Source organism: Camelus ferus, chromosome 5, assembly GCF_009834535.1.
Source record: "Camelus ferus isolate YT-003-E chromosome 5, BCGSAC_Cfer_1.0, whole genome shotgun sequence".
Classification (NCBI taxonomy): domain Eukaryota; kingdom Metazoa; phylum Chordata; class Mammalia; order Artiodactyla; family Camelidae; genus Camelus; species Camelus ferus.
The window spans coordinates 79,064,330-79,206,369 of NC_045700.1; the positions used below are offsets into that span (position 1 = coordinate 79,064,330).

At 47.4% G+C, this 142,040-nt stretch overlaps 2 protein-coding genes, 2 long non-coding RNA genes and 1 other non-coding gene across 8 annotated transcripts; 3 read left to right on the forward strand and 2 right to left on the reverse strand.

Annotated features, from left to right (window-relative positions):
* Positions 1–210: 210 nt before the first annotated feature.
* LOC116663765 lies at positions 211–43,368 on the forward strand. Its single transcript, XR_004320089.1, has 3 exons — positions 211–428; positions 41,635–41,764; positions 42,764–43,368. It is a non-coding gene; the product is annotated as an uncharacterized LOC116663765 (long non-coding RNA).
* A 17,761-nt stretch (positions 43,369–61,129) lies between these two features.
* On the forward strand, positions 61,130–86,507 carry IGFBP2 (insulin like growth factor binding protein 2). 3 transcript variants are annotated; one of them, XM_032480192.1, is made up of 4 exons: positions 61,130–61,385; positions 82,948–83,177; positions 83,982–84,122; positions 86,005–86,507. In XM_032480192.1, the coding sequence occupies exons 1-4, from the start codon at positions 61,145–61,147 to the stop codon at positions 86,167–86,169; spliced, it is 777 nt and encodes a 258-aa protein (XP_032336083.1). In that variant the 5' UTR covers positions 61,130–61,144; the 3' UTR covers positions 86,170–86,507. The 3 variants fall into 3 exon arrangements, with proteins under 3 accessions (XP_032336083.1, XP_032336082.1, XP_032336081.1); XM_032480191.1 differs by having other exon boundaries at positions 61,290–61,403; XM_032480190.1 differs by lacking the exon at positions 61,130–61,385 and adding an exon at positions 61,517–62,075.
* A 9,298-nt stretch (positions 86,508–95,805) lies between these two features.
* Positions 95,806–114,028, reverse strand: IGFBP5 (insulin like growth factor binding protein 5). 2 transcript variants are annotated; one of them, XM_032480193.1, is made up of 4 exons: positions 112,903–114,028; positions 98,622–98,956; positions 98,214–98,333; positions 95,806–97,046 (listed from the first exon to the last, which is right to left on the reverse strand). In XM_032480193.1, the coding sequence occupies exons 1-4, from the start codon at positions 113,234–113,236 to the stop codon at positions 96,915–96,917; spliced, it is 921 nt and encodes a 306-aa protein (XP_032336084.1). In that variant the 5' UTR covers positions 113,237–114,028; the 3' UTR covers positions 95,806–96,914. The 2 variants fall into 2 exon arrangements, with proteins under 2 accessions (XP_032336084.1, XP_032336085.1); XM_032480194.1 differs by having other exon boundaries at positions 95,942–97,046; positions 98,622–98,851; positions 112,903–114,025.
* LOC106729881 lies at positions 99,450–108,718 on the forward strand. The gene is made up of 3 exons (XR_001366299.2): positions 99,450–99,588; positions 107,237–107,341; positions 107,457–108,718. It is a non-coding gene; the product is annotated as an uncharacterized LOC106729881 (long non-coding RNA).
* On the reverse strand, positions 107,224–107,368 carry LOC116663903. The gene has a single exon (XR_004320266.1). It is a non-coding gene; the product is annotated as a small nucleolar RNA SNORA48 (small nucleolar RNA).
* Positions 114,029–142,040: the final 28,012 nt, after the last annotated feature.

A 142,040-nucleotide genomic window follows, 5' to 3' on the forward strand; every position in this document is an offset into this window, starting at 1 on the left:
GTTGTGTAACTTCCCCTCAGTGGCTGGTTGCAGGTAGGACAAACAGCTCTTCTTCCTTCTGTCCCACCTGGATCTCTTCTGTTCAGACATTGTACGAATGTTTACAATATATGACTTGGCAAAGTTTCCTGGATAAAATATTAGACAGAATAACTATTCCTGGTTCTACCTGATGGTGTGATATTAGAAAAAAGTCCTAGTTTCCCAGTATCATATTTTTCCTTTTCACACAGTGGTGTCCAGAGCTGCTCTTAACCCCGTCACGTGAGTGCTATGAGGCTCTCACAGGTGAGAGCCATTTGGGCACCTAGAGAAAGATGCTACAGGAATCCAGGAGAGTATCTTCATAGTCAGGGAGGCCAGAGAGCCCATGTGAGACTACCTTCTCTGTACGGGTCCACGTATCATCACTTCAGCGACCTTATCAGGTAAGTATTATTATCTCCAGTTTAGATGGGAAACTGCAGCTTAGAGAAATTTTTAAAACTTGCCTAAAACTTTTCCAGATCTTCCTGTTTTTTTTAAAAGAGAAGCTGGAAATACTAATTATGTTTGAGGAATCTTTCACCAGTTTAAAAATGTTGGTTAAAAAAAAAAAATCAGGCTAAGTGAGGCAGGTCTATAAACTGCGTCCAGTCTGAGCCCATCAGTGTGGGACCCTGTGGTAGGGACACCAGGATCCCTTAGAAAGCTACTGTCTTTATTTGGGAGAGAGGCAATGAAGGCCACCCAGGGCAGAGGCAGCGGGATGGCAGGGCAAGGAGAGATGGAGTGGAGACTGTGTGTGCTGGCGGTAGAAATGACAGAATCTGGTGATGACTGGATGTGGGGTTAAGGGAGAAAGAGAGGTGGTAGAAGACTGGATTTTCAAGATTGAGTGGTTTGTAGGATAGGGTGATTTACAGGCAAAATGGAATAAGAATGGCTCTAAAAGCAGGGAGAGCTGGATTCTCACACCTTCTCCATCAGTTGGGATAAAATTTGGATTTTCTTACCATTAGTTATAGATATCTTATGAGATATGTGCTAAACAACATAATGCATGTAAATTGTTTATGGTACTCAAAATATTAGTTGTTACAGACATTAGCTGTTTTTGGTCATCAGCATTCATTTTCTCTGTTTCCATTTTTCTTCCATTCTGTGGGGTCCTGATGGAGCTGACTCCACCCCTGGGGGGATGGTGGCCGGAAGCTCAGGTCTGGCCAGTGGGTGAGCTGCGTTCTCCTGACAATGGTAATAGGTTTGGGAGTAGTCATATGACCCAATCCAGACCAACTAGAGCCAGCGAGGACCAGTCCTGGCACTTCCATTGGAATTGGACTAGAGGTGAGGTGAGGGCCTGGGCTGCTGTGGCCATCTCACCACCCCAAGGGAGAGCAGATCTGAGATGGAGCCAAGCAGAGTTAGCAGAGTTGAGAGACAAGGAGAGAGAAATCAGGGCCTAGAGAAATAAGTAATGTCTCTTCATCATGCCTCAGCTCCATGTTAGAATTTTCAGCTTACACCTGACCCAGTACCTTCCCCTTTGTCTTAAATAAATAGAAACAAAGAAATAAACAAAGTGTCTCTGGACAGAGGACAGGGCTCCTGAGCAGACAGACCCCTTGATGTTTGCTGTCCTAATGTCTTGGGACTCACAAGTCTTCTTAATCCCCTGCAGATTTTGTGGGGGGTGGGAGAAATTCTCCATTCTTGGCTGACGACACCCCTATAATAGCATCACAGGAGGTTTTTAGATTAGTGAAAACTGAGAGATACAGTCAAGTGTGAGTCAGAGGTGAAACAAGGGAGGTGAGGAGACTGCAGACAGACAGAGCAGGAGTGAGACGTGTGAGGGAGGCAGGAGCATTCTTGCCGTTTCTAGATTCCTGTGCAGGGACGCTTTCGGGGGAGACCTGAGATTCTGTGACACTGAGGCATGCAGGTCACCCTCTGGAGCCTCGTGCCCCTCGTCACGTAGGCCCTATGAGCACTAAAACACCACCACCCAAGATTTGGCTCCTCCAGAGACATCAAAGGGTAGAAGTTGTTCAGGCAGGATATGGTGAGGTCTGAAACTGTCCCCCGAATGATGACCTGGCAAGGGGTGTGTTAAGTGTGTGTGAATGTCTGTCTTCCATCTGAGCAATCAGGTTGGGGTCCAAGTTCTGTTTATCTCAGTAAACTGCAGGGGAATGTAGACAGTGCCTAGCACATAGAAAGAGCTAGAATAGAACGTTTCACACAGAAACAAACTGAAAGTCTTTGGCGAACTCCTTCTCTTCTTCCCAGAGCAGCAACCTTAAGCAAACTGGCTAAACTTGGGACTGAGTTCTTGGGGCAAACTCTTATGTGAAGAAAGGCATGTGGATTGAGGTCCCTTGGAGAGACATTAGTGGGCTGGAGTGTTGATGGGGAATTGGGGTTAGTTACCCCAACACAGGATCTCCTTGCCAGGCTTCACTGAAACTGTAGCACAAGGGGGCAAGCCTGCAAGTCAAAGGGTCATGTTTGGAGGAGGAAGACAGGTGGGAGCTTACTGGCATCTCAACCCAGCTTCCCTGCCTCCCAGTGCCAAGAAGTATGAATGTTTTGTCTGGAGGCTGCTGAGCCCTTTACATCACTGTCTGGGCTACAACACTTCTGAATGATTCCCACATCACAACTTCTAAGTGATCTGCCTTCATCCTGCCCTCACTCCCCTCCCAGTTAGGTACCTGGATAGCAATCCCTGTTTCACAGTGGAATTCATTGGGGTGAGAAGAATGAGTTGCTGTCCCATACCTCAGACCTGCTTTTGGCAAAAAAAAAGAAGAAAAAAAGGAAATTCCGTCTTCCTCTGAAAGAATGGGAGAAAAATGGCTGCTGGGATGACAATGTCAGAAGATTTAAAGTTTCATGAGAAATTACCACCTGGGCTCTAGCCCTCACAGCATCATTGATTAGCAAGTGACTCTCAAGCAACTCAAGTCAGTTTATCCATTCACTCAACAAACAGTGAATGATTACCATGTGTCAGGTACTATGGTTTGCATTAGGGACACAAAGCTGACTGAGGAATATTTTCTGCCTTCACAGCCTATACGGGAAGATAGACCAGCAGTCAAGACAATTAACAATACCATGAGGTGGTACTTGATGTGCTAGGAGGAACCTAGGTGCAATGGGAGCCCAGCAGAGGACCATCTTCTGTGGGCTTGCTTCCTCATCTGTGCATTAGGTGTGTGGTAACAGATCATAAAAGGAAGGTAAGGGATGTGCCTGTCATGGTCACATCGTGAGAAGGAACATGGACCCAAGTTGGGGTCCAAAGCAAATGCTGAGTACTTCTCAAATTCTAGGGTACCTTAGAATTAGAACCTGACAGAGAGATTGTTTTTAAAAGGCAGATTCCTAAGCCTAACCCTAGGAACTCTTGACTCAGTACGTTTGGGGTAGGGTCTCAAAATCTGCATTTTTAAGAAGTGTCTTTGATTTATCCTGATACAGGTGGTCTGAGGACCAAGCCTTGGAAAAGACTGTCTTTAAAGTCCCTGATGACTCTGATGGACTAAAATTTCCCCAAATTTAAGTCATTTACTTTGAGCGAGTGGAAGTACCCATGATAGAGCCTGGATTCTGGCTTCTTCCCCAAGATATAGGCTTCAACATTATGAGACTAGCTAGTAAAAATCACCAGGCTGCCTGTCTGTTTGACAAAAAGCACCTCTATTCACATATTCTTCATTTACTTTGGGGAGAAATAGTGTGAAAATGCAATATGGAGTCTAAATAGTTTCCCACGATAAAACACCTAAATATCCAAAATAAGAAAGCAGTATAGAGTATTGACAGAGAACACATGCTTGGGAGGGGTTCAAGATGGTGGAACAGAAGGACGTGGAGCTTATGCTCTTCCACAGACACATCAAAGTACGTCTCTGTATGTGGAATAATTCTCACAGAATACCTGCTGGACTCCGGTAGATCTTATACAAGTGGATCTACAGGCTCTGAAACCAGTTTGCCCAAGTTTCAATCTGAGCTTCTTCACTTAGTAGCCATGAGACTTTGGGTAAGTTACTCTACTTCTCTGTGCCTCAATTTCCTTATATGAAAATGAGACTGGTAATAATAGTACATACTTAAGAGGTATTACTGGAGTTAAATGAGTCAATATGTATGCGCAGTTAGCATCGTGTAGCAAGAAATACTACCTGTAATTAACAGGGCTGAGTGTACAAAAAACCTCCAGGAGCCAGAAACCAAGAGGGAACTGAAAACTAGAAAAGTAAGGGCAGGGGCTGCCTTTTGCAGTTACCGTGGGATGGAGGAGTGGTACTGGTGTTAGTACTGGTTTTATTTACACAGGGGTTTTAATACTGTTCAGGGACAAGAAACAAGATCTTGAGCCTCTGGGAGGTGGAGTGTTGGCACTGAGACTTCTACATAAAGCCAAGACCGTGGAAGGACAACATCCTTTAAACAATTGTAGACCAGAAATAGGCAATCTCTAGCATAAAAAAAAAAGGGAAGAAAGCTTGTTTATCTTGAACTGAGCTCTAGGTCAGGAGGGGAAAATGTCTCCCTTAAGAATTCAAAATCACTGGCATAAGCCTTTAGTGGGTTTGGGGTTTGAATAAATAGTTCTTGTACAACCTAGAAACCTCTGGGCTAAGAAATAACATAAAATTCTGTCTGGACCAATGATACTCTGTGAGAAGCAAACACTTTGATGATACTGGTTTCTCCAGATTAAAGACCTGACGAAGATGAGCTCACAATCCAAAATCACACAGCACACAAGGAAAACCCATGAGCCAGAGTCCACAGATCTAACAAACAACAAGACTTGAACTCCCAGAATCTTAGATTATAAAATCATCACAGGAGACCACAAACTATGTTAAAATGACTAATAGCATAAAGTAAAGCTTCAAAAACATAATATATATCTAGAAAGTGAATAAAATAAGGAAGACAGAAAATAAAACAAATAGTACTTTTTCTTAGAAATAAATACTTGTTAAAATGTAAAACTCAATGAACAAACTAAATAGTAGATTAGACACAGCTGAAGAAAGAATTATTGAAGTTGGAGGTAAATCTAGGAAATTATCCAGGTGGATCCCAGAGATGGAAACTATGAAGTAGATATTAGGAGACATGGAAGAGAAAATGAGAAAGTCTCCTGTATAACTAACAGAAGTTCCAGCAGAGAAAACAGAGATTGGGGTGAGCACATTTGAAGGGAAGATGCCTGAGAATTGATGAAAGGTGGGAATGTTTAGATTCAGGCATCACAACAAAGCTCAAACTGGACAAACAAAACCAAATATTCTTTAAGATACACCATAGCAAAACTGCAGAACACGGAAGGCAAACTTTATAAAACAAATCAGAGAGAAAAGACCAAGTGGGATCCACTGTAGTCCAGAGTGCCCGTGAGAAGCCACGACCATGTGTGTTCCCTAGAAGTGGTGTCCTCTGAGTGGAGCCTGTGTAACTTGGGACCCACTAATGTGAGACAGACTGCAGTAAAGGAAGAGACTGAGATTGAGGATGACCTCAAAAGCACGCAGAGGATTTGGACTTGGTGTCAAAGTCCTGCAAGGAACTCTTGCATTGTCACAAGGACCCAGGGAGACAAGTAAATAGACTTGTTAACTAAAAAGCATTTTCCGAAGGATTGTTTTGCTGTGACGGTAGTGTGGAAATGAAACTATTCTGGGACTCTTTGTTCCCAGCTCCAAACTGCTGCTTTTCTGTTTTGTTTTTCCTTTTCTTTCTTTAGTCTTCTTCTTCTTCTTTTTTTTTTTTTAAATTGCACAGAGAGGTTTTGCAACAATCCGAGGTGCTTTGAGAAAAGCGTTAAATCGATTTTGAGCAAGTGCTCGCTGTTTCATTCTGGATTAACCATTCTGTGTGTAGTGGTGTTAACATTTTCTGATGGAAATGACATAAATTACCCTACTTCCTTTCCCTCCCTGTTTCTGGGTCTCATTTGGTGGACCTTGTTTGGTAAAACTGTGGTTTGGGCCAAATAAGGGAATGCTCTGGGCAGAGGGGGTGTCCCTGAAAATCTTGATTTCTCTTACAGGTTGGTAATTCTCCCTGGCCTTTAGCCCTTTGTCTTGTTGTTGACAAATGGAAAGTTCTAAGCATTTGCCCAGGAAACCCCCAAAAAGAATGATGCACAGTCTGCCAAGGAATGTGAATGAATTAAGCTAAGGCTGACCCCAGGGAAATGAGGAGATGAGCTGGGTACCACTCAACTCACACCCTCACCCACTTGGGAGCTTTTATCTCACCTGTGACATGAGGACACAGCTGGCCCAGGAGGATTGGGGATGCCCCAGGACCATGGAATTCCAGTGGACATCAGGCATGGCAGTTCAGTGAGACTCAAAATGAGTATAAGGTAAATGTGTTATGAAAGCTGGGTACTTTGAGTCTCACTGAACACCAGAATTCCCTACTCCTGTTCCGTATTAATGTGACAACAGCTGACTAAGTAGGGGACTGACTGCCCTGAAAAACTATGCTTTCCATTCAAATCAGCTTGCTTTAAAGGCAGAAAGAAGGCAATGATGTTCTAAGGAACAGAACAACCAAGGAACCTTTCTTAGTCTTGCTACTTCCCTATGTAAGCCAACCAGTGATGAGAGAAGGAAAAGGGCAGGGGAATGCGTAGTTCCTTGTTCTTTGAATCCTTCCTCACTTATTACATTGAAGGTAGAGAGTTTTGGTAGGAGGTGCACATATCAAAACCACCTGAGTCAGTTCTGTGCAGTGTTCCCACTCTTTTGGTGGGAATGAAATAGATATGCACATACAAGCTACAAAATACAAATTGTGTAATTTTGGTGATTCTGTAGACGAGTGAATGTTTTTATAGTTGCATTTAAAACTGGCATTGCACAATATAAAAATGAACAGTAAAATTCATGCTAATAATTTAGAGTTTAAAATTTTTTCTTGGAACAACATTTAATAGCAAATTAAAATACTGTGACAGTGGGAATGCAAAATGGTACAGCCAATTTGGAAGACAGTTTTGTAATTTCTTACAAAAATAAACATAGTCTTTTAGCATATGATCTGACAGTCACAATCCTAGGTATTTACCCAAAAGAGTAGGAAACTTAACGTTCATACAAAACCCTGCACGTGAATGTTTATAACAGCCTTATTCATATTACCAGAATTTAAAGTGGTGAGGATGTCCTTCAATAGGTAAATAGATAAATAAACTGTGGCACATCATACATACATATAATGGTATATTATTCCGTGATAAAAAGAAATGAGCTATCAAACCATGAAAAGACATGGAGGTGTGAAAGGAAAATTAAAATGGACTCGGTACTGCTTAGAGAGCTCCCCAAATTGGAGCTAGCTGTCCATTAAGGAAGTGTGACTTACACACGTCTCAGTCTGGTTGGAATCTGACATTTTGACCTGGTGAAGTCATCCAGAACACCTGCCAAAAACTCAAGATACTTATCGGACACTCACCCTAAAATAACTTGTGACTGTCTATTTATCAGACCCCGACCCTAAAACAGCTCACGAGTCCTTAAGGATGAATGTTTTCTGACTCATCAATCACAATTCTTGCCAGGCAACTTTTAACAACTTCATAGCTTTTTGTCTTTATAAGACCCTGACTCTGTCCCTTTCCTGAAACACTCCTTTGGGGTTACGGTTACCTGAATCTGTGTTTCTCGAATTGCAATTCTTAAGATCCCCAAATAAACACTTTTCTCATCTGCAGCCTCTTGCATTATTATTTTTTGGTTGACAGAGGAAATTGAAATGCATATTGCTTAGTGAAAGAAGGAAGTCTGACAAGGCTACATGCTGTATGATTCCAAATATATGACGTCTTGAAAAGGCAAAACTATAGAGTCAGTAGAAAGATTGGTGGTTACTTGAAGTTTGGGGATAGGGAGAGAAAAGAGGGATCCATTGGAGCAGCACAGGGGATTTTCAGGGCAGTGAAACTATTCTGTATGATACTGTAATGATGGATATGTGATATTGCACACTTGTCAAAACTCATAGACTATGTCACCCAAAGAGTGAACTCTAATGTAAACTCTGGGCTGTAGTTAATGATAATGTGTCAGTATTGGTTCATCAATTATGACAAGTGTAGGACACAAATTCAAGAGTGCAGAGGGGGTGGATGGGAGCTCTCTGTACTTCCTGCTCATTTTTTCTTTTAAAAAATAATGTCTATTAATTACAAAAAGTAAGGATAAAGAAACTTTGGTTGCATGCCATATTGACTTCTGGGGCAAGAGCTAAGAAGCTAGAGGGTGGAGAAGTTGATGAGCACTCTAGAAAGGCCTCAGAGTGACCAATGAGTCTCTTTGCTTTGGCTTGGGTCCCCTTCTTTGTCAATAGGGAGTGGAGTCATCAAGGACCCAATCCTGTGTCCGCTTCTCCACTGGGCGTTGTCTGAGCTTCAGGTGGACTTTGTCAGAGCTGGCACTCAAGTGTCTTTTCTGATGGATCCCCAGTCCCTAGTCACTGCCCTACTTTCAGGTTGTCCCTTTTCAGAATTTAGGAGCCATACATGTTCCAAATCTACAGGATATGGGGAGTGACATTTATCCCTGGACAGCCATTAACTGTCAACATCATCAGAAAAGAGACTTTAGTACCATCTCTGCCACTCACTGGATGCCCTTGGTCAAGTTACTTTACCTCTCTAGGCCTCAGCTAACATGTATGGAAAAGGAATATGGTGGAGGGAGACACGTTAGGTGATTTTCCAAGAAAGCTGCCACAGAACCTCAGTGTGCAAAAAGATGTAAATGGGGGCTGTTCTGGTTGAAGTTAGGGAAAGGTAAAAGGAGAATGACAGAGAATCCCAAATCGCCACTCACTTGTCCTCTTAACCCACTGGTGCCCTTGAAGCTCCAGAATTTCTAGAAACCCTAGGGTAACATGGAACACAATTCAAAAATCCCTTTCTGGCTACCTCTCTGATTTTATAAATAGAAGGGCAAGGGACTTGTTCAAGGTCATACAAGGAGATAGTGGTCACGATGGAATGAGGACCTTGGTCCCCTGACCTCTAGTTCAGTGATCTTTCCCTTCACCGTTTTGCCCTAATCCTGTTGTGGCCACATTTTGTTTATTGAGTGGGAAACACCCTACGAGCCCAAACATGAGCTCTGCCCTCTGGGAATGGAAACAGCAGCCCACACACAAATCACTGCCGCTGCACGTGCAAGGACACCCTCACAGAGTGCCAGCAGTATGGTCCTGGCTCTCATAGGTTATTTGTGTTTCAACCAAGTATGAGATTCCTGACTTCCCTAGAGCCTCTGATAAAGATCTGCAGGGATTTGAATGAGCCATTAGTGAGTCTTAAGCAACTTTAGCATTTGTCCTCTGTACCAGCGTAGCGCTGAGTTATGTACCGTCTTGTATGCTTATTACCTAGCACTTTCAAGAGTATTGGTGTTATCTCTTCAACCCTCTGTGGATGCTCTCCTCCATAATTAGGCAGTTCCTCCATGCCTAATTTGGTGCTTTGTACACAGCTGGTGCAGAGTCAATAGTGCTTTGTCATTCATGCTTCTTCTCAAGGCCACGGGACCTATTCCTGCTCACAGAATGGGAAGGGGAACAATGTCTGAAGAGAGTTCCAGAGGCAGGCACGCTTTTGAACCTATCAGAAAGGATGAGGCACCACTTCACCCAGCATGACATAAGTGAGAAGGAACTAAGCTGACAGCCAATGAGAGGATTCTACAAATAGCAGCAATCCAGTTTGGAGCATTTACTGTGTGGCAGGCACTGTGCTAAAGCCTGGAGATGCATGATCCCCAGGAGTGCTAATAATAACCTTGGATAGACTTCTTCCTACCTCATTGTACAGACAAGGGAGCTAAGGCTCAGAGAGGGGAGGTAACTTGGATGATGCTTCAGAGCTACCACTGGAACCCAGGTCTACGTTCATAATTTCTGTAACCTCTGGGTAGCAAAAAGAGCTTGTGTATCACATTTTTGGATATCCCTCTGCCTGGTCTTTGCCCTTCAGCCCAAATTGCTGTCTCCTCCTCCTACAGCCTCCCAAAGAATTTAGACAGGGCACCAAATGAAACAACTAGAGAATGTAAAGCCAAGGAGTTTGTATACAGGCGTATTAACGTGGCCCGGGGACTTTTGGAAACAGAGGAAGGAGGGGTGGCTGAGACATTAACAAAACACAGCCAGAGATGGGGTTATGAATGCAGAAAATCTGCAAAGTTTATCCCAAAGGTCTTTAAATTGGGAACATTGTGATCCTACTGAGCAGTCCCTCAGAGGCAGATATGATGAACTAAAGCTTTTTCCAAAGTCCACTGGGGCCCTGAGAGCATAGCGGGTGCTTACTCGGGGATCTCAGAGTCAGACAGACCTGGGTTTCAGTCCCAGATCCAGATCCTTCCCTTAATAGCCGAGGGACTTGGGGCAAGTTACTTAAGCCTTTAAACTTCAGTCTGCCATCTGTATCTTGGGGAGAATAATAATACCCACCCAAGAGGGTTGTAAAGATTAAACGAGGTTCTTGCTGAGTGCTTGACATAGAGTCTGGCGCATTGTAAACATTCAATAAAGAGTGATTATCGTTGTGATTATTTATTAATATTCTCCAGGTTCAGCTTCTCATCAGGTGCGGTTTAGTTCTTTTGATAGCCAAAGTGACTAAACCTCTAGAGCAGTCATACCCTTTAGGGACCAGGCCAGGCCTTGGGCTCCGATGGACGCCAATGTACCAATTAGCTCTTGTGCTCTGATTCATGCTCTCTTTGCAGTGATTGCATATCTGGACGCCTACCCGAAGCCCCCGGGTAGAAGGATAATTGTGTAGGCTCTTTTCCAGGATAGATTGGGTGGTAGCTCAGAAGGAGAATTACCCAGACTGCAGAATCTTCAACCTTCCTGAAAACGATTGAAGCCACCAGAATATCCAAAACCATCAATTCAACTCTAAAGTTCGCAGCCTTCCCACACCCACAGACTCAAAATACCTGAGCTAGACTCTTCTAGGGGGACTCAGAAGTCATCTGATCCAAACTCTTCATGTTATAGATTAAATACAGGGTCCTGGAGGGAGGGTGGAACCTTGAACAGAATCACAGATTGCTAGAATTGCAAGGCAACGCACAGCGCCACAAAGGGCTGGGGATGAGGCTCAGCTCAGAGTTTCTCTGAATCTGGTGACCTCTGGACACTCCCGTGCCCCCAAGCTTGTGGTGTTCCGATGACAGTTCAGAAGGGCTCTGGGCTCCCAGTAACTTTCCATCTCTGTCTCTCTTGGTGGGTCCTTCTCTCTCTGTTGCATGGCTGTGCAGCTGATTCCGGCACAGACTCATGGTTAGAATGAAGCCAACTACTTATCTGTCTTCCTGTGCTCGTTGGGCTCAGAGTCCCTGGAAAAGTTAAATAGCAGCTTCTCCAGGTGAAAACCAGGATCGTTCTCACAGTTCTGTCAGAGGTGGTGATAGGGAGATGTTGAAGGTACAAAATCAGTGCGAATCAGGAGAGAAACACCAGGGACCCAAATCAGAGAGATGGGGACAGATGTGTGAGGAAGGGTGGAAAAGGGGCAAGGAACACATCTGCATTATCCACTGTGGTATCTACAGCAATCACACTTGATGCTCAGTAAATATACACCTATCGAATGAACGAATGAATGGATAGAGGGAAACAGATATGCAACTTCTTAGGTCACTTGGAGCATCAGACCTGGAGAGGTAATCTGGTCAAAGGGCCATTAAGGCGTGTGCAGGGAAGAGTAAAGGAGCTAACATACACGGAGCCTCCAATGCGAACCAGGCCCTGTGCTTGGTCCTTCCACTTGGCGTATCATAGGCTTCTCGTTACCACCCAGGACGTAGGCATGGCCCATTTCACAATCAGGAATACTGAGACTCAGAGCAACTTTTACATTTGGACAGAGGGAAAGTAAGCCTTCTTGGAAAGAGTTCATACTGAACTTTTCTTCTCTATATCCCTTGTGTGCTGATTATTCTTCATTTGCCCCACCCTCCACCAGACTCATCATCTGCCCCTGTCTGTTCTGCTCCACGCATTCTTGGGATGCTGACCTCTAAAGACCACATCACCCAGATCCCATTGCCTGGGCCTTCTGGTTGGGTTGTCCAGTGGGAGGCACTGGGTAGAGATCAAAAAGTGGGAGGAGAGAGAGAAGATGAATTATTTATTACCCTGCTTCTTTTCTTTCTATTTAATTAATTAAATAAAGTATAGTTGATTTACAATGTTGTGTTAGTTTTTTGTGTACAGCAAAGTGGTTCATAACATATACATACATACATATATTCTTTTTCATATTCTTTTCCATTATGGTTTATTACAGGATGTGGAATATAGCTCCTTGTGCTAGACAGTAGGACCTTTTTTTGGGGGGGGGGTAATTAGGTTTATTTACTTACTTATTTATTTTTTAAATGGAGGTCCTGGGGATTGAACCCAAGGTCTTGGGCGTGCTAAGCACACACTCTACCACTGAGCTATACTCCCCCAATTCCCCTTTTTTTTTCCTTAAAAATTTTTTTTCTTTTAAAAAATGTATTTATTTTTAGGACCTTTTTGTTTATCTATTTTATATATACTAATGTGTATCTGCTAACCCCAAACTCCTAATTTATCCCTCCCCCACCCCCTTTCCCCTTTGGTAACCGTAAATTTGTTTTCTATGTCTGTGAGTCTGTTTCTATTTTGTAAATAAGTTCATTTGTATCATTTTTTAGATTCCACATACAAGTGACATCATTTGCTATTTGCCTTTCTCTGTCTGACTTACTTCACTTAGTATGATAATCTCTAGGTCCATACATGTTGCTGCAAATGGTATTATTTCATTCTTTTTTATGTGAGTAATATTCCATTATACACACACACACAAACACACACACAAACACACACACACACACACACACACATCTTTATACATTCATCTATTGATGGACATTTAGGTTGCTTCCATGTCTTGGCTATTGTGAATAGTGCTGCTATAAACACTGGGGTGCATGTATCTTTTTGAATTAGAGTTTTCTCTGGATGTATGCCCAGGAGTGAGATTGCTGGATCATATGACAATTCTATTTTTAGTTTTTTAAGGAACCTCCATACTATTTTCCATAGTGCCTGCACCAATTTACATTCCCACCAGCAGTGCAGGAGGTTCCCTTTTCTGCACCCCCTCTCCATACCTGCCCCCTCTCTGCCTTACCACCCTCTGTGGCTGTCCCTCCTGTCAGACAGCACCCTTCCACCCCTCTAGCTCTGCCCAGGCTCTGGGAACAGCGTTTGCTCCCCTGAGCCCAGCAGTGAGCCACCGCTTCATCACTGCTGCTAAGCCCTGAGTGTTTCACCATCTCTTCATGGTTCCCTGAACTTTGCCCATATCTCTTGTAAATAAGTCTTTTTTTTTTTCAATTCTCTTCAGTAAAACCCTTTTGAATGACATGCCCTTCTGCTTCTCTGTGCCTTCATTCATTCCATTTCCAAAATGTGCAAGAGCCTCCTCCTTTTCCTCCAAACCAGAGCTTCCTAAACTTCCACATCATTCCCCCTCCTCCACCCTGGTCCTCGAAGAAGTCTTCTGGACTATTCCCATGTAAAATAATGCTGTTGTTCCTACTGCTAGGCTGACTTCAGGGCAGAAGACTCCTGCTTTTTGTCCTTGTGGTTCCACGACTAACTGGCTTTTCAATCTGCTCATCTTGGCAGGAGAGTAAGCTCTTTGAGGGTAGGGAACACTTTAGCAATTAAAATCCTAAAATCACAAACATCTTTCGCGAAGGAACCTTAGAGATTGTCTCATTTCACCCCTTTGTCCTACCAGTGGGGGGATGGGGTCTCAAGACAAGGAAAGGGTCATGTTCATGGTCACCAGTTACATAGACAGAGCCCGCTCCAGAGCGTATTCTGACTGCTTCACCATGCTGTGTTGTTGCACTGAACACTCAGTAGGCCCTCAATATGCTGATGACTGATCCCTCAATTTTTATCTCTAGCCCAGTCTTCTCTCCAGAACTCTTGACTTGTAAATCTCACTTCCTACTCAGTATCTCCACTTGGATAAATAACAGACATCTCAACATGTTCAAAACTGAGCTTGGAGAAAGAACTGCAAAGTGCATCTCTAAGTGGGAGAATTACATATGACTGATCAGAGATCAAGTGGGTACCTACCAAATGCCAATGACCTCCACTGATGCTAAATTTCTCCCTCCAGCAAAGATAATCATCAAATTCAACTTCTTCCTAGGACTGCATCAAGTCAGGGGGAATAAAACCAGGTCAATGGCAGTGGGATTGTGTGAGCCCTGCAATTTGCTATGGCAAGAAACTATACATCCATTGTCCCTAATAGCCATTCAGATGACAATTCAGTAGGGAGGGCCCTACCATATACAGTCTTTTCAAGTATCTTTGGGATTGGAGATTGTGCTACTCATAAGAGAATCTCTTCTACTCTGATTTCTGAAGTTGAGTTCTATTATGTGCTATGAAGAAAAAGTAATGCCATCAGGAACTATGCCAATGTTGTACACGACGGCCCTCTGATGCCCTGTCTGTTGGGCTGAAGATGGGCCATCAGTTAATGAATAACTCAGAAAGTCTTTATGGCCTTTATCTGTTTCCTTTTGTTGATCTGTAGGAAACAGGATGTGTTAGAACAATTTTATTCTAAACTTCTTTGAACAGAAATTAGAGATGAAACACAGAGGAAACAACGGGAAGCAGAGAAAGACCAAGCGAAAGTAAATTTCTTAGTGAAAACTGATTACGCCTGCTGCTGTTCTTCGTCCACACGCTGTTGGTCGTGCTGTCAGGGAAGGAATCTTCCTTCCTGAGGAAGGCCCCTGAAACAGCGAAAAAGGAAATAGCCTGAATGTCTGTTCTAGTTTGGGAGAAAAGCTCCAGCAATAGGAGGAGGGTCTTACTGTAATGTGCTGCACATGTTGCAGATTGCTCATATGGTGCTTCTTAAAAGCAATCTTTTGATAAGGTGCTCAGTTATCTATTGCTGTGTGACGAACCACTCTAAAATGCAGTGGCTTAAAGTTAGCCCCATTTACTAGTTCTCACAGTTCTGTGGGTTTACTAGGTGGGTCTTCATAGGGCTCTTCCACGTTAAGTGAGTCTGCAAACCCCTGGGCTTGGCTGCAACAACAGAAAAAGCTGGATCTCTCTCTCCACGTGGTCTTTAATCCTTAAGGAGACTGGTCTGTGCTCTTACATGCCCCTGGCAGCGTTCCAAGGGAGTGAAAGCAAAACCTGCAAGGCCTCTTAAGGACTAACCCTGACGATCTCATAGGATTTCTTCCTCTGTGTTCTATTGTTCAGTGAAAGTCTTAAGGCCAATCCCAGGTCCAAAGAGTGGGAAAATTGACTCTACCTCCTGGTGGAAGCACCTGTAAAGTGACCCAGCAAAGAGGAGTGAGCCCAAGGGAGGCATGATTCATTAGGAGCCTCATGGTAACAATCTACCACATAAGACAATTGTCAGATCCTAGAATATTGGAGCCAAAAGGGACAGGAACAGGTAGTCCAAGCTTCTTTCTAATAAACCAGTTATTCCAAGGACTCACTCTCAACTGCCAGGAGGTTCAAGCACAGCATAGTGCAAAATATGGCTTCCAGCATCAGCCTATCGAGTGTCGAGGTCTGCCTTCTGTCCAGAGTGAGCCTGGCATCTTCCCGTCCTTCCCCAAGCTTTGCACGCCATTTTTATATGCTTTGTAGCTTCAACACATTCTCTACAAATTTTGACAAGTTGCTGAGGAATTTCTACAGTGTAAACTTTTTTTTTCTGTAGAGAAACTGAATAAGAACAAACACTTCACTGGGAGAGGACACATCTGGGAGAGCAGCCATTTTTAAAGAAAAGTACATGAAGTCACAAACGGTCTACTTTGCAGTGTCGTCACAGCTGCCTAGCTAAATATTGGAATCCCAGGAAGAATCCGCTGTGCATCATGATCCAGAAGCCAGCTTAGTAAACAGTCTTTTAAGATGTGCACATTTTGTATATTCAGAGTGTAAAATATATATATATATTTTTTTCTCCTTGTTCAACCAACTCTTATGCCTACATTTAATTCATCAGCGTTATCAAAAAGCACGTCTGTAAAGTATTTAGTTGCAGGTGGGATAGGGCGAAGAGAGTCTCCCAGGCCTGGTCTCTTTCTCCAGGACAGTGGTTCTCATCTGGGGATGGTTTTTCCCCCCAGTGCACATTTGTCAACATCTGCAGCATTTCTTATTGTCATGATGGAAGAGAAGTGCTACTAACATCTCCTGGGTAGAGGCCAGGGATGCTGCTAAACATCCTGCGATGCACAGGACAGCCTCCCAAACAAAGAATTATCTGGTCCAAAATGCTAAAAGCGCTGTTGAGAAAGTCTGCTCTAGGGGTTTACAATGATGACATCAGGGCTGGCCTTCTTTGTGTTCAATGAACACATGACTGCAGATCTCTATTGAAAGCATTGTTTTCTTTCATTCACATGTGTGTTAAAATGTTTAGAAGAGATGAGACATCGGAGCATGTTTCTGGTATGGGTTAAGTCATGACATACATAGTTTAGAAAAGAGATTATTTTCCATAGTGATTAGGCATTCATCACAAAGGAGGGACAACTGAGTAAGTTAGGACACAATTGACAAGTAAATATTTTCTTGACTCCAAAGAGATGTCATGGGGTTTTACTCAGGGACGGAATTATTCAGGTGAGCTGCTACTTTTCCTGCATTTTTCTGGGTCTCATTTGGAGACAGATGCAGAAAGCACTGACCTAGAATCAAAGTTTCTGAGGCACTTCCCCGTTATTAATAGGAAACTAGCCTGCTCCCCCAAAGGGCCTGGACCACCAGGAGTGAGACTGGTGGAGGTCTAGACTGGTCAATTACTGAAATATGTAGTTCTGGAATTGGGTCCTCTCTCCCGGGATTGTCTCAGTGACCTCGGCCCAGGAGAGCCTGGCTAGGTGATTGCTGGAGCCAGCACTAACTGTAAAGACAGACAGTAAATAGTCCTATCTCCCATTTTGTAGGCCAAGGAGCTCAAGGTTAGGGAATGTATATAATTTACCTAGCAATACACAGCTGGTAAGGATTGAAACCGAGTTCTGATACCGCATCTTCTCTCCTTACTGTCTTGGTACGTTGGAAAGAAGACCAGGTTTGAAGTCAAAAATAACACCCAGTTTTCTGTGGCTTTAGGCAAGTGTAAAGGGCCCCTCACAACTTCCATAATCCTCTTGCATCCAGACTTCCCTCATCAGGCTTTGAGAATTCCAGCCTCTCTGTCCACATGGGTGAGTAGTGGCCATTGGGAGGAGGAGACAAGACCACCACTGAGTGATGGGGGGGGGGCGGCAGGGGCTGACGCTTCAGCTCAGGTGCTCTCAGCTCCAGGGTGAAAGAGGCTAAAAGCAGAGACAGTGTGATGTGGGCACGGTCCTCTCAGGACGGGGTGGTGGGGGCTGCTGTCGAGGCAATAGAGGCAGAGCCAAGCTAAAGAGAAGCTGGACAAAGCAACGTCCTGGAGAGCATCTTCCTGGCTTTTCTTTGGCATATGGAAAGTGTCACTCATTCGTTCATCATTCAGCCAGCCAGGCTTCACTGAATTTAAACTCTGTGCCAAGCACACAGTGCAGGGTTAAAGGTAACTGAGATAGGGTGGATCCCTGCCCTCCCGCGGTTTAGCAGGGGCAAGGGTGTGGGCTTGGGCATCGACAGCCTGGGTTTGCCTCCCAGCTCTGCCACTTCCTTGGGCAGACTCTTTCACCTCTCTGCGCCTCGGTTTCCCTGTCAAGTTGGAACAATAAAAGCACCCATATTAAAGGGACACTCAGAGAGCTAAATGATGTAACTTAGAAAAAGCACTTGGCACAATGCCTGACTATACATATTAGCTGTTGTCATTGCTGTTAAGTGGTGATGAGACAGATATGTTAACAGGCAGTTATTAGCTATTCATGGAGCCCTGGTAGATGATGGGGTTCACTGAAGGAAGATGGAGTGGTAAGCTGGGAAACAGGCACCAAAAAAAAAAAAAAAAAAAAAAGGAGAGAAGATGAAAAAGAAAAAGCCATTATGGCTTGTGCTTTTTTTTTTTTTTTTTACTTCTGCTTGGGCAGAGGAATGAACATGTAGACACGTCTCCATGAGAGAAGAGCTCAGACACCCCTGAGACGGAGTAAGAGGCAGAGTACTTCCCCACAGCCCTGCAGGCACACCTCGCGATTGCTTTGATCTTAGAACAAGACTATGAGCTAGGTATCACGACCTGTGTTAACTTCCTGGGGCTGCCATGACAAAGTACCACACAGTGGGTGGCTTAAATGACAGGCATTTATTTTCTCACAGTTTGGAGGCTGGAAGTCCAGATCAAGATACCAGAAGGGTTGGTTTCTCCTGAGCCTCTCTGTCTGACTTGCAGGTGGCAGCCCTCTTACTGGGTCCTCACATGGTCCTCCCTCCATGTATGTGTAAGTCCCCTGGTGTCCTTTCCTCTTATAAAGATACCAATCCTATTGGATTAGGGCCCCAACCTAAAAGCCTCATTTTAACTCAACCACCTCTTTAAAAACCTGATTTCCAAATATGGCTATATCCTGAGGCACTGGGGGTTGAGACTTCAACATATGAATTTCGAGGGGTCACACATAGTTCAGCCCTTAACATCAGGGCATGCTCCCTCGGGAGGCTCTAGGGGAGAATCTGTTCCTTATCTTTTTATGGACTCTGGTGGCTGTCAGCATTCCTTGACTTGTGGCTGCATCATTTTCATCTTTGCCTCCATGGTCACATTGCCCCCTCCCCTTCTGTCTGAAATTTCCCTCTACCTTGCTCTCCTAAGGACATTTGTGATGGCATTTAGGACCCACCTGGATAATCCAGGATTATTTCCTCACTTTAGGGTTCTTAATTACATCTGCAAAGACCTCTTTTTGAAATGAAGTAGCATTTACAGATTGCAGGGTTTAGGATGTGGATGTCTTTTGGGGGTAATTTTTCAGCCTACAATTCCACTCCATTATACAGACGGGAAAACTGGGACTCTGCAAGGCAAGGCAACCTGCCCAATATTATAGAGAGAACAGAGGCAGAGGCAGGCTTCCAAACACAAAGGTCTGAACTCAATCCATCGCTGTCTCCAGTCCAGCAAGCTACTCCTCAGCTGACAGCAGGAAGAGAGAAGGTCCCTGCTGAGAAGGACACCCTCACGGAGAGGCTCCGCTTCCAAGAGGATGAGCAGCTCAGCTCAGCAACGACTGTGTGGTGGGAGAACCCCATCATCACCTACTTGAGGCGAGACCAGAGACACAACGTGTGGTCAGGAAAATTCCTAGAAGCAAGGAATGCGACATGAACCTCAGATCCAGAGAAACTGAGTTTATTTTGGAAAATGTCTCAGGTGCAAAGGGCCAAGGCTGCTGGAAGGGCTCTGATGATTCTGCTCGGCAGGCTGAGTCCAGAAAGGTGTTTATTCTCCTCAGGAATGAAGCAGTGGACACGGAAGAACTTGCCGCGTCTTGTTCAAAGAGACACTGGGAGGCAACCAGGTTCAGTGAGGGTGGTGACCTGCACTGCGGTTTGGACCTGGGCATGGGAGGGGAGGATGGGGTTGCAACTCTGAGAGGTGCTGCAAGCACGAGGAGAAGGTGGGGTGAGCAACGTACCCTGGTGTGCCTGGGCCTCTCCCCAATTAAGCACTGAAAATTCCACCTCTACAAAACCCCCTATACCTGCATAAACTGAGGCAACTGGCCACCCAAGTTCCAGCACTCATTTGAGCATAATGAATGTGTCTAATGCATTTCAGATGGCAAGGCCAAGGCTACAGGTCTGTTTTTCTCCTCGGGGAAGGAAGAGGGCCTGTCTCTACAAACTGCCTCCAAAGAGATAATATAAAAAGAGATGCATTTGCTGGATATGAGCTTGGCTACCCTAACAGAGATTCCAAGCAACAGTGGCTTCAACACAACAGGAGGTTAGTTTTCTTCCACTTAACAGCCTGGGCTCATATAGTTCAGAGCTAGTGTGGTGGTTCCAGGGAGCAGTGGACCCAATGCTTTCTGTCTTGCTGCTCGTCCATCTCATGTGAGTAAGGGCGTCACCCTTACTCACATGAGCCGTCCTCACCATGCCCTGCCTGACTCCTCAGCTCTCCCATCCCCCTTGTAAACAATTCCCTATATTAAATTTCCTCTGGTTAAGTGTCTAGAGAGCTTTCTGCTCTCTTGATTGGATGTTTACTGATACAATCTATGACCTGAAAATGATGAGAACTGCAGAGAGAGGAAGGGGCAGGGGAATGCCACAAACACACTCACTGCCGACGCACCTCAAGAAGGAATACAGGACACAGGATTGTGGGCATTCAGTGGCTAGACTGAGATGGAGGAAGTGTCTTGCATGTGCTGTCCATGAGTAGTTAGTCTGAGCTGGGCGAAGCTGCAGAGTTTTAGTCTGACTCCTAAGTGGAGAATCCAAAGATGAGTGTGGACTCAAAGGGAGCGAGCAGGGCTGAGCTGGGGTGAGGAGGACGGATGGTCCTCCGTAGGCTGGCTGGAGAAAGCAGGAGTTGATGCCAGGAAGGATCAAGAAGGTGCAGGCATAGCCAATATTTTATGATAACTATAAACAGAATATAAACTTTAAAAATTGTGAATCACTTTGTTGGACACCTGAAACTTATATAATATTGTACATCAACTCTATCTCAATTAAAAAAAAAAAGATGCTGGCAGTGGGGCGGTCCGAAAACCCTGGCTGGATGTCCAGCATGTTGGAAAGAGGAGAGAGGGTAGCAGAGTCAGTGAAGAGAGGTGACAAGAGACTCCTGGATGATAAGATAGGTCAGCAGGAGTCATCAGCCCTGATATGGGCTGTTTCCCTCAAATTCATATGCTGAAGTCTGAACCCCCAGGACCTCAGAATGTGACTGTATTTGGAGCTAGTCTTTATACAAATCATTAAGGTACAATGAGGTCATTAGAGTGAGCCCTAACCCAATCTACCTGGTATCATTATACGAAGAGGAGGTTAGGATCCAGTCATGCACAGAGGGAAGACCATGTGAAAACACAGTGAGAAGGCAGCCATCTCCAAGCCAAGGGGAGAGGACTCAGAGGAAACCAAACCTTGATCTTGGACCTCCAGCCTCCAGAACTGTGAGAAAATAAATTTCTGTTGTGTAAGCCACCTAGTGTGTGGTATTTTATGACAGCAGCCCTAGCAAAGTAACCCAGCCCCTTACTTACCAGAGAACTTTCAACCCTTCCCGCAACCTTATCTGGGAGCATTTTGCTGGATCAGACTCTTTTTTTCCCCTTCTTTTTATCTCTCTCTCTCTCTCTCTTTTTTTAACTTTAGGAAAAATTTTAAAATAAATAAAAGTCTAAAGAATACTGAACATTCATGCTCTCATTATGCAGAATTAGCAACTGGAAAAATAGTTTCCTATTTGCTTCAAGCGTTTTTGATAAAATAATTTTAACATTACAAATATGGTTAAAGTCCCTTTGACCACAACCTTTTCCTCTTCTATCCCTCCTCAGAGGCAATCACTATTAAGGAACTGATGTGAATTCTTTCAGTCCATGTGTCCATGAAAAGCATTTGGAACTGGTTTGTGTGGGTTTTTCATCTTTTGCAATCACGCTACATGTCTGGTGAACTTTGGCTCTACCACTTCCTATTACGTGCAGGGCACATAACACCACTGAATGGAATAGTGACAGAATTATTCCCTGCAGATTAAGTCAAAGAGAAGTCTCAGAGTGGGGCTAAAGCCTGCCAATTTCCTTTTTAACAAAGAGAAAGTACGGGCTCTAAGTTTTCAGCAAGCCAAGGTATCAGGCAAGGATTCTCATGCTATTCTCATTTTCCATAAATTTATTTTTATGACCACCTTCTATTTAAGGTGAGTGTCATTGGTCTTTCACTTATGACATTAGAATAAAGCTATCCCACTGAATAAATTTAAGTATAAAAAGGTAGATAGATTTAAATAAAAATACTGTGCCCAGTAATGGTACAGATGGCTTGTGAATGTTGAAAATTAATGAAAAGTGTTCATGAATAGGATTTTGGGAAAAGCCAGATAGGTCCATGGGCAGGCTGATATTTCCATTTATTGAGCACTCTGACTGTGTCTGGCACTATGGAAGGCATTTTATACATTATTTGTTGTAATCCTACAATGACCCTACAGAAGGGTGATAAACTCCCTTTGCAAATTAGGAAACTGAGGCCCAGAGGGGTAAACTATATATGACTCCAGAATTCATGTGTTTAAGCTATGTCTACTACCTTAGAGTCTTATCTTTGCCTGTAAAATGGGGCTTAAAGACGACTGGTCTGATGAATTCAGAGGGCTAATGAGAGGTCAGAATAAAGGCAAGGATGTGAATGTTCTTTGAAACCTGTGACGTGCTGTCTGGGTGCTGCTGGGGCTTGTGGCTGGTGTACTTGTTCTGCTACTCTTGTCTTGAGAGTCTTAACACTTTCATCTCTGAAGTGAAGTCCAGTGGGACAGTGGAGATTTCACAGGGTCCTGGAGCCTCTGCTCACATGGGGTCCACCTCCCCCTGCCTCCCTTGGATGGGGTGTCAGCCTCCCACTCTTGAGTCCTGGCCCCTGCGCCCTGTCTGGCCTCCCCTCCCCGTCCTCACCCCATAAGGGCAGCCGCTCTGTGCCCAGCATGCTGGTGGGCCCAGCTCCCCTGCTGATCCGCCCTGGCCTGGGTGTGGGCACTGGGACAATCAGAGTCTGGCAGGCCTGTGTCCCATGGGGCCTCTCATGGGGGAAGGTGTGGCTGCCCTCCCTGGTTTGCAGTCCCTCAGCTTGTTCAGTGCACCCCTGAGCAGGGGCCTCCTGCCCACCCTGCCTCCAGGACCCAGGGTACCTTGGCACCAAGGTTGCAATTCCTGGGACAGCTGGAAGAAGGTCAGCTTCCCTACTCTCTGCCAGGCCCCAGTCTTCATTTTGCTCTCAGTCCCTTCGGTTACATAGCCAGCTCGAGGACTGAGAAAGTGCAAGGAGCACTCACTGTGTGTGACGAGGTGGAGAACGGGAACCAAGGGGGAAATCCAGGAAAGAGGAACAGTGTTTAGGGAAGCCTCCAGGTGCAGGGCGACCCACACGGACGTGGCACAGCACAAATGTGAGAGGCCCCAAGCCTAACTCCTGTCTCACGGCCATTAACTCACCATGGGCCTTTGTTTAGGCATCTGTAAAATGAGGAGGCGGACCAGGGGCGGGGCCTGCGCCACGAGCCCGTCTCTGATCTGAGACTACCATGGGAGTCAATGGACTCTCTCCCCAGGAAAGTGCCCAGACCCTCAACATTTTGCATGAAACTACAGAGCATCACAGCTTGCCAAGGACCCCACGGACCCCAGATTAGGAATTCCAGGACTGGAGGTTCTCCGAAGCTCCCTCCAGCCCCCAGACTAGGCAGGAAGGAGCACATCACCTAGTAAGGCTAAGGGCGCAAGGGGCGGGCCGAAATGTTAAAGCTCCAAACGAAAATGAGAAGGAACCCTTACAAAACGGGCGAAAGAGATCTGTTGGAAGGGCAGAGTGACAAAGACGGCGAGCGTGTATAGGCTATAAAAGCTTCCTGGGAAACCACGCGGTGAGCTTCTTAAATGAAAAAAAGGGAAAGAAAACAAAGAATGTGCATGCTCCTGGAGTAGAAATTGATGGCTTAACAGATAAAGACACGGTCCAGGCTTCGGGAGACTGCAGGAAATGGGAGGGTCCCGTGAAGCAGAGCTGACTCATGAAACGTCTGCGCTAACGGGCCTCTGGGGAACTCACCTAAATTCCATGGTGGGAGCGACAGCTGCTCGCCTGGTCTCTAATGGGCCACTGATTGATTTCTGGGGCCAGCTGGCCAAAGCTGTGGAAAGAAAGAGTGGGTAGACACTGTCTCCAAAGAAAGCAACTGAAAGGCCTTAGGGAAGAGAAGAGGGAGGAGGCAGCAGACATTTGCTGGGAGTGAGGCAGCAAAGGGCAGGGCAAGATGCTGAAATTCTGAAAGGAAGACCAGCGTCAGGGGAACCGGGCAGAGATGACGCAGACGGCGGGGACCAGGACGACCGCAGGAGGGGCAGCGACGAACGCGGGAATTTCTGATGTTCACGAGAGACGTGAGAAACGGATGGTTGTGTGTGTGGGAGAAGACACGAAGGCTTGAGTTACACATTTCATCGTTTAATTGCACAATTTGTAACAAATTAACAGTCGTCCCAAAACAAGACCAAATGTTATTCATGGACACCTGGATCCCAAAAGAAGGCTCTTGGAGGAGTTGACGAGGCTGGACACGCTGGTGGAATTATTTTTCCAGAATGTAGTTCCCCCGAGAGTGAGAACCACAGGTCAGAAAGAGCGTGGAGAATCAGACTTGGGTTTAAATCTGTATGTTACCCCTCTCAGCTCTGTGATGGCCGTTGTTTCAGTTGCTTAAATTGCAGTTTCATCAAAGGAGAAAGTATTCTTTGTCAGGCCTGTGCACAAGGTGGTTAACAGGCTCCATGGAAAAAATGTGTGTGTAATAGCTTTGTAAACCATAAATCACCTCAAATGTAAGACACCATTTCTTTGCTCATTTGTTTGTTTATTACCAATCCGAGTACTCCCATTATCCCAGTTAAACAGAAAGTGTTTGCACAAAGTTAAACAAAGTCAAAATACTATAACAATTCAGTCCACTTTGTCCTTCGTTTTATGACTGTTATCAGTGAGGCGTGGGCTGGAATGTGGCTTCTCCAGTCATTCTTTCAGTCCTTTTTTCTTTTATTGAATCCATCATTTATTCTACTCACAGTGGGTGAGACCCTGCTGAGTACCAGACATCTTTGAGGTCCCCAGAGGACGGAACACGATGTCTTCTGTCTCGGGGAAGCTCATTGGCTAGTAAGACTTTTATGTCCCAAGAATGGAAGGAGAAAGAACTTTCCCCACCTCCTTTACCTCCATTGACATGGAGCGCATCGAAGTTAAATTTTTGACAAGCCGAAGCAGGTTCTAGGGATTAACTTGACTTCGGCCTGAGCCACGGCTGGCTTTCCTCATTTTCATTTTCCTGAGACTCATCTCAGTTTTCTACTTAGCGTGTAAATTAACCCCCATCCTTAGAAAGACCATTTTTCCCCCCAATTTGTCACAGCTATAAAATATGATGCTTTCCTTGAGATGCAAACTCCTTAAGGACAAAAGTTCCTTTCTCCCAAATTAACTTCTACTTTAAATCCCACGACTCAAAATATACTGAAGGTCATTATCACTCTGGGGGAACACAACACACACCAGTATTTCTCCTTTCTCTCGCTCCTACCTCTGGGCAACTTCCAAAGCCAGAGCTGAGAACAGGGAAAGCCCAGTTGGAACCGTAGTTGTTCTCTTTAGAGGTTAATCACAGGAGGATGCGGAAGGATGTGGAACTTTACCGGGAGGAAGTCCCCCAGAGCTGTGAGGAACAAGAGCATTGGATCCCTGTGAGACGTGGGTACCGCCCCAGGGGAGGGCTCCACGGGCTTCTTACAGCCACACACTGTGGAGCACAGTGGAGACAACACTTAAGTGTCGTTGTGATGCCCCCTCCAAGTCTGGGGACTATTTGCTTAAAAAGACTCTATTGGATCTATTGGTAACATCCCCCACGCCAGTTTCTCTCCAGTGCGTTTCTCATCCTACTCCGCCCCCTCTACTCCTTAGCATGGGTTTCCCCCTTCTCTAGTCCCTTCCATTACACCACATTGAGGTTTTGATTTTTCTTTTCTTCTAAGTACCTTTTCCAAGCATGCTCAGGCCTGTCTACACTGCAGCTTAACCCAAACAAACTTGTCTCAGATGCCCTTCTCCTGAAGACTGCACCTTTTTTTCTCTCCTGAGACCACAGGAGGACAGCTGTCTTATGGCTTTTCTGTGTTCTCAGTTCTGTAGTATTATTCTGCTGCCACAAGTGAAATGCCTTTCCTTTGTTGTTGTTGTTTATTGTGGTAAAATACACATAACATAAAGTTTACCATTTTACCTATTTTTCTCCTTTTTAATGAAGGTGTAATTGACATATATCATTTCATTAGCTTCTGGTTACATCCTAGTGATTCGATATTTGTATATATTAAGAAATTACCACAGCAGTAAGTCTGGCTAACATCCATCACCATACATAGTTACAAAAATTGTTTCTTCCCTGTGATGAGAGCTTTCGAGATCTCTGCCTATTTTTAATTGAGTTTTTTGGTTTTGCTGAGCTGTAGAAATTCTTTACATAAACTGGATATTAATCCCTTAATCCGATTTACGATCTGCAAATATATACCACATCTTCTTTATCCAATCAACTGTTGGTGAACAGTTTAGGTTGCTTCCGTGTCTTGGCTATTGTAAATAGTGCTGCTGTGAACATTGGGGTGCATGTATCTTTTCGAATTAGAGTTTTCTCTGGATATATGCCGTAGCGTGGGATTGCTGGATCATATGGTAAGTCTATGTTTAGTTTTTAAGGAACCATCATACTGTTTTGGCTGCACCAATTTACATTCCCCACGGTGGCATTTACTTTTGTATCCCTATATCATGCCCAGATGCTGTGACAACCAGCCCATTTCTGGGGCTCCAGCACTTGGAATGTTTGCATCCCCTGACTTTCTGCTGTGCCCTTTTTTTGCCTATGCTTGCCCATAGCTCATACTGACCACCTGCTTTCTCTGTTCTCATCTCTCAGATGGTGAAGTGTTTTGGGGATCTAATTGGGTCCCAAGTTGTGCTTCATTAGATCATTAGAGATCCACACCCTTTAAGTTCTTACTGTGGCTGAGAACTCCCTTTCTGTATCTCTGGAGAACCGTTATCACACACCTCACTTTGTCTATTTTGAGCATTCATCTTCAGCCCCAGTTCCCGTCTTTAGCAAGGGTCCTTGATGAAGGGTCCGTAGCTCCTCAGCTGGCGTCCTTCTCAGCCATGCTTCTACCTGCCTGCACCTGGCAGCGAGAGCCTGCTGTGGCCTCTCCATGACTGTGCGTGCCACCGTCCACTGATGTGTCTGCAGGATGGAGCCCGCGTGAGCAGCCCTAAACCAATGACTGATGGGAGCTAGTAGATGAACTCTCTGGCTCCCTCATCTCTCCTGCAGGATAATTCTGTTTTCTGCTGATTCCCAGAATTCTCCACTGAATGAAGCTCCCACAGCGGTCACGGGCCTGAGAGGGCACATCCATCACTGGCTCCTTTTCCTTCCCTGTCTCACTTATCTGCTCCCTTACTGCTGCTTCCTGGGATCACCTCCCAACTAAACTATTTGTCTCAAATCCTTTTCTCTGAGTTTGCTTCTGGAAATACTCTCAAATCCTTTTCTCTGAGTTTGCTTCTGGAAATACGCAAACCCAAACACCGTCTCTCCTCCATCTGTCTCCTTCACAATTGATAACCTGATACCCTATTTTGTGGAGGACGTGGAGGCCAGTTGAGTTTATGTGGAGAGCCGTATAACCTCCTCCACTCGCCTGTATATCCAAACCTTAAAACTTCCCAATATATCCATATAGCTTAACTTTGGAAGAGATGGGTGGAGGAAAAGCCAGGCAATTCCTGTCCACCTTTTCTGGAGAGCCCTCTCCACCTGTGGCCCTTCCTACCATTCTGCTCCGTCTTCTAGCACCTGAATTCCTTCTCGCTGCTGACTTCTTCCTTTCCGTCTTTAACTCATTGGGAAAAACAACTTTCCTTGAACCTATCCCATAACCTATCGACCTTCCCTTTACCTGGAAGCTTCTCACTAGAACTGCAGTATTCTTCATCTTTATCTTCATTTTGGCACTGCCTCCTCCCTCCTCCCTCCTCTGTGACCTGGCTTCCACCAAGGTCACTTTGGGAGTGCCCCAGCAAGGTCATCAATATGCCTTATTTTCCAAATCAATTGATCTTTGCTTGTCCTTATTGTATTTTTCTCGACTGCTCATCTTTTCTGGGCTTCCGGACTGTCTGTCATACTTGGCTCCAGGTGATATTGTAAAGCCCTATTGTGATCATATTACTTTTTTGCTAAAAATTCTTTGAGGATGAATAGACAAAAACATTTTTCCAATCCTTGCATTTCAAGCCCTCCACAACTGACCTCTAACTTTTCAGCTTAATCTTGCAAATTAGCCACTACAGGCAACTGGTCTACTAATCAGCTTCAGAATAGGTCCATCTGTGTCCATTCTTGTCTTTCAGAATTCCCTCACTCCAAGATGCCCTCATTTCCTCTTTTTCATGTGAGCCATTCCTTGAGTCCCCATCCAGGGCCCTTCCATCCTCATTTATAAAGTCTTTCCCATGTTCTTCCAGCCTTGCTGCTTCCTCTAAATTCTGATGGGCATTGGTCTTTTCTCTTTTCTTTTCTTCTTCTCGGTCCTCTCTCTCCCTCCGTCCCGCTCATCCTTCCTACCTACCTTCCTTCCTTCCTTCCTCTCTCTCTTGCTCCCTCCCTCCCTTCCTTTCTTTCTTCCTTTCTTCATGTCTTCGTGTCCTTTCTTCCTTCCTTCATGTCTGTCTCTCCAATGAGGCAGGGACTGTGCACAACCCTAAAGCCTGATATATGACATACATGTGTGTTTGCTGATGTTGACAAAGATGAAACACAGCACCTGTCAGTCCTGAAGAATTCATCTACTTGCCATGCCACATCTTCCTCTCTGGCAAGTGGCAGCTGGAGACAGTGCGCAGGTGTTTATCTTCTGAGCCTCTTGGCTCTTCATTCCTTGGGCCTCACCCCAGGCTCCTATCTTATTTGTTTCAGCAGAGTCTGGTCTCAGCCTATTTTCTATGACATTCCTCTGGGGACTCCTGGGAAGTATGAACCCTATATTATCTTTTGACAGATGAGGGCATGAAAGCCTCAAGATGGAAGGTAACTTACCCAGGTCACGGTGCTGGTAAGTGGCAGTCAGGATGAGAAGTCATGTCTCCTACGTCTTAGTGGCTGCTGCCTTGCAGGCCTGGATGAAAATTTAACTTTAATCCACACAAGAGGAAATGGGAGACCACACAGTAATTAGCAAAAGACCACAGCTTTGGACGTACCTGGGTCTGTCACTTACCAAGTCTTTCACCTTGGGCAAAGCGTTTAATTTTTGAAACATCAGTTTCCTCGCATATAAAAGTGGGCATAACAGTATCTCCCCCAAAGAGTTACTGTGAGAATTAGATTGGATGACGTGTAGAATGTCACATTTGGAGGAGACACAGCATGGTGTTGAGAGAATCGGCCTGATTCTGAATTCTGACTCTGCCATTTCTTGGTGGTATAACCTGGGGGGAGTTACTTGACCTCTGAGCTAAAGAGCTTGCTTTCCCTAAGTGTAAAACGAGTATGATGATCATCCTCGCTTCATAGGATTAAGGGAGAGCACGCATATGTGGCACTCAGCACGGTGTCCGGTACACGGTGAGCCTCCCGCTGTCACAGACAGTCCCACCGCGTCTGGCGCACACTGGACACCCAAGGAACATTTGTTTCCTTCTTTCCTTCACAAGCAAATACTATAAACATGATAATGGGAACCACATTTTAGCTATTAGAGAGAGAGAGAAATGTTTTCTGGGACTTTAGAACATTTTAGACAACCACTGTTACCAACGACCAGCCCTGTTGTGTTATTTGTGTTTGCGTCTCTCCTTCGCACTAACCTGTGAGCCGCCTCAGGGTGGGGTCACGTCTGTTCCTCTTTGCTTTCCCTGCACAGCGGACAGCACTGGATACACAGTAGGTGGTCAAAAATGTTTGCTGACTCATTGTCATCCATTGGGTCTTTAGGGAGAAAAAATGTGAAGCAGTGCATGGAAAAGATCATACCAAGTCGTATGAATATTTACTTGGTGGAACATAAATATAAAGTAATAAAATCCTAGGGTATGTTCTGTGTGTTGGATACTGTTCTGAGTGTGTGATGATGTGTTCTGTGCTTGTCACAGACCCTGTGAGACATGTACTGTTATTATGCCTATTTTATGGAGGAAAAAACTGAGGCACAGAGCGGTTAAGAAACTTGCTGGAGGTTATGTAACTTATGTAACTATGGAGTAGAAGGAGCAGGATTGGAATCCCGGCAGCCTAACTATAGAGCATGGTTTTCTGTCAACTAGACTATCCTTTCTGTCCCCTCGCGCTGTGTCTCAGGCAGTGGTGAGGATGAAGCATGGTGCCCTGCACACAGCTGATGCCCAATCACTGTTAGCTACTTACAAAAAAGTCCCACCTACTCACATGGCTCAGGCAAGCTAGTTAGGCAAGAGGGATCATTTTGCCAGAAGTGTCTGCAATAATAATAAAATTTCCCTTTGAAAAAAAAAGCATTTTTGCTGACTAATTAACTGAACTCTCCTTGTCCCTAATATTTCTATCTCTGCACCGGTGACCACGCCAAGCAGCGGTGTCAGTTCTTTGTATCCGTATCTGTCTCCCTGACTGGTCTGATGAACTCCTTAGCAAGAGACCTGATTGTTCCTCGATAATCTTTCCACTTCCTGCCGTGCCTAGGACAGTGCTTGGCACAGAATGAGCGTTCCATAAATAGTTGTGAAATTTTTGGACTTAATTAAATCTTCACAGTGGAAAAACAGGGATGAAATCGTCCATGAAAAAGCAGAAAGTAATCTGTAACATTATAGTGCCAGTGACTTACTAGATTTGATGCCTCCTTTTCATTAGGCAAATACACATGTTCATGGTGGAAAAATGAGACAGCACAGATAAGCAAAGAGAAAAATGTTGAAACTGACTGTGAGTCCATGATTGAATTTTTCCCTTGTTTCCTTCTACTTCTCCTTTTTGCTTTGTCTCTGCTCTGCTGATCTTACGTACAGACAATGTGTGTGAAAATAAGTGCCCGTGACCTGGCCATTTTTTCTCTTAATTCAATTTTATATGGGTTTTATTTGTACTCACCTGTTTAATAGGGCATCTTTTCTATCGGTATTCATTGTAGGTAATGTGGAAAATCAAAAGCTGGGAACAAAAAACCAGAAATAAAACAATCCCAGCACCCAGAACAAACGTCTGGGTTCCCCGCCCCCATACACACAAGTACATAGAGTAAAATTGAAATTACATACATAGTTTTATATCTGTGTTTTCAAGTGTTCTTCCAAAGTAGGAATCGCCATGATAGCTGTCCCATTCAGTGGATATTACCAGGTGCATTTTTAAAGTTCTGTAGGTTATTTAGTGTTAGAAGTCTCAAAAGTTCAGGGTTCATTCCTTTGTGGGCAAATGTTTTTTTCTTTTTTAAACAAGTAGGATTTAAGTACCATTATGTTCACCCTCTAGTAAACTCCATGACTTTTAGTAAATTTATGCAGTTGTGCAACTATCATCACAATCCAGTTTTCAAATATTTCCATCTCCCATAACAGGACATTTTGAGTACTATAAGTCGGCTTAAGAGGAGACGAGTCTGAGAGTTAGAACCCTCTTTCTGCAGATCCAAACCCCACGCAGACCCCCTCTTCCCCTCAGCAAGGTTCGGCACTGGGTGCTGAGACTGGGAGTCAGGAAACCTGGGTTGCTGGTGTCCTTAGAAGTGGCCCCACCACCCTTCTTCCTGGGTCCCCATCAGAAAGGCAGAACTCCCCTTGGAGTGACTTATTAGATAGTTTAAATTTTGTGCCTGGTATGCATCTCTTTCCCCCCTCCTCTTCCTTCCTTCACTGTTTCTTTCCCATGTCCATCGAGGCTGAGACGGGCTGCTGCTGCTCACCTCTCAGGCACCTCTGAGCATCTTGTCATTTAGACATCAGCTCCATTTTCCCCACTCTTGCCTCCCTGCAGTCTGGTCTTCACCCTGCAACCAGAGGGATCCTGGTCCAAACCCAATCAGAGCTGGTCACTCTGGTTCAACTCCCCCCTCCCCCGCCACCTCCATGGCTCCCCATAACACTTGCAATAAAAGGCAGACTCCTCCATCTGGCACTTAGGACATCTGCCCAGTTCTCCAGCCTCTTCTCTGCTCGCCCCTCTCAGCCACATTGGTCTTCTTGCTGACACCCTTGTTTCCACCCAGAGCCTTTGTAATTGCTGCTCCCGCTCCCTCATTTCCTTACTTCTATCTCTCATTTGGTCTCTGTTCAAATGTCACCTCCTTGGAGAAGCCTTCCCTGAATGCTTTATCTTAAAATAGCCCTGCCCTCCTCACCCCATCACTCCCTATCTTCTTACCTTGCCTGCTACGTTCACTTTGTACAGCATGACTTGCAGTTACAGTTTAAGCTCAAACGTGCATTGAGTGAATGAATGATTAACTAACACACAATTCACTTTGACTTATGGAGACCTTCCTGTAAAATGTATGACGGAATATGCGATGGAATGTGTAAGAAGGCTGTGAATCCTCTTAGAGGGAAGGTGGTCTCTGGTGTTGCACTGCCTGGTTTCAAATCCACCACCTATTAGCTACTTTCACCTGTTATTAGGGATTATTTTAAATGCTGACCTCTGGGGCTTTTGTTAAGACTAAAGTCCATGATGTATGTAAAGTACTCAGCACTCGTAGGATGCATTTGAGAAGTTAGCTGCTGTCTCCATCACCATCATGATCATCATGATCATCCTCACTCTACTCGTCAAATCGGGGACCTCGATTACTGACAATGCCTCAGGAGAAGCTGCTTTGGCATCGTGTAAAGAATTACATGGGCTGGTGGTCCGTTCCTGTACTGTAGAGCCGTGGTTCTCAAAGTACGTTCCCTGGATCAGCTGCATCAGCGTCACCTGGGAGCTTGTTAGAAATGCGATTCTTCAAGCCCCAGCCCAGACTCATGGAACTGGAAACTCTGGGCGGGGCTGGACAATCCATGTTTTAACAAGCCCTTTGGGTGATTCTGATGCAAGTTCCAGTGTGGATGAGGCAGATAACAGGCTGAGTCAGGCTCACAGATGTTTATGCTTGGCCTGCAACGATGGTTGAAAAATTTGAAATTAGGTGTCCATGTTTAAAATTTGGGATATTTCACATAAAAGCTCAGATTTCCAGCTTCTCTGTTGGCTGTAGAGTAGCAGAGTAGGGTAGTAGCTGCCCTTGGAGATAGAGCGAGGGTTCTCCCATCTGCCCCATCCCGTCCCACATGTCATTCAGTAGGAACCTCACCTTGCACAGATGAGGAAGCAGAACCCCCGGAGGGGAGGTGGCCTGGGTGCCCGTCAGGACCAAGTCCAAACGGAGTGCAAGGTGATAGGACCCCCTGACCTGCTCTTTTCTTGAAGGAACGGAGACAAAGTGATCAGCTGATGAAATTAGCACCTCCTAGAGCCGGTTGTCCTGCCAGTCCAGCCCAGGACTCCAATGTTAAGCCATTAAGATGCTTTCAAGGATGAGACGCTTCATGATACAGACTGTTTCCCTTTGCCTTGGAGTTTGGGTGTGAGGAGAGAGCTGGCAAGCTGGGAGTAAAGGTCTGTTAATTTTCTCTGCTTTCAACTTGACAGATACACTAGGTGGAGAAAAGGGATGGGGGAGGGGGCGTGCTAAAGAGGACCCTGAACATCTGCAGGGGCCCAGCCTGGACCTCAGGCTTTATCATGCAAAGTAGTCATTCCTCAGCACTAAAGCTGGAATGAGTAAAGCCCCAGGGGCCAGTGGCTAAAGTAATGATGACTTGCAGTGAAGTCGGCTTAACCCTGAGCAACCTGGGTTATTTACTTCACTTAGTGGAGGAGGAGGAGGAGGAGGAGGAAGATGTGAGGAGGGGGGTGGGGAGGAGAAGGAACAGGGAGAGGAAGTGGGGGAGGAAGAGGAGGAGGAGGACCCCGCAAGGCCAGAGGTGGTCTCCAGTCTCCAGGGAAACTGCTTTCTGCTGAGCCTCCACCACACCTAGACAGAGTCTTCCCTCTACCTTCCCCACAGGTCACCTCTCTTCCTGGCTGGCCTTGGCAGAGTCCCTCTTTGACTCCTGACTGTTTCCAGGCATTTGTTCAGGTTCTTTCTTCCCTCTCCGTCTTCCCTCCAGGTTAAACCCACTCCCTCCTCAGGAATGTCTTTCCCTCAGAAGTGACCCCAGACCCCGACCTTTACTCCCCTCCATCACTGAGCCAAAAGCCTGCTTCCTGCAGTTTCCTCTCCGTGCTCTGATTATAAAAAGCCAAACCTCCCCCTGCTGCCCCCTCCTCTCCTTCTGGAACACCACTCTCTTCCACGTGTCTGGCACCCAAAGCACCTTTCGGGTGTCCTACAGTGGAAAGGGGAAGGGAGAGGAGGAATGGGGCCACTCAAGGATCAGGGAGGCAGAGAAAGGGCAGGTCTCTGGGATTGCAAGGAGAAAGGAACGGGAGTGTGTGAGGAAGAGAAAAAGTGGTATTTGTTTAGGGATTGGAAGGAACAAGAGTGTTAAAAAGAGGAAAGGGTAGAATTACGAGGAGTGGTGATTTAACCTAAAACAGTGATTTCTACTTTTTTAGACCATGGCTCACAACAAGAAATACATTTTACTTTGCAACGTAGTATACACACATACACACACACTGCTGAAACCCTAGTTTCCCAGAGCAATCCTTACCCTTCCTACACGTGATACACTAGTGTTTTCTATGATTTTCCTCCTCTCTTCCTGTCTTTGGTTGTGTAATTAAAATAAATATTCATTTTAAATGTATAATATTATATCTATTAAAGTGGTTTCACAACCCACTAGTGGTTCATAACCCATAGATTGAAAAGCAATGACCTGAAGATAGGCAGTTGGGAGTGAATTTATTATCCATTTCTAATTCCATGAAGGGTGCTAATAAATAGTGATAGTTAACAGGCATCGTTCTAAGTGTTTCACAGGCACTATCTTATTCAGCCTTATAAATCTATGGGGTACTATTATTATTCCCATTTACAAATGAAGAAACGGACACACTGACAGTTTGTGTAACTTCGCTCGAGCTGTCATCAGCAGAGCCAGGATTCCACCCTGGCAGCCCAGCTCCAGACGCATGTTTTGATTTTCTCCTCCTCCTGCTCAGGTTCACAGTAAATGTGAGAATCATTTGTTCACCGCTTTGAGCTTGGTGCTCCAGGTTTACAAATGATTGGATTGAACTCCTGTAACTTTTCAGGGGGCTGTCAGAGGTCAGCAGGGAGCAGACATGATACACAGATGTAACCAATACTACAGGACAGAAGGAATCACAGAGCAGAGGCAGAGACCATCAAGGCCAGACCCTCACTACACTATGGGGAACTGAGGCCCCAGGACTCACAGAGCTAGAAGCTTGGTGCAAACCCAAAAGCTCTGGGCAACTAAGTCTGCCCTCTTCCTCCAATGGCTTCCTCATGGGATTATAAAAAGTCAAGAAGAGTGGACAAATATGCATGACCAACTCTTGTAAACAGCACCATGATTTCCTGGAGAAGGGTCATGTGTCCAGTTCTGTTCTGCTGTCCCCAAGCACCTAGCTCCAGGCTGGGCAACTGTATACCTACTATAGATATCACATAGATTATCCACTTCCTTCATTGTAAACTTCCCTGTCCTTTCTCTGCTAGTCTTTTCTTGCATTTGTCATTTACATCTTGTACCTTATTACATTTTACATCCCCCAACCAATTAGAATTATAAGCACCTTGAGAATGTGGAATGTGTCTGTTTAACTTACTGACATACACTCCATTATCATGGACAGTGCCTGTCTCATAAGTAGATGTTGGTAAAAAAAAATGAATAGACATTGGGGGACCCAGATGCAAGACAGGAACCATCTCCTCCACTTCCCAACTGAAGCACTTCTCTTTGATTCCTAGCTTGAAGATGCTCACAGATGTGCTCTTATCTGCTGCCTTAGCAGCAAGCAGTAACCACTCACTCATGGATCATCCATGAGAGTGAGATCAAGAACTTCAGAGGGATGACCTAACTGAGACTTGGGGCTTGACTTCAGCTTGCAGATATGAAAGGAAAATCAAAATGGAGTTGGTATTGCTAAGAGAGCTCTCTGAAATGGAGCCGAGAGACCATTAAGGAAGTGTGACTTTTGCACATCTCAGCCTGGATGGAATCTGACCTTTTGATCTGATGAAGTCATCCAGCACATCTGCCAGAAACTCATAATAGTCTATCTACTTATTGAACCATTACTCCAAAACAACTTGTGACTTCTTAAGAACAAATGTTTTCTGATTCAAGTCAGAGTCAATCACAGTTCTCATCATTTCATGCCAGGCAACTTGTGGCTTTTTGTCTTTGTAAGCCCCTTACTCTTTCTCTTTCCCAGAACACTCTTGGAATTACTGAATCTGTGTCTCCCAAATGGCAATTCTTAAAACTCCAAAATAAACTCTTCTTTTTTGCAGCCTTCTGCCTAATTTTTTGGTTGACATTACATGGTGTCAAAAGCGGGATATAGAGCAACCTATCCTCTGCTCCAGTACCACTTTGGATTTGTGTAAGGAACCTAAAAGAGCCCACTGGGCTCTGTCATTTCCTTGATGGTGCCAGATTGTGGTAGTAGAGTCCTCCTGTGCGCAAACCTCCCTCCCTGGAAGAGATTCTACTTTTTTGGGTATACTCTGTTGCCATCTTCTGTCCTTTGGGATTTCACTTCCCATTTTGTTTGTTTTGTTTATGTGACCTCTTGGATTGGGTTCCAGTTTTGTTTGTTTTGATTAAGTGGCCTTTGGGGTTTTCCTTCCTGTTTGCTTGAATGACCATCAGTATTTTGCTTCTCATTTTCTGTTTTGTTTGTTGTGTCTAAGTGGCCTCTGGGACTTCACTTCTTGTTTTGTTTGTTTTATTTAAGTGGCCTCTGCTATTTCATTTCCTATTTTGTTTGTTTTGTTTGAGTGGCCTTCAGGATTTCACTTCCTGTTTTGTTTGGGGTGCCAGCTTCTGTTTCTGAGATTTCCTTTCCCATTTTTGTTCTGTTGAATAATATTTCTTGTAACATGGGAGGTTCATGCTGTAAGAGCAAGAGTGGAGAGCAGCTTCCTTCTGGAACTTCTGCTGGGTTTGTTACAAGGACTATGGGCCCTAGTCCTGCAAGAATTTGTCTTGCTGAACTATGGTTATCCAGGATGATTCACAATTAAATTGGCTGACCTGGGACTCCTTTGAAATTCCTAAATTAGTTTATCCATACAGTCAATTGGAAACAGAATGTAAGACAAGAATAGAAGCATATTTCAACTGGTATTTTGAGGTCTCCAAAAACATAATAATGAATCCACTATTGCTTCCCTCAGAGAAACCAACTCACAATTATCTCAAAGGATTTCCAAATTGGAAAAATCCTGAGGCTTCTGAGAGCTCTCTCTCCCCCTCCAGCTCCCTCTGCTCCTTCCTGTCTCTTTGAATGTCCCACAATGCTCTCCTCCTTGCTATCCATCTCTCTCTGAGCTTTCTTTTTAATGACAATGAAATCGATTCCATGCAGAAGGCAACAATACATCCAATGGCCTGATTTAAAATGTCTATGATTTTTATGGCCATTTTGTAAAAGCATTTTTCAAAATTTTGAACTTAAAGGAACAAAAGCCCTTCTAGGAGGAACTTGCATTTCTCTCCCTATGCCTTTGAGATGTGAATGTTTCTACCTGGTCTTCTCAAGGAATTGTTATCTAGACTATCTCCAATTTTTTCATTGGAAAAAAAAAAAAAAAGAGGAAAAGAGGCCTTTTAAAACTCAAACTGCAAAATGGACTCTCTTGCCCAAAATGTCTCCTTGCAATTGCTTGTCAATAACCTCCAAATGTGATGGTTTAGGAGGTAGGGCCTCTGGGAAGTGCTTAGGTCATGAGGGCAGAGCCATCGTGAGTGGAATTTATGTGCTTTTGTGGGAGACCCCAGAGAGCTCTCTAGCCCCTTCTCCAGCTGATGATATAATGAAGTCTGTCTGTGACTCAGAAAAAGTCATTTAGCCTACCACCTTGATCTCAGACTTCCAGCCTCCAGAACCATGAGAAATAAATTTCTGTTGTTTATATGCTAAAAATAAAAAAAAATTGCTTGTCAAGGCCAAATACAGATTTTTAAAATCTTTTCCACAAATAATAAAAGACTTAGGCCATTTGAGTGAGTAGACTTAATTTATTCCAACTGTTGCTTATAAATTACTGAGTTTTATATTGTACCTGATTCATGATTAAAGTTTTAAAATGAAAACTATGAGACCTCTGTGTCTATCTGTATGTATGTATGTCTATGTATGTACATTATAGATATAACATGTTTCTATCTTTGGATGGTATTGCCAAAATTAATTTGTAAAAGAGCTCTATTTAATTGGCTTAAAGAAAATAGAGCACTTAAATTCTCAGAAATACAATAGAAACTAATACAAATGAGTTTCAAGTTCACATAATCCGGGAAACATTTGGAATTAAACTAATATTAGGTATTAAAGCTAGTTTAAGTTTTTTAGCTTAATTAATACAGATATGTCTTTAGAGTCATCAACATTAAGTATAATACTTTTATTGTACCTAGCTTTACTAGAAGTCAAATAAGTTCTTATCATCCTGTTATAGAATTTGTCACCAAGAAAAATAACCTGGTATAATATTTTCATAAGTAAATATAAATAGAATAAGAGTTTTTAGGTGAACTCTTTAAGAATAATTATGTTTTATGATATGTTTACTTAAAAAGAGTTTCCTCAAATCTTTTTGGTAACTTGAAACTTTAGAGTTTTGCTGAATTAAGTTAAATGATGGAAATTTATTAAATACCTAGATTGTTCCCAAGTAAGATCCTGAACACTACTAACTGAACATAGACTTCCTTTTACAGAGAGACTAAAGATATTTGAGACTACTAATGAGTATGTTTGGTGCCATGCTGAGAAATTTTCTATAAGAAAGCACATGTTTTTAGAGATTATAAAAGGCATTTGTAAGTTTGCCAATCTACAGAATGCTAATGGAAAAAGATAATTCATAATTGCTTACTTCTTAGTTTTCAATAGAAATTAAGATTTCTAAGGGTTAAAAATTCTAATTAATAAATGCAATTAAGTAAAAAATTAATAAGGAAAACATCTTTGGATACAAAGAAATTTTTAAGAAAAGGTGTAAGAAATGAAAATGCATTGGTTTTCAAGGGAAAAGAAAGTGAGTTTGTCCTAAATCTGGTTATTTCTAAATGGGAAAGAAAACAAGGGACAAACAAAAATGGATATAGAAAGTTGTAGAAGGTTTGTGGGGGAAAAAAAGGAATCTTTGGAAAGGAATTTTAAGTGTGGTCAGGACTAGCTAAGATTGGAATGAGTTTAATGAAGTAAATAATTTTTAATATCAAAAGTAAGCTGGTACAAAATCAAATTTTGGATTTTCTTTCTGTTAAAAATACAGTCTTCTTTAAAAAAAAACAAAACAAAGTCTTCTTAGATTATTGGTCTGGTCTTAATGAGAAATTAGAAACAAAGGTTTTCTTTACCTTTAATGTAATCTATCTAGAAAGTTAAAGATTCTGTATTTTATAGCTAAGACTTTTTATAACTAAATAACTTTTTGTGCTTGCCCATAAAGTCTTTGTTATTTTGGTTAAGTGGATAATTAAGCATTGTTTCACAGTGATCTATGATTCTGTCTGACTAAATTTTTTTGTAAACTTTTGGTATTTTTGACAAACTCCCCAATCAAATTCTAAATGAAGTCCTTTTGATTTATAACTAACTTGAGGTATGGAATGTTTCAGAGGGCTCCTAAAATATGTCAAAGATTTGTTCTCCCTCCTTATAAAAAGAGAGATGTTAAAATAACTAGGCTTATTTAATATGTTTTATTACATGGGAAGCATTGTTGAATAAGAAGTAATTCTAAACCTTCTTTATGTTGTGTCTATATAAGTATATAAGTGTTTCAGAAACTGTGTGAAATTCTGGAAATCTGATATGTCCTGTTATAATGTTATCATCATAGCTCTAATTATTATCTTAAACGTTTTTGTGTCACAAAAAAAACTAAATTTCCTCGTCAAGTCCATTATAATGAACTCTCAGATCTTCAATAATGGGCATTTTAAAGTCTTCAGGCATGTATAGACAGTTATTGTTTTACTCTGATGCTTTTACAAATATGTTTTATCTTCAGAAGAATCATGGAAAGGACACTGATACTCTAGAGTACAGGTTTCTGATAAGCTTTGAGATTATACCATTGAACTGGGTAAGAATTTATAGAACTCTAATGAAAAAACAGATGGCTTCATAAAACTACTAACAAAAGAGCAAGATCAAGAATTAATTCCATGGGACTGAAGGAAGGGATGAAAATGATTACAAATTTTTTTTTAACATTTTTTATTGATTTATAATCATTTTACAATGTTGTGTCAAATTCCAGTGTTCAGCACAATTTTTCAGTCATTCATGGACATATACACACTCATTGTCACATTTTTTTCTCTGTGAGTTATCATAATATTTTGTGTATATTTCCCTGTGCTATACAGTGTAATCTTGTTTATCTATTCTACAATTTTGAAATCCCAGTCTATCCCTTCCCACCCTCCACCCCCCTGGTAACGACAAGTCTGTATTCTCTGTCTGTGAGTCTATTTCTGTCCTGTATTTATGCTTTGTTTTTGTTTGTTTGTTTGTTTTTGTTTTTGTTTTTTAGATTCCACATATGAGCGATCTCATATGGTATTTTTCTTTCTCTTTCTGGCTTACTTCACTTAGAATGACATTCTCCAGGAGCATCCATGTTGCTGCAAATGGCATTATGTTGTCGGTTTTTATGGCTGAATAGTATTCCATTGTATAAATATACCACCTCTTCTTTATCCAGTCACCTGTTGATGGACATTTAGGCTGTTTCCATGTTTTGGCTATTGTAAATAGTGCTGCTATGAACATTGGGGTGCAGGTGTCATCCTGAAGTAGATTTCCTTCTGGATACAAGCCCAGGAGTGGGATTCCTGGGTCATATGGTAAGTCTATTCCTAGTCTTTTGAGGAATCTCCACACTGTTTTCCATAGTGGCTGCACCAAACTGCATTCCCACCAGCAGTGTAGGAGGGTTCCCCTTTCTCCACAGCCTCTCCAGCATTTGTCATTTGTGGATTTTTGAATGACGGCCATTCTGACTGGTGTGAGGTGATACCTCATTGTAGTTTTGATTTGCATTTCTCTGATAATTAGTGATATTGAGCATTTTTTCATGTGCTTTTTGATCATTTGTATGTCTTCCTTGGAGAATTGCTTGTTTAGGTCTTCTGCCCATTTTTGGATTGGGTTGTTTATTTTTTTCTTATTGAGTCGTATGAGCTGCTTATATACTCTGGAGATCAAGCCTTTGTCGGTTTCACTTGCAAAAATTTTCTCCCATTCCGTAGGTTTTCTTCTTGTTTTACTTCTGGTTTCTTTTGCTGTGCAGAAGCTTGTAAGTTTCATTAGGTCCCATTTGTTTATTCTTGCTTTTATTTCTTCTAGGAGAAAATTTTTGAAATGTATGTCAGATAATGTTTTGCCTATGTTTTCCTCTAGGAGGTTTATTGTATCTTGTCTTATATTTAAGTCTTTAATCCATTTTGAGTTGATTTTTGTATATGGTGTAAGGGAGTGTTCTAGCTTCATTGTTGATTACAATTTTTATGACATTTTGTTTTAAACATTGCTGAGTCTCCTATGTTTTGCTTTTCCAGATTTAAGGAAACCTTTTCTCCCAAGCTATCTATGACTTGCAACAATTTAATAAAGTGCATCTTTGTAAACAAAGTTGAAACATTTATCTTTTTCTCCCTACCTGATTCCTCCAGAATTTGGAAACTCATAGTGAGTATTCTTATTTTGATGGCAATACAGTTATTTGCATAAGTTCAGTGAGAATCTGCTCTCCTTATAACAAGATAAAATTAGAAACATTGGTTATGTTACCACGATTTTGACTAGAATGTTATATTTGAGAGAAACATGCAGAGACTCAGATATGACTGGACAGCCTTAAAGAACTAAAATTGACTTTATGAAGCCAATAAAGACCCTTGGAAAAACAGCCTGGTACTTTATTTACAAGGTTCCCAGCAGCCTTACGAGGGAGTAAGGATGGACACTTCCTGCCAAGTGCAGGAACCTCAAGATTTTGGGGGACTTCAAGAAGAGAGGAATTTACCCAAATCCATACATATTGCAGATAAATTCTAATGGGAAGTCCTTTGACTTGGCTTTCCTGGTCTTGAGAGGCCTTTAAAAGTTTAATCTGACATTCTTATAAGAAGTTCTAGCAAAGCAAATTTAAAAGACCCTATAAGATCAATTGTTATTCTTGTTACATTAAGTAAACACTCAGGCCACGTTTATTGAAACCATACTTATTTTGCAAACAAATTAGTCTTAGTTTGACTATATTTGGTAGAAATGAAGGTGATTTTAGAGAGAAAAACGATACTTTAGTAATATACCTTTGTGGCTGTTAGGTTCTATTGCTGTTAATTTTCTTTGAGGTTTTGGTATTTACCTGTAAATTAGATTAGATCACAAATTATACTTATTTCCTCTGGTATCTGACTATGATTCTCCAAACTAATACTTCCAGTTTTTCTCCCATCCTTTTAACTTGGAATCATAGAGAACTAAAACTGCCCTTTACCTAAACACTCGATGATGTCATCAGAGACAGTTCAAACTCCAAAAGGTGCTTTGACCCTGACATCTAGAAATCTTCTTCGGATGGCTCTCCTCTGGACTTGGTGGCTTATTGTGATCCGAATCGGAAATTGTTATACAAATCATCGTTCTAATTTGTTCTCTTTTCATTGTGTTTAAACTGTTTAGGCTTTGTGTCTCTTGCTGCTGTACTTTGATACCTTCCAGAGACACAATGATAGCTTGACAGCTGGAGGTGACTGCTCACTCCTGTAAGATTCCTCCTCAAGTGGACCCAGGCCTACTTTGAACACTGCCTAAGACTCACTTCCTGGATGGCTCCTTCCTTGATGCTCAAATGTGGCCGTAAACTCCCTGAAAGCATACGTCTCCTGCAAGCCACCCCTCTACCCTCCGTGGGACGTGACTCTCTGGGAATGAGCTTTTCCAGTGCTGAGGGAGTTGATACTGATGCCAAAATCCCAAATGAACGATTACTGACGCTTTCTAGAGAAAGAGCTCAAGCAAAAGGGAGAGATGTGGAAGGAAAATCAAAATGGGGTTGGTACTGTTAAGAGAGCTCTCTAAAATGGAGCCAGGGGGCCATAAAGGAAGTGTGACTTTATGCATGTCTCAGCCTGGATGGAATCTGACCTTTTGATCTGATGAAGTCATCCAGAACATCTGCCAGAAACTCTCAACAGCCTGTCTAGTTATCGGACCCTCACCCTAAAACAACTCATGATTCCTTAAGGACAAATATTTTCTGACTCACGTCAGAGTCAATCACGGTTTTCGCCAAGCAACTCTTAACAACCTCATGGCTTTTTGTCTTTATAAGCCCCTGACTCTTTCTCTTCCCCGGAACACTCTTTTGCAGTTATAAGGATCCATGTCTATGAATTTGCAATTCTTAAAACCCGGAATAACTTTTTTTTCTTATTTGCAGCCTCCTCCTGCATCATCATCATCATTATTATTGTTTTGGTTGACACAGATACAATAAAATTGCGATCATTGGGCCTGGCAAGTCTGGTGTTCCTGGGTCATTTAAAATAACTTCAAGTTTGCTTTTGGATCCTTCCCTGCTCTTGCATTTCTGAGGCTCCTTTGCCCTTGGGCTTCTGAGAAACTGGTCTGTACCTGGCGGGGAGAAGGCAGATCTTTTCTCTTCCATCCATTCTACTTCCTGCTGTCTCCTCCTCCAGCAGCAGCCGTGTCTCTTCTGCGGCCCCAGCTTTTTCTGGGCTGCCCCCTGCCATGGGTCTAGCTCTCTGCTGGGAGTAGGGTGGCCAGATTTAATAAATCAGAGACAGGGTACTGGTTAAATCTGCATTTCAGATAAACAGAATAAAAATTCATAATAATTTTTATTATGGTAAAATACATATAACATAGAACCTACCATTTAAATCATTTTAAAGTGTACAATTCTATGGCATTTAATACATTATGTACGAAATTTTTTTATCCCAAAAATTATTTATCTGAAATTCAAATTTAACCAGCGTCCTGTAGTCTATGTGGAAACTCTTGCTGGGGCTTCCTTGCTCCTTCAGCTCCTCGTGTTCCCCTAGCCCAAGGCAGGTTTGTATCACCTATGTAACCAATTTTCCTCTTTAAGTCTGAACAAAAGCCCTAGAGTGTGCTGCACTCTCGCTCCCCTCCACTGATGGACTGTGAGAAATAGCGGGCTCCCCAATCCCCAGGGGATCCAAAGAAGGCCCCCAAACGAGATGAACAGTTCTTCAAAGGGTCCTTCCATCTCAACCAGCCCTGCTCCATCATCAGCCCGTTTTTTCCCAGCAGCTCTTGATGCTCCTCTGTTCCAGAAACTGCCAGGTGTTTTTCAGTTCTCAGGTGCACCCCCACCCCAATTGTGCCCCGGAGGAATTGGTTCCACGTGTGTCTCCGCCTTTGTCACACGGCCCCTCCCCCGCCCCCACCCGCCCGCCATCCGCCCACCTGCCTTCCTTCCTAGCAGTCCTCATCTCCCCAGCCCTTTCTGCTGCACGTCTGGCACGTCCCCTGCGTCTGCAGGCTCTCCTGTTCCCTCCCTGCCCCCTTTCAGGACATGACAAAGGAAAGAAAAGGGTAGCTCTGGCTCCATTCACTACTTTTATTAATGAATGTGGGAGCAAAAACAGCTGGCCCTGCAAACATTTCTGCTGAGCTGGAGTGTTGCAAAAGGAGACGGAATCCTAGCGTTTGGTTTTGGAAGGGCCCTTTGGAGTTAACCAATCTCCCTCCTGGACAATACGGGTGACCTCCTCCCTAACTCACCTAAACCTAAACACGGAGTGAGAGGCTCTCACTGCTGGAGTGAGCGCTGAGGTTAACAGTTCAGCCTTTGGAATCCAGACAAGTGATTTTTTTTTTTTCCCCGGTGCTCAGCTTAGTCCCTCGCATCCTCGGCGAATGAGCGAGGGTAGAGGAGGTGGATGAGCGCTCCTCACAGCCCTGTGGCCCAGTGCGGCTCTGCACCGAGACTTGATAGTGTAGAAACTGAGGGTAAATAAACATCCAGAAACCTTGAGAGCAGTCTGCGTTGCTGTGCCATCCAAGCACGTGACCATTTTTCTCTCAGTGCATTTTCTTGTTGTATTTTACGGGAGTCCGTCTGTGATGATGTGGGGGGATCTGGTCTTCCACTAGAGGTAATTTGAGAAGTGCTGTGTCAGAGCACAAACTCTGGCACTGAGTCTGGGTGGGGAAAGAGGCTACATATTCCTAAGCAGGTGACCAAACCTCTCCACATGGATCTCAGTTTCTCCTCTGTGAAGCGGGGGTAGTAATGGCTCCTACCCTGTGGGGAGAATTGGAATTCTCAGTTCAGCCTAGGAGCACCCAGGACAGCCTGGCAGATAGTGACCGACATGTGTGCTAGCTGTTCCTTATTCTTGGGGGCTTCTTAATTTGAGCTGACTAAACCACCAAGATCACGCTCCACTGACCCTCTTCTGGAGATCTCTGAGGGCATAGCTCTATTCGCACTCTTTGTTGGCTGTTACAGTAATTACTGATTTAAGTTCTTTCCCTAGATGTGGAAACATTTCCATTCAGACCCCTGTCTTAAATCACAGGACAATGTGATGAAACCTGGGTTGTGGGGTCAGACCAGAGCAGTGGGACTCTAACTGGGGATGGTCAGGGAGGGGAGTGGGAGACGGAAGCCAGGGGCAGCTGCAGGGGTATGAAAAGAAGGGATCAAGATGGGGAGGTAGTGGAAAGGGTCACAGGACCCAAGTCACAGAATAGGAAAGACTCTGCAAAGGACAGCAGAGGATGGACCCAAAAATGAGTGGGAGACAGTCGCGTTGAATTCCTGCAGGCAGTCCAGCCCACTCTCAGCTACCTTTAAAATGCCCAGCACGTACCTTGCTGCTTGAGCTTCTGGAAGGTTGAAGACTCTCCTGATGTCTGACAACTCCTGTTCACACTGCAATGGCTTCACTCACCCCAGGAAGGGATGTCTGTGTAGATCTTGTCACTTGGTGGGGAGGAGACATGACTACTACACCTGCTCTCTTTCTCCAAAGAGCACTTAGTCTTTTGTCAGCAAGCTGGCTAGTCTCCCAGACCCTGGGCAATTCCTTTTGTCCTGATTATGCTTCTCTGAACCATTCTGATTCCTCCTTTCCTTTGGATACTCGACTGCCAGAGCAAGTGGTTGACACCAGAGCACTCACATCGCCAACCCTAAACTCCTGTCCAGTTTATAGGCCAGTTGGTGTGCTTTGAACAGTGTATTTTTTTTCTTTTCCAAATTTCGAATTAGAAACCAACATATTTGGATTGGGAGAATTCTTGCAGAAGTCTGGAGAACTGGTTTCACTTTGAAAATCAGCCACTTGGGCACTTGATCCCTCGCTCCTGCAAGACCACCATCATTTGGAGCGGAGAGCACGTGGGCTCTCCCTTTGCCACAGTCCCCACCCCTCCAGACTGTCTGGCCTTTTGTCTACTTAACTTACGTTAGCTTTCCGGTACACATAAACATTTCAGTTTGCAAACTTTTGTCCCAACTATTTCGCTTCCAAAGTCCCCAATAAAATTCTTCTCTTAACTGATTGTGGGGACGCACTCTTTTTCATTTCTGCTCTATCCTCCACCCCCTATTTCATCACTCTCCCCTGATCTCAGCGCGGGTGGCATTAGCATCTGCACAGCATTTTGAGGGTATTTAGACTCTGTGTAGAGGGTCCCAGAGCCTCGAGGCCTTACTCATCTTGGGTCCCCTACCTACCTGAATAAATATTAAAACTGACAATAACATCCAAAAAGCTCTCCAGGATGTCCAGCGTATAGAAAGAACTCAGGAAATAGAAAGTGTTGTTATTGCTTTTTTGTCCCCTAGTTCTTCTGAGTGTAGATTCATAAACCTTTCTTGAACCCCTCCCCCCATGCTTCCCCCATGACTCAAGAATATGCTCTTTTCTTTCCTCTGTGGACATGCCACGGTGTTCTAACTGGCTTCTCTGCACCTCCCTGGTCCCCTGCAAACCCCTTCTCCCCGCATTGGGATCTATGTAAGATGCAGTCTTGTTCTTGTTACTTTTCTGCTTAAAACTCTCCATGCTGCTTTGTTGTTTGGAAATGAAAGGGTTCAAGATTCTTCAAAGGACTTCAAAGTTGCTCCAAGACCCAGCCCCTCCCTCCTGCTCCAGCTCCCATCCCACCATTCCCAGTCTTACACTTGACTTCCCAGCAACAGCAAACCACCACATCATAAGTTGTGTCTCCCTCCATGTCTTTGTCTGTGCCCTTCCAATGGACTGGAAAGCCCTTCCCACCGCCCTAACTCTTACGTGTCTCTAGACTTTGTTCCTGAGCCTCACCACCTCCAAGAAGCCCTTCTTGTGCTGAGGTGGGTGCCTGCCCCATTGCTCTGGAGACCTTTAGCACTGCCCCCACCCCTCGTCCTACCAAGCCTGCCTGCTCTGTTTGGGTGGCAGGACTTCAAGGACAAGAACTACGTGGATCTAGTTCATTGACATATCCCAGAAGCACAGGAGGGGCTTAATTAATGTATTTTGACTGAATGAATAAGGGAAGGGATGCCTCTGATTTCTCCAATTTGAGGGTAACTTTTGGAGCCCAGGCCGGCACTTTTCCAATGAAAGGTGAATGGGTCACGGAACAGAGCTCTCAGGTGAGCAATGTGAGGCTGGAGGGTTTCTGCTCAGCATTTTTCTAGAGATCAGCTTAGCTAGTGACTCATTTCACCCTGTTCTTTCTCCAGGATTTCACATGGCAGTGACTTCTGTTTTCCATCACAGATGCAGTGACCATCTGACCTGGCTGTCGGAGGTTAAACATTTTGTCTTTTTCCTAATATATGCACTGATACTCTGAGACCACAGATCCCGATTTGAGGTTGAAGTGTCATGGGCACCTTGCCCATAGCTCTTGACTCCCTCCCGAACCCCGTTCACTTTTTAGGAAAGGGAGGTTGGCACTGATCAGATGAGAAGATCACTAGAAGTGTGGGGGGTAGGAATGGTGCTGCCAAAGAGTCATTCATTCTGCAGACTTTGTCAGACCAGGCCCTGGCTGGGTTCTGGGCACACAGTGGTGAGTGCAATGGTCAGTCCTGTGTATGAGGGGCTTACAGTCCAGTGTGGGGACAGCCAGTCGCCAGATACTTGCCCAAATCAGTGGGAAGCTGTAAAACTGAGAAGTGCCACGAAGAGGTCCAGGGTCCTCAGGGTGTCTGTAGGAGTGGTTTGACTAAGGCTGAGATGACTGCAGAGACAGTTGAAGGAGTTGCTAACTGATCAAATGGAAGAGTCTGGAAGAGCTGGATGGAGAAGGAGGGTGCTTGGTTTTCAGTGAAGCAGAAGAGAAGCAGAGACCCCAAGTAGAGTCTTGAAGGCAGGCTTAATGTTTGGGGTCTCTATCCTATAAGCAAAGGGAAAACACTTTTTCAGTAGGGATTTGAGTTGATCATATTTGTGTTTGAAAAGAATCGTCTCTGGATGTAATGTGGAGAGCAACTGGAGCTGGGTTGAGCTTTCTTAAAAGGAAGGCCATGAATGAAAACCTTCTATGCGGTCTGCCAGTCACTCCTGTGCTCCCTCCCCACGTAAGCTCCTCCAGGGCAGGGGAAGCGGTCTGCCTTGTTTACTGATCTACTCCAAACAATGAAAACCCTGCCTGGTACCAAGCAGATGCCTCCAAATTCCTGAGTGTCTCCAAATTTCCCAAGTGCTTCGGGGCAGGTTTATGTCAATCTCAGATCTGCAGGTGGCTAAGAAAGGCATCAGTCATCTTGACTCATCTGACCAGCGTGTCCTGGAGCCTAGCATGGGCTCAGGCCAAGGATTCAAAGGATCCTGTTGTCTCACAGGGACGAAAGAGGAATAATCAAGGAGATGGCTAAGGCAGAATAAAAAGGGCCAGCTGTCTACAGTGCAGAATGATGGCTTTATCAAAAATGTATCTTTGGGAGTTTCCTTGATCAAGATCGGCACGACCTCATCATGGACTTGCTTTCTGCAAGCTGTGTAACCTTGGACAGGTCACTTTTCACCTCTCAGAGTCCCCCTTTCCTTCTCTGAAAAGCGAGCATAATAAGAACTGCCTTGTGGAGTGGTTGTGAGAATTAAATAAGACAATTAAATGAGACTTTTTTTTGTGAGACATTTTGCTAAGAGCCTGGGACACAGCAGGCCACCCAGCTATGCCACTGCTGTCCTTCTGGTCCTCCGTCTCTCCCCTTCCCCTTCCTGTGCTCACTCCCCTCTTGTTGTTGTTGTTACGGTTACTAGCTAGCCAGCTTCCCTGGTGTCTCTCCAGAAAACCATTAACCATGGTTAATGAATCAACCCCCATTTCTACTCCCTTATAAGTATACAGAGTTGCCCACCTGAGAAGCAGGTCAATTGCAACTTTGCACATCCTCATGCCCTCTGGTCCTGGGCTTTGTTTGAAACCATGCTTGTTTTTCTCCATCCTCAGTGGTTTAATATGTGTAGCATATCTGTCCCAACTGGATGTCACTCCAGCCTCCTGTGACATCTCATGTGTAGCTGCCCAAGAGAATGCTGCCCACCCAGCTCTTGGGGGTGCCTTCCCCTCCCGGCCACTTCAAAGGGAATTTGGCCTACCCCTCATAACTAATACTTTAAGTCAAATCCTTTGAAATAAGCCCTCCAGCTTGGGTGGAAAAATCTCACCAGGCATTTTTATGTGCAGTGGAAACAGAAAATCACATTTTTATAGGAAGGACCCGTCCAGGACCTTATAATCTAGCGGAGAAGGTCAGGGTCAACCTGGGATGCATGTAACAGGAAAGGCCTGGAGGGACAGTGGTCCAGGCTGCCAGCTTTCTGGAAATGCACGTGAGATTCCTGCCCAGCTCCTGCCTGAGTGGGCTGAGGGCACAGCTTCGGGAGCAGGAGGGGACTGACTCCAGCTCCTCTCACACGTCTTTGCCCAGGCAATATGGGTGAGTAACCGGAACGGCTGCTGTTGAAATGCACCCTCACCTCACACTGTGGCCCAGAAGGGGCTGGAATCCAAGGGGATGGGGGCAGAGTCATAAACAGCCACACTGCTGCGCGACACTGTGCTTATCTCTGCAAACATTGACTCTGGAGGATCAAACAAGTGGCCAAAAAACAATAATATTTTCCCCCAGAGAGAAGGTCCTGTTCCAGATGGCCAGGACCAGGCAGGGCGGACAGGCAGCGGCAGAAGGCACGGCTACAAGGTGAAGGTCTCCCGGGGGTGGGGGGGTCTGCTTCCTGAGGTGGAACATTCAAAATCGTTCTGGCCAGGAGGAAAGGAGGGATGGTGCTCAGGTGCCAACAGGTGGCCTTGAAGGATACCAGGCACCCCATGTTCTGGATCAAAGTTTTCACAGTCAGGAGACTGCCCCAAGAGGCAAGACCCCCACAGTCAAGACCCCCTCGGAGTCCACAGACATTGAGTTGAACCCGCTCTTTGGACTAGACATCCTGCCAGAGGCTGTCATGAGTGATTCCCCTCAGTCCTTACAGAAGCCCCATGAGCTGGGTCTTACTCCATTTTGCAGATGAGGAAACTGAGGCTGCAAGCAGTTTGGTGACGTGCAAAAAGTCACCTGGGGGTTCCCAGGCAAAGCTGGCCAGGGGATCCCATATAACTGCCTCTAAAGTATGTGTGCCTGTTCTGGTTGTTTCAACCTACAAAGTCCTGGATGTTACAACTCAAATGCCTTCTTATACACTGAGGGTCCAGAGACCAGGATTCTGGACCAAGAGCAGGAACCGAGGTCATTTGGCTGAGCTTCCGGGTTGTTTACTATTTTGTAAAGATGTGGATGGAAATAACTATCGATTCTACATTCTGGCCCATGGGTTGGAGGTACAATTGGGAAAGTATTGGCAAACTGCCCAGTGCTGCACCGCAGCCCTGCAGCGCGCGCGCGCGTGTGTGTGTGTGTGTGTGTGTGTGTGTGTGTAAAACGGTGATAGGGGATTCGCTGTGACTCTAGACTTCCCCTCCTGCCCAACCCCAGACAGTAACTCCATGGAGCCTGGTGGCTACTGGTAATCATTACAATGTAGCAGAGTTCCTGGGACCATTTTCTGTAGAAGAAAAGAGCTGGGTCAGAGAAAGAGGCCTCTAGCTGTGGGGTGGGCATGGGGATGAAATGATATTGTTAATGAAGGTAACAGTGATGGGGGAAAGAGGCAGAGAATGCAGGGAGAAAGAGACCAACCCCAATGGAAGCTACAGAGTAACAGCAGAAGGACAACATAGGAGATAGAAATAGTCTCACTCTGACAGTTGCACAGCGCAGAGAGAAACACTATAGAAAGTGAGGAAAACAAGTTTCTCTGGAGGCAGCAGCCAGAAAGATTTCCAGTGGGAAGAAGGTGCACCCGGGTGGTAAGAGGATGCATGGGGGATGCATGGGGGCTTATAGAGGAGACTTGGCAGCAGAGGGTTCTGAGCGCTGGAAGACCCCCAGAGAGACAGCATTGCTGCCTCCAATGGCCCTGATGTCCTGCCAACCACCACCAGCCCCCAGAAAAGTAGTTTCCAACAGGCACCTGCTGTCCGCAGCAGAAACCCAAGGGGGGATGTGGAGTTGAGATGTGGGGGAGGGAAAAAGGATTCCACAAGCATGCTCACAGACAAGGAGCCAGAGCTCTGATTTCTAACACCACCTCCAAGAAGCCTTCCCAGGTGACTTTTTAGGCTGCAGGGCTCCCCACGAGCCATCCAGAGGCTCACCGTCCCCTTGCTTTGCATTCATGGCTCAAGAGAATTTGAATCAGGGTTATATTTCCCTATAGGCTTTTTTATTTGTGTTTTTCATGTGGGTGTGTATTGTTTCTTTTAATAGCCTGTACATTTCTCTACTATTTCTGTTATATCTCCTTTGCAGGATCTGGTGCAGGGCTCTTGTTCTTTTGGGTATGTACAGCACTCTCTACTCCTTCCTCTTTTAGCAATTCATACTTTAAAAAATTCCCATGGTTATTGTACTTTAGAACATTCTACTGACCATGACTTCTATGAAAAATTCCCTTCCTACTTGATAGTTCTTTATACTGTCTATTGTCCTTCTTGGGGTATTCACGACCCTGTGAAGCCAGAGTGAGGCATTTTAATTCCTATTTTATAGATGAACAGACTGAACCTCAGAGACTTGCCTAAAATACTTAACCCGGCTCAGAGATTAAAATACCTTCTGCATTTTGTAAAAATGTATGGTCCACAGGCTGATTTTAGGTATATTTCAAGGGACATCTTTTATTTGAGAAGTTATGTATTTTGTTTTCATGTGTAAAGGAAAAGCAGTATCTGAAAACTATGTCTTCAGAAATATTATTGCTTATAGCCTTTTATTTAAATAAAATAAGTGAGTTGATTTAAAAATAAATAGTAAGGAAATAATAATCAGGGTCATTCAAAGAGAGGGCAAAAATGAGAAGCAGGTTCCTAAATGACTGATGTTTGGGAAACACTGCTTTGAGTCAGCTCTGTGGGCAAGGGCACTGTCAGTGGGATTTGACTGCCTGCCCACAGCCAGGATGAGGAGGTAGGAATGCCAAGAAAAGTGATGGGTACTCAAGGAGTGAGACCACAGATGGGTCCAATGACCTTGAACAAGGAGGAGCTTCCTTTTCTCAGGGTGCAGTTCTTCCATTGATGCAAAGACGAATGGCTGAGGCTGCCAGCAGGAAGTGAGAGTGGGATAATCTCTGCCTACCGTGGGCAAAGCCAAGCAGAAGTGGCGTGTGTATGAGTGGGGGGAGAGCGGTGCTCAGGGATCACATAAGGCCAGTCCCTGCCCTGACGGAGCTTGCTCGCAGTGTCATGGGGAGATGGAGGAGATGGATGGAACACACTAAAAGAAATACAAAGTGATATAAACTCAGATCTTGGGATAGCTCGGACCGAGTTCCATTCCTGAATGTTGCCATGCACGAGGCCAGATGAGGTTGGCCTCACCTTCAGGAAGGTGCTCTACCGGGGGCAAAGCAAAAATTGTATTAGAAGAGAGCCTTCCCTGCACCCTCCACAGGGAACTTCCCTCATTCTCACACTGGCCTGTAGAGAGTCTCCAAACTGAGGGTCTTACTCTTCCCCTAGGGAAAGATTCTTTGTACCCCCTCAATGGTTTTGTCTCCAAACTGGACGATTTCATCATTTCCTCCTCTACTCAAATCTCCCTCCCTTCCCCCGCAACCTCAGCTGAGCAGTGGCCCTCTCACCAACCAGCTTCTGACTGGAGGGGAGAGTCTGTGCTTTAATTACAGAGCAAAGGAGGAACCCGGCTTGCCCATCAGTTTGTAACGTGTCTGTTCTCCCAGGCAGGAAAGTGGAGGGCGGGCAGAACGGTGCCTTCAAACCCATTTGTCACCACCACCCGGCCGCAGTTTTGTAAGAGCCCAAATGTGGCGACAGCAACTTCATGCTTTCCCTGACCAACCTTCTGCGGAGGCAACAGATTTCCAGGAAAGCAGAGTTAAAGTGATGAAGTGTGTGCGACTTTGGGGGAAGGCGGCTGGAGGACTGAGGGGGGAGGTCTGTGTGCTCAGCTGGACACACAGATCCCGTAGCCCACATTGCAACACGCCTTTGAGGTGGACTTGGGTTTCAGCTGCAGGAGGGGCTCAGCTTTGTTGTTGTTGTGATGAAGGGGACGGCTGGTGCCCATGGGCAGCAGAAGAGCCTGCGAGCCTGTGATTCCACATGGCCAGGGCCTCGGAGGAGCTGGCTGGGTCCCTCCCATTCTTTGTTTGTTTAGCTTTGCCTGCTTCTCAGTGGCCCCAAGGGGGTGAGGGTGGAGGTAATGGGAAGATGAGATAATTGTGGGGCCCTGAGTAAGTCTGCTCAGACAGCATTGTGTGACTGAGGTCCACGGAGCAGGCGAGCCAGGGGGAGAGACCCCCTGGGCGGAGAGGGGGAGAGAGAGAAAAACCCGGTCCAACAACACTAAAAGTAAATGTGAAGACTCAAAGCCAAGAATCTGTTTGCGTCGAGAGGGGCCAAAGGTGGCAAGGGTGAGCAATCTTTCTCCCAGCTGAAGGCCGGGGGTGGGGGCAGCAGGGATTTGCCATCAAGGGAGGGGGCGCCTGCAGACAGATTTGGGATTAAGAAGTCTGCTGTGTTTCAGGAGCTCCCCCATCGGAATAAGATGGGCTGTTGTTTGCCAGGGCCTGAAAGGTTTATTTAACGATTCCAGATAGAGTATCGCCAAACAGATGTAGTCTTGTTCCTCGAAAGAAAAGCTGCGGCCCAGAGGAGGGGGGCAGGCCCGTCTAATGGAGGCAGCAGCCCCGCTCAGACTTTTCCACAGATGCTGCTTCCTGCTTGAAAACTTTCCAGGGAAGCCAGTTCTCTCTGGCTTGGGTCGGTGGCATCTGCCTTGCCTCCTTGTGCTGCTTGTCCCTGGCCCTCCTCCAAGAAGTCTTGGGAAGAGCCCTGTCCAGCTCTGAGTCTTGTCCTGGATAATCAGGGGTGGGGTGGGGTGGGGGTCTGCTGGGGTTGGGCTAGATGCTGGACTGAGACTGTCTTCTGGTGACACCGGGGACCTGGACATCTCACGGTGGGATTCTGGAAGACCCCTGGAGTGGGGATGGAGCTGGCCGTCCCAACAATCATCCTGTTGCTTCCTTGAGGTCACATGGAGGGACGTCCCAATGGGCGGTCAGTTGGAGACAGGTTCGGAAATAATACTCAGGGTCTCTGTTATCTCCTGGGCCTGACAGTCTTTGAAAGCCTGCTCTCTATAATCAAGGAGGCCCTAGTGTGGGAGGTTGGCATCCTGTGGACCTCGGGCCAATTCTGGCCTCTGTTCTTGTAAATAAAACGTAATTGGGACGTAGCTACGTGTGTTTGTTTGAATGTCATCTTTGGCTGCATTGGGGCTGTAATGGCAGAGATGAGTGAGTAGTTGTGACAGAGACCATATGAAGCCTGCAATGCCTAAAATATTTACCACAGGATTTTGTTTTGTTTTGATTTTTTACTAAAAAAGTTTCCCGAACCCTGATATGGAGAATTCGGGTTGAGGGAAGCTCTGCTCAACACCACTCCTTCAGATGCAATGGATCCCAAAGTCCCAAACCCAACAAGGATTTCCACGATACCTTGATCTCAACAGCCTCCCACAAGAGGAGGATTGAGATTTGTTGAACAGCTAGGACCTCTACCTGAGGCTTGGAGCCCCACTGCGCTCTTTGTAAGTGAGCCTCAGAGGGAGGGGGTGAGCCAGTGGAAGGAAAGGCGTTGATTCATTTTATTCCCATTAGCCTGCCTCTGGAGAGCAGGGTGCCTCTTGCTCCCCAGGGACTGACTGGCAGTTTGAGAAGCAGAGGGTGCAGGACTGACAACCTGGCTTGTGTGCAGATGCTTTTCTCATCACTGGGAGGAGGTGCAGGCCGTGCCCTTTATGCTTCCTGGGGTGGGGGCTGGAACAGTATCTTCTGTCCTACCTGCCGTTTCTCACTCCCTTGAAGATGAGCTGGCTAGGTGATTGCTTTTTGTTTGTTTGTTTTGTTTTTACATTTATTATTATTTTTTTTTCTTATTGAAGGCGCTGGGGATTGAACCCACGACCTTGTGCATGCTAATCATGCACTCTACCACTGAGCTATTACCCTCCCTGCTTGGGGACTGTTTGACCAGTAGAATGCAGGGGAAGTGATACTGTGGGACTAATGGATGCTATGATGCCTTGCAACTTCCATCTGGCCTCTTGGAATGCTTGCTCTTGGGACACTCCCCCTTGAAACCCAGCTACCGTGCTCTGAGAAGCCCAAACTATGTGGAGAAGCCATAGGGAAGGTGTAGACCACCCAGCTCAGCTGCCAGTCAGCAGCCAGACTCAACTACTGTCCAGGACAGTGAGCATCACTCTTAGATGCTCAGCCCAGTCAGGATGACCCAAGTCCCAGATTCTGTCTACTCTAACCACAAGGAAGAGTCCATGTGACCATTACTCAGCTGAGTCTGGCCAATCCACAGAACCACAATCGATGATACACAAGATTGTTTTAATTAAGCTTTGGGATGGTTGGTTTCACATCGAGAAGTAACCAGACAAGGGCAAAGGCAGCGTGGGCTGTGAGGGGCAGAGGAGGCAGCTGCAGCCACACACCTTGAAGTCAGCAGCTGATTTTGAATTGAGTTCTGGTTTCCTGGCTCCCCTGGGGTTGTGGAAAGGTAAGGGTGCTCTATTATATACTAGCTGGAATACCATAGGTAGGTCACTCAACCTCTCTGGGCCTCATACGACATTTACAGGAATTAATGAAATGACCCTCATGAAAGTATCTGTACAGGTTTACTGCTCTTAGTTTTGCTCTTTTCTTTCTCTTGTCACTGCACTTCATTGCCTGTTGCTTTGGCCATGCAGATTAGTCGGGAGAAGGTTCTGGATCTGGATTCCTGTGGCTGGTTCCATGCCTTCTTCCAGACCTTGGAGGTGTCTGTGCTCTGATGTCTTCCTCTCGTTCTTCCTTGTTACGCATCCTGGAAGCTCTGTGCACCTGGCTGCCCCCTTCCCACCTCACTATACACCCAGGAATCCCTCCTACCCCTTCCCATCAAGCTTGGTGAATTCCTCCTCCTGAAAACACCTTCCCAGGTGTGTTAAAGGAAGAGACGGGTGCCTTCCTGACCTCACACTGGGGAACTCTCAGCCTCATGCTCCCCTCCTGCCCAGTGCCAAGGGCACGGGCCTGTCCTCAGGTAATAATAATAGCACGCCTCTCTGTTGTTGAGGGCTGCATGCCAAGCAGAGCGCTAAGAACTTCACCTTGATTATTTCATTTACTCTTTGCAGCAACTCACTGAAATAGGTATCATTATTATCACCCCCTTATTGTAGATGAGGAAACTGAGGCTCAGACAGGGGAAGTTACTTGTCCCAAATGACAAAGCCAGTGAGGGGAGGAGTTGGACGTGAGTCCAGACAGCCTGGCCACAAAGCCCTTTCTCTTAACTCCTCCGCCAGCCTCCAGGGCTCACATTCTCATCTGATTCATTTCCTCTGTGTCCTCTCCATTTGGTCACTTTAGAGTCATCCAGCTTAACTCCGTAACCTCTAAAGGACAGGGCTGCACAAAAGCCTCAGCTAGCCTCTAGCGAGAGATTTGGTTAAGATGTTCTAAAGAAAAAAGTGACAGTGGTGATCAGATCAAGTCATTGGCCTGGCACCCAAGGCTTGTTTGGGGATCACCACAAAGCACGTAGCCCTGGCCTCTTAGTTACCCCAGAGAGCATTCTTCAGTTTTCATTTTGGTTGGTGGAGTTTCCAACCAAGGAATCAGGTCAGAAAAGCCAGAGGTCCTCTTGTCTATTTTGTTTCAAGACACAATTCCCTTTTAAAATTCCTCCTATTCTATCATAAAAAAGTGCTCAGCTTCTTCAGTCATCAGGGAACTGCAAAATAAACCCACAATCAGATACAACTACATACCCAGCAGAATGGGTGCTTTGAGAACAGACGGAAAATGCTCAGTGTTGGCGAGGATAGAACCCTCATAAACAGCTGACAGGTGTATCGATTCTTACATTTATTTGGCAAAACTTTCTGGCTGTAGCTACCCAAGCTGAGCACAGATATACCCACGATCCAGAAATTCCTCTCCTAGCTAGAGATGCAACAGAAATGTGTGCACATGCTCAACAAATGACGTGTCTGGGAGGTTCACAGTGGCTGTGTTCACAAGAGTCAAAACTGGAAACGAGCCAAATGGCCATGACCAGTAGAATGGAGAGATAAAGTGTGGTGTAGTCAGACCACGAATACCCACTACTGGACAATGAGAAGGAACGAATGACTACATGCAAGGCTATGGACAAATTTCATGAGTGTAAAGGTGAGCCGAAGAAGCCCAAGACAAAAAGACTACATATTGCATGTTTTCATTTATGTGAAATGTAAAAAACGGGCAAAACTCATCCCTGCTCGTAGAAGTCAGGATAATGGTTACCCCTGGCGGGGAGGTAACCACTGGAAGGAAGGGGGCAGGAAGGGGTCTTCTGAGTGCCGTTTGTGTTTTCTTCCCTCACCTGGTTACATGGGATGGCCGATTTGTGAATATTTCTCAAGTTTATGATATGTGTACTTTTTTTTGCATGTATGTTACAGTTCAATAAAATGTTTTAAAAAATATTCCTCTCCATCTTCTGATGACTTAATGGAGAAAATTTTCAACTTGGGTCTGGTTTGCTTTTAATAATTCTCTTTAGACCGGCTCATCCTTTGTTAACCAGGAAAAGTATGCCAACCTCAGAGGCTTCAGTAAGCAACTATATCCAACTTGAATTGAATGACATTGTTTTGTTTTTGTTGTGTTTATTTTTACAGTTGCTACCTATATATGGCCATCAATACTGGTTTTCCATTTATGGTAGTGATATTAAGTTTTTTTAAAAAAATAGCTTTAAGTAAAAAAGGAAAAAAAAAAGCCAATTGACTAACATTAAAAAAATATTATGTAAATAACCCTACCGGTGGTACTTAGTTACGGTAAACTTTGTGAGGGTGGAGTTCGTGAAACACTTTTCAAATGGAAAATGGCAGGGATTAGGGGGAGGGGAGAAAACCAGTTTCAGCCTGTCCCCATCTCTCAACGAGTCCTCACTGCTCAGTGCCCAGCACAGACAGGCTGTCTGGCCTAAGGACATTACAGAGGAATTTGTGAGACATGTAAAGGAAAGCATGCTCCAGGCATAGTGGGCAAAGCAGGGGGCTAGAAGTTGAGAACCTGGGTTCACTCAATATTTATCCATTCTCTATGTGCCAAGCACTGTTCCAGGCCCTGGACCTGCGCTGATGAACAAAGCAGTGGAGTCCCAGGCCAGCCAGTAACCGGTCTGGGTCCTGGTCAAGCCTCTCCTTTTCTTGAGACTTCTATCCATCTAAGATGTGCTGTGATTGATGCTTCAGCAGCCGCTGGCCTTTCTGGAGTAAAACTGTGGACCCCAGGATGCTTAGGAAAGGACTTTAAAAAGATGGGGTTGTGGGTGGTGAGTGCGTGTGTGTACATGGGGAGGAGGGTTACTCTTAACCAAGGAATGAGGAGAAAATAATTGGGTCTTCAGACTCATCAGAAAGGGAGATCTCACTGTGCCCTTGACAATTGTCAAGTTAGCCTCACTTCGCTGGCTCACCTCTTAGTGCATGACCAAGAGATCGAGAACTTGAAAGGAGATGGAAGGAAAATGCATCTTGAAAGATAAGTGCGGGGGAGGGGGGGGAGGTACTCAGTGGTATAGTGCATGCTTAGCATCCACAAGGTCCTGGGTTCAATCCTCAGTACCTCCATTAAAAAGTGAGTAAATAAATAGACCTAATTATCTCCCCCACCCAAAAAGAAAAATTAAAAAAAAAAAAGTGAGGAGCTGACTGAATGGATGGATGGATACCTCCCCTATCCTCTCAAAAACTTCATCCCTACATTTCATCCTCAGCTGCTGGGCATTGCAATGGCGAGTGAGATCCGGGCCCTGCCAAGAGTATTTCTGGAGATAGTACTTGTCATTCATTCACTCATTCAACATATTTATTGACTGCCTACTAGGTTCCAGGCACTACATTTTAGACCTGTTCTCTGTCCAATCTCGCAGCCACTTGCCACATATGGCTGTTGAGCATTTGAATTTCGGCTAGTTCAAATTGAAAATACACCTCGTAGCTTGAGGATCTAGTATGAAAAAAGGAGTGGTAAATGTCTCACTAATGATTTTCAATATTGATTACACCTTGAAAGATATTTTGAATATATTAAGTTAAATAAAGAGTATATTAAAATGGGTTTCATCTGTTTCTTTTTACTGTATTTTAACATGATTACTAGAAAACTGAAAATTGCACATGTGGCTCACGTTTGTGGTTTGCATCAGATTTTTATTAGACAGTGTCATGCTAGACAGGGTTCCTGCTCTGAAGGTGCTCAGACTATAGCTGGTGAGACTAACAGAAACAAATGTTACCAGGCTGGCACAAAGCCAGGGCACACTAAGGAGGAGGGACCAGCAGCCTCCCCATGTCTGTCTCTTCTTAATTCTGTCAGATCTGTGCAAGACACAGTGATCTCCAGAAGCTCAGCTCTGTCTATTTCGCTCTTCTGCTGCACGCCCTGTCCCCTGCATTTTCCCTGGTAGAATTCCAAGCTTCAATTTCAATTCTGATCCATTCATGAAACCCCTATCACCTCTCCATCTAAATATTTCTCCTCCTCAAAGTCTCTGACAACTAGTTTTTGTTCATTTCACCAAACTTTCCTTCATGACATTGCTAGTTCCTTAAGATCAGGAACTTGCCTTCCTGGGGCATCTAGCTCAGCTTCAGGGCCGTGTGGCCACTTAGTAAGTAGCTGTCCAGTAGAATAAATGTCTTGGATTCCTAAAGTTAGAAAGAGCTTGAGTGGAGAGTCCTGGACGGGGGAAGGGTGGCACAGAGGTATTGAGAAATTAAACCTGGGCTGGAGGCAACTTAATGGTCCATCCCCCACCAAGAGAATCTCTCTGACAATGATTTGTATTAGGGTCACAACCCAGAAAGATGGGTGGTAATTAATGTGGTGTCCAGCCTAGAATTTTTGGGAGATGGGGATAGATTGGATCTATAATTCAGTAAATCAAACAGGACAGAGAAGGGAGGCCATTCTCCATCTGCATTTGTTGAAGAGAGCTTTAAATGACTTTACCGCAGAGCATTCTCCCATACCTGGAAGGCTGATCTAATCTCTCCAAGACCCCTGAAGCACCGTGTCTGGGATCTGTCCTGCAGCAAATGCTGCAGATTTGTGGGTGGGGGCCTAGGTCCCCAAAGGATTACTTTGGAGGGGGGGGGCGCAGAGTAGGAGAAGAAGACAGCAGGTTTCTGAGTCCAGAAATTGCATTTCAGGTATTTATATGTTGCCAGATACTCTCAGGGTTGAGAAGTTGCAATGGTCCCTAAGAGGGGCTGTTTGGGGTAGGCTGGTCTAGAGGATGTGAATAGCCTCCAGACTCCGAAGTCACTGGCCCAAGCAAGATGTCAGCAATGGGTGAAAATCCGAGGATGTAAGGAGTTAATGGGAGTGGCTTGAAATCGACTTGAAGGTCAAGACTATGCCTTACGCCCTCTGCATTCCCCCAGCAGTTAGCCCAGTGCCGGCCACATGGGAAGCACGCACACGAAGTCCTTCCGAACTGAACCGAAAACAGGAGACAAAAGCACGCACTCTTCTCCACTCCCGAGCCAATCCTATCCAAACTCCCAAGTTACTCTCATCCTCCGGGAGTCAGGGAGCCCGGGGTAGAAGTGTGTGGAGGGACAGAGACCAGAGGGAATCGGAGACCCACGCAGCAGGCAAGGAAGTGGGGATGGGTGAGTGGGCGTGCGCGCACGCACAGGCCAGCGCGCGAGAGTGCCGAGGGAAGGGGGTGGTCTCCGAAAGGGGGAGGGGAGAAGGCAGGGGGCGGGGAGAACAGGGCCCTTTAGGACCCGGCTGCGGCTGCGGGGGAGGAGAAAGAAGCGGAGGAGGCGGCTCCCGCGCTCGCAGGGCCGTGCCACCTGCCCGTTCGCTCGCCGCCGTCGCGCTTACCGCCGCCAACATGCTGCCGAGACTGGGCGGCCCCTCGCTGCCGTTGCTGCCGCCGCCGCCACCGCTGCTGCTGCTGCTGCTGCTGCTGCTGGGCGCAGGCGGTGGCGACCGCGGGGCGCGCGCCGAGGTGCTGTTCCGCTGCCCGCCCTGCACGCCCGAGAGCCTGGCCGCCTGCAAGCCCCCGCCTGCCGCGCCTCCCGCCGCCGGGGCCGGGCCGGCCGGCGACGCCCGCGTGCCCTGCGAGCTGGTCCGGGAACCGGGCTGCGGCTGCTGCTCCGTGTGCGCCCGGCTGGAGAGCGAGCGGTGCGGCGTGTACACCCCGCGCTGCGCCCAGGGGCTGCGCTGCTATCCCCACCCGGGCTCCGAGCTGCCCCTTCAGGCGCTGGTCCTGGGCGAGGGCACTTGCGAAAAGCGCCGCGATGCCGAGTACGGCGCCAGCCCCGAGCAGGTTGCAGGTAACGTGGGCTGGGACAACTAGTTCGGAGAAACTTGGAGGGCACTGGGGGATCCTGGCTGGCAGCCCTTCTGTAGGGAAGGAATGTGCAGCGGGACTTCAGAGACCGTTTGTCGCAGGAAGAGCGGAGTCCTGGACCAGCTCTGGGGGAGTGTTGGGAGGAGGTACCCGAAAGTCAGGCCCGGGGAGGGGAACTGGAATTCGACCATGAGGAAGAGCCCCAGCTACTTATTTGGTGGGGAATAATGCGGAGAGGGAAGTCATCCCTGTTACCGTAAGCTTTCCCGATGGAACGTAACCAGACTTCAGTTTTGGAGGGGGATTTGCTGGGGAGGAGGGTATTGGTCAGATCGGTGAGAGTAGGAGCTTGAAGCTTATTTAGGGTACAGCTGGAGCCGGTGACCGCCGACCGAAGATTCCTGGAGAGGTCCTGGTGGAGGACGCTGCTGGAGGGGGAGGAGGATGGCGGGTACCGGTGAAAACCAAGGACCTCTGGTGAGAAGGGGGCGCTAGGAGAAGGCAGCGGCCCATTGAAGTCCCTTCCTTCTGGGATTGTGAGGTGGAAAGAAAAGAATTGTTACTTTGTAGGGTGGACTGCTTGGGGGAAAAATAAAGAGGAATGCTGCTCTTTTACAAAGAGGACGAGGGCTCTTTTATGTTGAGTGGAACAATAGAAGAAGGGCATTTGGGAGGCGAGCAAGAGACCCCAGCCTTTGAGTCAGTGTAACTTAAGCCGGGTCGCCGGCTGCAGTGCGGGGCGGGGAGTGGAGGGGGTGCAGTCATGCTGTTCAGTTTAGGATCTGAGCCTCCGGGCTGCCAGCAGGAGGATGCCTGGGCCGGGAGGCAACTTCCCTTACTGGAGTGTGTTACCCCCCACCCCATCCTAATTTGAGGGAGCTCCTCCTGTACCATAGAATGGGGGCCCTGAGAGTCTTTGTAAGGGGCCCTCATCTTCATAAACAAGTTTTTTGAGGGACACCACCAGGCTATAGAGATTTCACGTGTTGGGTTTTGTTGGCTTTTTGTTTTTTAAATTATAAAAGCCTCCTGCCCCAGTGGTCTGGAGAAGTTGTAATTATTTTCTTTTCTCTGGGAGACTGGTGTAATGTGTCCACTGCCTGCTGCTGTTGTTGAAAAAGCAAGCGAGTCAGACCAAGTTTCTCTAACTTAAGAGAAAAAAAAAAAAAAGAGAAAAAGAAGGAAAGAAAGAAAAGAAAAAGTGAGAACATTCTTGCTTGCTTCTCCGCCTTGTACAACGTCTTGACCCCCTCCCCCCTCGACCCCTTCCCCCACCTTCCTTTAGCCTGGGGTTGTTTTTTTCTCCCGTTCTCCTTGAGAATACAGTAGGGGTGGGAGTTGGAATCTTTTTTCTGGTGCATTTTGACCTTGAGTGCACAGTTAGGAAGGCTTCCTCCAAGCGGAACCCCTCAGCCCCTTTCTTCTCACTGTGGCTTCCCTACTCAGCCTGCCTCGAAGTTAACCCTTCCCTCTGCTTCTCTTAGAGAGTAATCATAAGAGGAATACGACTCAGCAGAGATCCTTTCACTGGGGGGCTCCCATCGCCCCCCCCGTCCTGCATTCCTCCTCCATCGCCCCCTCGCACCCCGTGGTCCTCCAGGGAGGTATTGTGGTTTCTGAGCTGAACTCTGACAAACTAAACATCTCCCTCAGCAGGGTGAGCTCTGGTTCAAAAGGCCTCCAAGTTCATAGAACCGTTTGGATCTTGACTGTTTTAATCAAGTGCGTAAGACACGTCCTTCCTAAATGTTTTAGTATTTTTTTCACTCTTCATTCCTCTCATTGCCTGAATAAACCTTCTCTCCTGCCTCCCAAGCCCTGGAGGCAGGTTAGGGTCTTCAGAGGGAGCAGATGCGGGAAATTCTCCCATTCACTCCTCCCAAGAATCTGAAGGGGAGAGTTGTCAGGGGAGCTTGGGGACAATGGGCTGAGTTCATGGGAAGAATGTCACTCTGGATTTTCTGCCTGGTTGTGGGACTCCTTTCCGCCAGCTAGCCCCAGCTGCCTCCTTAGCCTGCTCCCAATGGCCAGACAGCCGCCTTCCCTGGGAAGAGGGACACCCAGGTGGGTGGATGGGGGAGGGGCAGAGGGGGGTGGAAACTGGAATGGACCCCTTGGAAAGAAGTGCCAAGAGCAGGGTGTCTGAGGTGTGAGTAGAACTGGGGGAAGGGGGGCCCCGTGGGGAGAAGTCTGGGCTTGTGGGGGCTCAGGGAAGAGAGAAGGGCAAGTTTTGAGGCTTCTGTGCAGGAGAGGTCTCAGACAGGGGGCAAGGATGGGGGTGCTGCATGGAGAATGCGGGGGTGGGGTGTTCGTGCAGACGGTGGCCCAGATGAGACCTTAGCTGCTGCCTCCTCCATCACCCATTTCTTCTCCCCCCTTTGATGAATGAGCCCCCCCATCCCAGCCTGCATTCCTCTTTGAACAGGTTGCTTTTGAGAATTTTAAACATATCCTCTTATTTCGAGGCAGCAAACCCCAGCAGTTCCGGCTTTGCTGTTAGCTCTTTTGTCTTTGTTCCCTGGACTCAGGGGCTGTGTTGCTGGCTTCCCGGGGATGGCTAGGATGCAGGGGGTGGGGGTGGGCACATCAGCGGGTGCTGAGCCCGCATCTCATGGGGTGATGGGCAGGGACAGGTTGGTTCGAAGAAACCCAGACCGGGGGTTTGGAGTGGGTGGGCCTGGAGAAAAATGGGAGGGGGACCCTGAGATCTGCGTGAAGTCTGGACCTGAGAAATGCGTGGGTGTGTTTGATGGCAGAGTGGGCAGGAGTGCCTAGAAATGGTAGGGGAAGAAGAGGAAGCAGGCCTGGGCCAGTCTGGGCCCTTTCAGAATTCCGGGCCTCGGCCGGGCTGGACTGGCTCCTTCAGCATCTCCCCTGCCTCCTTCTCTGCCATGTACAATGCCGGGGATTATGCCGAGGGGCGGAGCCGCCCAAGTGGCTGTCTGGCCCGCTGCACTTATAAAGGTGCTATAGAAATGTGCAGTCATTCAAAGTCCCAGGGCAAGTAGGCTGGCGGGCCGGTGGGCGGGCTTGGGGAGGCTTTGCATCTGCAGTTGCTGGGGGAGTTTAAAAGGGGCAGAGGCGAGGGCTGATTTACAGTGGTTCAGTGCAGCTTCAAAGAAGAGGGAGAAAAGCAACGGGACTTCTGGCTCCAAGTGCTGCTTTGCATCTTGTCTTGCATAAATTTGCATACTGAGTTCGAAGTCGTAAAATAGTCTTGAGGAAAGAGTGGGACCCACTGTCATTGATTGCTAACACCACTACCTTCCGCACCTCCCCCCTACCCCCGCCTTTTCTGGACAGAACACTCAGAACTGGCCCTGCTAAGCCACTCTCGCTGAGTCACTCTCATGTGTTAGAAGGGGGAGATGGGGGACTGGAGGGCTGCTGCTCCTGGGTCCCTCTAGGAAGACTGGAGACCTGCAGTTCTTGACTCCAGGACCAAGCCCGGTGTGGCTCTGGGCACTGTGACTTGGAGGCAGGGCTGGTCTGGAGGGTGTGGCTCCATGGTCCGAATCTACCAGGCAGAGGCAGGCAGTGTTCGAGTCTTTGCCTGCAGTCTCCTTACCTTCTACTCATGATCAGAGTGTTCACTGAGATGGGTCCCTTTGTGTAGTAATGATGATGCCATCCATTCCTTCAGTGAGGTATCTGAGGAAGCTTTAGGAAAAAAAATCCTGTGTAATAGTTTCAAAAGATCTTACAAAGACAAAACTAGAGGTCAGAAGTCTGAATTAGAATAGGGTGGAAGAAGAACCTGCTGTGGACATGAGGGTCTAATTATGAAGTTGTTCTTGGCTTAACTGGACCACTGAGTTTCCTGGCAGGCAAAGGGAAAAGGGAAGCTTAGATGGTTCTGTTAGTTTACCTTAGCACTGAGCTTTAAAATAAACTTTTTACGCACATCACTCCTTTGGGTTAGGGGGCTCCGTGGAAATTAGTCCCAAAGAGGTGCCTGCAGCATTCTTGAGAGTAAGGGTGCATTCAATCACCCACTGTCCGACCCTGAGGGCTGACTTTGAGAGCATCACTGCTCTCTGGTCCATTTATCAGGTTACCTTCTAGTCGATTCTCGGATTAGCTATCCTCTGCCATAGAAAATGGGACACACAATTGCTAAGTTTTGATATGAGCAAGTTCCGAAAATTCTTGGTTCTAATGAGATGCAGAACAGGACTACGGTACCTCAGGGTGGTGGGCGACAGGGCAGGAGCTGCTACTAAAGGGAATGAAGGAGGGGCAGAGAATGAACAGGCTATGCTCACATTTGGTTTTGTTGTTGGTCCTCCTCACGTACTCCAGCACTGTACCAGGAAGAAAAAGGGCTCGGTTATCATCATTATTTTTAAATAGGCTCCATATCCAGGGACTGCATTTAGTTTTAGTCTCTCTCTTCCCTGTGTTCCCAGCTCCCCTTTTTCTTCTCTGCTTTCTCCATCCTGTCTTCCCAGGCCCCTCTGGACTGTTCTCTCCAATACCTCTCCTGCTGTGACTCTAGAACACCTGGCTGGATGCTAAGCAGGTGGGCAGGGCTCGAGAAAATGACACGAGAAATATATTGTCCCGGACTTCCTCAGGGGTCCAAGTTGATGGAGACCACGTAGATGATTGGGGATTGGCATGTTTAAAACAAAGCTAACCCTCAAATGAGGAGGACACTTGATTGGCCATGTAGGGGCCAGACTTTGTGGGTGGGGAAGTGGCCGTATCCCCTAAGGGGGTTCCTGCTAGGGCTGCTTCCATCAAAAACAGAACACAGAGGAGTGAGGTTGTACTTCTAATGCAGTGGCGGCGCCCGCCACTGGTTGGTAGGTGTTCTGGGCCCCACTGCTTCTCCTTGCTATCCCTGGCCAGCGTTTCGCTGAGATGGCAGGCAGCCTCCCATCTGTCCTCATCCTGTTAGGAACTGGCTTCTTTGCCGGCTTTGTCTCCTGTCTTATGACATCTCTGCAAGGGAGGCTTTTTACCTCCGTTTCGCAGATATGGACTTGTGCTCAGTGAAGGGGCCCCCTTAGCAGGTGGGTAATCATTACCTGCTGAGAAGCTAACTGGCTGCCTGTCCTCTGCACCCTGCTGCCTCCATGGCCAGGCAAGGGAGTGGGGGCTGTTGGCAGAAAAAGGCTTTGACTCCATCAGCCAGAAAGTTTGTTCCTGGACAACTCCACGTGCAGGTGATGTTTGGGCCACAGTTTAATTATTTGCATTCCCTCAACTCTTTCGAGAGGTCCGAGTTCTGGAGCTTGGGGACTTCAGAAATGGAAGTGGCTAGCGTGGAATGGTCAGGAGGGACAGAAGGGCCCCAGGACAGACCTCTGGGGAGAAGAGCTGGTGGGCAGCAGATGGTGGTGGAAGCAGCTGGCCTTTGCTGGCAGATGGACCTGGGTTCCAGTGCAGGCCTGTCTGAGAACCTGAGTGAAGGTGGGCCAGGTTCTTGCCCTTTGGTGAAATGGGGATGACTGGATCTCTCAAATAGGGTACGTGTGAAGGCAGCTACTTTGGCGCAGAGTGCCTGGCACATAGTAGGTTCTCACACACGCTAGCTGCCTTAATCTTGGCAAGCAACATCTCCTCTCTGACGATTAGTCAGCCAGCCTTTAAAACAAGGGCCAAACTGGCCGTGTCAGGCAGGCCACTTGTCTCTGAAGGTTGTATAGGCGTTGAGGGGCCTCACCCTGGTGTGAAGTGGCTTTGGTTCAAACCCCAGTTTCCTGCCACGTACTCGCCACCTGAGGCAAGAGCTACTATTCTCTCTGAGCCTCAGTTTCCTTATCTGTAAATGAGGAATCAACTCCACGTGGCACCAACTCCATAGGGACATGCCTGCATTCGTGTGTGTGCACACATGTGTGTAAAGATAGATAATACATATAAAACTAAGCACTTGGGTTTTTTTTTTTTCGTAATGAGTCAGTTGATTCCTGTAAAATGGAAGCATCCACAACTCGGACATCCTTTTGCAGACTAGTGGAGCTGTTTGTAGAACGGATAAGGAAACTGTACTTTAAATGCAGTGTAAACCCAGTTGGCAGTAGACAAATGGTCTGAGGTCCATGGGCTTGCACTTTTTTTAAAATTAAAATTTATGTTTGATGGAGGTACTGGGGATTGAACCCAGGACCTCGAGCATGCTGAGCATGCGCTCTACCACTGAGTTATACCCTCCACTCCAACCCTGGGCTTGTACTTTTTGTGGATGAGTTAGGCAGTGCTCTTTAGAGCCCGAGCACGAGGGTCTGGGACTGACCATTCTTCCTCTGGGAACTTCACTGTAGTGCCTAGAATCGGGGTGGAGGGACTGTGGGGGACACTGTACTTGTGCTGGCCTTGCTGTTCCGAAGCAGGTGACACGGAGCTGAGCCCCGCCTTCACCTGCCCAGCCCGCCTCTAGGACCCAGCCCTCCAGTTGCTGGCTTCGGAGGACTGGAGAGTCCCTGAGGCCACATCTCGGGTGGGAAGCACTTTCCTCCACATCTGGCCTCCACAGGACCCAGGCTTCAGCAGAAGAGGGTCAGAGCCAGCTGGTGTTAACACACTTGGTACGTACAGCGTGTGCAGTGTGAGCAGTTGTGTTGTCAACGCAGCCAGCGAAGACCCTAGGAAGCCCGTTTTCCTGTTCTGGGAAAGTGGGCTTTCAGGTCCATCCCGTCTGAGCCTAGGGTGCCAGAAAGCTGAACATGATCCTGGCAAAGAGACTGGATGTTATGTCCAAAAACTGTTTCCTTACTATGCTGTCTCCAGAATTTACCTCACTCCTGAGTGAGGGCTGATGGGCCCTTAACAGGTCGGGGGAGTGTGTTCTGGGCACTGAGTTTCTTCCTAATGTCTGATTCCACCTCTGGTCCTGGAAAGCCCTCAGAGTGGTCTGTCTGGGCACAGTGGCATGACATGACATGGCTCTTGTCAAGTGTCTGATGGAGTCGAGGCTCCAGGAAGCAGAAAAGATGGATGCTTGAGTCTTCAGGGGTCAGTCAGCCGATGCTCGTGGTGAAACCCAGGGTAGTTGGGACAAAGCAGAGCATTTGTTACTGGGAATCTGGGGTGGATAGTCTTGTTGGACTCTGAGGAGGTTGGTGGTGGTGGTGGGGGGTGGGGGATGGGTACAGGGAGGAAGAATTCTCCTTACAGGTGGGGTGGTGGGTCCAGAAAAATCTGTTGGTTTTCAGGTTCCAGAGTAACTGCCCCCTCCCTCCCCCTCCCCCCACTATGAGCAAAGTGGGTGCACTTTGGGAGATTTTTTTCCTCCTGGAAAATGGACCATGTCCCTATACCCCTCCTCCCACTTGGCTCCCATCTCTGACCCTCCCCTCCCCTTCCTGGGCCACTCCTGTTCCTTAACAAAGCCAGGGAAGATCTGGGCTGGCTCCGCTCCTGGGTGTCAGTCAGGACGCAGAGGGAGACCTTGCGCAGAAAGCCGGCTCCCCCGGAAAGAAATACAGAGTCGACTGTAGTCAGGAATTGTCTCCCTTTCCTTTCCTTTCCTTTTTTTTCTGTTGGGGAGGAGGGGGGCACTTGGCAGCCCTCAGGGCCCCTTCTGGCCGCCAGCCTCACATCTCTTCCTGGCTGTTGGGAGGCAGGGCAGGAGTGAAGATTGGGGCGGAGGGGGCGGGGGCTGGCCGGCCTCCCGCTGCTGGGCTGGGGAATTGGCTCACAGGCCCTAGTGAAGTTGGCCCTGAGCAGAGCCTGGGGAGGTTTCTAATTAGTGGATGGGTGTAGGTGTGTCAGCCTGTGTCCATTCAAGGAACTGGGCTCTGGGAGCAGGGAAGTGCTGAGGGGAGGGACACTGGGCCCAGGAAGGCATGGGTAAATTGGGGAGGTGGGAGTGGGGGAGGCTCAAGGGTTCCATCCTGATAGCAGTTGAGGAGATGAGGGCCTCCCAGCTGGAGGAATCCAAGTTGATTGTAGGGATGCAGTGAGCAAAGGGTCTGTCTCAAAGGGTACATGACAAAATAGTCATAATTAAATTGCTTTTTTTCTAGACATTCTCCACTTCTACCCAAATGCACATAGGTGTTTCAGTAGCCCCCCCCCCCAACCCCCGGTTGTTTTAACCTCAAGATTCTCCCCACTTGACAGATGAAACAGTCGAGGCCGCGTTCAAGTTCAAATGCCAAGGCAAGTACAGACCAGAGTGGACAGACCAGAAGGAGTCTGGGTCTCCAGAGTCTCATTCCAGAGCTCCATTCCATCAGACTCACACATGCAGAGAAGCAGTGAATTATATACTGCTGCTTGGAAAATCTCCTTTTCCCTGGGAGGTAGTAATTAAGGCATAACTTCTCAAAAATGTTCCTTTATGCAACTCCCCAGGAGGTTTCTTTTAGGTCTATTGTCTTGACTTTTGGATGGAGGTGCCAAGTTGCCAGTGGACGGTGAACTTGCTTTCTCAAGTGCCTGAGGCCAAGATAAAATGGAAATGGCAGTTCCCCTGGGCCCTGCCCTTGCGACTACCTGATAATGCTGGGTAGTTTCTATAGCAACAGCAGAAGGTGTGTCAGGCAAGATAAAGGAGTGTGGGGAGGCAGGAGTTTACCTGATCCTAAAGGTTTTTGAAGTCGGGTGGGGCCTGCTGGCTTAGGACTGCTGACTTCCTTCCCAGGGAAGACGAGGGAGGGTCCTGTGGTGGTGGGAAAGGGCAAGGTGATGGGGAACAGTAGAAAGCGAGCCCTGGGGTTCAAGGGGCTTCATGATGCCAGTGACCAAATGTTGTTCTGGCTGGTGAAGAGCTATGGAGTCAAACCACCTGGGAGTTGGTTTTGGCTCTGCCGTTGCTCCGTGATTTTGTGCCATTGGCCTCACACCCTGTGGCTTCTTTGTCAAGTGTGAGAGGGGATTAGAAATGATCAGTCTCATGTGATTGCTTGATGATAAAACTAAGTTACATACATGAACCACTTAGCACAGAAATGGCCGGGTTGGAAACTCAGATAATCAGGTGATGTCATACAGGTCCTGATCCCGCTCCTTCCTTCTCCCTCTGATCTCAGCACAGAACAGGAGAAGGCAAATGCCTATCTTTCAGTGTTTTCTGATTGGCCTCATTTATTAAGAAGAGGCACTTAAGAATCCTGCAGAGAGGGGTGGCTTCTTCCAAGGGGTGTGGCTTACCTGGACAGCTGCCCTTGGGTTTGGAAAGTTCAGAATGGATGGAGTCAGCGGTGGCCGGTTTTCCAGAAGGCAGTCACGGCCTTTGGTGCCACGGTTAGTTACTCATTGTGGTTCTCCCAATGGCTGACTACAGACCCCATTCATGCCCCAGAGTGAAGATTTTTACTTGAGGCTCTACTGGTTATCTCCAGTTCATTGGCTGCCTCCGAACCAAGAGAGCATAACCAAGGAAGACAACTGATGTGCTGCAGGATTATATCAGACAAAGTTAGTGAACTTTTCATTAAAGCAGAAGAAAGCATGGTGACCTATTTAAAGACACTTATTTATATTCAAGACACTTCTTGCACTGGTTTGAGAGTGTGGCCAGCAATCCCGGACATCTCTGCAGGTTTTTAGTTTCTTTATGCATCCCCCGGGTTCAGCTTGTTAGGCCTGGAGTATCTGGGAGTAGTCTTCTGGGGATGGAGGAGAGGCAGCAGAGGGGAGGGTGGGAGGAGAGGGGTGGGTGGGACCCAGCCTGTGTGGTTCCACGGGAGCTGATCGGTGGGCTGGTGTCAGAGCTGAGTGTAGGGAGAGCTGTTGGAATGTGGGTCCTGGTAGAGGGGCGTGGCCTTCCTCTCCCATCTCATACTTATATTTGCTCACTGCTTTTCTTCACTCCTAACCTCTCTTGCTACTCTGGGGCTTAGGTGGTGAGGGAGACTAGAAAACTGAGAAAAAGAAGTAATCTAACAGGATACTCTAGGTCAGAGAGCAGTGGGATACTCTTTAGATAGTCAGCTTTCCCAGTGTTTAAACACGGACCGAACACTGTGTGCAAGGTGTGAGACTATCTATATACAATGCAATTATCATACACCTGTGGCACGTGCTTTTTGCACCTGGAAGGGAGCAAGAAAAGCATTCTAAAAGATAATCTAAGAAGAAACCAAGTCAGTAGAGTTGTATATAAATCTCATGCAAGTAAAGAGGTGGCTTTTGGGAAGATCTTGATGTGAAATAATTAGACCCCCTTCTTGGTGGATAAAGTCACAAAAGTCAGAGAATCTTAAGCTTGACAGGTGTCTGCTTCTCTAGTCTTGGAGGACGAAAGCACAGTCCTCTTCCAAAAAAGCCCATCAAGCACACACAGTGTCTCCCTTCTTGCCCTCCTTTCATGATGTGCACTTTTTTTTTAAAAGCTCTATGGAAGCTAAGTCCAAGTTTGTGTCTTCATGAAGCTCCCTCCCTTGGAGGAGGAAGGGAAAGCATGGACCCTTGGCTTTTTGCCAGGACACTCAGGCTAGAGAGCTGTGGAGGTAGTGGAGTCCAATTACAAGAGTGCTTGGCCCGGGGATGCCCATCATCCACTCAATCAAGTGGCCTTGGACACTTGGAGGCTGCATTGTCCATCCCTTTCCTCTCCAAAAGTTTCTGCCTAAGCCATAGCAGCGGGAGATGTGTCATTTTTTCCCACCTGCAGTTTGTTGCTTGTTTTAAGCTCTTCCCGTGAAACTCTTGGGTGGCTCCAAATGTGGGTCTCTCCTGTTTCAGTTTAAGGCTGCCACCTCTCTGCTCCTTAAGAAGCCAGAACAGCTGTCTCACTTCCATTGGGCAGGAGGGGCCCTCGAGTGGCAATTCCTGCATCTTCCCCTCCTTGATCCTGTGACCCTCTTCCCCTCTCCGTGAATCTTTCCTCTGACTCATTTCCCAGTTCTGTATGCTGCAGAGACCTGGCCGGGAGCCCGTGGTCAGTCTGATCCGTAGGCAGGTGGCCCTAGTGACACTGACCTTGGACAGTGGCAATGAAGTTGGCCATGTCACTGTTGTTCTGTCTTCTTCCAGCCGGTGGGGTTCAAGGGGCACCCCATATTTACTGATACCTCTGCTTGACAAGAAGGGTGAGGAGTGGATGGAGTGAGAGAGGTGACTTTTTTAAAAGAAAACTTAAATAATGGAGAAAAGTGTTAAGAATAACATAATAATGCCCATCTATCACCCGCAGCTGGGAGCAGTCGATATTTTGTTGTCATATTTGCTTCAAGTCTTTTTTTTTAAGCTTCCCTGAATAGCCCTCCATACCAGCTGCCCATTCCCTGCGCCTCGTCCCCAGAGGCAACCACTAGCATTATTTGTGTTTCCCTTTCTTAGCTAAACAGGTTTGCTAATGGATGACCAGTATTTCAGAGTTGTTCTCCAAAAATAAATAGAAAATGTCCTTGAAAGGTTTCATTCTGCCACTTTAGGTTTTTGAGATCTACTCACGTTGATAGACACAGGTTAACTGCCATATATTTATTCCATTGCATGACCCCTCTGCTTTTATGTATCCATTCACCTATTGAAGGGTTTTTGGATCTGGTTGCTGATAGGTTTGGGCAAGTACAAATGATGCTGTAACAAACGTTTCTGTGCCCATGTCTGAGAGAAGGAGAATTGCTGGGTCAGGCATATTCTTCCCCAAAGCCCATGGTCCATGGTTGCACCAGAGCATACGCCCCGCTCGCTTGGGCTGTCAGCAGGTAGGTCCCCTTGCCAGGTTCTCAGGTGGCTTTAGTTGAACCAGATGCGCAGTGTTTGGGGCCCAGGGCAGGAGTGAAAGCTGATAGCTGGCCACGTCCATGTCATTTTCTCTGGCTCTTCAAGGGCAGCTTGGCTCACGGGGCCCCAGAGGCCTGTGGCTGAATTTGAACGTGTTTTTGTTTTCTCAAATTGTCTGCCTCAGCCTTGACCCTCTCCAGGAATGACCCCGATGTTTATGAAGAGGCTCTTTGTGGGGGTGCACAGGCGGGGAGGCTCTGGAGAGGCTGTGCTGTCTCTGCTCACTCAGGGGGAGCCCAAGATGAGACAGCAATGGGAGGGCGTGCTCTGGAAACCTCGATGATGCCCAATCAAGAAGGGTGCATCCGGGCATACACATGCATCTGTTTATAAACCCACGTCAGTTGGTGCAAGGAGCTTACGCGGCTTTGTCTCTGCCAAGTGTATAGGTGAAGCTGTATCTCTTGAATGGAAGCATTTTTCTCCCATCACCAAGAAATTCTTCGGGAAACTGAGGCAGGAACCACAAAGGAATGGGACCTTGGAAGTGCCTGAGCTAGAAGGGAGGGTGTTAAAAATACAGTGTCCTGACCCCCACCCAGGCTGGTGATCTCCGAACCTCTGGGGCTGGAGTCTAGGACTCTATTTTTAGCAAGCGCTTCAGATGATTTCATGAGCAGTTACAGTTGGGAACCCTTCCCCTGGTCTAACTCCCTGAATTTACAGCCAAGCCCCGTGAAGTCTCCACATCTGAAATGCTCAGCCCGGCATCACTCAGAATCCCAGGCCTGGCGGTAATAGCAGGGTCAGGACCTTGGGTGTCTGCCTTTCCAGCCAGCGCTGCTCTTCTGCTGCACTAGAGCTGGTTGGCTGAGGCTTTGAGCCTGGGACCTGGCGTTCCAAAGGGAATCCAAGGAGGACTCAGAATGGCTCGGCAGGTCGTCAGCTCCCTGTCCTGTTGTTCATCACGGCTGTTGTCTCCAGCAGCAGTTCCTTCCCTGGATGAGGACGGGAGCCTGGTGCCTACTGGCCAGCCCACTCCACAGTTCCCCAGCTCTGTTGCACTTTCCTGGCTGATGGGCCAGTGGCAGCTGTGGGTACAGGGAGATGGTCCCAAGGTGGGAAAGGCCAGTTCCTGCACTTGTGTGATAGGATTACCTGGGTAACTCGTGGATTGAGAACACAGGAGGCTGCTTGTTTGCAGCCATTCCCTTATGCAGGGGGATGTCAGAGAGGAAGCACCACCTTCTTTTGTTCAAAAACCAGGCCAAAGAACAACTGGTCTGTGGTCAGAGGGATTTCTCCCAGAACGTTGTGGTATCTAGAGACTTCAGGTTTGCTTAGCTGGCTCTCTTGCAGGGAGCAGGGAGGGGCTCAGAGGGTGGGAAAGAAAGGGTAGGGAGTTTGGAATGAAGCTGGAGATCAGCAAGGGGTGGATGGCCCAACTGGGAGAATGTCATTAGCTGAGCTGGAATGTCACCACTGCAGACATCTGTGCACGCCCTACTCAGGATTCCAGCGTGAGGGGCCGCTGCTGCCTGCTGCCCATGACCTTTTAAATAAAGGTGGAGGAATCTTTTATACAGTGTCCCTCACCCAGAGAGACTAAGGACTTCAGGTTTAACTGTAGCTGCAAAATAACAAATAGGCCCCCTTTCTGTCCCATCCATTTCTAACTTCTGTCCCTGCCTCCCTTCCTCCCAGCATGGCCTGAATTGTCCACCCAGGTCTCTTGGTGGGTCGTGTTATTGAACAGAGTGGCCACATGCTAGATGGAGTTAGGTGACCACAGTCAGCCATCCAAAGGGACTGGCTTCAGATTCTCTTCAACGAAGCTGCTTCCCCTGTGTGTTGGTTAGTTTGCCTGTGAGCCCTCCCTCACCTGTGCATGCATGGCAGATATGAGTCCCTACCTGTCTTCCTTCCCTCACTCCCTCCCTTCCTCCCTCCCTCCCTCCCTTCCTCCCTCCCTCCCTTCCTTCCTTCCTCCCTCCCTCCCTCCCTCCCTCCCTTCCTTCCTTCCTTCCTTCCTTCCTTCCTTCCTTCCTTCCTTCCTTCCTTCCTTCCTTCCTTCCATCCTGTACATTGTATAAACAAAGTTAAACTCATTTAGGGAAATCCATCCCTGCCCAAGAACTTCCATCAGATGGCAGAGAGCTGTGATGTTTAACAACATGCCGAATTTATACAATCCACAGAATCAAACAACATATGTAAATGGACGGTAGTGCAGAACTCTCATAACTCATCCCACCCTGCCTCCCATGCATTTGGCCATTCTGCAGATCAAGTATCACCCACCCTTCCCCTGTGCTTAGTAAATATACCCACTCAAGAACTAGAGCATTTGCACTTTTCTAAAGCCTAATTCTGCCCACACTGGGAGTTTGGGTGGTGCTCATGTTGTATCCTGTTTAAGTAGCAGCCTTCATTTTAGTAGGATTATTGTTCTCATTTTTCAGATTTGAGAAATTAGAACTCAGCAAAGTTAAAGGGCTGGGCCAAAATCATGAGTGAACTGAAGTGGCAAAGCCAGGATTGGAATTCAGGCCTCTTGAACTCCTGGAGTTCTTTGCCCATTCGAGTCTGTGAATGAATTGTCTACTGCCATGGATATTAATGAAGGTGTTGTCTGGGAAGGAGGAGGAAGATGGTAGTTAGTGTTTATTCTTTTGCTCAACATAGGTCAAGGTTAAGTGCATTTTGGGAGAAATCAACAAAGGAGCTGTGAGAGTTCTGTGCTCAGCTAGGGTGGAACCAGGAGAGCAGCCAGCGGTCCCCTGGCCTGTTACTTGGAATCCATTCTCGGAGGGCCTGGAATGCTGTTACCTGTAGAAGGAGTTGAGTCCCCTGGAGGGAGTGATGGACTTGGGGTTGGGTTAGATCATCTCTAGTGCCCCCAGCTCTTAGATTCCCAAGTAATCATGAGACAGATGTGGGAGAAGGTGGGAAAATGGCTAGGGTTTCTTCAGAATAAAGAAAAGAGGAAAGAAAGGAGATCAGTTAACCTGATAAGAAGATGCATGATGGTTTTGGGAAAAGGTCTTTTCTCACCAGGCCTGCATGAGGACAGATGCCTCGCACCTTTGGGCAGGAAGGAATTGGGGGCTGCCATTAGATTCTTAAGGCTTGTTTTCCTCCGAGTGCTCTAAGGGCTCCCCAGATCAGGAATTTCCAACTCTCAAATGGAGCAGAGGTCAGAGCATCATAATAGGAGAAAATGAGTTTTCACGAGAAGGGTCTGTGGGACACAAGGGTCTTCATTCATTGGATAAGGTTGTCAGTGCTACCATCAAAAGAGATGATACTGAGGGGGAAGGGGCCGTGCCAAAATAAAGTTTTAAAACCAGAGTATTAAGGCATGGAAGTAGACAGCTTTCTGCTCCTGGAGAGTCCCCTTTCAGCTGCCCTCCTTGGCTCAATTCATAAGGCTGGGTCAAAGGGCAGTGTGGGGACCCTATGCTGATCGGGAAGCACCTGGGATGATGTGGAGATGTGTGTGTGCTCCCAGAGGATGGGCCTTCTGGGCCTCGGGCTTGCTGTCTGTAAGATGGGACAACTCACCCATTTCCTCTCATTCCATCTGCCTCTCCTTGCCAGCTGTCCTCCGGGGGCATCAGGCGGGAGGTGTGGCAGGGCACCTACCGCAGGACGGGACGTCTCCCAGCTCTTCAAGCCTTCCACAAATGAGGCTGAGACTCTTCTCCCCACTATTGTCTCCCCCACTTCTCTTTGGAAAAGCTTGACCTTCTGTGTATAATTGGGAAACTCCCTGCTTCAGCATTGACCTGTTTCCTGGGTTGCTGGGCAGAGGCGAACAGCCTCTGCTTACTGCTCCTTCTGGGGACCTCTGTCCAGGGGTCTCGGAGGTCTCCATCAGCCGTCTCTAAGCCTGGAGGCTTTTCCAGTTGTGCAGTTTGGGTTGCTGAGAACTGTTTCTTAGGGTGACCTTTGCACTGCAGCCCACGGAGCTGCATGCATAAGTGGTGCTTAGTAAATATTATTCTGAACCTAACCCTCTTCGGCAGAAAAAAAATGCAACTTGGTATTTTTGTTCTGAGGGCAAATTCCATCTCTAGCTGGAGTTCTCCATGTGGAATGTTTCCCTGCGGCCCGCTCTGTCACCTATAAGAGGATGTATGGGCAGCCCTTGGTAAGGTGTGATAACGTCCTCATCTCGCAGAGTGTGGGGGTGCCTTGGGGGTGCTTGCCTGAGTGTGGGGAGCAAAGGAAGCAGCTGAGGGCCCACCCTGGGCACCCGGCACCGTAAATGCATGCAGCATCCCCCGGAATCCTACCTGCCACCCGTTGGAGGGGGTCCTGTTTGTCCACATTTTACAGATGAGCACAGAGAGCTTAAGTAATTTGTCTAGGGCTGCACAGCTCAGTGTGGACTTTGGAGGCTGAATTCTTGAACCTCTTTGGCTGGGAGTAGGAAGAGTCAAGGAATTCAGGTTTTTCTCAGCCTAAAGGCCTTTCTGATCTCCTCCCACAGTGAACGATTGTGTGTCCCTCCCCTCTTCTACTTCAAGATTTGGGGCATCAGTGTGTGCGTCAGCAAACCGGGCCCGTGGATTTCCTCATCTTATTGGCACTGTCATTGGCAGTGGTGAAATCAGTAAAGGAATGGAATGAAACATACCCTTGTACCCAGGTGGCCCCCATGAGGGTGGACAAACTGACCTTCACCTCAGAGCAGTCAGGGACATCTCAGAATGGGAAGCCACCTCTGTCCTCCTGGGAGAAGACTGCCCAGTTGAGCCCTGGCTTCTGGGGCCTGGAGTGGGGCGATGTGATGACTTTTGGGGGCCCAAGACATGTTTGCCTTTGTGGGACCTTTGCCCCACAAGAAAATATTCTGAAATCGTATTTTATAACTGCGAAGGTATCAGTGTTCTATGAAGACGTTTGCTTTGACCTAAAAGTTTATTTCTTTCTTCTGATTTTAAAAGAAATGAAAGCATTTCCTAGGGCCCTGGGCACTGTGCTGGCTGGCCTGATGAGCAGGCTGGCCCTGCCTGGAGCCTGCAGCCCTGAGTATGCATTTATCTGTGTGCCTGTCTCTGCCATCCAGTGTTTCCAGAGCTTGCAGAAGGCCTTGCTGGAGCATTAACTAACCCCTCGGGCTCAGCCAAAGGATGCTTCTTTGGCCCCTGTCTGAGGTGCAAGTGCCTGGGAGAGTCCTGGGATCCCCCCTGGCCACCAGGAAGGTGGACTTACAGGCAAGAAGTATGCTTGGGGATTTGAACAGTGGTGGAGGGGTCTTTGCCGAGGGAAGGGATACAGTAGAGTTCAGATCTGCTTTGTGTGGGGCCTGGGGCCTTCGGCACTGGGCTGGGAAACTTCAGGCCTCTGGATAAAGCCTAACTCCTGAACAGTGGTTTCCAGCTGGGGGTGACTTCCCCTCCCAGGGCCCATTTGTCCCGATGTTCAAAGATATTTTTGACTGTTGCAACTTGGCATGGGGAGGGGTGCTCCTGGCGCCTGGTGGGTAGAGAGGTTCAGGGTGGGGCTTGACGTCTTACATGGGACAGCTCTCCCACAAAGTCTTCCGGTCCCAATGCCAGTGGTGCTAAGGCTGGGGGACCCTGATCCCGAGAGTGTTCCAGTCATGGCTTCAGGTGGGTGGAGCCGTCCCAGGAGCTCCTGGGCAGGACTGAACGCGGGCCACCCTGCCCTCTTCAACCCGAGCGTGCGTAGTTACAGCCACAGTGGAGACCGGCTGTCTTAGTCGAAGCCTTGGGATGGGCAGGCAAGCCTGCCCGCAAAAGGGAGGAGCCAGGTGAGCTTCTGTGAGCCAAGGCTTCATGACAGCAGAGCGCAGAGTTCCAGAGATGGTGGCAGACCCCCAGAACCCTTGTCTAGTTACCTTGTGAGCAGAACACAGGGTCTTGAGGGCTAAAAGTGGTGTTGAGGTCTCCAGAAATTCTCTCTGCCACTGTGGGCGGGAAGCCGGCGGGGCAGAGGGCAGCGAGGATGCTTCAGGCACTGGGTGATGAACTCAGGTACGAGGGGCTGGAAGAGGGCAGGCTGGAGGTTCCCATTTTGTCTTTCCCGTTTGATCCTGCGTGGCCCCTAGTGCAGCCGGGGGAAAAGGACTTTTTTCTAGGCGCCTTGCTCTCTTCCTCCTGTGTGCCCTGGGCCAGTGCCTGCAGCGATGGGGACAGGGAGCCTGAAGTTGTGCCCCCGGGTTTAGGTGCAGAGAAGCCTGTAGAAATGGAAGTGGCAGGAGAGCAGGTGGTGAGGATGGGGATGAGTCCCCCTGCTTGTGCCAACATCTGCCTTATGTTTCAAGGTTACTGTGGAGGAGGTGGAGGGTTACCTGAATCAGACCATCCTGTTTATTCTCCAGATTTATCTCAGACTCTCACAAGCCTTTCCTCTAGCCTCCTGCCCTCCACTTCTGCCATCTGAAGAGGGAAGGGGGCACCTTCATGGTTGGCCTCAGCTGCCTGACCAGTCCCAGCCAGGCGGGGCTACTCCGTGTCCTCGTTCAGGGGAACTTGGCCAGTAGCTGAGTCAGGGGACCAGGAATGCTTCTCCTGGGGCCTCTGGATTTCCACTGTTTCAGCCTAAAGGACAGAAAGGAGTGGGCAGGGTTGGTGAGGAAAGTTTGGGGCGGGTTAATGGAGATCGTGGTGGATCAGGACTCCCACCCAGCTTGGTGGCAAATGCTTCCATTCAGCCTTCCCCTGCGGTGGCGCTGGGGCTTCTGGAACAGGATCTGATCTGTGCTTGGTTTATTTATGATAAAATCTGGGCTACTCGGAGTCCCTGGGGAAATAGCCATTCTGGAGAAAAATTTTCTGGGTTTCAGCGGGCTTACTCATTTAAATATTGCAACTTTTATTTTTCTAAAGTTTAATAATTTTGGATAGAAATCTTTTTTTTTTTTTTAAATACTGAGTCCTTGGCATGTTAACCCCCCTCCCCTTTTTGGATGCCCCAAGGTTATCATCATTATCAGCACAACCCTTGTTTGGGGCTACACAGTGTGGAAGTTTTCAGGGACCATCAATAGCTGGGGAGTTGTTGTTGTGCACTGAATGTCCCCATAGTTCTTATGTTTGGTTTTTTTAACTGTCCTCGTTCCTCCCTGCTATTTGATACTTTTTGCCACTGTCCACATGCCTTCCTTCTTTCTCCTTTTAATTTTGTTGATTTTATTCTGTGGTGGCCTTGGAAACCAGACATGCAGAAACCAGGCTTACTGGAGCAGTGCTACTGCGAACAGTCAGGGTCCTTCATGTGCTGACTTTCCCCGTCTGGTGAGAGGCATCAGAACCTCACAGTGCTTGGACGGGGTGACTGCAGCTGTAGTGCTCAGAAGCTTATCTTCCTCCGCTTCCTGCTGCTTGATTGGGTTCCACACGGCAGGGGTAGCAGATCACTGAGGCAACTGCCATCGTCATCATCATCATCAAAGTAATCACCGCCGGCATGACGCAGAATTTCTGCGTTCCACGCTGTATCTTTTTGGCTTTACCTATAACACACCCTCAACAGTTCTGTGGAGTAGGAACTATTATCCAATAACTTACAGTTAAAACAGAGGCACAGAGCGAATATCTGTGCAGGAGAAATGCAGCTGCTATAAAAAGTGGCAGAGTTGGGATTTAACCCAAGTTCCCCCTCTTAACCAGTGCTCGCCAGTCTGGAGATAAAGTGCCTGTTTCTAAAGGGACGCTGTAGCTAGTGAGAACCGACCAGGTGTCAGGTCCAGTGGGAAGGCAGGAAAGGGAGCAGACCTCTCTTGAATACCTCCATTTGTGGGGCCCTGGCTGGTGCCTGGTGCCCTGGGATCTGCTGGAGAATGCTCTAAGCATGCATAGGTCAGCTCCCCAAGGCACGGAAGAGTGTCCAATCCCTTAGCTGGTGAGAGAATGAACACCACAGCTTGTGACAAACCAGAGTGGGTACCATGACCCCCCTTTTACAGGTAAGGACCAGCACTGCCCAGGACAGTGACCCTCTGAGCCCACCATGCTGTGCCCAAATTCTGAAGGGGTCGCCAAGTACAGGTCGCCTCGCCTGAAATTGTTGTGTAGAAATATTTTAAAAGCCAGTTCGGTATATTATCCAGGCTACAAGTTTTTGAAGGTGCATTAAAGGGGAAGAGAATATGTGCAAGATTTGTTCGGAAACACCCCTTGATGTCTTCAGGTCCTGGGCCCTCCCGGGGGCTGTGGCGAGGTCTGAGGCCCTGTTTGCGCCGCTGTGTCTGTAAGGGGCTGTTAGCCTCCTGGCCCCCCTAGAGCTCAAGGGAAGTCATCTCCCTGGTTACTACTCTTCCATACCATTCACTCTGTTGTCTGGCTGGACATGCCTGAGCCTCTGTGAGACTGTGGTAGCGGGGGTGCTGCTCTTGGGGTCCCTCCACCTGAGCTGTGCGCACAGGAGGAGCCATTCCCTATTGCCAACTGGCTGCCCGTTTAAGAAAGTTGACTTATCGATGGTCCTTGGACAGACATCTGGGTGAGGCTCCACGCCCTGCAGTGCGATGAAACTACAGCGTGGAGGAGGTCATCGTCCTGTTCTGGGGGGCTTGTGTCATGGGGGAGGGGGCGGCACGCATAGACAGACACGGGAACAAATCAGGTCCCTGGGCAGCTCTGTAGCATCTGTAGTAACGAAGCATCGGGAACACGAGGAGGGGTGGATGGGCAGATGAAGTGTAACAGTGGAGAGATGTTGGACCCTGAGTTCTCTCCACCTCACTCCCTCTCCAGACAGAGCATGGCCCAGTGATCTGTGCGGCATGAGTTTTAAAACTCACCCCACCCATGCCCTTTCAGACCATAAATGATGCAGACCTTAAACAGGGGTGGGTTAGTGATGAGTGACTAAGCGGTCTTTCCAGGGAAGAATAGTGGACTTAATCCTGTGCCCACGTGTTCACCCTTCCTTGCACCTCCGCTCGTCCCCCTTTCCCTGGCCTCCTAGGATGGAGGCAGAGCATTCTTTTAGAGTCAGAGAGCCTGCGTTCAAATCTTGTATTGTGATCTTGGTCAAGAAATTGACCTCCGTGAGCCTCAACTTCTCCATCTGTGAAAGTTGGGGGAGGGTGCTGTAAAACTGGAATTGATAATCCAGTAAGTTGCTTAGTGCCATTGCTTAGGTGTTAGTCATCTCTGTCCTCATCATGATCAGGGGCCCAGACGGTCCTTGGAGGGCTCTTCTGTCTGGAAATTGGACCTGCAGGCTCTTCCTTCCACCCCTCTCTGCAGAGAATGGCGATGACCACTCTGAGGGAAGCCTGGTTGAGAACCACGTGGACGGGAACATAAACTTGCTGGGAGGCGGAGGTGGTGCCGGCCGGAAGCCCCTCAAGTCGGGCATGAAGGAGCTGGCCGTGTTCCGGGAGAAGGTCACCGAGCAGCACCGGCAGATGGGCAAGGGTGGCAAACATCACCTCGGCCTGGAGGAGCCCAAGAAGCTGCGGCCACCACCTGCCAGGGTCTGAGGGGGCTGAGTCTGGCTGGAGGCGGGGGATGGGGGGGCGGGGGACTTGCAAAGGGAGTATCCCAGCAGGAGGGTGGGGGAGGGGGTGGGCGTGGCAGGCACCCCAGTAAGATCTACATCCTGTGTTGCCTGCAGGCAAAGCCATTTCCTTTCTGGTTCTGCCACCAACATGTTCTTTGACGTTCAGGCCGATCAGTATCTCTTTTGGTGATTTCAGTATCTCTGACTGTGGAATGGGCTGGGCATATGGATTCCTGAAGTCCCTTCTAAAACCTCCACATTCCTACTTGGCTTCGGGACACAGGCAAAAAAATGGACGCTAGAGATGAGGATGCATCCACTTAACTTGCCCACTCTTGTGATCCGCTGCCCCGTTCAGCTACCCCTCTTCCTCTCTCCAGCTCAGCTCTGCTGTCTTGGTCCTGGCCCTCCTTGGGTTTATGGGAGGGAATCGAGGTTGGGCCACTGGGTAGGGGTAGAGCTACTCTAGAGGCAGCCCCTTGAATTTAGTATTTGCAAGTAGATCCCAGTATGACCCCTGAAAGCCCTTGACACAGATGGAGGAGAGGAGTGAAAACTCACGTCCAGGCGAGTTTCTCGTCGGGTGGGGTGCAGTACGGCAATATGGCAGTGAGATTGCTGGGCTGGGTGTCAGACGTTCCTGGTTCCACCGACTGACTGTGTGGCCTTGAGAAAGTCCTTTCCGTGCATGAGCCTCTTTCTGCACCGGCACCCAGGGCCAGCAGTACGCGAGTCCGTTCTCACTCTAAGCATCCTCTTCCTGCGCCTGTGCCCACAGACCCCCTGCCAGCAGGAGCTGGACCAGGTCCTGGAGCGGATCTCCACCATGCGCCTTCCCGATGAGCGGGGCCCCCTGGAGCACCTCTACTCCTTGCACATCCCCAACTGTGACAAGCACGGCCTGTACAACCTCAAACAGGTGAGCGAGGATCTCCTCGGCCCTGGGGGTTCCTGTCCCACCACCTTTAGCCCTCTGAGGTCTCAGCTGAGTGAGAGACTGAGTCTTCTGTGATGAGGGGGGTGGAGGGGTGGGGATGCGAGCTGCCAGTCCAGGGAGGGCGGGGGCGGGGCTTCCCTTCTTGGCTTCCGGCATGTGAGTCCACTTATCCACCAACCTGCCAGCAGTGCGTGGTGTCCAGGATGCGGATGCGAGGGGTCCTCTTGGAGAAGAGATGGGGGCGCATATCAATGCTTCTCGACTTTCACTGAGCATTAGAATCACCTGGAGGTGACTCATCTTCCCATTTCCTCCCCAGAGACTACTGTTCAGAAGGTCAAGTAGGGACCAAGAGTGGATTTCTAACCAGCTCTCAGGAGATGCTGATGGTCCATGGACCACACTTCCAGAATCACTGGTTTAAACCACTGATCAAGTAGCCCCTCTCGTTTCCAAGTATCTCAGGGAATGGAGAATCAGGGATGGGGAAACGCCACTTGAAATACTTCTAAAAACCATGCTAGAACAGTGTTACCAGTACATTAGAGAAAACTAAGAAAGTGTAAGTAAAAGACTCAGGAGCCCTTTCCCTCCCCCTTGTACTCTGTTCATGTGGCTTCTGATGATCGGCGTGCACGTGCGTATTTCCCCTTGACATTATCGATATTTTTTACACAGCCACATAGAGTTTGTAGTGATGGTTGTTAGTGGTTGTTTAATATCGATGGGCTGTGTTTTACCTAGAACCGCTGCTCACTTCCTCCAGCTGCTGCCTTGAATAGGGAGAAAAACTGTGTGCATTTCACGTAAGACACAGAGAAGGACTGGGAGAGAGGAAGACAGTAGTGTGGGCTCCACTGGCCGTTCTGTTTCCCAGCAGAGGTTCTGAGCCCAGCTGCACACAAGGGAGCTTTAAAGAATACGGGTGCCCAGGCCCCATCCCTGGCGATTCAGGTTTTGTGAGTCTGGGATGCTTTCTGGGCACCAGATTTTCAAAAGTTCCCTTGGTGATCCTAGTGGGAAGTTAGAAGTGACTTAAACAGTGGATTGCAGAACCAGGACATGGGGTACGGGCTCTTCTGATCCCTCCAGGGGCGTCTCACTTCCCTGCCTCCTTCACGGCACAGGCTTCTTGCCCCTTGAAACATCAGTCTAGCATTCAAAGCTGTGTGTTCGTACATCTGCCCTCTGAATGTAAGCCTGCTACTTCCTTTGGAGTGCAAAAAGAGAAATAGTGATCTCTTCTAAAGAAAACCAGGCTGCATGCTGTACCTTATGAGGAACTACAGGGATTTGCAAGAGGAATTGATTTATGGGTAGGAACGGGAACTCAGGGAGGGGCGTGCCTGGGTTGGCATCTCAGCTATGACTCTTACTAGCTCTGTGACTTTGGGCGAGTTACTGAACCCATCTGTGCTTCTTTCTGATCGTCTGTAAAAGTGGTGAAACAACGGCACCTAATTCACAAGGTGGTTGTGAGGACTGAATGGATATATATATGTTAGGTGTGTACTGTAAGCGAGCAGCGTATAGATGGCTTACACCATGCCCAGCACATAGTAGGACCTGTGCTAGCGGTGACTTTTACCATACCCTGCGTTTTCCACGTCACCCTGTGACTGCATCCCCCACTGTATGGGACCTCCCTGTGGGTGGGGGCTGAGTCTTTCCATCTTGGGGCATCCCCAGCAGCCTTGCTAATAACCAGAGTGTGGCCCCTGGGCCAGCAGCACCGGCGGCATGTTGGAGCTATCAAGCATGTATTGTAGGCCCACCCAGGCCTCCTGAACGGGAGTTTGTATTTTAGCGAGACCCCCCCATTTTAACCGGGTGTCCTCCACGTCCTCCTCTTCTCTCTCTTCAGTGCAAGATGTCTCTGAATGGGCAGCGTGGGGAGTGCTGGTGTGTGAACCCCAACACCGGGAAGCTGATCCAGGGAGCCCCCACCATCCGCGGGGACCCTGAGTGTCATCTCTTCTACAATGAGCAGCAGGGGGCTCGTGGGGTCCACACCCAGCGGATGCAGTAAATCACAGCCAGCCGGTGCCTGGCACCCCCCACCCCCATCCCTCCTCTCCAGAGCGAGGAGAGTGCTTGCGTGGTGGGTGGGGGAGGGTTTTCCAGGAGTTCTGACATGTGTATTTATATTTGGAAAGAGACCAGCACCGAGCTCAGCACCCCCCCCCCGCCTTCCCCCTCCCCAGCTGGAGATGCCTGCACCCTCCCTCCTCGCATCCCTGCTGGAGAGGAAGGGGGTGGTTGCAGTGGCGGAGCTGGGGCAAAGGTTTGGGAGAGGGAGAAAAAGAAATTTTTATTTTTGAACCCCTGTGTCTCTTTTGCTTAAGATTAAAGGAAGGACAAATAAAGCATGTGTCTTCTGTCTGAATCTTTGGGGCCCCCTTGGAAAAGAGATCCCCAGGCTCCCCAGCCTCCTTCCCTCCAACTCTGCTCGGACTCTTGGGGACACAGGAAATGCAGAGTCTTGCTTTCCCACTCATAACACAGGATGAATGGGGCAGGAGGAAGGGCTTCTGGAAACTTGAAGTCCTTAACCCAGGTGGAATCCTCCAGTGCAGCAGGAATCTGGGGTCTCTCACCTGGACTCCCTGCTGAGACTCTGGTCTGTCCTGCCCCTGGGTGGGCCCTGGCGGGGAGGGGTGAAGCCTGTGTCTCATCCTCTCTCATATTCAGGTGACACTGCAGAGGGAGAAAGGGAGCCAGGAAACAATGGAGTTGGGGTCTGGGGTCCCCTGAAATCAAGGGGAGCTCCTTCGCCCAGGGGGAGACATCTACTCAGCCCCCAGGGAGAGGGAGTGGGGCTGTTGCTGGGCAGCATATTCACAAAGATGTGACCTCGAGAATCTAGGTCTGCTGCCTGCTCGCTGAGGGGCCCGAGCAACTGGCTCCAGCACAGCACGTGTTAACCAAGGCCAAGGGACTTTACTGGGGCACAGATGCTGGCCCTCCTTCTAAAGCAAAAATTCTGTGTGAGAGCTCTGCCCACTTGGTTCTGTTGGCCCCTCCAACTCTGGCAGGTTCCAGGGAGCTCCCCACTTTGCAGGGAGCCACGGGGGAAGGAGTGCTCAGAGCTTTCAAGCCCCCTGTCCATGTGTGGCATCACCTTAATACGTCCCCTCTCCTGTGGAGTCTGACCCAGAGGCAGTTTTGCCTGACCCACCTGCCTCCTGACCTTCCATCTAAGCCACTCAGGAGAGGCAGAGGGACACCTGTGGCCTGTTCTGGGGGTGATAGGAGCTTCACTTCTTGAAGAAGAAGAAAAACAGGTCCCCCAAAGCAGACAGAGCCCCAGCCAGAGCATCTGGGCTGCACTGTTAGCTAGTGGCTGGCCACCCTGGAAGAACACTAATTCAGTTAATACTAGCTGCACTTCACAGATGAAGAAAAGGTCCCCAGAGGTGCCTGACCACCACCGCCGGGGCTAGGGCCCCTAACTCCAGCTCAGGACGTCTGCTCAGCCCTGAGTTATACCCTCCCCTGTGGGCGGATGCAGGGCGCATGCTTGGAGAGAGCCTGGAGGGCTTTGGGCACTGGTTGGATCTGCACTCTGTGGGTCACCAGTCCCCATGTGGATTTTCTTCTGTTCACTGTTGGGTGCTCCCACCGCCCGTCTCCTGTCCACTCAGCTGGGTAGCCGGTGGCTGCTGTTCTGGGTGGGGCGGCTGTGCTGGCTCTCCTAGCAAGTGCAGTGATTTTCAACGTGGCTAACATTTAAATAGACTAAGGCACTCAAAAAGAAAAAAAAAAATTCTCATGCCAATGCCCCACCATCAGAAATTCTGATCTGATTGGTCTGAAGTGGAGCCGAGGCAAAGTGTTTATTTATTTATTTATTTTTAAATTTTATGTATTTATTTATGAAGTACAACCAGTTACAATGTGTTGATTTCTGGTGTACAGCACAATGTCCCAGTTGTGCATATATGGTTCTAATGCAGAGCCAGCGATGAGGCAAGAAGAATGCTGGAGTTGGGACACCTGGGTTTGAATCCTGTCCAACCACTTACTGTATTCCATTGCCCTGGAGCTACATTATTGCCATCTCTGAACCTTAGTTTCCCTCATCTGTCTAATGGGAATTTCGCCTCAACAGGGCTGCCATTTGATATTACCCAGTTGATAACACGGTGATATCAACATGGGATGATGGATGTGAATGTGCTTTGAAAACTTTTGGAGTGTATAAAATGGGAGGGGTTATCATGGAGACACTGCTGGGGTCAGCCCTCGTGCCAGCCCCTCTGCCCCAGGGTTGCCAACTCACCTAGGTCCTTTCTGATAAGTTGGGTTCTAAACCCTCTGGAGAGGTAGAATTTAGGGGTGTGTGAGCAGCACTTCTGTTGCAGCTTTAGCTACAGGAACCACGCGGACTGATGTATAGCATGACCTAGAAACCTTTTCTGAGGGTGCATAATTGCACCCCATGGGGGAAGATGGTTGCCTGGGCTTGAGGATGTCAAGCCGATCGCTCATATTCTGGAACTGTGTCTTTAAATTTTAAAGACGGGCCGTTGACAAACACTGGGCTCTACTGCCACTGTGTGGCAATACCAGAAACTGCATCTAAATTTACACTGTGGGAGAGTCATTTGCTTAAGGGGCCCAGAATGACTCAACTGGGGATGCTTGTTGAACGAGCGAGCCACGAGACCTATCCTAGGCTGCCCGTTCTCACGCCCTCGGAATCTGGAGACACACCGCGGTAGTGACTGCATCCGTCAGATGTGTCTGGAGCACTAGTTACATCTGATGGGGGTAGTTGAGAGTATGGGCTTGGAGGTAAGGCAGTCTTGGAAAAGATTTAGAATGCTACTCCTTCTAACATGTGAATTTGAACACATTTCTAGTCTCTGAATTTCATTTATTTCATCTTTAAATATGGAGATAATTTCTCTTCCAAAGAACTGATTTGAGATGATAAAATCAGTTCTGTCATATACTAAGTGCTGCGTACATGAAGTTAGTATCCTATCCTAAGCTCAGTGTTAGGGCTTCAGGATGCGGAGATGAAAAAGATGGAGGTCCCTATCCTGAAAGGGCTGATATTCTCGTGGAGGGAAACAGCAACGTCACTCCATGATGACCATGGGTGTGATGGAGGTGTGCTCGGTGCGATTAGGAGGAATATTTGTGTCTCAGAGGGGGTGCAAAGATAGAGTTGCAAAGAGGAAGTAGGAATCTGGGGAAAGGAGAGGCATGTATGTGTGGCGGGGTTCAGACAGAGGGACCAGCTTGAGCTACACAATGAACCTGGATACCTGCCTGTGGTTGAGGCTCCCTGTGGTATGGGAGGTGTGAGTGGAGGAGAGCCTGCCAGGAGGGACCTTGGGTGTCTTGCTGAAGGATTTCAATTTTGGACCAAAAGCTCTCAAGAGTCAAGGAAGGAATTTAAGTAGCGGATGGCTACGGCTGGGTCTGTGCTGTGCTCACTGGAAAGTGACCTCTGACTGATGTCTAGCATGGAGGACGTGGGAGGGATGGAAGGTCCCAGCAGGAAGAGGCAGCAGTGATCCAGGTGAGAAGTGAGCACGGTCTGAACCAGGCAGGAGAGGTGGAGAGAAGGGACAGACTGGAGAGTTGTCGATGAGGTAGCTCATTCCTGGGACCTGGGGACTCATTAGACGTCAGGGGTAAAGAAGGGTCAGGCTTGGGCAGCTAGGTGGAGGGTGGAGCCATCCTCTGAGATGGCAAAGGGAGGAAAGAGATGAGGAGGAGGAGAGGGGAGATGGAGACGGAATAATTTAGGAGGGAAGATGATGAGTGCAAATTTTGTTCTTGTTTTTGAACTTGTGCTTTTAAGATACAGGACAAAGTAAGATAGGCAAAGAACTTGAGCTTACAGTACGAGTCCAGTTTTGGGCACACTGGACTTGAGTTGTCTGGGGGACACGGGGTGGAGAAGACGTCCTTGCCTTTCCCCACATCCTCATCCCGACATCCATCCAGTTTGTGAGCCAGTCCCATGGGCTCTACATACAAGACACTGTTCCTAGTCACCCCTCCACCTCCTCAGGGGCCCACGCAGCAGGATGGGGGATGGCTGATGGAGGAGGTGGTGGGGGCAGAGGCAAGCAGGGACAGTGGAGAAAGAGGGCTGTCGCTTGGAAACGGAGGAGGACTGATGGGAGCTGGCGGAGAACAGGACGGTGGTTTTGTGGCTGACTCCGTGGGGCTGGGATGGGAAGACAGGACGTTCTCCCAAGTGGGGCTTGGTTTTCTCTGACAGCGAGAAGGCAGTATGAGGGGCAGCATGAGAGTGTGTTGCTGACAGGCGGGGGACGTGGGAGGTTCCCCAGGCAGGGTCTGGAGCTTAGGATCCTGTGGTGGGGTCAGCCCACAGCATGCTGGACTTTCTCCTGCAGGGCTCAGTGGGGCTGTGTGGGAGCGACAAGGGGAGGTTCATCCAGGGCCAAGGGGCTGCAGGGCAGGCAAGACCTGGACGAGTAGATGGTAACAGTGGAGCCATGGGCTCCCGGCTCCCGAGGGAAGGAAACAGCCGGAGAGGGCTGATGAATGGAAAATCAGAATGAGGGAGACCAAAGACTCTCATTCTCCACTGAGTAAAACCCTCACCCCATTTCTTTCACTGTAATGGCTGTCTGTGATTTGAATCAGAGAGTGGGATCTTTGGACTTTCCATGCAGAACCCTTTAGGGTACCAAGGCTCAGAGTGTGGCTTCAGTGGATGGAGGTGAGACCATGGAGTTGAGAGTGTTTCTAAGAGTGTGGCCTCCGACCAGCTGTGACACCAAACGTGAGGGTGGGACACAAGCAGACCCCAGGCCCCAGCCCGGTCTTAAGGGGTCACAGGGCCCGGGGGGAAAGTGTGAGCAGTAAGGTGCTGTGGGTCCAATGATGAACTGTGCAAGGAGGGGCCGGACCAGGGGCCTGGCAGCCCGAAGCCAGGTCCTCAGTGACTTGGGTAGGTGAGCGGGGAGTTGGTAGGTGAGGGTTGTAGGGAGTCGGGGGCCTGGTGGAGTGGGCTGGGGGGTGGGAGGAGCCCTGAAGGAGGAGCAAAAGGAAGAAGAATCCTGGCTCGCATGGCTCCAGAGAGCATGTGGGTGACAGCAGGATGAACAGCTGCCAACGGCGAGGCCAGGAGACAGTTCCAGGGCAGGTGGTGCCCTGTGGGCTGCCCTGGACCAGCGTGGCCATCCTGCGCTCTACTCTTCCTGTTCCCCCATTCGCCATGCCCCGCTCAGCAGCCCTGCAGAGGAAAGTGGGGAAGGCCAGTCCGTCTCTGCGCCTCCTAGCGAGGCTGCCACGCGCTCTATCCCTGCTGTCACTGCCTGGCGCCGGCTGACCGGCTTCCTGCCTGCAAAGCTGTGCTCAGGCTGAGCAATCTCATGGACGAGCACTCAGAAGGACGTGTGCCCGGTGACAGGCCACCTACAGCCAGGTAGGGATGCCCCCAGTTACGCTGCTTGCCACTTGACTTGGACGGGGCAGGGCAATGGGGCTCGGGCTGGGCAGAGTGGAGATGTCCCAACTCCATCCCCCAGCCGTGCCTGCCGATGGAAGCCCCTGTCAGGGGTGTTGAGGGGGTCACACAAAGGACCATGCCCTGTTGTGGGCTTGCAGACGAAGATGGGGTCGCATGGAGGTCAGGAGAAGAGCCGGCAGGGAGTAGGGGCCTGGAGGAAGGAAGGGCAGACGGCAGGACACTGTGGGAACTGTGCTCTTTAAGCCACTGGAGGGTTGAAATCAGTCACTAGCCATTTCCTAACTCTCCTCTTCACCGGGCAGAAACAGTGGTGGGGGCTGGGTAGGAGCTAGAGGTTCCCAGGAGCTAAGAGCTTGTGCAGCTCTGGAATGAGTGACTGAGGAACATTCTAGCAACGCCTTCCTTAAAATCCTCTCCGAGAAGAGACCCATCATTTGCTTAAGAGTCGATGGAGATCATTTTCTTTGACAGCAGGAGCTCGGATTCAATGGTAATAATGATGACAGTCGTAGTGATAACAGGAGCTGAACATGGGTGCTGACTCGCCCTCCTAAGCACGTTGTGAATGTGAGCTCATCGCAAGGATTTTGAAGAGATGGAGAAAAGGGTACCCAACTTTTGGGCGGGAGCGTGGGACAGGGGGCCCCCTGGAGGGAGCAGACCCCAGTCCTGCCTCCACCTGGTCCTGTCTCCTTCCCTCTGGAGTGTGCCCTCTCTTACCCTTCACCTACCGTCCTTGGGCCCTTGGAGGAAGCTGACGCAGGCTAACTGAATGCATAACTTTATTAAATAAATGCTTTGTCATGACAGAAGACAAAGATCAAGGAGTAACATAAATTATAAGTTGAATAAATAGTATACAGCAATCTTCACTTTTTTAATAAAACGTGAGATCCTCTGGGGTTTTTTTGTTTTGTTTTTTTATTTCCTTAGGTACAAAATGCTAAACAGGAGGCGAGCTCTTCCACATTCGGGTGATTTTTTTTTCCCCCGCGTTTTCTTTTCTTTTTTTTCCACAAACAGGTTTTGTTTGTTGGTTTATTATTTTTTTAATCCTTTTCACCAGTAAAGATTATGAGCATTTATTTAAAAAATAAAAGTCGAAAACAACAACAAAAAAAGAGAGAATAGCATTATGGTATGTATGTCTGTCAGACTATAAAGAACTACGTAATACGTGCTGTGGTTATTGCAGGTTAAACAAACAAACAAACAAACCGGTAGGCAACTCGGAATCTGAAGGAATCCTGTCTGACAACTGTCTATCCGTGTGGGCTACTGTGTGATGGTGGTGGTGGTGGTGGATCTGGGACTCAGGCTGATGGCCGGGGACCAGAGGTGGGGTGAACGGGTGCAGCAGCTGAACCCCCTCACCTCCCCTTTTCCCCGTCCAAAACGAGTGAAAGAGAGGAGGCCAGAGTCTGTGGAAATGACTACACTATATACTCCATTAGCAAACCAAGAAAGTACGCTTAAAAAAAGACACCAAAAACCTAAGAGAAAAAAGAAGTGGAGAAAAGTGCAAAGTAATTCTTGCACTTTAGTGGTTTTAAAAATAAAGACAGTACAACACCCAGGTTGCTGGCTGGTAACGTCCGTTCCCTTGTCCCACCACTTCTTAAAACTTAGCCTCCTTTCTCTTGGAAGCCAAACAGATCCTCTCCGAGACCAGAGGGTAGCTTCTCCTCGGCTCACTCCTTTCTGAAATTCCCATCTGAGCTGCAGCCCCCTTGGGGACTGCAGATGGAGCAGGGGACACTGCCCCACTTGGGTAGCCCTATGGCTGCTGATGAGCTGGGTGATGGGAGAGTGGTGGTCCAGGCCCATCTCCCCAGAGGAGGTTGGCCCTGCTGGGTTACCATGGAGACCACTGAGGTGGTGATGGGAAAATGGACAAGGGGTCAGGAAGAGGGACTGACTACACAGGGCCCCCCACCCTCCCCCGTGCGGGGGCTGAATGTCTCCAGGCCTCTCTGTCCAGGCCTGGCTGTCTGAGAAACTTTCAAGTCTCTTCCTTCGCAGACGCCCTGCATTCCCTGGTGGGTAGCTCAGCTCTGCGGGAAGGAGGATCAGTCCTGGCAAGGCGTCCCTCCATCACCTGGCAGCAGTGGGGGATAAGAGGTCTCCACTGCCAGAGTGAGGTGAGTCAAAGGGGGTTGGGCAGAGGCCTCCTGTTGGGGTGACAGGGCAACGTTTAGACTTGAGGCCACAGGAAACCCGGAGCCTAAGGCCCTCTAGGTGAGCAGACGGTGGCCAACAGGCAGCCTGGAGTCAAGAGGATCCCTGCTCAGGACTTCACAGCTGGCAGCATGCGACACCTGCCTTCCCCCTACCCTGCCCGGGGGAGGTCCACCTTCCTCAATGACTCCCTCCTCATGGGCTTCCCACTCTGGGCTCAGGCCAGACCTTCCTCTGTCCTGAAGGTCCAGCATCCTCTAGGGAGTGGCCAGCTGACCAGAATCCACTCTCCCCACCCCCCTGCAAGAACTAGAGACTCACAGGTTTGGGTGAGTTGGCATGAGATCTGGAGACCTGGAGAGATGCGTGGCATTAAACCAGGCCATAGTCCCCTACGTTATGGCTGACAGCAAAGAGCCCATGGGAGGAGCAGAGGCCCATTCAAAGTCCAGTAAACAGGGGCGCCCCCTCTCAGGAACCAGGAGCCAGGTCCTGGCCTTGGGAGGGATGGGGTGGGGTACGCAATTCCTGGCTCAGTCTTTTCTTAGGGGGCATGGCACCCCAGTATCCACCTGGCAGATCCCAGTTAGAGGACTGCTCAAGGTCCAAAGAAAGAACAGGCAGAAAGAAGAGTAAAGTGGGAAGGCTGACGATACTGGCCCAAGACACTGAAATGTGAGCCGGGGGTTTGGGGACAGTTGTGCAGAGAGATGGGGCACACTGACACAGAAGCACAAGTCAGTCCTTACGGCTTCCATCCATCCCCATCAGGCCCTTTGTCCTCTGAAGATTGACCACCTTTCCCATCCCAGCCGACTGTCTTGTCCGGGAGAGCCGGAGACGTCCCCCAAGTTCAGAGCTGCAGGCTTTCCACCTGCTGAAATGTTTTCGCTCTTCAGCTGTCCCTCTTCTTTGCCCCAAGTTCGCTTCTGGAGTGGTTTCCATGGTGTCATGCCAACAGGAGAGTGGAGAGATGTATGTTCACAGCAAGAAAGGGTCTCCTTTGCCACATCCAAGCCCCCTTTCCTGGCCAGCAATGTCCATCCTCAGAGGACAGTCCCAGGACCGCCCACGTGCTGGGGGAGTCAGTGAACAATAGGGTTTTTCTTGGTTCGGAATCTGGCCTCCAAACGACAGTACCCCCAAAGCATCCATTCCCCGGCTGTCCTGGGCCTTTCTGCTATCCTCCACCCCAGGAAGGAAGCCAGAACTGGCCAGAGAGGATGAACAGCTTGGAAGACTCTCCGGCCTCAGTCCCCCATTGCAGGGTGAAGGTGGGCACTGGAGCACACAGGTTTGTCCCTTCAAAAGCCCAGCCAGTCTCTCTGGATCTTTGTTTCCATACAGCTGCTACAGTCTAGAAACCACCTAAAGTAACCCACCTTCCCTGGCTCAAAGGCCTGGATTAAGCTCATTTCTCTCTTACAATCTGTTCCCCCTAAACTCTCCTTCCTCTTAAATCCCAGAGGGCTTAGAAGGGACCCAGGGAAGTTTCTCTTCGTTTTGTCCCCTTTTCTGTCACTTTGCTCCAAAGCTAGAACGGGACAGTCAGCCTCCTGTCCCTCCAGCCCTCTGCCCCTCCCTCCATCTGCTCTGGCCTGCACAATCACTTTGACTGTTTCCTCATCTCTATCTTTTCCATCCTTATTTCAGTCTGTCTCCTGCTCTGCCAGCATGAAGGCTGAGAGAGGTTTTCCAAATGCAGGCTCTGTCCAGATGACACGAAAAGGCTGGGCAGGACTAGTGGGTCAAATGGACCTGTTGGGTTCATTCGGTTTAGGGCCCAAAAAAAGTGACTTCCTGAGGGTCTAAAGGTGAATGGGGTGTCCTGGGGAGCAGGGTGAGTGCACCACTGGGTGTGTTCATTGACCTGGCTTGTTGGTACAAATGAACACACGTGCACGTGGGACATCACATACACACAAAAATCCAACACTGTGTCCCACAAAGGGTTGAGTTTGCTGCTTATGGGAGATGGGCAAAACTGATATTATGGGTTGTGTTAGAAGGATTGAGTTTTCTTGGTTTTCCCAGAATAAGGATGCTCTTCAATGCCCCCATAGAAACTACTTGGAGAAGTTAATGCAAATTGACAGAAAGGAAGGAATAAAGGAAAAAAAAAAATAAAGAAAATAGATTTATATGCCTATATATGACTATATGGAGCCTTGTAGATAAATACAAGCCCACTTTTCTTTCTTTCTTTTTTTTTTTTTAAGCCTATCCTCCCCCATAGAGGCTGTGCGAGTTGGGAGTTAGAGGCAATGAAGGGCTGAAACCACAGGCTTCATTCAGCATGTCGTTGTTTTAGCCACCCTGGAAGAACATGTCTTTCCACTATTGGGGTGTGGCGTGATTTCTCAAAGTTTGCCCCTGGGAGTGAAATATGCATGTATACTTAATATTCACGCATCTTCTTAGGAACACCTACTTATCTAATATCACTTGGTTGTGAATTTGCTCTGTGTTGAGAGGAATGGAATGCAGTTTAGTGTTTGTAAATTGGGGGCAGATAGAACAGAGTGCTGGGGTGGGAGGAGAGGAAGGACAGGGATTGAGCCGTGCAAGCTGCTGGCTGCAGGAGGAGACAGATCCAGGAGAGGCAATGACACCTGTTGTCTTTTCCCTTCTCCCCCCTGCGACCCATCCAGACTGGGCAAACTCCAAGGCTGCCATCACATGCTACACCTTGGGCCACACCTTCTAACGCCCAAATGGCTCCCCAGCTCGGGCCAGGGCTGGGTGTAAGGATGGATGCTTCTGGCCCATGTTCTGCTTTTCCTTCTTGTAACTATTCACCGTTCCCTCTCTTACACACGTATGCTTCCCTCCCTTCTCTTTCTCTTGCTCCTCCTCTCTTGCCCTCCCTGTTCATTCAACTTGCCTCAAAAAGAAAACCTTTTTTTTTTAAGGGGGGGTCTTCTTAGCTTTTTGCATCTCCATTGTTGCCGTTTTCAAAGTTGAGACCTTGCGAGAGATTCCGAGGTCCTCAGTTTCCTCAAATAGATAGATATATGCTTTTTTTTTTCCCTTAAATGAGATGAAATGAGTGGCATCCTGGGGTGGAGGGAGGTGCTGGCTGGAGTCAGGGCTAGGGGTAGGATGGGGTGAGGGAAGGATGGGGAGGGGACGCATCACTCAACGTTGCTGCTGTCGAAGGTGTGGCACTGAAAGTCCCCGTCGACATACTCCATGCCTGGCAGCTTCATTCCGTACTTGTCCACGCACCAGCAGATGCCACGTTTGCGGCCACGGGAAGGCTTGCACTGGGGTGGGAGAGTGACAGGAAGTGAGGACGGCCGTACCCTGAGGCTCTGCTTCTACCTGGCCCTACGTCTCCCCCTGTCCCCCAAGACAGACCCTCACACCCAGAGAGCTGAGGGAGCTGTACCCAACCCTTGGGGTTCTGGTGTCCACGCTGCCCCAGAGGACCTGGGGAAAAGTCCTAATTTAGGCAGTCTGCCCTTGGCTAGCTCCTACAACTTTTTTTTTTCATGTCACCCATTCAGGGTCCTCCAACTTGGTATTCTCCAGAGAGCTACGTGACCCGATAATGGCAATTATAATAATAGGAGGCGTCACTGGTGTAGCTGCATCAGGTCCCAGACACCACTTAGCACTTACTGTATCCTGCGTACTGCTCTAAGTGCTTTCCCAAGCTGAATCCATTATTCCTCATAATCACGTGAGAATAATAGGTACAGTTATTCTCCATTTTAATGAGAAACTGGAGGCAGCAACATTAACTAACTGGGGTAAAAGAACACAATTCGTAAGCAGGGGAACCAAGGACTGACCCAAAGCCTTCTGGCTCTTGGCTTCTAACTGAGATGAGGGGTGCCCTAATGGAGCATCAGAGTCACCTGGAAGGGAACTTGTTACAAATGCAAAGTTCCCAGAGTTCACCCCATCAGAAACTCTGGGGTGGGGCCCAGCAGTCAGTGTTTTAACAAGCCCTTGGGGTGATGCTGGTGCCCTGGGAGGTCTAAGAATTACTGCCCTAAGGCCATGTGTACTCCTTAACAGGCTAATAGTACCAGTTAACCAGCAGTAGGGATGCCCAAAGGGTAGTCTGGTTGTGAATGGGACACAAAATGATTTCAGGTGGTATGCAGTGAGAATACAGAGTCATACATGTGTATATTTATGTGTATATCAGAAAGTAACATGCACAAAGTGCGATGCGATGCGGTGATAGAAATAGAAACTTTCCTTTTTAAATGATTTCGTGTACATGAGGCGAGTCATTAAAATGTCAGTAGACTCTAGTGTAGGAGGGAACAGGGAACATCATGATTGTCACATGTGCCAGGAGATGGGAGGTTTGGGACACACTGTGGTTAATGACAGAAACCCAGGCATTCAGAGGTAGGGGTTTTGGGCAAGTGCTATTCCAGGAGCCCCCTGAACTTGGGGCATGGGATGGGACGTACCTGCTTTCTCTTGTAGAATCCTTTGCGGTCACAGTTGGGCAGGTAAACGGCGCGGGGCACCATGCGCGGGCTGGCTTTGAGCTCCTGCAGGGAAGCCTCCATGTGCCTGCGGCAGGGTCCCTGTGTGCGAATGGGAGGGGTGAGAGGTACGGTAGGACCCGAGCAAGCGCCTGGACTTGCAGAATGGGGTGTGGGAACTGAAGGGTCTGTGTGGAGAGTCACTACTTTTCGTTCCCATAAGTTGCTACTCAAGGTCTTCCTCTGTCTCACCTGCTGTGCCCCCTGAGGGTACAAAGTGCTGCCACGCATGCTCGTTTAGACGCGAGGCAAGGTCAAAAGCTAGGATGGTGGCAGAAGCTGCGGGATACGGGTGCAGGGGGAGATGGGAAGAGAATCCTTGAGGCTCACCTGCTCCGATTCCTGTCTTATCTCAGGTGCAGAGATGACCCGGGGGTGGGCAGTGTTCTCAGCTCCCCCTACGAACTTGGACTGGGTCAGCTTCTTTCTGCGGTCCTTCTTCACAGCCTCAGCCTTCAGCTCAGAGATGCGGGTGTGCTTGGGCCGGAAGATCTTGGGCGAGTAGGTCTCCTCCGCCATCTCGGAGGTGGTTGGCTCCTCGTGCTCGCGGGAATCTCTCTCTGCAGGGAGATGGGGGCGGAGGATCAGCCTCTGTGGTCTGAGACACCACCGTGCAGAGCCCAAGGCTTGAAGGTTTGGGATGAGGAGACGGGCTGTCTGTTTTCCTGAGCTTACCAAACCGGGGAAAGCAGGGAAATAAGAACCAGAGCATAAGTTAACACTCGTGTAAGTGGTGGAAATTCCAGTAGGGTGAATCTGGGGAGACTTCATGGAGTAGGAGAATGTAGGAAAAGTCAAGCCGATACAGGAGAGGAAGTTGCACAAGAGGGAGAGGACAGTCTGGGGATGGGGGAGAACAGTCTGGGGATGTTAAGGTGGAGGGAGAGGGCTGTTTAGTTCTTTTTTTTTTTTTTTTAACTTTTTTTTAATTGATTTATAATCATTTTACAATGTTGTGTCAAATTCCAGTGTAGAGCACAGTTTTTCAGTTATACATGAACATATATATATTCGTTGTCACATTTTTTTCTCTATGAGCTACCATAAGATCTTGTATGTATTTCCCTGTGCCAGGAGAGGGCTGTTTAAGGGCTTGTTTGCCTGGGGGCTGGCTAAGCAGATGGGGTAGTGGCTGGAGGTGGGGCTGCAATATAAGAACACGATCTGGAGACCTAGGCTGTCTGAGAGACATAGGGGATGGCCAGCACGTGGAGAAAGGCCAAGTCCATCCTCTCGTGAGGTCTTGGTGCTTCCGGAATGCTGGAACTGGGATCTATCTGGACTTGGGGAACTGAAGGTAGGCGGGCCCTGGGGAGTCTGGACTAGCAGGGTGATGGGGGCCATCGTGAAGAGCAGGAGGAGGAGACCTGGAGAGCCAGAAATGTGGGGTCTGGAGGGAAGTAGTGCCGGTGGGTTGGGGGGACATGGAAGCCCATGCTTCGTGCTCGGAGCTGGCTCTATGCTCTGTGTCCTGGAGTCTGGGACACAGCTCCAGGCCAAGAGGGGCAGACAGCTGGCTGGGCTGGAGCAGTTATATATAGCAGTGACTTGGTGACAGTCTATACTTAGCTGACTTATGACCTTTAAAGAACTAGGACTTTGTTCGTTTATTTGTTGATCTATTAATTCTACCTCCCTGGCCTTTTCTTGGTCCACAGATTTCCATGAAATTCCCATCTCACAGGCACCCTTTTCTGGGTCCCCACCCCTCCTCTCAGCTCCTTGACCACACCAGCCTTGGAAGACCCAAGGTGGGAGGTCTCAGATGGCTCTTCCCACGTGGGCAAAGTGTGGCCAGGATGCCATGGCAAGAGCAGGTGCAGTGCAGGCGGGGGCAGGGAGCCCTGTCTTCTCTGCCCTCTTTAGTATTCAAATTGTAGAAAAAGAAAATAGGCTTTTGGGGGTGACCCTGAATAACTCAGATGGGGTGAAGGAAAACCCTATTCTCCACCTACGCCACTGTCACTGGGTTCCCCAGGAGCCACGATGACAAGGCATTGGGATGGGAAATAGAAGGAGAGGAGTCCAAGGAGATGTGGATGAAGGATGATGCAGGGAGAGAGCAGCTTGGTGAGAAGATGAAGTTTTGTGTCCCCAGGGCAGGAGCTCCCAGCCCCTGGGGAAGTTCCAGATGTATGATAAGGGAGGTGTATGGAGACCTGGCCTAACCTGGTTAGGACGGCAGGGCTCTGGTAGGGAAGTCCCCTGCCATGAAGAAGCCTCCAGCGGTTTGCCGTGTTCAGAGTGGTTAGTTGATTTGGGTACTTATCCATGGAGAGGAAGGGAAGTGGTCCCTAGAGAAGGTGATGGGGAGAAGGCAAATGGCAAAGCAGTGGGCAGGCTGTCCCTGAACAAAATTCCACACCAGGATCCCTGTCCCCACTTCCAGCCTTTCACTCCCTCTTCCCCCCAGGTCCTGAGTTGGTGCTCTGACACACTGTCAAACTTGCTGGGATGAGGAGTCAGGATGGTGCTGTGCCTAATTGGTGGGATGACGCCTTCTAGCTAACAGAGTGATGTTTTGGCGATGTTTCTCTTGGTTGTGGGATGAGCTAGAACGGGGATGGGATGCAGGGCGGAGCAAGCCGATCACTACAAACTGAAAGGCGAGAGCTCTGTTACCTAGTAACTCAGGCCCAAACTCAAGACCCAGGCCTGGGGGAAGGGGGTGAGGAGAGGAAAAGCTAACATGGCCCGGAGGGCTGCTGAGCCCATCTTACTGAGTGACTTGCCACTTCACGCAACCTTGCTGGGCATCATCAAGCATTCTGATCCTCAAAAAGCACTTGAGCTTTTGGGTAGTGGGGAGGACCATGGAAAGGCTGGGAGCATTCTAGGGGTGCATGGCCACACCCCTTCCTGCAATCAAGCTTGTAACCAGATGCAGGGAGCAGAAGAGGGTGAGAGGGCCAGATGCTGACCAGTGCATGGAAGAAAGGTGAGCATCTTCTTTGAGGGTGCTCTGGCCTGGCCTGAAGGGCTGGCAAGCTGTCCTCAGGGGCACCTGTGGAGCTGGCCTCCAGGAGTTGCCCCTTCATCAGGAGAGATCTGAGGAAGCTGCTTACCTCCAGTGACTGGCTGTACCAGCTCCTGGAATCCCTCCAGTAGACCATCTAGTCCATTCCCCTGGGTCCAGGCAAAAACAAGAATATGCGCCCATCCCCATGGCGCTCTTTCTAGTTCTTAAAGATACCTGGAATGGGGGGTGCCATCCACTCTCCTCTGGCCACCCATTTTTGGGTCCCCCTCTCCCTGTGGTCAGAGGTTGTCACCATCTAGACGCTGTTGCACATTATCTCTCTCTCTTTTTCTCCCTTTTTTAAACTTTAATTGTGGTATGATTCCTGTACAACAAACTACACATATTTCAGATGTACACTTTGATGAATTTTGATAGATGTATACACTAATGAAGCCACTACCACAATTAAGATAGCTAACACTTCCATCACTCCCCAAGAGGTGTTGCACCTTCTCTTACAGAGCTTCTCTCTCTGGCCTGGGGGGTTGTGGAAGCCTGTTGGAAGTCTCCTGGCCCTCTGCTCATCAACAGCTCTCCTCTTCACATTTTAGGACTTTTTCTGAGAAGTGCTGTGGGCTGCCCTTAACCTTGAGTTCCCCTTCTGGGGAAGAGGATGGGGCTGTTACAGTGGTTGGAGAAACTTTGGGGCAATTTACTTGGACCTCTTAGTCTTGTCTCTGAAAGTGTTAGCCTTGGGACCAAGCAAGGATGGTACTAGGCCACACATTGTAGATTCCCGTACCTTCTTGAAGGAGCTCAAGATGTTTTTGCAAATCCTCTCTCCTTCCCGTGGCCTCACCAAGGCAGGGTTCCTGAGGGCATACCCTCCCCAGTTTGCAGGCTCTTTGCCTCTTTCTGAAGGGCAGGCTTAAAGTTTTGATGTGCCTCCCAGTTTTTGGTGCCACTTAACATCATGGGACCTATTACTTAGGCAATGGGAGAGTCGAGTATCAAAGATACTAATCAGGGTCTTGTGGTCACCTGTAGGCTCCAGAGAGACAGTGGAAACTTGGAGCAGAGCCACGAAAATGAAAGGTCTGGAAAGTAAGACCCGAGCTGGAATGCCAGAGCCAACTAGCCCTGCTCAGCTGCTTTGTGGCCGAGTCATAACTAGGCTTTCAATTTTGGAAGGGTGTAACTTTATATAAAACAAGAAAGCACAAGTAGGCTGGCAGCTTCTGAGCTGTTTTATCAAAACAAAATGGACCAAGGTTGCAGAAGGGATTTAGGTGGGATATAAAGGAGGACTTCCTGGTGAAGTTGCCACACACCTGAATCTAATCTAGGGAATTTAGTGCAGTGTGTTTCAGAGCCCTGTCGACCAGCAGGGGTCAATACCTCCACATGGCCAGTAGATGGCGGAGGAGACTGATGGCCACAGAACGTGTCCAGGATGCTTCGTTGCAGGGACTGTAAGCAATTTTAAAATCTGGAATGGTGTGTGCCTTCCTCTTATACTTCTCTGACAACCACCCCAATCCTCCCCTCTCTGTGTGTCTGCAGCATGCATTTAAAGGATCAGAGAGACGGACAAATGAGGACCAGAAAGGACCCACATGAGTCCAGGATGGAGAAAGCAGGTGTAGGAGGGGGGACAAGGCTTACCTGTACACAACCCCTTGATATTTTTTTAAATCTGTAACTGAAACATAATCAAGGAACAAAGGAAAACAGATCTAGGACCTCCTGCTATCTCTAGATGTCATTTTGAAAGGATTCTGCAGAGGGTGGACAAGGGCATATTCGACATTGTTCCCTCCTCTGGGAGCAGGGCCCTTTAATCCCTTGGTCTATCCGAAGACTAAGGAAGCAAGGGCTCTCCTATTGTCCTGGTATTTATCTCTGGGCTGCATTTTGATTCTGCTCCGTTCTACCCCCAAGTCCTGCCAGCTGGCTCTCTGATGACCCCAGCCCCTGCCATGTTAGGTGGCCAACTCAGTTTCTCCCTGATTCATGATGGGCTGCCCCTGAGGCATGCCCCCTGGTGACATGAAAATCTGCTTGAAGATTATGTCACCCTCATGTCCCAGCGAACCCAGCTGCTGTGGACCCAAGGGCATCCTGGGGTAGGCACTGCTAGTCACAGCACAAGTGCCAATGCATCCTCCCTACCCAGGCTCCACCACTGTCTGCAACCCCGCCCTCTCGCGGCTGCTGCTCCCTTGCTGGAACAGGATGATTTAGAAGCAGGCACAGGCACGTGCTCTTAAGGACCGTTCTCATTCCACCTGCTCCCTAGTCCCAGTGATGGGTGGTCCAGTCCTTTTGCTTCTTGAAATCTAACCTTCCATCCTGGGGCTCTTGGTCCTGCGCTGGCACCACAAACAGCCTGGCGCCAGCCTGCTGGTAGTTTCCCATTCTATCTTGACCTCATAGTCAAACATAAGAGAAAACGGGTGGCCCAGATGTTGCAACTTTGCTTAAAGAAAATGAGGCGTACTCGGGACTCACAGCTCAGAAGAATGTAGGGCTTGGCCAGGCCACCTGGCCCTGGGGAGGGGAAAATTCTCTTTTTCTAGCCAGAGCACAAGAGTCTCTCTACAAGGAGTGAAAAGGGGAGCTGGGTTTCCACGGGCTCCCATTCTAGCTCCCCCTGTGGAATTCCAGTAAACTTCTTAAAGGAAGAACTTGGTCATTGATCTTTGTCTCCCTGGCACATGGGCTTCAATAAATAATCTTTAAATGGAGAGATGTGTGAATCTGCTCACAAGAAAAAGAGAAGTAGGTCTAGGAGCGGTTCTGTAATATAAGCTGGGGCACGTTAGAGCTCAGTGGATGCCTTAAGGGGTCATGTCACGCATACCCCTGCCTTTAAGCACAGTAACTGCCACAGGGAACCAGGAGGTGGGGAGATAAGCCTCACAAGAGTGGGAAGAAGTAGGGGCACCCTGGATTTCCTGGGCTTCTTTGATCTAAGACTGTGCTGTCCAGTACAGTAGCCACTGGCCACATGTGCCTATTTGAATGGATAAGTATTAAATCAAATTACAAATTCAGCTTCTCAGTTGCTTCAGCCACATTTCAGGGGCTCAATAGCCATATGTGGCCGGTGGCTACTGTGTTGGACAGCACCGATGCAGAACATTTCCATCGCTGCAGAAAACCCTACAGGACAGCTCCTCTGAGGACACTGGTCTGTGTCTGGGTAAGGCTGGATGCTTCGTGCCTCCTCCCCACTTTGCCCTGGTTCCTAGTCAACTTGTAGCCTCCTGCTCTTTGCCACAACATGAGGCTTATGCGAAAATGATGACTCAGCTGCTCACTGTTTAAAAAAATGTAAGACATGTCTCAGTCTCCTGAAGTTCAACCGTTTCCCAGCTGCAGATACCAAGAGACTCAATTACACTGTGTGTATGCCTTTGCATAAAGAAAAGGGGGACAAGGGCCGTAGGGACGGCGTGGAACCTTCCGGGGAAGCTCCAGCATCTCTGCTCCTCCCCATAGCATCTTTGACCAGTGTCTTCCCTGCCCCAGTCTCTCTTGGAAGACTCTGTTTTCTTTTCCTCTGTGGTAACAGATGTGCATGTTCTGGGCTCTTCTTAGCCTGAATTATGAGCTGAGAAGGAAAGGAGCGCTGACGTTCCAAGAGAAAAAGAGATTAAAACAACTGTTATCCTAAGGAACAGTTGCAAGAAGGGAGGAGTTGCAAAAGGACACTGGAGGGGAGTCTTGCTGACTTGAGGTGAGTGGCAGAGGCAGGGAGCAGATTCAGAGAGTCGGAGACTGGACAACAAGAGTGATGAGCTTACCCCACTGAGCTCCTTTACAGCCCCCAGCCCATTTCAGGCCAGGAGAACCAACAGCAAAGTTGGCCATCGTAGGTATGTAACATCTCTGTCCTGAGCAGAGAAGTAAAGACACCATATAGCAAAGCAGATAAATAGAATCAGGAACCAGACTGCCAGCGCTTAACCTGCAGTCACCCTTCCTGGAGGGAAGATGGGGCTCAATAAGTCTTGGTGCAGACGTGCTTTGACCTCTCTTAGTCTCTTCCTCACCTCTCCTTGTCTTAGTTTCCTCATCTGGGCTACTGGGAGGATGACAATAGGCCCCTCTCTACAGGGTCATGTGGTAATGAACTCTCAGCACAGGTCTCTGTGTTTGTAGATCTCTGTTGCTTCTAGCCTCCCTTGTTTCAATCATCAACTAAAAATCTGGTTGCTGTGATACACAGTTGACAGGTGTCTACTCATAGACCACAAGATCTAAGGCTCTTCAGTCTGCAGAAGGGTCTGTTGGGAAGCGATGGCTCTGCCCTGGTCTTCCCAGGTAAGAGGGGCTTTGCACAAATGCTTCTGCAAACCAGTTCCCACTTAGAGAACTCAGCCTGGGAGTTCGTCCCTTGTCTAATCCCATTCCCTCATGCTACATTAAGGCACGAAATCTCGTTCCCTAAAGATGGAGAGAAAAAGTGACCCACCACTCTGCTCAGTGCAGATGTGGTAAGTGTCAAGTTGGTGACTTCTCCTCAGAATGAAAAGCTGGGGTCCCACTCACACATCTTCCACTGTAAAGGAAGGATTCTCCTCATTTTCCCTCCTTGGGGCCAAACTAGGATGCAGGATCGTGACTCAGGGATCTCTTGATCCCTGGGAGGCACCTGGTGATAAAGTTACAAGTAAGAAATACACTTATGCACAGCTCCCAAGGTGAGTATCTCCAGCCAGGTCCCTCTAGACTTGGGGAAGGTGGAGCATGCTCATTAGAAGCACCTGTATCCTTTCTCTATACATACCCAACACCAGGCACGAGGTGGGCAGCAGCCTCTGAATGGGGGGAGGGGAGCTGAGGAGAGGGAGGAAGTGAGGGGCCATTTCTCTGACCTAGCCACACTCCCACGCCTGACTCATCACAACCCGTTCGGAACAGCACTGTTGATTAGCCACATTTCCTGAAAAGTCCGGCATGACCAGAAGGGGGCAGCAGGGAGCAGACGGTTTGAATTCTTTCTTTTTCTCCCTGGCCCCCCTGAGAGACTTGACAGGAGTCAAACAAGGGAGTCTGTCCTGTGTGACACTTATAGTTCAGACTCTTTTCCTCCTTAAGTGTTTTGGAGCAGGAGGAGAGAGAGTGGAGACAGCAGTTCCCTCCTCAGTTATGGGATGGGCTCACTGGTGGCCACTGTCCAATAAGGTGGCCACTAGCCACATGTGGCTTTTGACACTTGAAATGTGGCTAGTGGAACTGAATTTTAAAACTTATTTCATTTAAATTAATTCAAGTTAAAAAAAACAAAACCAAAAACAATACCCGATTTGGTTATTGGAAAACTTCTGAGTATGTTTGGGACAACTTGGGTATATGAGTCTACTTTTTCAACTGTGAATCTTATGAAATCTAAAAATACAGATTATGTATTTCCAATGAAAATTTGGTGTCTGAACTGAGATGTGCTATAAATGTAAAATACACCTCAGATTTCAATGACTTAATATGAAAGAATGTAAAATATCTCATTATAATTGTTTATTTTGAGTGTAAGAATTATAATTTATTGGATATAGTGAATTAAAATATGCAATTAAAATTAATTTCACCTGTTTCTTTTTACCTTTTAAAAAAGTGTGGCTTTAAGAAAGTTTGAAATTACTTACATGTGGCTTGTGTTATATCTCAATTGGACAGTGCTCTTCTAAAGGGTCTTTAATGAGTCATCTTCACTGAAGTGACAGGGAAACTGGGGAGCATGCCTAGTAGAGCTGTGATGGTGCAATCTAAACAGTTCACATGAAGCATCTGTGCAAACCAGCAGAGGTCACGTGAAGCTGGTTCTGAGTGCAAATTCAGTCTGGGTCTTGCTTCAGGATTTGGCAAAGGAAGGGGATGATCTCTGATGGTTTAGGCTGAGAGATCAAAAATAAGGTAACCTATTTATTTTATTTTATTTTATTTTATCTTATTTTATTAATTTTATGTTCCTCAGGCATGAAACAGCTCTGGCCACCAGTCCAGGCATCAAGCTAGGATGAACAAAGGGCTGGACATCTTCTTTGCCCCTGACTGATATAAGAGCAATGCCACCAATCAGGTGTCTCTTTGCCCATTGCCAGGGGGGTTCCTATTTATTTTAAAACTCCCCTAGGGCTCACCTGGTGGTCTAACCTATAGGGAAGAGAGCCTTATCTTATCTGCCTCCTTCTTAGGAATCCCTTGTGGGAGGAGCTGCCACAGCCTCCAAGATGTATGAGGATGACTCCCGGCAATTCCTCAGACCAACCTGAGGCCCCCAGCTGCAATCTGGAGGTCTTCCTCTCCTCTCCTCCTGAAAGAGCTCAGACCCACCTGAATGTTAAAAAGCCCTGCGACCCTCTCGCTTTCTTCCTTAACAACTTTTGTGGCATGCAGTTTTCTCTTTTCTTCTGATGCACAAATCCCCCAGCACTCCCTCATCCCGCCTTGACCTGAGCTCAGCTCTCAGCATCCTGCCACCCAGCTCCACGGAAGCCCTCGCCAGTGGGGGCTGGTTGCCATGGGCAGCCAGATACTTCTGTGCTGTGTGCTCGTACAGACTGCAGACCGCTGCCCAGCCAATGGGCAGGGAGGGCCTGCCTGCCCCCCCACCCCCCACATCAGCAGAGTTCCCTGTCTTTCAGGAAATGAGGTCTGGCACATGGACCGTCTGGGCTGGACACCACCCCTTTCCACCCTCCTTGCCCCCGTCTGTCACCAAACCACTGGTCTAAGCCAGAGGGACTGGGAATAAAGAAGTGCTGCACTCTCCACCTTGGGGCCACTTCCTTCCCTCAAACGGAGCGCCCCCCAGCTCTGAGCTCTGACCTCACCTTCACAAACACTGCTATGGGATGACAGCATTGGCGGTGTTTGTCAAAGGCTTTATTGCAGATTAGACGAGGCCCAGGCCAGGGCCCTAGTGCCTAAGGAAGAAAGATGGAGGTAATGGAATGGAGGCTTAGACTCAACAGGGTTCTAAGACTGAGATGGAATGCTGGCTCTGCCTCTAACCCTGCCCCTAATTCTGGGCTAATGACTCGCACTTTGGGCTTCAGCGTCCTCATCTGTAAATGATGGCCCCGACTGCCCCGTGCCACGATCACCGTGGGTCCCTTCCAGCTGTTGCATTCTTTGGCCAATACCCAGACAATTCCTGGAGAGACGCGAGGGCCAAGCTAAGCTGAGTGGCCAGGCAGGAAAGGCCACTTCAACTCTCATAGAGATTTCCAGTCACTGCTCTGAATTCATATTTAAGAAGAAGGAAAAAAAAAAAAAGACATCATAACAGAAATCATGGAAAGAAATAGAGCTGGAAACAAGCGTGGGGATTCTCTGGAGCAGGAACTTAGAACTGGCTTTTCTGTTTACTTGCTTCTTTATTTTTGCAAGTATGTAATAAATCTTATTGTTTTGGAAAGCATATATCCAGATTAAAACTGAAGGATGGTCTCTAGCTTGCAACTTTTGGACTGACCATGGTAGAAAAAACTGCAAAACACAAACTCAGACCAAATGCTACCAAACTGCTTCCATGTCTTTCTGGGCAACCATTCTTAGCCCTCTTCACTTATGCTTCCAGGGGGACCTCATTGGTACCCGGTCTATTTACAGTGCTCTTCCAATTTCTGGAGGCAATGGGCCTGGAAAGTGGTGGTCCCTTCTTCAAAATCTTATTTTCCATACATTAAATAACTCAAAGCTTCAAAGATATTGCTCAGGTACAAAGTAAAAACTTTAGACAACAAAAAATCACCTTCCTTTCCTGCTAGCTCCTCCCCCTCCCCTCCACTCCCCACCCCTTAAGGGGAGCACAGCTTCTGTTGGGATTCCTGCTCCCATGCCCTTTGTTGCAACCCTCCCGGTGACCTCTGGCTCCTAGGTCAGCCCGGCCCTCCCTCTGCAGCTGCAAGCCCACCTGCCGGCTCAGATCCAGCCCCAGCCCCGGGGCTGTCGCACAGCTGCTCAGACTAAAACTCAAGCCCTCAGGGGATGCCGCGGAGCTGGGGGGTGGAGAAGGGGTTGGGAGGGGAGGGAGTGGTAAGAAATGGGGGGAAAGAAGAGAAATGGGAAGAAAATGAGCTCTCACTGTGGTCAACAGGGCTTGTTCTTCCAGTCGGAGCTGACACAGCAGAAAGAGGAGAAGGGAGGGGAGGGGGAAGGCAAGAAAAGTCAAGATAAAAGCACCCTCTCTTGTCTTCCCAGCTTCCAGTTTGGTTGGTTCGGGCCATGGCCAGCCTCCCAAAGACTTGTTTCAAAGGGAGGGGATACGGGTGGGAAAGGAATCTGGCTCCTTGAGTTTTTCCATGATCTTGCTCAACCCAGACACAAATTTGGCCAATAAACCTAACTCTGGAACTTGACTTCAACATGGCACTTGGACCAGGCTGGGAGTGGAAGCCAGGGCGATGGAGGGCCAAACCCCTCAAAGAAGCAAAAGCTGAATTCATTTTTATTTAGGTAATTTTTTTTTTCTTTCCCAGAAGCATATTTTCTGTTCTTCCTCTCTTATTTCTCAATGACAGAACTGAAACCCAGAACCCACTTCTCTCTGTATCCCAAACTTCATGTCTCACAGGCACAAGAGAGATCTTCCAGACCTAGGCAAGTATGCAGGCCAGTAAAGCCACAAGGCTCCTTCTCCAAACAATGCCCAGAGCAAAGCCCGGTCCTTCCTTGACTCGACCCAGCGCACCCATATTTATTGAGCTTGTCCCAATAAATAACTCCTGTCTCCCGCCTCCCTCCAGCCTCACACACACTGCCCTCTGTTTCTGTATCTATCTTTGCCTCCGAACTGGCCAAAATAAAATGCAAGGCCCGAGCGCTCCCAGCACCGAGCTCCCGGGCGGACTCCTCCCGTTGCTCAGCAACGTGCCTAGCAAAACACCAGTCCCCGCCCGCCCTCCACTCTTCCTCCCAGAAGCTTTGGCTGCCTGCCATCTCGCCCTCCTCAGCTCCCCATTTCTGATTCCAGAAATGCAAGGATTTTTTTTTTTGGTTGAAAAAAATCTAATTTTTTAACCTCCTTCAATACATACATATATGTGTGTGTGTGTGTGTATATACACACACACACATATGTGTATACACATACATATATCATCTATGTCTGTATCTAAATCTATACGGCAACTGCGGGAGGGCCAAATGCAAGTTTGCACTGCTGAAATTGGTAAGGAGAAGTGGTGGTGGTGGGGTCTGGGGGCAGCAATTTTGGTCAAAGGAGCCGACACTCTCCTCCCTCTCTCTGCTCATTTCCTCTAAGTACTGTCGCTACACCATCTTCAACTTTTGGGGGACCCACCCAGCGGCTCTCGAGCTGAAAGGCTCTAGCCAGGAGCGCCAACCCCCTTCCCATCTGTCCAGGAGGAAGACGTCAACCCCGGCCACGGGTCAAGGGCAGTCATCCTGCAGTGAGTCCGGCACCTGTCTTAGACAAGGGCGGAGTCTTCGAGAGTGTCTAGGATGGGGGTGGAGGCGGGGTGGGAAGTCTGCTCGGTGTTGGCCCAGAGGCATCGTGAAGATGTGAGCTGAGGAAGGGCCTGCGGAGAAATCTAAAGGATATCTTGCTTGGGATAAAAGCCCGTTGGGGTATGTGTGTGTGTGTGTGTGTGTGTGTGTGTGTGTGTGTGAACTGGAAAGCTGGATGTGCCAATTTGCTCTCCCAGCAACTGCGCGCGCGCGCACCCTCCACACCAACCACATCATACCAACCACACGGTAGGGCAAATAAAAGTGGGGCCAGAATGCGGCTGAGCGATACCTTGCATACTTTCGATGTGACCGGATAGTTACCCAGCGCGCTCGCTTCCAAGCCAGGAAATCGATTCATACCTTTTTCCCTGGTGCTAAGCTTTTCCAAATCCACATCCCACAAGATGAAGGCGGGCGGGACCGCCTTTGAAAAGTGGCTCTTAATAAAAATAACTTCACAAACCAGTCTCTGGGCCCTCCGGGGCCTGCACACTGCCCTCAGTCCCTTTTTGCAGGCTGTAATCTGGAGAAAGTCTACCTCTTGTAAAGATGGAGGGGCGGCCGCCTGATGCAGGGAAACCTGCAGGGTTTGCGGGGATCCAGGCTGAACCCAGGCTGAAAAGCTCTCCTGCCTCTTCTCAAGTGCCACTGCACTCTTTTCCTGCATTATTGTGTCTGTAGTTTGCAGTTAAGAAAACTAGTGTTTGGGATGCTTGTAATGGAAGGGGATGGGGGAAGAAGGCCATTGTCCCAGTAAGAAACTACGACACAGAATAAACATTGTTTTGCCAAGTCTTAACCCCTTTGGGAGAGGATCAGTAACAAGGCTGACGTCTCAGAACCCAGACGTTTTGTGTATAGTTCATGAAACTTAAAAAAAAAATTAAGATCAGGTAACTTTCCAAAAGGACACCCAGTCTAAGGGGGGGGCAGAATTGTTCTCATTGAACAAGTTAGCTCTGTCAACCTTTTAAAACCTAAGCTCCAGGCACTGAGAATTTGGGGGCGGGGCAACCAGGGGGCGGGGCTACTTGGAGGCAGAGGGGAGGCTCCGGGTGCTTGGCTTTTTCGTCTCCGCCCCCTTGATTTTGCATTCTGCGTTTCCAGGGCCCCTCTTGCATTTATACCACACCCACTTGTGATCCGGTTTGAGAGACTGAGGGGCGAGGAGTGGGGGCGGATTAGCACTGGCGGGGAAGCTATGATGTCTGAATTTCACATCCCTCTGGCCTCTAAACCCTATTCCTTCCTTTCTTCCTAGGTGAAATCTGAATTGGGGTAGAGGAAAAAGAATTAGATTCAGGGACGAACACCCAGCTCAGGAACGCCAAACCCTTCCTTCCGATCCCTTTCCCCCACTCCTCCCCGCCGCCGCCCAGCTTGCTGAAAGTAATCTTTCCCTCCCAGGGAGGAAAAAAGGTATTTTGAATTTTAGAGTGTTTTACAACCTACCACAATCAACCAGATCAAGTCAAGAGCAGTGGGCGTGCACGTGGGAGGGGCATCAAAGCCCCCACCCAAAAGGCATAGCTACCAAGGGTGCGTGCGTGCTTATGTGTGCATGTGAGTGCGTGTGTGTGTGGCGGGGTAGCAGAATAGAAACGTCAAGGAGGGGCTGGTAGGGGAAGTAGGGGGCTGGGAGGGACAAAGGTGAAATTAGCACAGAAGACCGGTAACGCCTCTCTCCAGGTCCCTAGTTGAAGCAATATTTTAATAAAAGAGATCTTTTTTTACAAGTTCAGAAAAAAAGAAAAGAAAAGAAAAGAAAAGAAAAACCCACAACAAAATAGGTGGATGGCGGGTGGTGGAGGAAGGAGTTGGTAATGTAACGTGCACACTTTCGGACTGGAGACTGACTACCTGGGGATTTGGACCTAGAGACCGAACAGGCGCTCAAAGTCGGTATTCAGTCGAGGGGGGAGGAGTGGGGTGGAGGAGGTGGGGGCAGGGGCGAGGAGAAGGAGCGAAAACCCGGCTAGACAGCAGCCCCAGGTAGCAGGATCCGCCAGGGCTCCAATTCCGAGGTGCAAGGACCCTCCCCGCCATCCTCCCGAGCTGCGCCCCGGCTCTAAGCCACTTGCTGGGCAGAGCGCGCGGGGCCAGCATGTCCCGTGTCCCCCGCCCGTGCGCCGTGGAACTGCCTAGCACACCGAGCGCGCTCACCGATCTTGGCTTGCTCGCGGTAGCTCTTTTCGTTGAGGCAGACCCCGCGGCCGTGCAGCAGGGCGTGCAGAGGCTTCTCCTCGTCCTGCCGGGGGAGGCAGCGCAGCCCCTGGGCGCAGCGTTCAGTGTAGACGCCGCACGACTGCCCCTCGGCCAGGGCGCAGGTCATGCAGCAGCCGCAGCCCGGTTCTTTGACCAGCTCGCAGCCTAGGGGGCTGGGGGGGCACATGGAGAGGGCTTTCTCGTCGCAGGGCTCGCAGTGCACGAAGGAGCCCAGGCCCTGGGCCGGTCCCGCACAGGCGGCCAGCAGCAGGAGGACCGCGGTGAGCACCATCTTCTCCGACTCTCCCCCTTTACCTGGGGCGGGGCAGGAGAGCGAGAGTGCAGGGAGAAAGGGGCCAAAAAGGCGCGCGGAGAAAAAAAAATTTCTTTTAAATTTCCGGCAGGTAGAGCAGGTGCCCTCCCCCAATTGCAAAATGTAGGGAGCGACGGATGGCTGGGGCGCCTGCAAGCAAGTCCCAACTGCAAAGATTACAGACTTGCAACAGGTAGGGGTGGGGGGGAGGCGGAGAGCAGCGCCAGGTGCACGCAGAGGGATTGGAGGCCGGAGAAACAAATCCCCAAGCCCGACCGGGTCAGAACTGCGAGGGGGCTGGGGGGAGCCAAAAATTGTTCACCCTCAAACAACCACAAGAATAATGAGTTAGGAGGCTGTGGAGGAGAGGGTGTAGGGGGAGAAAAATGGATTTGTCTTCAAAATTTTTGTTTAAAATCTCAAAGTGCACCCCACTCTTTTCTAACCCTCAGCTGCCCGCAGCGCGCGGCTGCCGCGGAAGCAGGTAAGAGGTGGCGGCTGCAGCCGCGAGGGTGGAGGAAAATGTTGAAATCAAGAAATTAAAAAAAAAAAAAAAAAAAAAAACACCAAACCCCTAACACCTCTTTACTCCCACTTTTCTCCTAAGCACCTCTTCGAAATTCGCAGGTTCTGCATGAAGCCCGAAGAAGGGTGCAAACGGAGGAGGGGGTAATAAAAAGGAGGGGAAAAAAAAAAAAAGGAAAAACCCACACCGCTTTGCAGCTCTTTCCTAGCTCTTTTTCTCCGGCAGAAGTTTCCAAAGAGACTACGGGCTCCGGTGGAGCAGGCGCTTTTAAATAGACGGCCCCTGGCTGCCAGCCAGTTTGTAGCTGCAATTTGAGCTCCCCAACACCCAACCCAGGCAAGGATGCCAAGGAGTACAAACTCACACGGGGTGGGGGTGGGGAGAGGCCTTCTAGACACACGGGGGCTCCCCTTCTCTGCTGAACAGCGCCCTCCTCTACCCAGAATGGAAGAAAGGGGCACGGGGTGGGGGTGGGGGGTCGCACTGCGGCTGCCGAGAGGGGGGAGGAGGTGGGGGGGGCGAGTGGAAGAGAGTTCTTCTCAGCACTGTGGATACAATGAGGAGTAATTCGGCTCCCCTTCCCTCCCACCCTTTAACTAGCCAAGGCCCAGGCTGGGGGGAGTATTTTCTTATTAGCCAACTGGATACCTAGTGTAGCCCAAGAAATCCTTTCTTAGCTTTAGGAAATGGCTATCTGCTCGGTTCTGAGAGACCAAGTGAAGGGTGTGTGTGTGTATGTGTGTGTTGTGTGTTCTTGCAGAAGGGGACAGTCACACCAGCAACACGGTAGGCAGCAGTTACAGAAACTGGCACTTTGGAGGAAATGCAAAGTCTGAAAATCTTGCCTGGCAGCCTAAAGTGTCCTGGTGTGGGGTTTTCAGGTAAAAGGAAGGCAGAGTGGAGTGACACCTTGCCCCCGCCTTCTCTGAAAGGGGTATATCTGTTGGGCAAGGCCACGTTCCCAGAGGAAATGGATTACAGACCAGAGGGACCCCTTGTTCTGGGGTAAATTGTTGCTAGCAGGCGCAGCCGAGGACTAAGCTGGTGGGGCCTCAGGACTTGGCTCTGAAATGATCTGGACCTGGAACACTGTTATCCCACTGGAACCTCAGGCTATCTATTTGGACACTGTGGTCCCTTCTTTCCTTAGTAAAATGAAAGAAAGCTACAGTCTTAAAAGAAGGAAGGTGGGGATTTTAGTTTTTTCCTGAACTTGGCAGGGGTGTGTTATAGACATCAGAGCCAGATCAGAGAGAGAGATGAGCCCCTGTGGCTGCCCCATCTGGGGGAACTTGAGGCAGGACTGCCACCCTTTTACATTGCTCTTCGTCCCTCTGGCAGGGCTCTAATGTCTCTTTGGAGAAGGGGCTGCATTTCATGAAGTTTGCCACTAGACTGCACCCTCATCTATGACAATAATTCCTTCTGTAGGGCTGCTTTTAAAAAAATATTTCTCCTGCTGATTTGGTTCAGAAGCATCTCCCTCCGGGCTGTTAACATCCCCAGATCCTGATCTCTCTTCCCACTTATGTATTTGCCGAAAGGCTCTTTTAAAAATCAAGGCAGAAATTTAAAGTTGTGCTTTTGTTCGTATTGCCAGAGGAGCTTCAAGTGTTGGCTGGGAGAGGGAGGAGGAGCTGTGTGTAAAGATTTAAAAAAAAAAAAAGAAGAAAAAAAGGGACGCTCATTAGCACTGCTTCTCCCCTGCATCTCTGTAAGGTAGGGGGAAATTAATATTCAAAACTTTGGTTGGAATATTTGAGGAGTGAGGGAGATCACGTATTATTTTCCCCTTTGTGTCAAGTTTGGACAGAAGAGTGGCTGAACAGTGTGCGGTGTGTGTTCCGGCCCCTGCTCCTATTTCTGCACCAGCTCCGCAGCAAAGCCGGCTCTGGGCACACTGGTAGCATTTAAGATGAATGGGGAAATTGTGGTGCTCCTTCCAGAGAAACATGAGTTGCCTAGTTTCAACCACCCTCTATTCTGAGAGAGACGGCCTCAGTGACACGTCTTTTTGTCTAGCCGACTTCCAGTGGCTGGAAAATAAAATGTGTGAAGACAGGTAAAAGGGAGAGGGGAATGATTCATAGAGAAGACGAAAAGGGTAGAGAGAAAGGAAGCAGGAACCCGTTCGTGGGATAGGGCGGTGGTGGGGGCGGGGTGCAGGGAGACTCTGCAGGTCTGTAATGTGGAGAAGTGACCACCCTACTCTCCACTTAGAAACGGGCTTCTGTCATGAGGGCCTGAGTGTTGGCTGATGGGACGGAAGCTGCTGTCCAGGGGACCCTCAGGTAGGCTCTCTGGGAGGGCATAAGAGGAAAAGGATGCTCAGTTGCCTGTGATTGTAGTAATTTGGTCCAAAGATGGGCTCCTGGCTGGATGCGTTTGCCTTTAAAATCCCACAAATAACATCCAACAGCCAGTGAAGAGGGAAGGTCTGTTTTAGGATATTGGAATATGGAGGATGCCGAGGACCCTTTCTTGAATCCATCCTTCCCCCGCCTCCATTTGGAAGCCCTAGACCTGTTCACAATCACCTTTAGAAGATTGCTTCTGGGGAAAAAAGTTTACATCAATGAATTTTGTTGGGGTTGGGAGAATGGGATGGCTCCTTTAATGCCTGCCAGATTCAAACATCAGAGGTGGGGATCATTTCCCTTCTTCACTGCCACAAGCTTCCCAACTCTGCTTCCCAACTCTGGTATATTACAACTTTGATGTCTTTCAACCACACCTTTCTTGGAGAAGTAAGAAGTTAAGTATCATCGACATGTGTCCTGTTCCCCAGAGATCACCCTTGTCCACTCCTTTAAAAGATTAACTGCACATCAAGACCAAATTTCAAGGAAATGCAACCCAGTCAGATTTGTGCTTTTCTCTGGACAACTTTTCCAGGGTACACAGCATTTGTGTTTTGTAAAGCTTGAGTCCTTTCCTCTGGTCATTTTCTGTGAGTTTCTAAGTGATTTTCTAGGCAAGAGTGATGCCTGATGATTTGGGAAAGCTAGGTTTTTCATGGGACATAAAATATCGTGGATTCCTCCAGTTGGAAAGGAAAATGTAGCTAAGGATCTCATTGTCATTCAGTCCTGTGCATTGCTCTCACCACTCTCTTAGCTTTGCCTAAACTTTTCCCCACGGTGAGTAGTCATTCTGTTTTAAAGACGTTATGAGATTGAACAGTCCCCTTTCCTAGAGGCCAGCCCACATCAGGCATTCTAATGCTGTCACCTCATCCTGGTTCAAATCTAAGGTACAGTTACCCTTAAGAAATAAAGTACCCAGTCGCCCAGGTCCTCCCCAAGATTAGGGAAATTCAACAAGATGAGGTCGGTGCAGAAGAGGGCAGGTTTGCTGTAGTGATGTGGCTGAAGGCTAGGTGGCAGAATAGATACATCATTTAAAACACGCCTCCTTTAGAGATGGGAAAAGAAGCAGACACTGGTGGGAAGTCTCTGACAATGGGGATCGGGGGAGGGGGGAGCAAAAGCATGGATGGACATCCATCAATGCTTCGTGGGTGCACTGTGCACCGCCCCAGTCTTGGCACTGCCCTTTTGCCTTGACAGCACCAGTCCAGCTGGAGGTGGGAGTTTCTCCAAGTCCCCCCAGCAGCTATATTCATGAGCACTTTCCCTCGGAGCCGGGGGATGGCCAGGTCAGAACTTGATTACTTTGGGTTCATCAAAGGATGCCCTAAAGCTTCTCTGATGAATAATTAGAATAAGGTCTTCAGCCAAAGTGCAGGAAAGAAGTCTTTTTTTTTTTTTTTTTTACATTTTAAGTTGTTAATTATGGTATATTTCAAACATTCAAAGAGCAGAAGATAATATAACAGATATCCTCCCCTCACCACACACATTACGATTTCGCCATGTTGTTTGAGATTTTGTTTTAAAAGGAAATGCGTTACAGAGAACAGCCCACCTCCTGCTGCAGGCCATGCCTGTCTTCCCGCTGCAGAAGCAGCCATCCTCCTGCTGTAGCTTTGTATCCTTTCTGCACAAGATTTCTTCTAGGTTTTATATGAGGTTTCTTATAGAGGAGAGTTAGAAGGATTTTGAGGGTGAGCGCATGTGCTCCTGTAGAGTTCGTTTTGTAGCAGGACTTGTTATGCTGGCCACTTAACTATGAGTCTTAATGGACCCCAGGCTGACTTTGGAAGGAGCTGGCTCCAACTATGACTCAGGATGATTTATCTTTCTATGTGAGCAGTATAAAAGTTAATAGTTTTAAGAATTCGTGTTTAGGAGGCTTCTGGAGCTGTTCCAGAGAGAGATCGCAGAACAGGGAGGGTAACACAATTTCTGGTTGGAAGCCTCCTGTCTTCTTGGGTCATGGGACCTGGTGTACTCCCACAAAGGGCAGCCCCGGAGCTGTGTTTGAGTTTTGGAAAAATGGGATTAAACAGGACAAGTGATCTGCTGTGTATTAGAAGATAGTGTGGCTAGATCCAGATGTAGGAGGGATAGGAATGGACTGGGTAGGGAAGATGGGATCACATGGGGTAGGAGGAAAGAGAAAGTTAAAAAAATTTAATTAATTTATTATTGTATTACTTAATTATTTTTTATTTTGGCAGGGCAGTAGTGGGGAGGGGAATTAGATTTATTTATTTTTAGAGGAGGTACTAAGGATTGAACCTAGGACCTCCTGCATGCTAAGCATGTGCTCTATCCTTCACCCTAGAAAATGTTAACTGCTCGAAGCAGGTTGGGTATAACGCATTTGAGTTGTGAAAAAGCCAAATAAAATCACAGGGTGTGGTTGGAATAGGTTTCATCACAGTGCAAGGGGCAGAAGCAGTAAGAGCTAGCTTACCACCACTAGCGTATGAATTAGGAAAAGATGACCTTCCTCAAGACACTTTACTTCTGTTTGTCAGAAAATTGCTATAAAATACAGATTTTTTAGAAAAGGACACTTTACTATACCTTCCAGGAAACTGTAATGAATGTATACATCTGTGATGTCTGCTGTGTGATCCATGCCGCTTAGCTGGGGCTCTTATTGTGCAGTGCACAACCCGCACAGCTGCATGTGGGGACCCTGTTTGGAAGAGTTGAGCCTGGTTTCCAAACTGTCAGGAAACACTGATTTTCTACTAGTGTGGAAAGGATCTGTCCAGTGACATGGTTTGCTCCATTACGAGGGTTGAGGGATGGGCTTGAACCCCTCAAGGCAGCGGACTTTGACCGTGTTCTCAGCAGGGCTAATCTACACCTTTGTGCCATTCCTTAGAGAAAACATGCTTTTCCATGCCCCTATGGCTTTGCATGAACTGTTCATTCTGATAAGAATGCCTTTTCCCTCTCTGTGCTGACTCGTGAACTCCTAGTCATCATTAAAGACCCAGATGAAATCACACCTACTTTGGAAGGTTTCCCTGACTCCCATGCAGAATTTCCTAAGGGGGCCTAGCTGAGTGGCAGCATCGATCTCATGTAGTCCTCTGTGTCCTCATCAGTAAAATAGGGGAATAATAGTACCTCCCTGACGTGGGGTTGTTGTGAGCCTTGAATGAGGCAGTCTATGTGAACCTCATTAGTGCTTAATTAATATCACCTATTGTAGCCCTAGCTTCCCACTAGACTGAATGTCTTGAAGGACCCAAGGTTGTACTTATCTTGATATCTTATTTCCACTTTCCTTCTTCCTTCCCTACCTCTTGGCCATGAGCCCCTTAGTACAGTTCCTAGCACAGAGGGCACTTAATAAATGATTTTTGAATGGAAAACATTTACTAATCCTTAATTATTCCAACATCTTTCTAAACAACGGGTTTTATCTCTGCATCATGCTGACTGTTTTAATGTGCATGTTGATGTGTTTCTATTTTGTACCTTTTTATACTAGTCTGGCCAACCCTCTGTGTCTCAAATGTAAGTAATTTATGGACTTCTAAATTTACAATAAATTCCAATATACCCTTATTGTTGACCTTAAAATATGTTAATTGTAGTGTAACCTAAAAATGTACAAACATAATAAGGTATAAACTCGATATGCTTATCTCATTGTAAAATCCAACAAATATGTAAACAAACTCAATCAAAACTACAAACCCAACAAAACTCAAAATGACAACATTAATTTAGTGTGTTGGTTGATGTTTGGCTGATGCTTTGCTGGAAATAAATCACTATTCGTGTTGTGATTATGGTTTAACTGTTATGGTGCAGGATTTTTGAGCTTGGCATGTACACATTGGATGTCTTTTGTGATGATTTAATTCTCCCACTATTTTTTTTTTTAAGTTGTAGTGGAGTCATGGCTTATATAGTGGTTAAAGTCAGCTTGAAATATAAAAATTGAGTACAATCAAAATTACCCATGAAAATCCCTAAAGTAACTTGAAAAACGAGAGTGCCGCAAAACCTTTACTTCTACAGCATAGCATCACCATACCCAGCCTTCATCCAGCTCCCACGTGCTGTCTCAGGATCAAATCCACACCTGCTCTTTGGCCCATTAAGTGAATGACAATCACAATGAAATTACTTGGCTCCTAAACCTTTGAAGGTGGGAAATGTCTTCTAGAGCTTGGAAGAAGGCTGAGGTGAGGAACTCACACACAACTGGGTGATGAACTTTGGATGACAACACAAATTAAACAAACAACATGGGCATCTTAACCGTAAGCCAACCAAAGAGACAACATGCGTTTGGAGCAAGGATCGAAAGGCTAACTGGAAAGGGAGGTGGGAATTACCCAGTCCGGTTAGATTGGGTGTGGTTTCCCTGAGCCCCAAGCTCTGAATACCTCTGTCCTTTTACATTTAGGCAGCTCAACCTTGGACAAGTTACTTAATCTTCCTATGGTTCAGCTTATTCTCTGCCTATCAGGGTCCTTGTGAGCGTTACATGAGATAATCCAGGTAAATCACTTAGCACAGCACCTATTACCTGGTGTATTAATTTGTCAGCGGTGCTGTAACAAAGTATCACAAACTGAGAGGCTTAAACAGCAGAAAGGTTATGTCTCACAGTTCGGGAGGCTAGAAGTCTGAGATCAAGGCGTTGGCAGGGCCGTGCTGTCTTGGAAAACACTTGGGAAGTGTCTGTTCCAGGCCTCTCTCCCAGCTCCTGGTAGTTCCTTGGTTTATGGCTGTAGAACACCAATCTTCACATGCTGTTTTTCCTGACTCTGTGTCTGTGTCCAAATTTCCCCTTTTTATAAGGACACCAGTCATACTGGATTACGGGCCCATTCTACTCCAGTATGAGCTCATCCTAAGTAATAACATCTGCAAAGACCCTATTTCCAAACGATGGCACATTCTGGGGGTTAGGACTTCAACAGAGGAATTTTGTAGGGACATAATTCCATCTACAACACATAGTAAACACTCAGGTGGTAGTTATTAGTCATGATAACTTCTTCAATCGTCTTTCCATGGAGTGTTTTTATAGCCAGAATTTTCAGATCTTCACCTTTGTTCTCATTGTCTTTCCTGGCCTGTTTATGTCTAGAAAAAAGTGTGCCAGCAGCAGGCGTTTGGATGTTGTGTTTACCATCGTGCTGCCAGGTGCCTAGAACAGTAAAGGCACATGGCAGACACTCTGTGGCTAAGTGAACAGAGTCTGTTTCTTTCCTCCTTTTTCCTTCTCTCTCTCTCTTTTTTTTTTTTTGATTTCTAAGTTAGCTAGCCTCTCCCTCTAGTTATCTTTTCTTGATTGCTAAAGTACTGAAGGCACAAGAAATGAAACCAAACAGATTTTTAATTTCCTTTGTTGACAGTTATTAAATCCTACCTAATTATTTGCTCTCTGCAGCTGGTTAGAAACCCAGCCAGATGGCAAAGTGTGGCGGGGGTGCTCGTGGGAACTGGGGGGAAGTGCCTGTCCTGGAGAAACCTAGGGTCCACTCTGAGCACTTCCTGGAACTTGATGTTGGCCAAGACTAGGACTTTGGGATGAATGGAACCCAACTCTACCCAGAGAGTCTGTGAAGAAACCAGTGAGGTCAAAATTGGCTCTCGAGGTTGAAAGTCCAAGTCTAAATGAGGAGCCACAGGCCTGGAAAGGCACAGGGGTTTTATTTGGTCTTCAGAAAGGTGTGTTGCATGCCCTCTTCATCTAGTGCAATGACTCCCTGGTCCATAGACCACCAGCGCAAGCCCAAGAGATGTGACTGCCTGAATCAGATGCTCCTTGGTCTGCAAACCAGGAATTCTATAAATCTTGGACTTAGGCAGGAACTGCCATATATGGGAAGACAACGCTCTGTATTCCAGAGACCCAGGGGTGAGTTGTCATGGGCTAAAGAGAAATGACTGGAAACTAAAAACACACTAATAATTTACTGACTGGCATCATCTATGTGTATACAGATCTATCCATTGGTTTGGCTATTTTCTCACAGCTGTAGAACGCATGTCACGAATGCACATAGCCCCTGGCAAGACAGAGGAATGATGCAGGCTGGGTGAGGACTGGGGAGAATCATGGCTTCAAGAGGGGCTGTTACAATTCACTTTCAGATCATTGTTACTATTTGGGACTATGAAAACAGCATTGCCCCACCCTCCTCTGACCTTTTGTTTCTTGTTTTTTAAGATTTAACTGGATATTTAATTTTTATTACAAAGCCCTTTTTATTTTATTGCGGAGACTCTCAACCACACATAAAAGTAGACAGAATAGTATAATAAACCCCTATGCGTCCATCCTTCAGCCTGACCAGCTGTTAACCCATGGCCATCCTGCCCGTATGCACAACTCTGTTCTCTTCCTCCATTTCCACGGATGAACTTTAAGACATAATATGAAGACATGACTCTTCAGCTGCAGGTTCACTGTTATGTTTATGGAGGCTCTTTCTTCTTATACCCTGGAAATTCACCCAAACATTTCCACATAATAAGTAGGGAGATGGATGATTTCCTTCTATATTATGGAGGAAGACATTGGTGACCAATAGAAGAATATTTGAGGAAAGTGGGTCGGTGGAAGATACATGACTTTAAGGTTCCAGAGTTAGCACATCTGAGAGGATGGGGTGGGAGGCAGATGATCTGGGTAAAGGAAGCAATGAGAAAAGGTGGAGAGAAGGAGGTGGATCTGGTGAAGCTGCCCTGAGCACAGAGAAGACAGCAGGTCTGGAGAGAGCAGGGCTGGTAGGAGAGATCTGGGGATCACCCACAAAAATGTGGCAATCTAAGCGTGAACTCCCAGAGGGAAGGACTATGCAGAGAAGAGCACCTCATTCTGAGCTTAGGAGGAGAACTCAAGTTATTGCCAGGAACCCGGTTATTACTCAGTTTCCCAGGAAGGCAGAGAGGTGGTGCTGGGGAGGAAGGAGTGACGGAGGGCACTGTTTGATTTAAACTTAGTAAAGGAAGTCAAGAACTGGTCATCATGTCAAGGGGGAAGAGATTGGGGTGTGTGGAGAGAAATGAGCATTTGAAACAGCTGGGATGAACTGGGTGGGAGGGAGGACTCCTGGGAAATTCAGAGGAGGAAATGACTCCCTGCCTACCAGGAAGGCAAACCACTCTACCCACACCAAAAAGTATCTATTCCAGCTGAGAAAGTGAGAGAGAACCTCTGCTGGTTTGAGTTTCTAACTTCAGGGGATGTTTAGTTCCTCTTTTTTAAAAGCTCACATGATTAGGTCAGGCCCACCCAGGATAATCTAACTTTTGTTTGACTCATAGTCAACTGCAAATTAATTACATATGCATATAAGGTAACATGATCACAGGAGTTGATGTTCTATCATTTTGGCCATATTCTAGTGGTTAAAGGCAGGTTACATGTTCCACAAACACTCAAGCGGTGGGGATTATACAAGAGTGTGGGGTCACTGGGGGTCATTTTAGCATACTGCCTACTCCAGTGCTTGACAGGCCAATGTCATCTTTGTCCTCATGTTCCCCACCCGTACAATACTAGGACTCTGAGTCCTTGGAGCAGTGCTAAATCTCATACATCGATCTAATTGTCAAGAGAGAAAGGACTTGAGAGAGGAAGAAATATTAAGTTGTTTTCATGCTTCTCAAGTTCTGTAGTGCTTCCAAAAAAGTCAAAGGATGATAGCAGCCAATGAGATCAAGTCAACAGACATTTAATGAGACCATTTTAGCACCAGGCGCTGTCTTTCACTTTGTGTTACCAGGGACACAAAAATGAGTTTGTTTCCTGATTGCAGAGATCTTTACAGTTTTCTATAAGAGATCGGACATATATGGTTAGTACAAAGTAGCCTAAAGGTAATGTCTTAAGAGATGTAGGCAGCCAGCCTGGGGGCTGTGAGACCCACACTCAGGGGTATCCCTATAACACACACACCCTGATAAATGTCCTATGACTTCCGGTCACTTAAGTATCTGCTTTTATTTCTGACTGCCGTAGGGAACGTGGCCAACCCAGGGAAGAACCTACAGACTCTTATTTACAGGCTGTGCTCTGACATTGGCTCTGGCACTGGCTGACATCTGGTCAACCCCACAATACTAAAGCCACAAGGGCCTGCACTGACAGCCCTGGTGAAAAATTGGGTTTTCCAGTTCTAACTTCCAGGGGTTATTCAAAGTGTCAAGGATATGAGAGAAAGGGAAGATATTCAAGAAAATTGACAAGGAGTGTTTGGGCTGGGAGTGGAATCTGCTCCCTTCCTGAGGCTGGCCCAGCTCACTCCATCTCACCCCTAAGTCTTTGAAGTGTGTTACCTGGCCAGGGAGCTAAGCCATGCTTGGCAGGAGGGGGAGGGAGGCTGTGTGGTCTGGCAATGAGCAGAGCAGAGGGGCAGAGGGATGGAGCTTGAATCTAAGGCTGACTCACAGCCCCTCTCATGCCAGGCATTTCACCATTCAGTCCAGCTGGAAAATGAGAAAAAGACCCAAGTCAGGATCTCACTGAGAAATCCAGATGCCTTTCACAAGAATAAACAAGGCAGCCTCCCCCTCTCCCTGGTCTCTGTCTCTGTGTGTGTTTGTGTCTATTTCTGGGTCTTTTGAGGGGGGGATGTGTGTGTATGTGTGTGTGTGTGTGTGTTTGTGTGTGTTGGCTGTGATCATTTCTCTGTTCCCTGTCTTCTTACTTTCTCCATGGACCAGCTTCAGGATTTGATTTCAGTCTCATCTTCTGTCCCTGTCCTCAGGTATGACTGGGCAGGGCCCTTAGTGCCCTGACTCCCCCATGCCTCCCTTAAGCTTCCTTTCTAGTTCAAGTGAGGTCTGAGTTTCTGCTGCATCTTCTGAATGGTGTGCTCGGCAAGCCTCTGCCCCTCATCTTGACAATGGAAATGTTGAGATGGGGGGAGTTAGAAAAAGCTCTTGACCTGGCAAAGGCCCTGCAGGGCCCTGGTTCTGTCTGTTGCTGGAGCAACAGGGCTTTTCTCTCTTTTTTTAAAATAGGCACTTCTGGTACAGGAACAAAGGAAGACAACAACAAAAAATCACTCCTTTAAAATGAGTACTTTTCTGTGGACTTGGGTTTCACTTTCTCTGCTCACAACCCCCACCCAGGGTCCTCAGACAGGCCAGTCTTCCCCTTTCTACCATTTCATCCTTACTGTTTACTCAGGGGAAGCAAATCTATCTTTCCTCCCTCTGGCCTTTCTCCCTTCCCATTCTTCTTCTTTCAGGGTGCTTTTGGGAGTACGTTGCCTTCTACCGTTTGCTTTGTTTGTTTGTTTGTTTATTTATTTATTTATTTATTTATAAACATTTTTTTTATTGAGTTATAGTCATTTCACAATGTTGTCTCAAATTCCAGTGTACAGCACAGTTATTCAGTTATACATGAACATACATACATTCATTGTCACTTTCTCTTTCGCTGTGAGCCACCACAAGATCCTGTATATATTTCCCTGTGCTACACAGTACAATCTTGTTTATCTATTCTACATTTTGAAATCCCGGTCTGTCCCTTCCCACCCCCCATCCCCCTGGGAACCACAAGTTTGTATTCTATGTCTATGAGTTTGTTTCTGTTTTGTATTTATATGGTTTTTTTTTTTTTTTTTCAGATTCCACATATGAGCGATCTCATATGGTATTTTTCTTTCTCTTTCTGGCTTACTTCACTTAGAATGACATTCTCCAGGATCATCCATGTTGCTGCAAATGGCGTTATGTTGTCGGTTTTTATGGCTGAATAGTATTCCATTGTATAAATATACCACGTCTTCTTTATCCAGTCATCTGTTGATGGACATTTAGGCTGTTTCCATATCTTGGCTATTGTAAATAGTGCTGCTATGAATACTGGGGTGCAGGTGTCACTTTGAAGTAGGGTTCCTTCTGGATATGCCCAGGAGTCATACGGGTCATATGGTAAGTCCATTCCTAGTCTTTTGAGGAATCTCCATACTGTTTTCCACAGTGGCTGCACCAAACTGCATTCCCACCAGCAGTGTAGGAGGGTTCCCTTTTCTCCACGGCCTCTCCAGCATTTGTTACCGTTTGCTTTTAATTTGACTTCATTTGCAGAGAGTGAACCTGGTTCAGTGGTTGTTGTGTCTGAAAATATGCTGATTAGGAGTCATTCAGACCTGAGTTGGACCATTTAAGCTGAGTGACTGGTGAGTTACCTTTCTGAGCTTCAGTTTTCCTTACCTATAAAATGGAAATAAACTACTGTGCAGGAAGGGGAATACTAAACAGGGTAATGTATGTAAAATTCTTAGCACTCTGTCCCTTAAATGGATGACCTTTGACCTTCATACTTGTAGGTAGCGGACACACAGCAGTACACACGTCTTTTAAAGCTGCCTTGGGAGTCTCAATGTATTCCTCCTTCCCTTCTTATCAGACTTAATGATAATTGTCCTGTCCCTGTTCATGGATAGCAAAGCTCAGTGCCATGATCCCTCTCTACCAATTTCAGTGATTGGCACTGGGTAGGACACCTGACCCCATCAGGGCTCACCCACTGGTGAGGCTGGGCCAGCTCTGAATTCTCCCTTTCCTAAATGTGAATAAAAGGCACAGAAGGAAGGACCAGTTGGTGGTCATGGGATCTGAGAAGCCTTAGGAGACTGGGATAATGGGACAACAAGATGAACACAAACTCAGTAGCCAATGGCCCTGAATCCCAACAGCTTTTGACTTTCTTGTTCCGGAGTCCCATGATTCTTACCCCATGGTTCCATGACGTTCCTGGTACCCTTTCAACAACCACTTTTTCCCCCTTGACTAATTGGAGAACGTTTCTGCTCTTTGCAATCAAAAGAACTTTTATTAAAGCATCTTCATGGGTTTTTTGATTTTGGGTGGTGCTGGGCTGTCACCGAAGTCCTCTTCTTCCCTCATCTTGAAGAGTGTTGGGATTGTGTGTCTTCATGGAATGTCGACTCTACGAAAGGCTGTTTGATAAGATTTCATCATTCTGTCACTTTTCATACATGGAAATCTTTCACTCTGAGGAAGCTCTTGAGGTGTTAAACACTGGTCCTCTTGCTGAAGTTTGGACACTTCTTTCAGAATTCTTTTTGTTCCCTTTGGGAGCCCCGCCCTTTTTTAAAAGAAGAAAATGCTCTTTTATATATTCATCTTTGTATCAACAACACATTGTAAGATAGAAATTATTTATTTTTTCTTATGGAGAAAAGGGCTTGTGAAGGCAAACTCTTCTTTTTTCTTTATCTTTTTTATTCAAATTGTTTGGGTCTCAGGAGACTGGAGATCTTTTTTTTCCCTACATCCAGGAGTCAGAGTTTCTCAGGAAAGGGATCCTGGAGATACAAAATCTGTTTTGAAAGCCTTAAACCGTATCTTACCTTTGAAAGATGCCTACTATTTCAGATCTTAATCCTTGCTATGCTTCTCCGAATTCACCATATAGTCACAATAATATTTTTTTGGTTCTCCCGACAATAAACTGGCTGGTTAAGTGAACCCATTCTACCAATCTGGAAAGCTCAGAGGATGGCTGGTCAGCAGTATGGGTCTCTGAGTCATGTCATCTTTGGAAACCTGGGTAGTAGACCTCCTTCCCCACCTGCCCAGGTTCACTGCAAACTTCCAACCAGAGACCTGAGCCCTGGACAGAGCTCATTTTAGAGGGAGTTAAAAACATGAGGGATTCTGTCTACATGTGCCCAGCCAAGAAAAGTTCCTAACAGAGATGTTTCAAAGAAAGTTATCAGGGACTTAGAACATCTTTGCTTTAATCCCCTGGGAAAGAGTCCACCAACTTGGAGGACTCTTCAGGCAATGAGCAAGGAAAGGACTTAGAGATGTCCTGAGACCCTTTCTCCATGGCTATGGTTGTTGCTATGGAGTACAGGGTTGGAGGACATTTATAATAGGAACAAAACACACCTCTAGTCCTTTAACAACAGATCTGCTAAGCCACTTCTTTGATTTTTCTCTTGTACCAGGGAATTCAACTCTTCATATGAGCTAATACTTTCAGCCTTTCCTTAGTCCAAACCAGCACTGTTGTGGAAGGAAAAAGCAGAATGAGTGAGCTAATAAACTTTTGGGATACCAAAGGTCTTTGACATTCCATGAGTTTGAGCTCCCCTATACTCCTAGCCTTTAAGTCACTGACCACATTCCCGAGTGAGATCAGGAGTAAGGCAAATGGGGAAGGACGTGAAAATAGCCTGCTTCTCCCTAGATCCTCAGTCTTGGTAATTTTCAGATGACAGTATGAAAATAGGAAGACTTCACAATGGATCCAGGTTCATGTTCACAGTGGTGTGAATGTGAAGCTAGGTGAGAGTGCTTCTGTGGTGGACCTACAGGTGGATGCCTTAGGGTTAGGGATACCAGATAGTATATAGAAGGGCCAGTTAAATTGAAATTTTTTTGGGGGGGTCTTTTAAAAAAATTTTGTTCTCTATTGAAGTATAGTTGATTTATAATGTTAGTTTCAGGTGTACAGCAAAGCAATTTAGTTATACATGTACATACATATGCCTATTTTTTTCAGATTCTTTCCCATTATATGTGTTACAAGAAATGGAATATAGTTCCCTGTGCTATACAGTAGGTCTTTGTTATTCATCTATTTTCTATATAGTAACGTGCTTCTGTTAATCTCAAACTCCTAATTTATCCCTCCCCTGCCCTTTCCCCTTTGGCAACTATAGTTTATTTTCTATGTCTGTGAATCTATTTTTGTTTTGTAAATAAAGTTTGTATCATTTTTTTTAGATTCCACATATAAGTGATATTATATGATATTTGGCTTTCTTTGTCTGACTCACTTCACTTAACACGATAATCTCTAGATCCATCCATCTTGCTGCAAATGGCATTATTTCATTCTTTCTTATGGCTGAGTAATATTCCATTGTTAAATTGGAATTTCAAATAAACAATGAATAAATTTAGTATACACAGATTCCACGCAATATTTGAAATATACTTACATGAAAGTTTATTTGTTGTTTAGCTGAAACTCAGATTTAACTGGGTGCCCTCTATTTTTATACTGATTTGACAACTCTGCTTGGTGTGAGCACAGTCCCTGGCATCTCCAGGTTTGTGTGGAGGTGGTACGTGTATATGTTTGCATGTAAGAGACATGGGGACCAAAGCAAATAGGAAGGGTATATGTGTAAAAGTGTGTCTGTATCTTAGGATGAAATAATATCTGTGTCAGAGTTCATTTTAGTGTTTTATTTTTATTTGTTTTTTAAATGCTTCCAAACGTATTAATTTTTATTTCCAAACATTTTTGAAGATCTTGGAGATCCTTAGAGAATTCCAAAGGTCCTCCTGAAATTTGAGCAATTGATCTTCTTCAGTTAAATAGCCCCACTAGGTCATTAGGAAGAATGAGCTAGCTAAAATTCCAAGAGTAGTGTGTAGATCTTTCCCCCTCCTTTTTTTTTTTTTTTTTTATCATTATTTAGGATTGTTCTCATCATACTTCTCTTTCTTCTCTTTGATGAGCCACTGAGGAGCTAAAATATGAAGACAGAAGCTGTAGGAGTTTAGGTGTGGTTGGGGAAAAATAAATCGACTCTTAGAGGTTCCTGTGTAAGAGAGAGGGGCATCCAGCAAGGGCTTGTGGGTGCGGTGAGAACAGGCTCTGGGCTGGGACTCAGGGAAATCTGGCAGCGGATGAATCAGTCCCCGGCAGGTCTAGGAGTGGAAGGCTCCACACAGCTGGCTCCGAGTGGTGCAAAGGGAGAGTCAAGTGAGGGCTTTTAGCCCCGGGCTAGATCTTGGAGTAGGAAGGGAGAGACAGGCAGCAGTACAGGTTGCAACGAACTCCAAAGCATCGCCCAAAGCTCTCTGGTTGCCCTGGAATGGAGGTGTCAGCTTGATTGCCAGTCTGGGGTGTCTGGGTCTTTCTGTTTGAGGCAGATTTGCCACTGCTTGATGCTGGTTGTCAGAGGCCTTGATGAGGATTAAGCAGTGTTATGTGCAGGGAAGGGTTGGGGAGGCAGGCTAGTCCTAGGTTTCCAACTTTGGCAAGCTCTCCTTGTTTGCCTGGGTAGGACATATACTCTTGAACCAAGTGTTCCTGTGGCATCCAGGTAAGCTCCTCTCTTCCTTGGTGACCTTCTCTGGGGATACATTGGTTCCAACTCTGATACCTGGGAACACACTCTGTCTCAGTGAGGGGCCACCAGCCAGGGGAAGGATGTTCAGCCCCATTGGTGTCTCATTTCCCAGACCCAGACAATACACCTGGCTGTAGATCCTGGAAAAATTGGGTTTGATCAAGCTGGAGACTTAACTTGTTAGCACAAGTGAGAAGTCAGGATTCCTGCTGGCTTCCCTGTGCCTCCACGTTCCTGACCGACACAGGCACCAGCCCGTTCTCGGCAAACCCTGCCAATGCATTTCCCTTCTCAGCCACATCTTTGACTCTCATTTAGCTGAGGGGCAGAGCCAAACCGATATATCCCTCTGACCTCAGTTTCCTCATCTGTAAAGTGGGTGGCACCTCATCCATCCCCCAGTCTCAAACTAGGACATCCTTTCCTTAAGCTTATGATGCTACAGATTAGATTTGGAGTTAGAATCTCTTTCCCTCTCTTTTTTAGAACTATTGTTAGATCTTTATTTTAAATACATTTTTCTTTCCTTTTTTAAAATTGGAGTATAGTTGATGTACAATATTACATAAGATATAGGTGTACAATACACTGATTCACGATTTTTAAAAGTTGTAGTTCATTTATAGTTACTATAAATTATTGGCTATATTCATTGTGTTGTACAATATATTCTTGTAGCTCATTGTATACATAATACTTTGTACTTCTTAATCCCTTACCTCTATGTTGCCCTTGCCCTCTCCCTTCTTCCCACTGGTAACCACTAGTTTGTCCTCTACATCTGTGAGTCTGTTTCTTTTTTGTTATATTCATTAGTTTGCTGTATTTTTAGATTCCACATATAAGCGATATTATACAGTATTTGACTTATTTAACTAAGCAGGACATCCTCTAAGTCCATCCATGTTGTTGCAAATGACAAAATTTTCATTCTTTTTTATGGCTGAGTAGTATTCCATTGTATATATATCCCACATCTTCTTCATCCATTTATCTGTTGATGAACACTTAGGTTGCTTCCATGGAGTTAGAATTTCTTTGTAAAGCTTCTTGAGATTGGTTCCAACATTTCCATCTTCTTAAATTTGGAGATTCATGAAGATCTTGAGATACAATTCTTGGGAATGTCAAGGATTTACTGTACATCAAAATATTGATAGTGTGTTATCTCTGGTTGTTGGGATAGTGGATGATCATGTCTTCTTTGTACCTTCTGCATGAGTATGCATTACTTGTACAAGGAGAAATGAACATTACTTTTAAATGCTGTCTTGAGAGGAGAAGTCTAGGCTGTTTCCTAACTTTTTTTTCTGGAGGATGCCGACAGGTTAGCAGTGACTTTGTGTAGAGGTGGAGATCTGATTCTGTTATTTCCTGAGGTTCATTCCAGCATGTGAATCTCAGTTTAGTGCACCCACCAGCTCCTGCCTATCTGCAGGAGCATGTTGCCTGGAACCAGAGATGCAGGAAGAGAAGGAGAGAGAATGGGGAAGGGAGGATGGAAGAGTAGGAGAGAGAGTAAAAGAGAAAACTGCACTGTCTTGAAAAGCTCAAAAATTCCCTTCCGACCTTTTCCTTGTAATTAGTTGGTGCAGCTGGAGGGGAAGAGCTCTCAGTGCGTTGAAACTTGTTGGGCTCTAGTCCTCAGGATGTATCAGGCTCAGTGTTTGGGGAAAACTTCGTTCTCAGATGGCTCCTCCTACATCTCTGTCTGTCTTTTAATTTTCATTCCCTGCCTGGAGGGGGTTTGTGAAGGGTTGGAAAATTTCTAATGTTCTGGCCAAGAAACCTTTCCCCCGGGGCTGGCCTGGAGATTCTGGGAAGAATTTGATTGAAGTAGGTTTCTTTCCACTGTGATTTAGGGGCTGACACCACAAAGATATTGGGGGAGCAGTGCAGGAGCTACTGAAGGAGGAAGGAGGGTGGCCAGGTCCAGAAGGGGCAAGTGTGGTCTGGCTGGTTCCACAAGGGAGTCTCTTGTGGTCCTAGAATTGTCACATAAGCACCTTTACCATCGCTCCTTAGCAGTGTCATCCAGGTGAGCAGCAAAGTCCCAAAGGAACAGAGAGATTCTTCCAGTGTCATCTGATTTCCATCCGGTGTGGGGGATTTCTTCCTGCAGGTGGGCCTGGCCAGTAACCACAGCCATAGCTCTCACTTCCTTTGTCTACTGCACACCTGGCCCACTGCACTCAGTGTCTCCTGTCTTCAGAGCAACTCTGCAAGTAGGGATAACCATTCCTGCTTCTTGGCTGACCCCCTGATACCTAGCGAATATCAGCTACCCACCCAATTTCAGCTTGTCAGTAGGGCTTGGAATGAAGAACTGCATGATCCCAAAGCTTGGGTTCTTGGTAAGAGTAACAGATGTTAATGCTAAGAGGATTATTTTGCTGAACACTTTGCACCAGCCATAGAGCAGCTGCTCTCTTGTTGATGGGGACACTGTGGGTGGGGAGTAAGACCGGACTTTCCTCGATTGCCCTCTTTGGTTCCAACTAGCCCTTTGTTTATCTTTCAGAGAGCCTGTAAGTCTCAGGATGCTCCAGCCTGTCCTAGGTACCACTCTGTAGGACCCCACAGGAGCCTGTGTCCTCACCAGATCACAGACTCATCGAGAGCTGAGACTGCATCTTACTTGTCTAGTGTCTACACTGCCTTCTACATCGTAAACACTGAATAAATGCTTTCTAAATGGAATTGGTCACCGCAGTAATAACTAACATTTATTAATCACCTACTGTATGCCTGTCATGTAGAATATACTACATGCCTTCACCCGTGTCATCCTCCTAACAACCTCACTTGACAGATGATGAAACTGAGGCCCAGAGAAATGGAACTGACTTTCTTGGTGTCACTAAGCCAGTGGCAGAGCCTGGGACCGAAGAATCTTTTCTGCCTCCAAATCCTGTGCCTGTTTTTCTTTATAATCTGTCTGTCTCTAGAGCCTCCTTCTTTTCCCTCTCCTTTCATTTCCCCAGGTTTCAAGAGATGGTTTCCCTTAGTCCCTTTCTCTGTTTGTTTTCTGGGAGAGAAAGAAGTTTGCAGAATGCCAGTCTTGGAGCATCTTGACCTCTGGCCACCGAGGTCGTCAGGAACTGGCCAATGCAATTTTACTTCTTGTTAAGCAAAGGCACTTTAAATTGACAGGCCAGGCCAGTCATCTTCAGAACTGCTTCACCACTCTTTGCTTTCTTATTTACCCCCACCACTGTTTGGGCCCTGAATCCATGCCTCTATCTCAAATAATGTCAGATCCTGCAGAATTAGGGCTGTGCTGTCTTGGGAGAGGGTGATGGGTTTCCTTTATGCAGTTCAGTGATGTGTGCCTACTCTGCCCTCTTCCCTTATCCCTTCTCTCCCCTATCATCCTCTTCCCTAGGCTCCAGGGGCCAATTTCATCCCCTCAAAGGATTGTATTAGTTTCCTATTGCTGCTATATGAAATAACTATACATTTATATGGGTCAGATGGATTAAAACAACACACATTTACTCTTACAGTTCTGGAGGTCAGAAGTCAGAAATGAGACTTAACGGAGCTAAAATCAAGGTGATGGCAGAGTGGGTTCCTTCTGGAGGCTCTAGGGGAGAATCTATTCCTTGCCTCTTCCAGGTACACATTGCTGGCATATCTTAGCTTCTTAGTTGTTGGCTGTGTCACTCCATTTTCTGCTTCCATCATCACATAGCCTTCTCCCCTCTATATCACTACTGCCTGCCTCTTCCAAAGACACCTGTGATTGCAATGTTGGGTCCGCTTAGATAATCCAGGTCTATCTCCCCATCTCAAAATTCTTGGCTTAAAATATGGAAGCAACCTAAATATCTATTGAAGGATAACTGGATAAAGAAGTTGTAGTCTCTATATATCATTGTGTGTGTGTATCAACACACACAAACACACACACACACACACACACACACACACACACACACACACACACACACACACAGTGGAGTACTACTCAGCCATAAAAAAGAATAAAACAATGTCATTTGCAGCAGCATGGATAGACCTGGAGAGTGTCATAATAAGTGAAGTAAACCAGAAAGAGAAAGAGAAATACCATATGATATCACTTACATGTAGAATCTAGAAAAAGGACACAGGTGAACTTATTTACAAAACAGAGACAGACTCACAGACATAGAAAACAAACTTATGGTTACCAGGGGGAAAGGGAATGGGAAAGGATAAATTTGGAGTTTGAGATTTGCGGATACTGACTACTATATATAAAATGGATAAACAATAAAGCCTACTGTATAGCACAGAGAACTATATTCAATACCTTGTAATAGCCTATAGTGAAAAAGAATATGAAAAGGAATATGTATATATATATGTGTGTGTGTGTGTGTATAAGTGAATCACTGCTATACAGCAGAAATTAACATAACATTGTTAATCGACTATACTTCAACAACAATAAAAAATACAGGAAGATTCTTGGCTTATACCCATAAAATCCTTTTTGCCATATAAGGTAACATATTTATAGGATCTGGAGATTGAGACATGAACATCCTTGAGGGCATTATTCAGCCAAAGACAGGATGGTTTGTGCTTCTAGATCAGCTCTCCTCCTGCCTGCCTGTGAATTATACCAGTAAACAAAGCCCCCATTTATCAAACACAGACTCTGGGCTCCAGTCTGGAGCTGGAACAAATGCTCTATGAGGAGCATCTTGCTAACTCTGCACAACCCTTTCATGCTGGCACTATAATTTTTTTTTCTCATTTTACAGAGAGGACACTAAAGCCTGAGATTTAACTGACTTGCTCAAAGTCACACAGGGTGTAAGTTAAGGATCTGAAACTTGAACCCATGTCTGGTTCCAAGATCATTCTCTTCTATATCCCACTCTCCTGGCCATTGTAGCCAGTTCCCTAGAAGGCCTCCAATGAGTCCTTTATGTAGCCCTCTCCCACATGGCACTAGGATTAGTCAGTTGACCACCAAAGCACCATGAAAGTGAGGGTGTGTGTCTTCTGAAGTTAGGTCTTCAAAAACACTGTAGCCATGCTCTCCTTGAAGACTTGCTCTGGGGAACCAGAGGCCATGTGAAGAGACCCAAGTGTGAATAACTGAAACCCTCTGCCAACAGCCAACTTGGCTGGCACATAACTAAGGCCCCTTGGAAGAGGATGACTCAGCCCAGTCAGGCCCTCAGATGACTGCAACCCCACCTGACATCTTGACTACAACTTCATGAGACACCCAGACTCCAAACCATCCAGCTTGGACCCTCCCAGAAACTGGGAGATAATAAACTTTTTTTTTTTAGACACTCCCTCTTGAAGTAATTTGTTATCCAGCTGTAGCTGACTAATACAAGGCCCAAGTTTAGAAATCTGGGCAGGTTTTGCTCTTGAGCTCTAACTACACAAAGGAGGTGCTGGTCAGGCCTTGACCCTCTAAAACCTGCATTCCATTCCAGCAGGATAATGGCCAGCCCTGAAGTGAAGAATCCAGCAATTCCAGGATGTTCTCCATTCCTGAGCCACTTCCCACAAAGAACAGAAATAACTTTCATCCATTATCTCACTTCTCTGAAACCATCAATGGCTCCCTGATGCCCATGAATGATTCTCTCAAGCCCAGACTCCTTAGTCTGGCATTTCCCCTCCTCCTCAACCTCAGGTCACAGCTCTTCTGGCCTCATTTCTCACTGATGCGCAGGCTGACCCTTAAAGCCTGGTTGGACTATGCTGTTTACTGTGATTAAAAATCTCTTCTTGGTCACGTACTTGTACTGCTTTCCTCTCATCAGTTGTGAAGGAATGAACAAGTACAGGCTGAGATCTGCTGGGTGCCAGGAGCCAATGGGGGATACTTAAAAAACTTTTTTTTTTTTATTGAAGTGTAGTTAATTTATAATGTTAGTTTCAGGTGTACAGCAAAGCAATTCAGTTATACACACATATATGTGTATATATATGTATATATATATTTAATATATATTTTCTTTTCAGATTCTTTTCCATTATATGTTATTACAAGAAACTGAATATAGTTCCCTGTACTGTACAGTAAGTCCTTGTTTTTTTTTTTTTAGCTGATTTTATAAGCAGTAATGTGTGTCTGTTAATCTCCAACTCCAATGAGGGATACTTTCTATGTGCAGTGTCTCAATCTGCCCAACAAACCATTTCTACAGAGAAGGAAACTGAGGCAAACTGACCTGCCCAAAGACCCAGGGGAAGTAAGTGGCGATTTCAGTACTGTCAGAGTCAGGTCCACGCAGCCCTGTGGCTGTAAGTCCAGTGTTCTTCCATGACATCGTATTGCATCTGACTCACATTTCTATGGAATTTTACAGTTTATGAAGGCTCTGCCTGCGATAATCTTTACTGAGCTTCACAACAACCCAGGGTGATTGTTAGAGCAGGAACTGCTCACCCCATTTCACAGACGATAAACCCGACCGGGGAGGAGAATTTGTTCTCATGGGGACAAGTTTCAGAGCTATGGTTCCAATTTAGTCTGTCTACAGACCCACCATTCTTTCCTCTGATTCTCTTTGTACTTTTCCCTAAACTTAGCAGAGATTTTTATGTATGATTGATGTTCAATGCATATTTGCTGGCTGATTGACTGATTTTTTAATGTATTGTTTAGCAAACGGTGCAAAAAGGGGTTGAGTGTCTGGAGACTTACCTATGATGAATTAAAAAAAAAAAAAAAAGAAAAGGACTGAAAAGAAGTGGCAGAAAGATATGAGGGCAGACTCCAGAAGGAATTTTCTGATGGAAAGGCTGATAGTAGTCACGCAATGTTGAACAAAGGAGATGTGGGATTAACTCTGCTGGAGACTCTCTAAGAATGACCCATCATTGCCTGGGTTTACTTTTAGGGTCAGGAGGATGGACAAAACGAGCCATGGAAGGTCCAGGTAGCCCAGATCCATGACCCTGGTGTGGATGTCAGTGTTATCTGAGAAACTGAACCAGAGGGAAGAGGAGGATGACTGTGTCACTTTGCTGGAGACTTCTCATCCCCAGTGCTCAGGACTGCAGCAGGTGAAGAAGCTGTTCTACAAAGAGATTCCTTGAGGACAAACTCATATAAGATCCTGCCCATGCACTGTCCTTAGATATATGGAAACACTCAGTAAATACCTGCTGAATGACTGAATGAACATTACATAAATGGAGATGTGGCTTTCTCCTGTCTCTCCAGGGTTTTAACAATTTTTTGTCCTGCCCTGGATACCCATTCCAGTTCTGACTCTCCTTCATGTGAGAGATTCCTTCTACCCTCTAACCACACTCTAATCAAATACAGTGAACACTTGTCCTGCCTTCTGTGGACATAGTCCAGATTGGGTCACCCTCAACCTGGGATCATCTTGTCTTGGTTTTTTCAAGCACCTTTTCATTCAGATACAGAATCTATTTGGAGCAAGAGATGTGAAGAGACTCAAGTATGGCCAGAAAGCCACCTTGTGCACTGGGCTCTCAGGGGCTGATCCTCCCTTTCAAAGTCCACTTGGGTTGGGGTGATGTGTGTTGGTGAGGGACCATTCCCCAGATCACAGTGTGGATTGGCACTAAGGCCTCATGTTGGGGCCAGGAGACACGGGTGAACTCAGGATCTGCCACACATGAGCCGGTGAGTATGACCTTGAACAAGGTCTTCTTGCTCTCAGCTCTGGGTCCCTCCCTGTTAATGAGGTGGTTCGAGTCCTTCGTTCTGTCATCCACTCAGCAAGTTTCCCTAGCACCCATGATGTGCCGGGCACTGTGATGACGTGGTGGTGAACACAGTACAGTTTCTGCAATCATGGAGCATGTGTACAGGGATGGGGGCAGATAAAAGCCGAATAAAGCAGATGTTATGTCAGATGAGATGAGTGTGGTGACAAGAAGTACAGTGGAGCGAGTGGGGGTGACTGATGGGGGCCTGCCTTAAGTAGGATGGTCACAGAAGGTGTTTCCCAGGAGGTGACATTTGAGCAGAGATCTGAAGAAAGAAGAGGACAGGCCCTGCATGTCTCTGGAGTAGCAGATCCTCAGAAAAGGAACAGCAAGTTTGGAGGCCTTTGGGGGGAAACCTGTTTGGCATATTTAAGAAGCAGCAGGGAGTTAAGAAGCAGCAAGGAGCAGTTGGGGACAGAATGCAAAGAAGTAGCCAGGGGCCAGGCCACACTATACGGACCTTGGATTATATCCTGAGTGACTGGGGAAGCCATCAGGCACTGAGAGCGAGAGACCAGCAAGGTCTGACCTGTGTGTTAAAAGGATAAGTTGATCCTGAATAATCCTACCATAGGCTTCTCCCACCCCAGGCTAAAGGGATCTGGCTTGGTATGGGAGGGGGCAACATAGTCCCAGAGCTAGTTCCTACCTGAGAGGCAGACTTTGTGAGCTATGCCAGGACAGATGGAGGGAACCTGCCTGCTCATGTCTCATCCTGTCCCTAAACCCGGCCCTCAGCCCACACCTTGCTGGTGTGCAGAAACACAGAGTTAGTTGACAGATGAAACTGCACCCCCCAAATCATCAGCCATGGTGTCTGCTGGGTCAGGATGTGGGTTAGATGTTTGGTGTCTCAACCACTCCCAAAGGATGTGTTCTTTCCGCTTTAGAAAAATCCTTCCTCTTCCCCACCACCACCACTTCCCCCTAGCTTCCCCATCCCCATCCCCATCTTTATTCTTCCATTTCCTTTACTTTCCTTCCTTATCTATATTTGGCCCTCAAGGATTGCATAGCATCTCCTAGAAGCCAGAGGCTTATTAAGTAAAACCTAAGATGGGGTCCCTGGCCCCTAGAAAAGCTGACACTTGCCTTCTGTTTCAATACTAAATGGTTATTGAATCTGGGTGTATGACTCCGGAGTCCTCTAAAATCTCCATTCTACTGCCTCCAGTAGGTCCCACCTGGTGGGATAAGACCAAGAATGCAGGTACACCCAAGGCACCCTGGGAGGATGGGGAAGGGAGCTCTGGTCTAGCAGCAGAGGTGGGAGGGGCTGTCAGGGAAGTCTTCCCAGAGAAGGGGATGTTTGAAATGGATTTTGAAAGGTGAGTCAGATTTTGCCTGACAAAGAAATGATGTATGTGGGAGAATGTGAGGACTGGGAAAATCTGTGATGTGTTTGGGGAGCAACCAGTCAATTATCTAAATGAAACACCAAAAGGGATTAGCTTAGTGGAAAAATCAGACACACTGGTTGCTTGACCCAATCCGGTAGTTTTTGTTTTGTTTTCAAGTAACTGTCACTAAATAAACAGAATAAATACAGATAATTTTCAGGTAATAAATGAGATTAAATATTTATATTATGTTCAGGTCAGAGGGTAAATAAAATGAGGGGAGAAGGGAGGGGAAGGTTGGGGTCAGGGGCAGGGAATTTCCTGTTTAGATAGAATGGTGTCTGGTCAGTTGGTGACATTTGATCCTGAGAGGAAAAAAAAAAGTTTGGGAAGCCTGGTTAAAAGAATCCAAAACACTCCACTCAATTGGAAAACCACTTCTCAAGTCTCTTACTCCCTTTTCCTAGAAATGGTTCATCTTGTTAAGAGTATTAAGTAAAGGCGGGATTTGAAGAGAAGTTCTGATTCATAATAATAATACCTGGTGTTTATGCCACACCTTTTTCCCAAGGAGCTCAGATTGCAGTAGGGAAATGATGTCATTAATTCCTTGCCTCATCCCTGCCTCCTTTGCCCCCAAGCTATTCCCTCCTGGCTCAACCTGGAGAGAAAGCGGTAGCCTTGGGCACAATTGCTGTAGCTGGCATGGGGTTCCAGTGGGATCTGCTGGGGTGTGTAGGCCTTGACTTCTAGAAGTTGGGTCCCAAGGCTCTGCTGTCTTTGCTCCTTCCACCCCAGGCCTGCAAAAGAACACTTAGATATCTGTCCCCTTATCCACAGTGTGCCCCTCACACTAACTATACTAGAAACCAAGTGGTGTCCACCTTTCCTAAAAATCTCCAGGAAGGAAAACCCCATGACCATTTTTGAAAGCATTTCTAAGCCCCGGTAGAATAAGGAGGTACTGGGGATTGAACACAGGACCTCATATATGCTAAGCAGGCACTCTGCCACTGAGCTGTATCCTCCCCACTGAGGAAGCTCTTCTTGATACCAAACTCATATCTCTTCAGTTGTCGTGGAGCCCTGTTCTTTTGGGTCTTGTTTCCAGTTGGCACCAACAACCAGTATTGTGTCCCCACCACTTCATGGAGCCCTTGGAACCTTTCCTTAATGGGCTAATTTTTATAGTTAATTTGTTAGACGTTCCATCTTGCAAACCAGAAAGCTAAACTTTTCTAAAGGGAAGGGAAATTCTTGCATCCCACCTGCTAGTGGAGGTCGGCCAACGAGTCAATGGTCCTTCATTGAGTACTCACTGAGGGCAGCACACTGTCCAGGGTACCACAGAAGATAGCAATCAATTATGACAGCTCCCTGCTACGAAGGAGCTTTTGGAAGAGGGTGAAGCATGTACCCACAAAAAGCTAAGCGTCACCTTAAGAGTTAAATGTCAATGCAGGATAACCATGGGTGACATCACGAGGGAGAGTATTATTATAATAATTCAAGTAATAATAGCTAGTGTTTATTGAGCACTTGATATGTCAATGGAGCAACTCTGTCCTCAGTGTTTTATACTCATTAATATATTTCATCTTTACGACTTCCTTCTAAGGTAAGAATGATCATCTTGTTTTAGGGAGGACAAAGCTGAGTCATAGAAGTATTGAAAGTCTTACCTAAGATCACAGAGCTAGTAAATGGAAGAATCCACAACTTGAACCCAGATGGTTGAATGCCAAAATATGAATGATTAAATTCTAACAAGGAGGAAAGCAATTTTTACCATGACCAGTGTCTACTGGGCAGATTCTGATATTTGTACATGTCTGATGGAGTCTATGTTTTGGAGAAGGTGGAAGGGGTTTTGCACACCAAACTGTTTGTGACTAATGGGGCTACTGTGCCTTTTTCAACTTTAGTAGGACCAAAGATTCAGTCTTCCATGTATTGTAGAAATAGCTGGATGATTCCCGAGGCAGAGTAAGTGGAGAGAGCTGAGGGCTGGGGGAAGGAGGCAGAGGCCTGGATCAGACCGACTTGCTAAGTGTCCTTGGATAAGTCACTCTCCCTGTGGGCTTTGTTCCCATCTGGAAAATGAAGGGGTGTAAGACTCAGTCTCTTAGGTCCTGTCCAGCTCTAAATGCTTGTTCTTATGCCTTTTATATAAACAGACACTATACAGTAGGTAAATGGTTCAGCCCAGCCCAGTGCTAGAAACATCTTATGCTGAATGTTTAAGAAATGGGCGTTGATTTGACTGAGTTACTTTGGGATTATTGAGGAGGGGGAGCCCTGGGGCTGGAGTGAATGGACAAGACAGATGTCATGGAGAAGATGAGACTGGAGTGCAGAATATGTAGGAAAGATAGCTGAGGTCACCCTTTCCTGCCCTGTAGATGTGTCTCTGAGAGTCTAAGTTATTGCATTGACACGTGTCTCTAGTCATTGTATCAGACAGAATGTGCTCAGTTGCAAATAATAGAAAATGTCCCTGAAATCTGCTTAAACCAAGAAAGGGATGTTTTAGCTTGTATAATCAAGAAGTCCAGCTTAGTGGTGGACTTCAGGTATGACTCAGTCAGGGCACTTGCTCTCTCTGCTCCTCTCAGTTCTGCCCTCTGAAGTGTTGACTTTGTCTTCAGGCTGCTTTTCTCACGGTTGTGAGATGGCAGCCTACGGCAGCCATGGCTATGTGCTTGTTCTTGTCCACCTTCAGTCAACAACGTAAAG

What these genes read in the sequence shown, in the direction of transcription:
- IGFBP5 (XM_032480193.1), bottom strand. Translation starts at nt 113,236, where the DNA reads ATGGTGCTCACCGCGGTCCTCCTGCTGCTGGCCGCCTGTGCGGGACCG. An exon ending in CCGCGAGCAAGCCAAGATCG is followed by an intron (nt 98,957 to 112,902) that starts GTGAGCGCGCTC and finishes TGGTAAGCTCAG; the next exon opens with GAAAACAGACAGCCCGTCTC. An exon ending in GATTCTACAAGAGAAAGCAG is followed by an intron (nt 97,047 to 98,213) that starts GTACGTCCCATC and finishes CTCCCACCCCAG; the next exon opens with TGCAAGCCTTCCCGTGGCCG.
- IGFBP2 (XM_032480190.1), top strand. Translation starts at nt 61,631, where the DNA reads ATGCTGCCGAGACTGGGCGGCCCCTCGCTGCCGTTGCTGCCGCCGCCG. An exon ending in TGCGGCCACCACCTGCCAGG is followed by an intron (nt 83,178 to 83,981) that starts GTCTGAGGGGGC and finishes CTGTGCCCACAG; the next exon opens with ACCCCCTGCCAGCAGGAGCT. An exon ending in GCCTGTACAACCTCAAACAG is followed by an intron (nt 84,123 to 86,004) that starts GTGAGCGAGGAT and finishes CTCTCTCTTCAG; the next exon opens with TGCAAGATGTCTCTGAATGG.